This window comes from Diabrotica undecimpunctata, chromosome 8 (genome assembly GCF_040954645.1).
Source record: "Diabrotica undecimpunctata isolate CICGRU chromosome 8, icDiaUnde3, whole genome shotgun sequence".
NCBI classification, from domain to species: Eukaryota; Metazoa; Arthropoda; class Insecta; order Coleoptera; family Chrysomelidae; genus Diabrotica; species Diabrotica undecimpunctata.
The window spans coordinates 136,044,283-136,188,461 of NC_092810.1; the positions used below are offsets into that span (position 1 = coordinate 136,044,283).

The 144,179-nt window shown below is 33.0% G+C and overlaps 5 protein-coding genes across 6 annotated transcripts in view; 2 read left to right on the forward strand and 3 right to left on the reverse strand.

Annotated features, from left to right (window-relative positions):
* Window positions 1–5,427: 5,427 nt before the first annotated feature.
* Window positions 5,428–37,406, reverse strand: PolA1 (DNA polymerase alpha catalytic subunit). Its single transcript, XM_072541119.1, has 15 exons — window positions 37,281–37,406; window positions 37,025–37,225; window positions 36,288–36,469; window positions 35,671–35,994; window positions 34,596–35,015; window positions 33,673–33,837; window positions 30,632–30,817; window positions 29,345–29,741; window positions 26,214–26,930; window positions 21,478–21,971; window positions 18,380–18,704; window positions 17,146–17,406; window positions 12,675–12,914; window positions 10,097–10,411; window positions 5,428–5,759 (listed from the first exon to the last, which is right to left on the reverse strand). The coding sequence occupies exons 1-15, from the start codon at window positions 37,291–37,293 to the stop codon at window positions 5,542–5,544; spliced, it is 4,458 nt and encodes a 1,485-aa protein (XP_072397220.1). The 5' UTR covers window positions 37,294–37,406; the 3' UTR covers window positions 5,428–5,541.
* A 2,620-nt stretch (window positions 37,407–40,026) lies between these two features.
* On the forward strand, window positions 40,027–42,557 carry LOC140448609 (uncharacterized). The gene is made up of 2 exons (XM_072541703.1): window positions 40,027–40,330; window positions 41,674–42,557. The coding sequence occupies exons 1-2, from the start codon at window positions 40,156–40,158 to the stop codon at window positions 41,868–41,870; spliced, it is 372 nt and encodes a 123-aa protein (XP_072397804.1). The 5' UTR covers window positions 40,027–40,155; the 3' UTR covers window positions 41,871–42,557.
* Window positions 42,558–45,318: 2,761 nt separating this feature from the next.
* LOC140449136 (uncharacterized) lies at window positions 45,319–58,657 on the reverse strand. Its single transcript, XM_072542283.1, has 6 exons — window positions 58,600–58,657; window positions 57,162–57,291; window positions 55,750–56,139; window positions 53,284–53,618; window positions 50,372–50,724; window positions 45,319–47,040 (listed from the first exon to the last, which is right to left on the reverse strand). The coding sequence occupies exons 1-6, from the start codon at window positions 58,655–58,657 to the stop codon at window positions 46,867–46,869; spliced, it is 1,440 nt and encodes a 479-aa protein (XP_072398384.1). The 3' UTR covers window positions 45,319–46,866.
* A 52,598-nt stretch (window positions 58,658–111,255) lies between these two features.
* Window positions 111,256–144,179, forward strand: part of pyd (zonula occludens-like protein polychaetoid) — a 242,934-nt gene continuing 210,010 nt past the window's right edge. The window contains 1 exon segment of the mRNA XM_072541122.1: window positions 111,256–111,380. Coding sequence (XP_072397223.1) covers window positions 111,282–111,380 — 99 coding nt within the window. The 5' untranslated portion in view covers window positions 111,256–111,281.
* Window positions 119,174–144,179, reverse strand: part of LOC140448070 (heat shock protein 68-like) — a 39,819-nt gene continuing 14,813 nt past the window's right edge. The window contains exons 1-5 of one of the 2 annotated variants that reach the window (XM_072541123.1): window positions 141,319–141,915; window positions 130,977–131,289; window positions 130,279–130,841; window positions 123,338–123,698; window positions 119,174–119,518 (exon numbers count right to left, since the gene is read on the reverse strand). In XM_072541123.1, the coding sequence (XP_072397224.1) occupies window positions 119,341–119,518; window positions 123,338–123,698; window positions 130,279–130,841; window positions 130,977–131,289; window positions 141,319–141,814 (1,911 nt within the window). In that variant the 5' untranslated portion in view covers window positions 141,815–141,915 and the 3' untranslated portion in view covers window positions 119,174–119,340. Of the gene's footprint in view, window positions 119,519–123,337; window positions 123,699–130,278; window positions 130,842–130,976; window positions 131,290–141,318; window positions 141,916–144,179 lie in introns of those variants that run through there. The other variant, XM_072541124.1, reaches the window with a different exon arrangement.

A 144,179-nucleotide genomic window follows, 5' to 3' on the forward strand; every position in this document is an offset into this window, starting at 1 on the left:
GGGGCCAGTGCTTTACCTGCTCTATACCAGCGATCTTCCATCATTAGAACCTAACACAATTACGACATTTGCAGACGACAGACACATGCATTTTAGCAGTCGGACAAAACCACGAGGATGCAGCAACCATGCTACAGAACTCTGTTGAACAAATTAAAATCTGGACGAGGCGATGGCGTATCAAATTGAATGAAACAAAATCTGTTCATGTCAATTTTAGTAACAAAAGAGAACAACATATCCCAGTTAGTATAAATAGAAACCAAATACCTTATGCAAATACTGCAAAATATTTGGGTATGACATTAGATTCCAAGCTACGTTGGAAAGCACATATTAAGAAAAAAAGAGTAATTAGATATTAAGTTCAGAAAGATGTACTGGTTGATGGGAAAAAAATCCACTCTGTCTACTTATAACAAATTGTTATTGTATAAGCAAGTCCTTAAACCGATATGGACATATGGGATACAGCTATGGGGCTGTACAAAAGAAAGTAACATCCAAATTATACAACGATATCAGAATAAATTATTAAGGAACATCGTTAACGCTCCATGGTACTTCAGAAACTGTGATCTTCATCGAGACCTCCAGATGGATACGGTTATCCAGACAATAAGTAAGTTTGCCGAGAGTCATGAACAAAGGCTCTCCAACCACGTGAATGTCGAGGCCATCAAACTCCTAGACAACGCCAACCAGATAAGAAAACTTAAGAGAACGAAGCCGTTTGAGTTAGTGCTATAAGTGAGCGAAAGTGAAAAAGCAGAGTAAAGTGCGGCTAAAGTGTACACGTTAGCTAGTAGTACTATAATGTAGTAGAGCCTAAGGAATATTGCTGAATGTAACCTTAGATAAGTTTTTAGTAATATTTGTATATAGAACTAACTTGCTTATTGATCAGACTGAATGAGCAGATAGCAATAATCATAAGATTCCTGTTGGAGTTTTATTAAATAAAAAAATATATCCCAATCGGCACAGGAGTCCGACAGAGTGATGCCTTATCGCCTAAACTATTTACCGCAGTACTAGAATGTGCTTGTAAAAAACTTAACTGGGAAGAGAAATTCCTGAACATTGACGGTAGAAGATTAACAAATTTGAAATTCGTAGACGACATAGTTTTGTTCTTGGACAACCTCAAGGAGATATGTACAATGCTACATGAACCTCGGTTAGTGTGTGCTAGTGTGGGTCTTAAAATAAAAATCTCCAAAATAAAATTCATGACAAACCTAGTACCTACCAGAAATATCAATATTGGAGACAAAGAAGTAGAGCTGGTGGAAAAATAAATATAACTTGGACACGAAATAAAGATCACAAGAGACAATCAAACATGCAAACTACGAAGAAGAAAAAACCTAAGATGGGTAGGCTATGGAAAACTCTAAAGACATCTTTAAAAGCAATATACTAATTTCTTTAAAACTTAAAACATTTGACCAATGTGTGTTGCCTGTGATGACCTATGGTGTCGAAACTTTGACATTGGCAACTACAACTTCTAAAACGCTGTAAATAGCTCAGAGGAAAAATGGAAAGGTCAATGCTGAGTATATCACTTCGTGACCGAGTTAGAAATGAAGACTTAAGACGAACAACAGGAGTTACCGATGTAATTTCCCGATGTGGCGCACTGAAATGGAACTAAGCCGGACACGTCGCCCGAATCAGTGATGAAAGGTGGACGAAAAGATTGCTTGAGTGGAGACCGAGGTTAGACAAAAGAAGTAGAGGAAGATCCCCTACTCGTTGGACTGACGATCTCAAGAAAATGCCAAGAAATTTAATGAAAAGTGCTCAAAATAGAGCACAATGGAAAAAATTAGGGAGGCCTATGTCCAGCAGTGGGCGCAAAAGGCTGGGTGATGGGTAAAAAGTAAAATACACTGACCTGAAGTACAAACCGGCTCGAGGTATAACACTCTCCCTCTACTGTTTGGGTACTTTCCATTCTCCATTGTCTCCTTATTTGTATTTCCAGATCTCGATCTCTTTACTTACCGATTTTTTTTTTTATTTAACACAGAGATTATTATTTTTCGCGGCATCTATTAGTGTTATTTGCCAAGTAAGTTTATTAACTAGTACGAAATCTGGTTTATTATGTGCCACTGGTTGCTCTGTGCGGTCCCAGTATAGCTTGTAGTTGTTGTTTTCAAATATTCTATCAGGGACATATTGATAATAAGGAAGATAATCTGTTTTGAGAGTCTCAGTTTGTTAGCTAGTTCTTGGTGAAAAATCTTTCCTACTGAGTCATGGCGTTCTTTATAATCCACACAGACAAATGCCTGGCAGCCCCCGGTAAGATGTTAGATGAATTCTTGGGCTTGATGTCTATTTAGGTAATTTCTAGTTGGAATAATCTGATCCTGAATGTCAAGTAGCAAAACCTTTGTCTCGAATGCAAACATGAGTAGTAATGGCTCTGGAAGTAACACATTAGTCTATATGATAACATTTATTACATTAACATCATATACAAATACCAACTTGTCTATAAAACCGGGCTTAAATATTAATTAGGATTAATTCATTCATAATTCATTTCGGAATAAAATTAAAACCGAACTTAAATATTAATGAGGCATTTTTAATGAATTCCATTTCACCAACGGCATGTACTACTAACACTGTACAAATGACCATATAATCCTTTCCCCCTATGAAGACCGATATGTAATTAAGATGTTATCAGTGGGCCTCAAACAGTGGAGCGTTAATATTTAATTCCGATCGCTTGAAAAGTAAAAATATTTAATTTCCTGTTTTTTATGTTCAGTAATAATATTGGATTTTACTGTATCCAAGGCAAATAAAATGAATATAATATGTATATACAGGGCGTGTTAAAAGAGGTGGGACTGAATATTTCGAATACTCGAAATTATTTGTCGACATCAAATGTTCATCAAGGTCTCTGTAGTCTCTATTTTGCGTAGAGTGAAAATTATACGCATGGTTTTGCATGTAGTTAAATTGGAAAATACTTGCCAAGTTGCTGGTATGTCCAAATTTCATTAAAATACATCCAAGACTTTACTTTCTGCAGACACTGTATTAAATATAACCTTGAAACAAATTGGCACTAAATCACGAAGTTTTCAGCAAAACAAGATGTTTAAACACGAGTATTCCAGTAATTAATACCAAAGCTATTGAGAGTATGCAGTTTAGTAATTAGACCGAAGGTACTTTATAGTTTAACTAAAACACACCACAAAGTCCGAATTGAATTCCCGAAACACTTTTTTGTTACTTCTTTTTAGCAAACGACTTGTCCGATTGTCTATCCGAATAATTTATTAGAGGCCGGACCTCACCTATAACTCCCTCGGTTTAAAAAGACTGAACGATTATGTCTTCCGTATGTCTAATACAATTTTGCCATTGTTCTGCCTTTATTTGTTCTAGCGATTCTTTCCATAAACTAAGAACGCTAGCGTCATCTGTTGTTTTGGATGCATGTTTATCATAAAAATTTTTGGCTATACCCCAAACTAACTCAATTGCATTATAGTGGCAATGGTAGGGCGGAAGTCGAAGAACTTCATGGCCATATTTAAGAGCCATTTGGTCAGTAACAAATTTCTTTTGAATTTTGTGCTCTCCACACCTTTGAAGTAAATCGACTTTTAAAAATATGTCACTGTGATAAATTTTCTTTTCTGTCAACCACAACTTTATTTCTTCTTTTGTCCAGCTGCTTGAAGAAAATCTCTCTTCTACTCTTGAGTGGTAGGATGCATTATCCAACACTATTATATATGGTCGCTCCTATTTTTTTAACAAATTTTCTTCAAACCATTTTTCAAAAATATTTGCATCCATATTTCCATGGTAATCACCTCTATTCTTTGTGGACGAAAAAATTAAACTAGCGTCAGGAATAAAACCCTCATCATTTCCAGCATGAAGTATAATGTAGCGTTTACCATTACCGGAACGACTAGACTAGACCGGAACATTTTGTGGTGCCATCTTGCCAGGATGATTTTGTCATATTTCCTTTAGCGAAAATCCAAGTTTCTTATATCGAAAACATAAATGTTTCAGCACTCTCCACAAACTTGTTAAACTAATATCACACAGTTCCTTGTCTTTTATTTTTAACACAGCACTAACTGTTACATGTTCTTTGGCTTTATACATATTATATATATATATATATATATATATATATATATATATATATATATATATATATATATATATATATATATTTAATCGCAAGTTCAATTGACTGGTGCAAATCTAAAGTATTTGGATGTCGACGATGTCTCTTGCTTACTTTATTTACTTTATCCTCACTCATGTTATTAATTCTTCGGAATGTCCTCTCTGAGATACCGCAAGCATCGCATGTGCGTTTCTGAATTGCCATAACAGATGTCAATGGACCCATATTATTTTTTTCCAAATTAAAATAACTTTCTACTTTTAGAACTAAACGCCGTTCTTCTGGAGATAACACTCTGTTTCGACTGTATTTTATTTTCTTCCAAATTACTCATTTTGCTTTAAAGTACTGCTTTACTACACTACTATAAAAGATAGGTACTTATATACAACTACTACACCCTAAAAAGGACGAGGGTTGTACAACAGACGAAACAATCGAACACAAATTATTTAACAGCCAATGCTAAACAAGCATAAACACTGCATTGATTGTGATTGCAAAAACCGTTAGCACGTTTTAAATAAGATTTTTGCTGATTATGTATTTTGTTAAATTATTAAATAACACCAATACAACCCACGACCATCAATTAATTTTTAACGAAAAACAGAAGAGAAATATGATGACGTTTGAATTTGATCTACTTTGTCGATGACAGTGTCGTTAACAGAAAGATATTTTTAAACAGCATGAATCATTTTCAATGATTGTGTGGATTTAAGAAATACATTACTAAACAAATTTTTAAAGTGTGTATAAAGGAGGTTACAATTATTATGACACATGGTACTCCTTATTTTTCAAATAATATGTTCTTGTAAAGGCATAACTTTGATTGTTGGGTAAATCTACATTATACGATACGTCAGAAGAAATTAAAAAAAAATAACATGTAATAAATTTACTGTTTAAATAAATATTGCGTACTCGTACTACTGCAATAAAATATTAAAACCAATAAACGATAACTTGTTGAGCAGCGCTGATTGAAACAACAGAGCAGTAAAATGTTATTCATAAAGTTAGTGTAAAATATAAATATCGCCGCTTATCTGGTCCGCTAGTAATAAAGTTACCAGCATTTAATTGCAAAGCGGTCTTCTTAGGTGGAAAATATTTTACCTAAAGGTTACCGCTGTGCTACTAACGAAGTGGATAATTATGTAAAAAAGCCTCTCGAATATTCTTTATTACCCTGTCCATTTTTGTATAATAAAAGATAATAAAGGCAATTTTATCAAAAATTATGACATAATTTTATTAAAAAAGCTAAAATTATGTTAAGTATATAAAATTTGTACATAAAAACTAAAATTTATCTTATATAAAATTTCCGTTAGAAGTATTTACACATCCTCTTCTTCCTCCTCATCCATATATTGGACATCTTCCTCTACATCAGTATTTACATTGGTTGCTGTGTTTTCCCGCTTTTTGTGAGGATCTAGCATGGAGAACAGTTCAGTGAGGTCTATTATGGAGTATCCGGAATGGTTTAAATATTTTTCAACAATATCTTGAAGTGACGAATAACCAGATTCGATTTCATGTTCCATTAGAGGTTCTAAAAGGTAACATAATAATATGTATTTCTGTAGAAGAGAAAAAAATAAGCAGCAAAACAAAATTTTAATTTCCCTTATTAAGGATAACTGATAACTGGATAACTATACAAATCTATGCACCAACCTTGGACAAGCCTGAAAATGAAGTAAAACAATTGTACAGAGAGAATAAGGAGTTAATGAAACTGATCAAGAAGAACCTATAATCATGGGAGATTCCAATGCGAAGGTAGAGCGGGGACGTGTTGAAGATGTCGTGGGCGACTTTGGCTTAGGAGATCAAAACGAGAGAGGTGATATGCTAATCCAGTTCTGTCAAGAAGAAAAATTAGTAATTGCGAATACCTGGTACAAACTGCCACCTCGGAGACTCTACACCTGGCAGTCTCCACAGCATACGCATAACAACATCATAAGAAATCAAATTTATTTTTTATTGATTAATCAGAGATACAGAAATGGATTGCAAGGAGTATTAAGCTTAAGAAAATTAAAAGAAAATCCATAAAGAAAATTGATATAAACAGCTTAAAACAACCTAACGTTAAACTAAAAGTCACAGAAAAATTAAATGAGGCAATAGCGGAATACAATGGAATTGTATTAAAAATGCTATCGTAACCGCCGCCAAGTCTCTGATTGCTTCCTAAAAGTACAAAAAGAAGAATTGGATGACTGACGAAATATTATCAATGATGGACGACCTCAGATCATTTATAAGACCGAACCAAACATCAGCAGTTTAACCGACAAATGCGAAAAGAGTGCCGCAAAGCTAAAGAACAGTGTCTGCTAGACAGGTGTGCAGAAATGGAGGAATTGGAAGAAAAACTGACCAATTTAACATACATAAACTCATTAAAGAAGTGACAGGTCATACAAAACCTTGCAGTTTTAACAGTATTGTGAAGGAAAAATAAATTAATTACTCATCCCAAGGATCTACTTCAACATTGTAGAAACTACACACAGCAACTATACTCAGACAATACTAGCAGAAACTCTGAAAGTGAATATAAAAGTGAACCCTCCCCCAAAATATCGAAGTCAGAAGTTGTAAGGGCAATCAAACAGAGCAAATGGGGAAAAGCACCACGCCCAGACCACATATAGATAGAGGTTCTAACAATGTTGAGTGAAGACAATATAGACGCCTGGGTAAATCTTTTTAATGACATTTATGGGTCCCGTCAAATACCACAGGATTTGCTTGAATCAACCTTTACACCAATCCCAAAAAAGCCAAACGCTAATAGTTGCGACCAATTCCGAATGATCAGCTTATTGAGCCAGGTCCTAAAACTCTTCTTAAAGATAATTCACACAAGAATATACAACAGAGGTGAATAAGACATTAGCCCCACACAGTTCGATTTCAGACAAGGATTTGGCACAAGAGAAGCACTTTATAGCTTAACTGCCCTACGTCAGAAATACAGAGATCAGCAAAAATATGTCTTCCTATGCTTTATAGATTACCAGAAAGCGTTCGATTGTGTTAATCATTCAGAATTAGTAAGATTGCTCCAGGAACGTTCGATCTGACCTTAAAATCATAAAGAACCTTTATATGAATCAAGTGGCATCTGTGAGAGTACGGTATACGACAGGGTTGTGTTCTGTCACCCCTCCTTTTTAATCTATACTCTGAAACGATTTTCGATAGAGCCTTAAGTGACACTGAAGATGGAATCAAAATCAACGGACAAACTATTTGTAATCTTCGCTATACTGATGATACAGTCATAATAGCTGATAGCCAAGAAGCGCTACAACGACTAATAGATAGAATAAACACTGAAGGAGAACGACTGGGTTTGAAGATTAATATAGACAAGACGAAGGTAATGGTGGTTAGCAGAACACGAAATATGCAATTAAATATAAGAATAAACAATAAGAACATCTAAAAGGTCCCCAAGTTCAGATATCTCGGTAGTTGGATAACTGAATCTACATCCAGACATAGAGATACGTAGCAGGATTGAGCAAGCCAGAACAGCATTTACTAATAAGAGGTTCTCTTATTAGTAAAAGCAACTGCTGTTGCTAAGCAACAGCAGCCTTAACTTAACGCTTAGATATCGCTTTGTAAAATGTTACATTTACTCCATACTGCTATATGGTGTAGAAACCTGGACCATAAAGGCCAATGTGATGAACCGATTGGAGGCCTTTGAAATGTGGGTATTTAGAAGACTACTTAAAATTCCCTGGACAGATCACACAACAAATGTCGAAGTATTAAATCGAATGGGCAGAGAACGAGAGTGGTGACAATAATAAAAAGAAGAAAAACTGCTTATCTAGGTCATATATTTCGAAATTCCAAGTACCAGTTCTTAAAGCTTATTACGGAAGGGAAGGTAGAAGGAAAACGGGGCATCGGAAGAAAGAAATACTCATGGCTTAAAAACATAAGGGATTGGACAAACCTCGAAGTCCATGCACTCTTTAGAGCCACACAAGACCGAGAGGAGTATGCCAGAATTGTCTTTAACATCCACTAATTGGATAGGGCACCATAAGAAGAAGAAAGGATAACTGTAAAATGAAATACTGAAAAAATACATAAAAATTGCATTTTTATGTAGCATTGCAGTGGATTTATGATTTTTACTTCATGTTTAAATATTTTTTATTGTATTAAATTTACAACCTACTTCATATAATGATGGAATAACGTGCAGTGGTATCTCGGTATACGATCTCACTAAGTTCCTGATGTTTCAATAACAATAATCTGACTCATATCATCAAGATTCGCAGCAGATCTGTACTCGTAGAATGTATTCCTGCAAACTGCAGGAATACTTTCCTCAATGCACAGTACATCTAACTGTATATCGGTTTAGATACAAAATTTATAAGAATTTGGCAGACTTCAAACTAATTTAATAGTATCTGGAGTTGGATCTACACTCAACTGGCAAAATTGATTGTTGATTTAACTCTCCAAAATGATATGTATTAAAAATTTATTAAAATTTGTCTTTCTCTCAAACGTCTTTTATGGTGAATAGTTCGGAATGGTTACCGGAATCCTTTCTCCATCTGTACGATAGGAAGGGATATTTCACCGGAATTAATTCACTGACAAGGTCTTATTTACTGCTAAGTTTTCATTATTCATTGCCGCTACGATGGGTCGTTTTAGTCGTTATATACAAAATAAATGGTGTTAGATTAAACAATCTGAGATTTGCCGACGACACCGTTCTGATCGCAGAAACACTTGAAGAGCTACAGACATTGGTGAATAAGATAGCAGACTACAGCGAAGAATATGGACTATCTTTGAACATAAGGAAAACTAAATTTATGGTAATATCGAAATCAACACAAAATGTCCAAAATTTATATTTACACAATGAAATTATCGATCGAGTTAGCAAATACAAATATTTAGGCACTTTTATAAATGAAGACAACGATAGCTCAGCAGAAATCAAAATAAGAATAGAAAAAGCCAGATCCATATTCACTAAAATGAAGAGAGTGTTCTGCGGAAGAGATTTGAGCCTTGAAATGAAACTTCGCCTGATGAGATGTTACGTACTTTCTGTGCTGTTCTACGGAATGGAGTCATGGACGTTGAAAAAGATTGATACCAAAAAATTAGAGGCATTTGAACTGTGGATGTATCGCAGAATCCTGAGAATATCATGGACCGAGAGAGTCACAAATGTCGAGGTCTTGAGAAGAATGAATAAAGAAAAGGAAGTCATATTTACGATCAAAAAACGAAAACTGCAATACTTGGGACACATTACAAGAGGCGAAAGATATGAACTGCTTCGAATAATTATGCAAGGGAAAATAGCAGGAAAAAGGTCCATAGGAAGAAGACGAAACTCCTGGCTAAAGAATCTACGGGAATGGTATAGCTGTAGCAGCAACGAATTGTTTCGGTCAGCAGTTTCGAAAATACGTATAGCCCTGATGATCGCCAACCTTCGGAACGAAGATGGCACTTGAAGAAGAAGTCGTTATAAGAACTTTAATATTTTGGTTTAATGCTTGGATAATTTTAGTGTTGGACCATATGTTGGACGAATAATTATGCAAGGGAAAATAGCAGGAAAAAGGTCCATAGGAAGAAGACGAAACTCCTGGCTAAAGAATCTACGGGAATGGTATAGCTGTAGCAGCAACGAATTGTTTCGGTCAGCAGTTTCGAAAATACGTATAGCCCTGATGATCGCCAACCTTCGGAACGAAGATGGCACTTGAAGAAGAAGTCGTTATAAGAACTTTAATATTTTGGTTTAATGCTTGGATAATTTTAGTGTTGGACCATATAACCATATATCGCATGTATTAAAGTGATACTTACTTTTACTCAGTTTGCTCAAATCAAATATGTGCTGGAAATAAGATAACTGGGTGTATAATTGCTGCTCGTTATATACCCTGAACATGACTCCCTTCTGACATAATGTACAAATTGGGTATTTCCTGGCAAATTTAAGTGGAAGATGATTTGTTTCGTTTGTACATGCGGGATCTTCGCATATTAAGATATTTTCGTAGTACTTATTAATGTATGATTGGATCGAAAGGGCCAACTGGTTTTGTATGAAAGGTAAGTAATCTATTGGTTTTACACTGCAATCCGAGTTGCGACACCGTTCCAGAAAAGGTGAGTTTCCTACCTACAGACATAAATATTATTAACAATTAGATATTCGTAATATATGACAAAAGTGGAATATATTATATTGTATCAAACTTGAACGAAAAAATGCATAAAAATATAATTTTACCGCAAAATAGTATTTCCATAATACGCAACTTAAACTCACAATGTTTCTGTGTTTAAGGAATTTAATTTTTATTTAATAATTAAAATGTAATTAAATCAATCTCCAGTAAAATGGCATGATGTCACTTGTTTACAAACATTATCGCTGTCAGTGGCTACGTTGTACTTTGTTCAGCAATGATCAGTAGTGAATGAAATATATATATATATATATATATATATATATATATATATATATATATATATATATATACCCGGTATTTTAGGCGTCACGCCCTTCCGGTAGGGATCTATGGAGGAGTATCACCGAGCCGCAAGCCCTTATCTCTTACCGTACTGCTCCACCATAGGCCGATGAGACACCAGCATATTATAATGCGAATGAAATTATTATTCATAAAACTACAGTGTGGAATATAATTAAGCATTATGAGGAAACATGAAGTATCTTAGATAAACAAGGTAAAAGCCCGGGTGGACTAAAACTAGTTTTCTGATAGGAATAGGAGAATATTAATAAAAATTTGCAAAAAAGATCGACAAAATACTCTAAGGGAAGTTACAGCTGAATTGAATCAAGCAACTGGATATCTGTCAAGGTAATGCTGTCACAAGTGGAAACACAAATCTGGATTAAAGTTGACTGTTCGCTACGTACGATGATGCACACAGGTGCATCATGAGTTTGCGTTATCATATACGGCGGTGCAGCCGTCTGCATCATATTTAAGGTGTTTTTGATCGATCCGAATGTTCTTTTCCGAACATATTGACCAGTACCACGATAAATAAAATTATTCTTGCGACATGCAAATTCAATAGAATTTTTCGTTTGTTTTATTGTTCCCACATTCGTAAAATTTTTAATAATTTTTGTTTAAAATGGTATTTTATAGATAAAATTTAATTTAGTTCACATACTATGTACAATAATATATTTAAATAATTTTATTTCTAAAAATTAATGTTATTATTACAATAACTTTAATTAGTTGTAGTGCGATACTGTATTTTAAGCGATAATGGTAAGCGCGCGAATCCGTATATAGGTGCGACTTGCCGTATGACGGTCCGGCGCGAAGGGGTTAACAGCAAAACAAATGTAAGCGAGGCTGATTTGGGCAAAATCTAAACTGTCTTGGTCCGTAAGAAGATTGGTACCGAGTAATTTTTAGTGAAGAATCAAAATTCGACGTATGCCTTGATGATTACTGCAAAGAAGTTATTTGCAATAAGCGTGAGGCTTTTCACCGAAACTGTTAATTTTGGGTTTTATGGCAGCTTCAGGGTTAGGATGTTTTTAATTTATTAAGGGTACCGTAAATGCTGCGAAATCTGGACAAATACCTAAAAATAGTATACTACCAAGTATTGTGAACTTAAATAATGCTGGTGGGAATTATATTTTTCAGCAGGACGAAGCGAACTATCATAGGGTCAGAACCACAAACACCTGGTTTGGAAACCACAATAGAAATGTCCTTTCTTGGCCTTCTAACAGTTCTGCACCAAATATCATGAAACAGTATATCATAAAATGAAACAGATCCAATGCCCAACCAAATTCGAGTGGTCATAAAGGCTAACTGCGAGGTTTACTCGATTTTAAAAATAAACATTTGTTTATGTCCCAATAGTTGCCAACGAAATAAACAAATTTTATTATGAATTAGTTTTTGAAGTAGGTATATCTTGTTTTGTGTTGCTTATTAAACCTATATTAGTACTAATTAACTAATTACACAGTAGTATGACAATACAATGCATGGTTAGAAAAAACTAAAATGTCAACTATCTGAATTTTGCATGCATTTAGTTTGTCCCATTATATAGTTGTTAGGACTCGTATTTTTGGGCAACTGAACTAAGGTATAGTTTTACATGGATTGAGTGACGCAATTATTAAATAAATAATTAATTTGTTTTATTGTTTAGAAGAGAAAACGGGACGACTGTTTATAAAAAAAAACGAATAGTTTGTGATTTTCAAGCTGAAACTAGTAATTTTGAAGAAACTTGAGATGAGCTTTCAAATGGAGCATTACTTTTGAGGCACCTTTTCCTCGCAAGAACTGCTATGAATTCTCACTCAAACCAGTTGTAGTACGACAAGGGAAATACAAGGAAAATTTTAATTATATGATAATACCTACCAATGCTCCTTCAACAATATTTTCCTGTTTACAGCCAAAGCAAATAAACTTAAACTTGTCCACGTTTCTGAACTTGATTTCGGGTCTGCTAATATTTTCCCCAATAAGTTCGTTGACTGCCTGCCTGGGTCTTTTTATGTTTTTTGTATCTAATCCTAAGCATTCGGCTATCTCATAAGAATCTATTCCTTCAATAGGTTCGCAGATTCGCGATACCACGGGGTGTATTTGCTGACCTAAACATGGAAAAAACACATTGTAATGTAAGTTATATTTTAAGTCTAAAAATAAATTACGCAGAAGAAATAAATTATCAAGTATCCAAAAAATATCTAGAGTGTGTCACGAAATGTAAAGTTAACTTTAATTCCTAGTTCCACCTAGTTTCAACACCCCAAAAGTACGGAGGACCAGATCTAACCAAACAACTATTAAAACTAATCCAAAAAATAATAGAACAAAACAGAATTCCTCAAGAATGGATATCAAGCATCCTAATATCACTCTTCAAAAAGGGAGACAAATCGAAACAAACCAAAGACAAAAATTAACAACCAAAGTGATAACAAATAAATTGAATAAAATTATAACACTAGCCGAAGAACAACAAGGTTTTAGGTCGGAAAGATCATGCACCGACGCTATATTTATAATGAGGCAAGTGCAAGAGAAATCATTATACAACAAACCGGCATATCTATGTTTCGTGGACCTTACAAAGGAATTTGACCGGGTCAAATTAAAAGACGTTATCCGCTTACTCTACGCAAGAGAGATATCTCTAGGAATAATCAAAACGATCGAAAATATCTACCAAAACAACACAATAAAAGTAAAAGTAGAAGAAGAACTAACCGACCCTAATGAAGCTGGCAATGGGATAAGACAGGGAGATTCTCTGAGTCCTCTATTGTTCAATATGATTATGGACGAAATAATAAAAAAAGTAAGAACTAAAAAAAGGATACCAAATGGGAGAAAAACAACTTAAAATAATCTGCTATGCAGATGACGTAATACTACTCTCTCAAAGTAAAGATGATTTACAACGTATGCAGCACCAATTTAATATAACCGCCAGAAAATTTAACATGTTAATTTCCCCAAAAAAAAGACAAAAAGTTATAACAGCAAATTTACTAAGATGTAAATTGGAGCTGGAAGGTCAGATAATATAACAAGTGATGGAGATTAAATATCTAGGCATCACATTATCTAGCTACGGAAAACTCGAAACCGAAGTAGAAGATCAAGTGAATAGATCAAACAGAGCCGCAGGCTGCCTAAATGAAACAATATGGAGAAATAAAAATATCGGGAAAGAAACGAAAGGCAGAATTTACAAAACAGTCATCAGACCAATAATGGCATACGCGACAGAAACAAGACCTGACACAGACAGGACAAAAAGAATGTTAGAAACAGCAGAGATGAAAACACTTAAGCTGAATGACAACAAATAGAGTAGTAAAGAAGGCAAGAGACGGTTCCCCAATAGGAAGACGATCAGTAGGAAGACCACGAAAACGATGGAACGACAATTTACTGGGGGCACATTGAAAAACAGACAGTCATATCTATATAAAAAGAAGAAGAGACCTTGTGATAGATGCATTAAAATCGTCTTGTTATTATTATAAAATAAACTCTTAATTCTAATAGACCCTTAAGGGCAACACTACTGTGCCTTTATATATTGGTTCCTGATGTCACCAATAGTCTAACTATTTGTTGGCAATAAGAAAAATGTTCCTTGAAACAGAAACTTCCATACTCGCCAATTAGGATCAGGTTATTCCAACCAAAAAGTACCTGAAATATATCGTCAAAGACTCTCAGGTCCAAAACATACTACCGGGGGCTTCCAGACATTTGTTGCAACTTAATTTAAGAAACGGCATGACTCACTAGAAAAGATCCTTCATCAAGAGATAACTGAAAAACTGGGACTTCTCCAAACCAACCATCTCCTATATTGTCAATATGTCCTGATAATATATGCTTGGAAATGACCACTACAAGCTAAAATACTGCATTATTCTGATTAATTTGTGAGCCTAGGTATATAAACTCTCTTACTCCTTCGAAAGTATATGTTCCGATCGTTAGATCTTCGGGTTATGCTGCTTGTATATAATTTGATACTTTCATATACTTCGTCTTACTAGTGTTAACCTCTAGTACCATTCTTTTTGTTGCTGCTTCAAGCGCCTTGAATGATTCGGCCACGTCCGCCTTTCTTCTTGCAATAATGTCGATGTCATCGGCGTAGGCTAGTAATTGTACGCTACGATTAATAATAGTTCCTCTGGTTGTTATTCCAGATTCTCTTATCGCTTTCTCTAGTGCAATATTGAATAGAAGACATAATAGGCTGTCTCCTTGTCTAAGTCCTATCTGAGACTGAAACTTTCTGAAAACTCCGTTCTGCACTCTAACATTACCCTCGACTCTTGAGAGGGTCTCTTTCACCAATTTTACTAAGTGTACTGGTATGCTGAATTCTATCATGGTCTTGTACAGTGCATTTCTTTCAACACTATCATAGGCACATCTAAAATCAACAAACAGGTGATGAGTATCAATGCCATACTCACATGTTTTTGCAGAGCTTGCCTTAGAAGGTATATTTGATCGGTCGTTGATCTTTCTTTACGAAACCCACACTGATACTTATCTATTATATCTTCACAATATCCCGATAGTCGGTCGTAAAGATTATATGCCAATATTTTGTACGTTACGTTTAGTAGGGTTATTCCTCTGTAGTTGTCACATATTGTTTGATCTCCTTTCTTGTGGATAGGTACAATTATACCTACATTCCAGTCTTCTGGCAACTTTATTTGCTTCCAGATCAGTTCTACCAGTCTACATATATAACAGTATGTCAGGTTTTTTTCCATGCTTTAAAAGTTCTGAAGGAATGCCATCTGCCCCAGGAGCTTTATTTTCTTTCAATTTTAGTATAGCTTGGATGACTTCTACCTCTGTTGGGATGTTATCTTTCTCTCTTTCGTCGTCAATGTCCTCGAGTTGGATTTCTGATTCGTGGAGCCCTGTCTCACCTCTTATATTTAGCCTTTCCTCGAAGTTTTCTGCACACCTTTCTAGTATCTGGTCCTGATCACGAATGATCTCCCCTCTTCTATTTCTAACGATTGATAATCTTGGTTTGAATTCTTTCCTGTTCTGGTTAATCCTCTTGTAGAACTTTCGCGTTTCTGCTTGTGCCTTATAGTTCCCTAGTTCTTTTAGTTGGCTCTCTATATGCCCTTTCTTCTTTTTTTTTAAGTATTTGTTTTTCTTCTCGTCTCAGCTGCCTATACTCTTCCTCTGTTTGTCTCGTTCTCCGCCCTTGGAGTCTTCTATATGCCTGATTTTTTCTTTGCGTTGCTTGTGCGCATTCCTCATCATACCAGTCTGCCCTTAATTTTTTACGTTTTTGCTTTCCGATAACTTCAGTTGCCACTTCTTCCAATGTGGCTCTACACTGCCTCCAATAGTTGTTAATATCTTCAACTATAACATCCTTGCAGCCTTACAGCTTGCTTTCGAGACTTTTCTCGAATCTCTTAGCTATCTCAGGGTTCTTCAACGCTTCTACTTTAAACCTTTCCTCTTTAACTCCTTTTTCTTTCTTTGCATTGGAGATTATAGCTCTTAGTTTAGCTTGTAGTAGGTAATGGTCCGTGTCTATGTCCCCGCATCTTGCACGTACGTCTATCACGTCGCTGAAGTGTCTTGCGTCAACCACCACATGGTCTATTTGGTTTACTGTATTCCCATCTGGACTTCTCCATGTTCCTTTATGTATATCTTGCCATGATTTATCAGGACCCATAAAATCAGGTTACTACGATGTTATATCTTTCCTATACTGTTGTAAGGAGTTTAGTAGTGGATTCTCTCAGACGCTGACTGCAAGAAAATTCCTTAAGATATCATAATAGAACATGTTACTAATCTGGGCGTTTTATTAAGAATGCAAAAAGAAAAAGAGCTGTTAACCACAAGAAAAACAGCCAAAATCGTATACATAATTTTTCAGAGCTGCAGTGTGCAAAACACAGATTGCCATGATGGTCGCCAACATCTGAAACGGATAGAACTACAAGAAAAAGAACTACATCGAAAATATCTAAGTACAGAGATTTGGAAATGCGAATAAAATGACAAAGGAGAATAGAAACAACCCAGACAGTACCTATTATTCTTTATACTTCTAGTGTTACCCATCAGAGTCCTACTGAAGAGTCCCACCAGACCTTCCATCCTTTTGATACTGTAGGTGTATGGAACGAGTGAATTTTTCCCAAATGAGTGACTGGGAACCATATGGCTTAAATCTGGATAATAATTTTGGTACGGCTATAAAATTACTTCATTTGACTTATTCTCTGCGTAATTCTTTTATAGACTTTAGCTTATGTCAATTAATAAAACAAAAAATATTTTTATACATACCTAAATAATACATAATATCAACTTTGAGATCAGAATTACTTTTTAGTTCATCTACGTGGTAGGCTCTTTGTACGGCGCTATTGGTAGTTCCATCTTCACAAATTATATAAGGTACGGTGTCTCCAGCCCTAAAATGCCCTCCGCTTTTCTGATTGTAACGAAGAGCGACCTGTACGTGCGGCAGAGAATTTTTGTCGGGATACATATGGGGCTCCTTCGTTAACTGCTTGGTAATTATTAATAACGGAGTGGGTACTTTGCCTTAAACATAAATATAACTATTATATAAATAATCTACTTAGGTTGTTTCATTAATAACAGAGACGTACGACAGAGACGGAAAGAGGTTTTACTTATATATCTACGTTTCTTGTCACATTGTCATTTTAGTACAATTTTCTAATTTCTCAATACTCTAGAGGATCGAGATGACGCGCTACTCGCTAAAAAACTGATTCACTGTAAAATTAAGAATCACTTTTTCAATCTAAGAGGAAGAAACAAGTGACAGACTACTTTCTAAAATTGTAAAAAATGTAATAGATCAGGCGTTATCTGTTTTATAATGACCACATTTGGGTGGGAACTATATAAACGTAGTGCATAAATCTAAATTTACCTCTAAAAATCATGTGAACAAGCTGAATTTTGCTGAGAATGTCAATTTTTGGATCCCAAAAAGATGCAAAAAAAATTGCACTCCTACCACCCCCTCCCGTATTAGGCGGGATGGAAAACATCGATTTACCAAGAATCTGTACGCCGTAGGAAAAAATATTTTAAACAGGAAATGTAGCTAAGATGATTTTGAACAAAAATGTTTATTAATACTTTTTCTGTAGAATGAACCGTTCTCTTAGAAACAAAGCTTGAAGCGACCGGCGATTTTGAATGTCAATTACGCGCTCGAAATCAATCCTCCGAAATGGCTGGACCGATTTTTATGAAATTTTATACGTGTATTCGGTAGGTCTGAGAATAGGTCGTAATATATTTTTTATACCCCTCAGTATTAAGGGTGCTCCACACCAAACTTTTTTTTATTTTTTGGACAATTTTTTTATTTTAATTTTACCTAAAAAAGCGACCTATTCTGCCCGCAAATGCAACTTAAAATATATTGTAGATATCTGTCAAATCAAATTCTTAACTCGATGTTAACTCGGATGGTTAATGAAGTTTGAAAGTTTAAGAAGTTTGTACATTTAGTAAACTATTATGTAGCAAAGCTTACCCTCAGTTAAATGTTCACGAATTTTTCTTAGATATTCACGAATATGCTCTATTCTTTCATCGGCGGATTGGTCACTCAAAATTTGATTCAATATATATTTTCCAGCTTCAGAAGATATTTGGGACCAATCTCTTCGAACAATGTCCAAACCTTTATATTCTTTGACGGCAACCAATTTTCCGCTTTTGTCTTTGTTCAATGTTACTGCAGCATACTTTTTCTTTTTTAAAAGCAGTAAATATTTAAAGACACCATCTATATCGAGTTCTACTTGTTTGTATAATTTGTTTACTTCTTGTTTAATTTTGACACCAATTTTAAATACCTGCAAAAATAGAGTAAAATTAATATAAATGCCAAATAATTGAAATTGTTTTAAATGATAATGCCACAAATGATTGTACCTAATGAAAATTACATTTTATAATTATTATTTGGCGTTTTGGTTTCTACTCCGGAAATAATTTTCCAAATAAGATGATTTTAAATATAATGCTGTTATTGTAACCAGCAGTCAACACATAAAATAGAAGGAAGAAACCTAGAAACTTCTACACATTCTTATCAAAATAAATTAGTTTTTCCAAAATGGTCTTTCCATTTTTTGGTCAACTTCCCCATAGCCATCTTGGCTAATCACATCTACATTTTATCTTCTAGAATGGCCCGGCGTTTGTGATCAATGATGCCAGCTACAAGAATGAGTTTACAACATCAAAACGGTCAATTTTGGTTATACCAAAATTAAGACAATAATTAATTACTATTTAAATGGGAATAAGCCACAATTAAAGGTTAAAGTACGTTTATTGACGTTTCAATTTTCACTTCGGAAATCGTTCTCAAAATACAAACATTAGTAAATTAAACAAATTTTGTTTTTTTGTTACTTGGTGAAAAATTCTTCTAATAATTTAATTTTATCTGACTCATTTATTTTGACAATTCAGACATACATTATACATTTTAAAGTAGACGACTTTAAAATGATATTGCCAATATTGTTGAGTTGCGTTCCTGGGACGACTTTACTTGTAAGATAGTTCATTCGATTACATGAAATCAACTTTAACTTGAGAATATCCGTCAGAAAAAATCATACCATGTAATTCGTCTTTAAAAAGACAAACACATGCCGTGATGACAGTAAAAATCTCCTGTTAGTGATTCCATAGTAAATTATGAGGGAAAAACCAGGAAAAAAACTCATAATACTATCCCGACATGGTAAGTATTTGGTCATGCATTTAGTTTACTTTCAATAAACACCAAATTCTGATTTTATATGTTTGTTATTTAAAAAACATAAATGATGTATCCTCTATATGTTACCGACTTACGAATACTGGTATTTTCCTTTTAATAACTTCCTCTTTTAATATGGGTAACCAGATCCTACTACATTCTGCAAAAATTTAAAACCCACACCCAATATGGCCTCATAGATCAGAGTTGTTGGACACATTCCTGAATGATATAAACGATAAAGAAGAGACAATAACATTTACCATGGAAAAGGAATATAATAACACACTACCTTTCCTGGATGTTTTAATCTCTAAGAACGATACTGGGTATGAGAGTCAGGTGTATAGAAAACCAACACATACCAACAGATATTTAAATTTCAAATCAAATCACAATATTAATATTAAAAAGGGAATCATTAAATCCTTATACGATAGAGCCAAAGTTACTTGTTCTAACGAAAATTCGTTCTTGGAGGAAAAACATTTGTTAACATCTGTTTTATTAAAAAATGATTATTCTTTATTGTTTATAAATAAGGAATTTTCAATAATCGACCGAATGGCACAGAACAACTTAGAACGACATCCTACAGCATACACAAGAAATAATACGAGGAAAATAACAATACCATACATAAAAGGATTATCAGAAAAACTTAAAAGGATAGGAAATAAATTCAACATTTCAACAACATTCAAAACAACACATTGAGATCTATTTTGTCTAAAACCAAACCTAACAATGAACAAGAAAGGACAAAGAATTGCATTTATAAAATACCTTGTGAATGCGATCAGTTTTATTTAGGTGAAACTTCAAGGCCATTAAATGTTAGAATAAGTGAACATCAATCTTATATCAAAAATAGAGAATTTGATAGATCTCAAATATGTAAACACGCGTGGGATAATGAACATAGGGTTCAATGGAATGATTCAAATATAGTCCTAAAAGAAACGGATGGTAAAAAGAGAAAAATCAAAGAAGCGGCTCTAATTATGCTAAATGAGACCAATTGTGTCGCAAATTCCTCAGCAGAATGTAGTAGGATCTGGTTACCCATATTAAAAGAAGAAGTTATTAAAAGGAAAATACCAGTATTCGTAAGTCGGTAACATATAGAGGATACATCATTTATTTTTTTTTTAAATATCAAACATATAAAATCAGAATTTGGTGTTTATTGAAAGTAAACTAAATGCACGACCAAATACTTACAGTCGGGATAGTATTATAAGGTTTTTTTCCTGGTTTTTCCCTCATAATTTACTATGGAATCACTAACAGGAGATTTTTACTGTCATCACGGCATGTGTTTGTCTTTTTAAAGGCGAATTACATGCTATGATTTTTTCTGACGGATATTCTCAAGTTAAAGTTGATTTCATGTAATCGAATGAACTATCTTACAAGTAAAGTCTTCCCAGGAACGCAACTCAACAATATTGGCAATATCATTTTAAAGTCGTCTACTTTAAAATGTATAATGTATGTCTGAATTGTCAATATAAATGAGTCAGATAAAATTAAATTATTAGAGAATTTTTCACCAAGTAACAAAAAAACAAAATTTGTTTAATTTACTAATGTTTGTATTCTGAGAACGATTTCCGAGGTGGAAATTGAAACGTCAATAAACGTACTTTAACCTTTAATTGTGGCTTATTCCCATTTAAATAGTAATTAATTTAACATGCCACAAGAAAATAGCTTCAGAACAATATTAAGATAATAATATACGTATGTAAATGTATTTAAATAAACTATTTATATTTAAATAAATTTTGATGATTTGTCGAATACAAATGTTAAATCGGATACAGTGAAATAAGACAAAACAGAATTACCTGGTCGTATTCCAAAATATTGGTATTAATCATAATACTGTCAGTATCACCATAAACAACGTTAAAATTCATCTTCTCGATCATATCCCTAGTATTTGTCAATATTTCTCTACCTTTCTGCGTTACTAGCGCAGCCAAATTTTTGGCATAGAACCTAGAATTTGAAAATCCCAGACATCCGTACATACTGTTAGCTGTTAACTTTAAAGCCATCTGTCGAATGTCGTACTGCATTCGTAAATCAGCAGATAGATCTGGTTTTTTCATCATTCCTTTGACTTGACGACGGCTTTCGACGAGTTTTCTAATCTCTGTTGGTAAAACTCCCGGAGGAAGGTTGCTGTCTGGTAAGAAGAGGTTTTCATCACTGTCGCTTACCGGTAATGTAGTAAAACAAATGTTGTATTCCTGAATGATGCTGGGGTATAGAGAATTGAAGTCCATTAGGAGAATAAGATTGTCGTAAAATCCGACTTTGGGATCCAAAACCAAACCTAAACAAAAATAAATATTTATAATATATTTTTATAAGAATATTTGGATCAACAATGCATAAAATTATATAGATAACATTTTTTGTATAAAATAAAGTAATACGAATAAAACTAACACGAATTATAAATTTAATTAACACTTTTAATTCGGCGTACTTGTATAGTTACAAGTATTTACGTTTCGCGCCATCAATTGAAGCACTTGTTAACAAGGAATTTTATATCGCGACGTCAGTACAAATCACTTGTGTAAAAATTTTATGGAAAAATAATAGTTAGTGAGTGCTAACTACATGTTTTCTAGTGCTGTGTGGTAGGTGTATTACGGGCGGTACCTATGGCAAATTGTTTTTGAACCAATGAAATTCCAGATATAATTTTTACCTTAAGTTTAAGTTTGATTTTTATTTTGGTACGTTCGAATTTAATCGTTACAAAAGTATGTTCTGTGAAATAAAAAGATATAAATAATCTGAATAGATCACTAACTTTTAAAATGTTTGTTTTTGACGACTACCCTTCAGGATCACTAATTTCTAAAATGTTTGTTTTTGATGACTCCTCTTCAGGATGTAAAGTGACCTATTTGGACTAAGATACTTCTTCCTAGGGTGCCTGTCCGTTCCGAACGTTGGCGATCATTCTGGCTATGATGACTTTGTTGGTTGCTATACGAAATAGCTGTGTTGAGGTCTTTCTATACCATGTTCTCAGGTTAACAAGCCAGGATATTCTTCTTCGTCCTTGGGCCCTTTTTCCTTCAATTTTACCTTGCAAAATGCATTGAAGTAGCTCGTATCTGCCTTGATTTCTCATTATATGTCCCAAGTACTGCAGCTTACGGCTCTTCACGATGTTGACCAAATCCGCAGTTGTGTTCATTCTCTGTCCATGGTATCTTCAGGATCCTTCTGAATGACCATAGCTCAAAAGCCTGAAGTTTTGATAGAGTTTCCGCCTTCAATGTCCATGTTTCTACTCCGTACAGAAGCACTGAGTACACATAGCATGTAAGGAGCCTTATTTTTATTTCTAGGGTGAGGTCATGGCTCTTGAACACAGAACTCACCCTAAGAAACTACACCCTGTATATATTAAAAAAAAATACCAGTGAAATTGTACAGAATACCGCTGAAGAAAGTAATCGTTTTACTCGACGGGTCCTTGAGAAAGAAAATACAGAAACATCGCGAGCTAAGAAGTTAATAAATCTACGAATAGAGTTTAATATTTTCCTGAGAATACCATTTATGGGACCAAGGGGAAGAAAATTATCACTTACTTTTATTTGTTGTGCTGTTGAAAGAGTATTTTGCAACTCAACTGTGATCAAGTATGAGGAGACGTCGTTCAACGGTTTGTCATTGTTTGCAATACGTTTAAATTTGGATTGAATATATGAAAATTGTCAGAGACATGTATGATGGAGTAACAACTGGTGTTAGGGCAGGTGTGGAAGAGACTGATAACAATCGGAGTCAATCCTACTTTCACGTGAAAATAAGATAGACAAGTATTTTATCAGGTTCTACCGCCTTACCATTGTTCATCCTATTTAATGTTTACATTAAATGATAATTATTATTGAGTGTAATAAGGGATTTAAGCATCTGATTAAGCAATATTCTGTTTACATGGAACAGTAAATCGGCAAAACTCCAGATATTGGGAGTAAAGAGAATCCTCATTGTATGACTAAAGTACATGTTCAGCACCCTCAGAAAGTAAACGGATGGACAGGGATAGTTGAGAATAGAATTATAGGTCCTTTTTTCTTTGATGAGCCTCTGACGCGACAAAGATTTCTTGATTTTTTACAAAATTAACTTACATCCCTTCCCATAAAAGTTTTTCCAAAAACATATGGTTTCGGCAAGACGGTGCAACTCCGACATTACTAATATACCTCCAGAAATGATCTACAATGTTCAAGATTATCGCTTTTGTCGGTTTAATTACTGCCAAAAGGCGGGTGGATGGCAATTTGAACATTTAATTTTGTATTAAATAAATTACATACATACTTCTTGTTGTGTAAATTAATTTAATTCAATTATTAAATCCTTTTTGGGCACCCTGTATGAATAATTTTTATTGTTTGTATGACTAAATAAAGAATTTAATAACCTTTCTAAAGAGCTAATAAGCTTAATAAGCTTTCTAAAGATAATTATGACCTCCAAAAATGAGATATGGGATAGAAGGTGCAGAGAGATAGAATCTTATATTGGAGGACGACAATGCACTGAGGCGTGGAAGTTTATAAACTCTGTTAAGAAGCCGACTAACGAGTAGGTGATTCTAAATCCCATAAATCCCGAGGATTGGACACATTATTACAAACATCTATTAAATGAGAACAGAGACGAATTTAAAGAAGATATGAATTCATCAAGAATAGAAATTCTGGGAGAGCATATTACCATAGACATCAACATAGTTCAAAAAGCTATAGCAGGGATGAAGAATGGGAAAGCAAGTGGACAAGAGGGAGTAACTACGGAATTAATAAAGAATGGCTCAGAGAAATTACACAGAATGATCACGGTGATATTTAACGAATATATTAATGGACATCCAACACCAGATGAATGGAAAACAGCATATATGACCCCAATATATAAAAAAGGTGACAGGAGAAATTGTAAAAACTATAGAGGGATATCGGTCACAAGTTCAATGAGTCGACTATACGGTCGAATACTACGGGACCTGATAGAGGAAGATTATCAATCGTCTGAAGACGAAGAACAAGGAGGATTTAGAGCAGGTCGTTCATGTACAGATAACATCTTCTGTCTTAAACAAATTATAGAAAAGAAAATTGTGACAAATAGAGAGTTACATATGACTTTTGTAGATCTTGAGAAGGCATATGACACAGTCCCGCTAAATAAACTATGGGAAGTCCTGGACACATCAAACATACATCAAACATTGGTTAGTGCTCTCAAAGATCTATATTATGGTTCAAACTCCCAAACGAAATTCGGAAACCTCTTAGCTGAAAAATTTGCAGTTACTAAGGGTCTCAGACAAGGATGTTGTATCTCTTCGACTCTATTTAAGATTTATATCTCTGCAGCTCTGAAACAATGGAAAAGGAAAGTCAAAGGAATGGGTATACAATTGAACGATCAGGATTACATATATACTTTACAGTTTGCAGATGATTAGGTGGTGATCTCAAATGACAAAGAAGACATGGAATACATGCTTAGAAAACTAATTGAAGAATACCAGAAATGGGGATTAAATATCAATTTAGAAAAGACAAAATACCTCTCAATTGGAGCTGAAGCAGAACAACTCGATATCGATGACAATCAAAAAATAAATCCATGCAATGAATATAAATACCTGGGCGTCATCTTCGACCGTAGTGGAAAAGATGAACGAGAAATAGAACATCGAATTGTACAAGCACGAAGAGCTATAGCATGTTTGAACGGAATTCTATGGAGTAAAGAAATATCAAAGAAAAGAAAATGGAACATCTATGAGACAATGGTTAAAACTAGCCTACTTTATGGAGCTGAGACATGGAGAATAACCGAAAAATCTAAGAAAAAGGTCGAAGCCACGGAAATGGATGCCATCAGAAGATCGATGAGAATATCAAGAGCCGACAGAATACGAAATGAAGTGATAAAACAACAAATGGGTATAGAGGGCACTATAGTTGAGGATATTGAGAGAAAACAGCTCATATGGTATGGGCATGTGAGCCGAATGGGGGACGAAAGATTGCCTAAAAAAACGATGATGTGGCAACCCCCAGAGAAGAGGAAACGAAGAAGACCACCACAGAGCTGGAACCTGGGAGTTAGGAAAGCAATTAGCGCTCGAAATCTGGACGAAAACCTAACTCAAGACAGAATACAGTGACGTTTGGGAGTCGGACAACGTCGTAAGACGTTATAAAAAACCGAATATATATATATATATATATATATATATATATATATATATATATATATATATATATATATATATATATATATATATTGCGTCTCACTGTGTGGTAATAAATTGTATACTGAAAAAATATCCTTATTTTATTTAGCAGACATGTATTCTGTATCATCTCTCCATTTCTTAAAAGCTACCTACGAAAATAGGAAGAAACTAAGTGGTAAAAGTGTCGTGCACCTTCCCGCGAGGGCGAACTGTTATGAACCGGCAATTTTACGATTTTATTGGTTATGAAATATAATATTTTTAACTGATTGTTTGCCTTACCTCCTGCATACGTAGGTTTCTTTTTTGAACTCTGCTTTCCATCTCCTTTCTTCTTATACTCCTTATCTGGAGGTATATAGCCTTTCTCGGAAAAAGCGTGCAACAACAAAAACTCATTTCGTTCGGATCTACCACCCATCAAAGTCTTAGACATGACATTACCAGCTATGTTGGTTATCTGCAAGGCCAATGGAATAACATTCAAATTATACATGATTTTTAATATATACATAGTGTCCTGCATGGTAAACGATACCAATTTCAGAATATCTGAAGTGGTTTTAAACATCTTTGGTACATCATCGGGTTCTAGTTCTATTCTTTGATTTTCGTTAAGTTTCAGAACAACTTGACATAAGGCGTCCAAATCGTATGAACGTGATTTTATTAATTCCTTAGCTGATATTTTTATATCGCATACTAATCTTCCAGCAAAAAGACTTTTTTCCAAATTTTTCTTTTCCGATCTTTTCAAGCGACCCAATTTATTGAAAATATTTGTATTGAGTTTTGAAAGTCTTTCGGCTAAAATATTAATTTGGTAGCCCTGTAAGTCATGGCCTATTATCAAATCGGGATCAATAGAAGAGAATTGGTTTACAAAAAAGTTCAATAATCCTTTTTCGGAGTCCATTTTTTGTACTTTTGTTGCTTTGTACTTACTGAGGGCATCGTGGATATCAAAAGGCAACGTCTGATCACCAGGAGTAGCAATCACTGAAAAATAAATAAAATATATAACCTCAACACTGACATTACACAGCAATTGTTAAAACTTTAAATTATTAATTGCCTATAATTGGGTGTGACTGTAATGTTTTAACCAAACAAACCTCATTCCTATACTTATTTGAATTTGACATTAAGAATTTACCTGAAAAATATCTAAGCTCTCAAAAGATATGTCTCATTAACATAAGAGATATAACTTCTCTATACAACCAGTTATATGAAAATTGTGTTTAATTAGAATATGTGGTTAATTAATTAAGTATTTTTATTATTACTTTGTTACTAATTAACTACCACCAATCTTGTATCTTTGTATTCTGTTCAACATTCAATACATAATATATAGTATGTTCAATTAAGTACTTTATCTTTTGGTGACCAACTGAAACCTTAGTTTTAGGTTCCCAAACAAAAAATAAAAAACTCCACAAGGAAAAGTTAACTTCCTGTAGTGGGCTGTATACCATATATCACAAAAATTAATATTAAAAAATTCTTTAAGGAGCGCTCCCAGGTATACAAATTCGAGAACTTGTGTGTTTGTTTGCGATCCATGCGATCCATCCATGATACTTTCAGAATACGCCAGTAACACCACATTTCGAATGCTTCCAGGTTTTTAGTATTGTATTGAGTGTCCAGGCCTCAACCCCATACAAAAGGGTGAAGAAAATGTAACATCGAAGCATTCTTATCCAGAGCGTTATATTGATATTACGATTACAGAAAAGTTTTCTTATTCTGTTAAAAGTTGACCTTGCAATTTCAATGCGGCATCTTATTTCTTTTGTTTAATCAGTATCTTCAAGGTATTTGTATGAAGATATTTGTTCAATTTCTGTGTTGTCTAGCACTAGCTTAACTTTGATGTTTTGTGCTTTTGTAAATACCATAAACTTGGTTTTATTCAAATTTATTGACGTGACAACGTCTTAAATTAGGTTGTGGCTCGGAGTCACTCAGGAAAAATTGTAACGCCCGCTCACGTCTGTTAAGATGAGTCACCGAACGAGAGAGAGGCCCGCCGGACCGGCGAATGCCTTGCGTCTCTCTCCCACTCAAACATGATCGGTCCGCTGCGCGCGCAGCACTAGAGAATTAGGCGCGTTGAATCGGTGCGTGCTTGTGTCTCTGTCTTTCTCGAGCGTTCTTGGCGTTGGAAAACCGAGAAAGCGTCATAATACAAGTTCACACGTGTGGTTAAAGTATCGTCAGCTGTGTCTGTAGTGAAAATGTGGAGTGCTTAGATTCGTCATTTACAACAACTACAACAATAAAGGTAAATAATTGTACACTAATATTTCATTATCGTAAACTATGATTGATTGATTGTTAGATTGACACAAAAGTTGAGAAACTGAGTTTATAGGTTATGTCATACTATTGACAAATGTTGATAGTGTTAAGTAAATTATTAGTTTAAATCACTCTGCAATCAATCGTAATTCAGTCGATTGAGAAGAAACAGCGCGTTTCAACTGCAAACAACTATTGTGCAATTTAATAATATTCATATCAATAAATATTCTACCGAGAAAAAGACGTTGTCACGTAAAATCTTCGCCCGTAAAACCGACTTTACAGGCAACCGATTTTTTTTTTAGTCCATAATCGTTGCAATATATATTTAGTAGTTGAGCAAGGTGTTGCAGTTCCTCTAGTGTTCCCGCCAGAATGACAGGCTGTTTACAAGCTAATATGTTCCAACTGTGATACCACTAGAAGGAGAATCTGCAGGTCATTGTACTCACACTCTCTTGGGTACACCAAAGGAGAGAACACTTCCACTTTCTCTCAACATCTAAAACAAAACAGCCACAGTCATAATATCCCAGATGATGTCACTCTATTACACAATATCCCACAGAAAAATTTTTTAAGTTTGGACCTATATGAAGACCTGGAAATAATCAAAGAAAAGCAAAGAAGCTCTAGTTGCGTTAATCGCCATTTCTCGTTCCATCGTAATTGTCTCCCTCTCTTTCGGCAATTATGTTCATAACCCACATATTGACAATTTTTATAAGCATCGTACATGGAAGAATAAGAAGAAACAGAACTATGTATAACCCAGTTTGGCTGTAGAGAGCATTAAAAATGCCCAAAATGCCCTTGGCATCTATTTTCTTGGCACCTTTTACCCTGTACATCATAAAAATCATCCGTTAAAAGTCATCCGTTAAGGACACCTTCTATCCCAGCGATTACTCGGATATAGCAGTTTGTTGGATTTTTCTGGTAGCGAATATGGATGCGGTGGTTCTGCCACATTATTTTCTACCTAATTAGAATTTTGACTCTTTAGCATGCTGTCAAACATTTAAAAATACATTTTAATTTGTTTTAATTGCTAATTTAATCGTATATCACAAATTTAAAATATACAAGTTAATACTTACCACAGAAATGTTGTTGAAACGGGGGATCTGGAGGCTGCATATCTACGGCATACTTTTTATGTGTCAAGCAAGAAGCCATCACAATTTCATGGCCACAAGTTTTTCTGTTGATGCAAGTCCTTATGTTAATAGCAGTTACAACCAGCGGAGGTGGAGGCAGTGGCTTTTCTGTCACTGTCACCTGTAAATCAACCATCTTCGCGCAGTTCACTTCGAACTTACACCAACTTAAGGGGTTCGTAACTGGCACTGGATTCGATATGTCCAACCAACAAGGCCCCTTAATTTTTCTCTCTAGGAAAAAGATCTCAAGAAAACTAGTGTTTAATCCGAAAATTTTTGAAAAGGTGCGTGTCCTTTTGGGTATAAGATCGGCATCAATTTTTGGATCATTTGCCTAAAATGAAAGTAATAGGAATTATTAGGATTGCATGCATCAATATATAGAGTAACTTAACTTCAGGGGTTACTAAGAAGAGAGAAAATATGAACAAAGAACTTCAAGAACTACAAGAACTAAGTAAGACAAAAGAGACAAGAATGTTTTACTAACCGTTGAACAAAAGCAGAAAATAATTGAAATCCAGAACAAGGAAGTGTACAGATAAGAAAGGTAATATATTGACAAAACAGAAAGAAATACTAAGAACATGGACAGAACATTTTAAGAAAAAGCTTGAAGGATATAGGAGGGAAGCAAACCCTGATATACCATTAGATCAAACAACAATAGAGAAAAGGGTCCACCACCAATAGCCGAGCAGAGCCAAAGTTTCACCAAAACTTTTTGGTAAATTTACAGCCACTGAAAAGACATATTTCTTTTCTATAAATGTAAACTTAGCCAAAAGGTGGTAACAAAGTTACAACAAAACATTTTATAGATCTGCTAATAGGTGGCGCCAGTGTATAATATAAATAAACTGTTAAAAATTAAAAAAAAACAATTAATTCGACAACTATTATATTTAACAACCTGCCTTTAATGATATCAGAGGCATTAGAATATGAAAGCTACAAAGTTTCAAGACTAGGATCAAGATCTGTGAATCTCAAGTTCATTAGGATTTGTCTTTAAACATTTTAAAATTTTTCAGCTTTGGCCTTTATAAACAAGAATGGCGATCTAATCGTGTATGGTTTCATATTTATTACTGGGCAACCCTTATGATTTAAATTTACCTTTATTAATGTTTTTACGTTAATCGCTTATCGCCGGACACGTTACCATTGGCCAGCTGTAAGTTTACTATTTACGATACCTAAGTCAAAATAACAAAAACTTACTGGATATCTGATTTCCATATATTCCGATTCGTGTGGTATATTCGGATCAAAAGCATATTTTTTACTGGTCTGTCTAGATCTGAAGGTACTAACTCCTATGGGCTTAAGTACCCTATCATTGAATTCTTCATACATTTTCTTAAATGTAACCGGAGTGTCTGTAGGTTGTCCATCCGCACCAAGTTCCTAAAATTAATATACACACCTACATTCATATATTTTTCTCTATTAATTATATCCTGAGTGGCATGGCAAAAAATATGATATCGTTATTAAATTACCAGTTCATTATAATAATTTATTTAACTTAAATATTAATTAAAAAGATTCAGGATTATTCAAGAAAGTTTATTTTTGAATAATATTCTCTATAACTCATACCCAACGTGTTTCATCGCATTGTGGCTTTTTCAGGTTTATAATTTAAGTAAAAGCGACTGTTAAAAATTATAGTATGAAGTATAATTTCAAAATTGTAGGCACTAAATTTCAAGAAATTATGAATAGAAATTAGAGTTATTCTTGGTCTTCCAGTGGCGTACAAAAAATGTCTATATTTTTTTATTTTATAATTTTATTTTAAATTTTTTTGATAAAAGGACTTTATCAAAAAAATTTGATAATTACAAGTCAAAGAAATTGCACACCCACAAAATAGTACTGTAAAAAATTTCAATAAATTAACACACATTTCTAAAATATACCTTATGAATAAATATAAATAACTTTAATAATTTAAATAATATAAAACATCACTTTCATTTAACGAACAATCACATATACCTTACTCCTATTTCATTTGTTAACATCTCTCCCCTCAAGAAACTTCCTCGTTAATTGTCAGACAGTTAAAACAATAACTGAAGATTACCCATCATCAGCAATTACAGGATAGTTTGAACTATGTATCACGAATCATTATCTAAAAATTCTTGTACAGGCATGTAAGTAGTATTTTGTTTGTTTCTAATTTATTACAATTCAATAGATTATTTCTTACTGATTTGTGGGTTTTCACTTTGTCTGCTAAATCAATTTTATGCATATTAATAAACACAGACACGTAATATTGGCATATTTACTATAACCTTTTTTGATCTTTATCTTTATAAAGGCCTTATATGGGCTTTTATAATTTACTTTTTATAGCGTTTAACTTACTTTGTACCGTTTGACCTGAAGATGCTTTGCAAAGTGTAGAAAGCGAAACCGGTCGTTTTGGTAGTCAAATTAAATTAATTGTGACTAAGTCTAATTTTATTTCTTTTTATCTATTTAAAATACTTATGTCTTCTATACTGGTAATTGGTAAATTATCCAAAATCACAACTAGGCAACAGTGTTGCCGTTAAAACTCAATATCATTTCTCAGAATTATTGCCTACAATTATGAAACTATACTATAGTTCATATTGGGAAGCAGAAAACTGCGGTCGTGAAGGAAAAAAAGAGTGTAACTTTACAAATGAAGGACTATTCAAATCAGAAAAGACATTATGTTACTATTTATTGACTGATACTTTGAAGAGAGCATTATTTTAGTAAGAAGGATGTATTTGTTTTCTATGTCTATTATAACTGCATCAGCATCAACATCAATGTTAGTCGTTTTAATTGCAATGAGTTTGATACATCTGCATTATTTTGTGTATTAAATGGAGTTCCCATTAACAACATTAGATATGCGGACGACACTGTGATTTTAGCCGAAAACATTGAAGATCTTCAGAGACTGGTGACCAGAATAGCAGAGTATGGAAAAGAGTATGGTCTAACAATGAATGTCAAGAAGACGAAATTTATAAGAATATGAAAAACTCAAAGAAATAACGAGAGTCTTCTAATAAACGAAACCAACGTCGAACAAGTGGACAAATATGCATACCTGGGAACAATGATTAACTCCACAAATGATTACAATCAGGAGATAAAAATAAGAATAGAAAAGGCTAGAGCAAATTTCAACAAAATGAGAAGAGTTCTATGTACCAGGGATTTAAAACTGGAACTAAGAGTTAGGTTGGCGAGGTGCTATGTTTTTTCGACCTTATTTTATGGAATGGAATCTTGGACCTTGAATGCTACATCAATGAAAAAACTGGAATCATTTGAGCTGTGGGTGTACAGAAGAATTCTGAAAATATCATGGACAGAACACGTCACAAACAAAGAGGTTCTGAGAAGGATGAACAAAGAAATGGAAATTTTAAATTCAATAAAAACAAAAAAATTGGAATATCTTGGACATATTACACGTGGAGAGAAATACACCTTGCTCCAACTGATCATGCAGGGAAAGATCCAAGGAAAGAGAAGCATAGGGAGGCGTAGAATGTCATGGCTGCGCAACCTGAGAGAGTGGTACGGATGTACATCAAATGAACTTTTCAGAGCAGCCTTCTCAAAAGTCCGAATAGCTATGATGATTGCCGACCTCCGCCGCGGAGATGGCACTTGAAGAAGAAGATTATTTTGTATTAACCATAGCTGAAAATCCTGTTTCCTAAAGGCATAAGGTACTGATGGGGAAGGACTTTTAACTCCAAATAGACAATCACTTATAATCAAATAGACAGGAATAGTTTTCATCAACTGGAAAATAAATTTTGTTAAGAGAGTGTGATTAAAAGTTGTTTTCAGTAACTTATCCTCTAGTAAGTAAATAACTTATTCACCTGCTTTGGTTAACATTTTAATGTGGTATTGAAATGTAGCAAATGAGCCAAAAAATATAATTGATTGCATCAATCTTTTCCATATCTTCTCTGAAGTAGGCATCGAAGTTATTTTTTAAAAACGATAAATGGATGGAAATTGCAGACAATATGTTCATATTTGGCCGCACTTGGTTTTTAAAAAATAGTTATGTAATTATAAAACAACATCGCATTTCGTTTCAGCTCGAGTTCTCACAAACTTTAGTACAAAAAAGTATACCTGACGAGAGGTAAACCTTGAAAAAGGTGTATGAGAATGCTGGAACTAAAATTGTAAAAAATGCAATTCTTTTTCATATTTCATTTTAAAAATAATCTACTTACATATGGCCTTGGCAAAACAAATAGACGTCTATCAATGTTTCTAACTGCTACACAACAGCTGACGAAGCTCTTGCTTTGTTCGCAGTAAGTTCTTCCAAATAAGAAAACTGTTCCCCTTTGCTTCAACGGGTCCTCGTAAGCATCCCACCAGAAAAAACGGAATATCTAAAAAATTGAAAGTAACAATCACTAGAAGAAAGTTATTAGTCCAGTTAACAGATTTGATCTTTAAAAACGGGACCAACAAGCTAAATTTTGCTGATACGAAAAATTCGATATCTTTTGATCAGACTATCCTATCGACAATAATCAGAATGCATTTTCAGGTGAGTCAAAAAAGTGCATTTGCATTTTGCCACAAATAAAGTAATTTTCTAAAGTGGTTAAATAAATAAATGTTTCGTGATTTTTGCCGTTTTTTATGATTTATGATGAGATTCATAAAATATATTACTTCCATTGACCTTTTGCTGAGGAATTTTCATTGTTAGAGCCAAATGTTTAAAATCTATAACATGAAATTTCGATTTTGAGTTTTGGCAACAAATATGAGGCATTTGAAATATGCCTAAAAAATGCTTAATTTAAACTTTCATGTTACAAAAGATCTCCTGTCACAGGAAATGCTTCAATGAAGACAGTATTGGATGGAATTTGTAGCTGAAGTTGTATTGTTTCAAAAACGTACTTGTGTAATTGAAAAGAACCAGTTTTAAATGTTATAATTCATTTTAGAACTTCTGAGATTTGTAATTTTTTAGTGGCGCCTGTCAAAGAGTTAATTTTATTAACAGTTGTTCTTAAAAACAATGTACTAGTTGTTGTATCATTAGTTTTAAGTTACAGAAATATACTGTAACACAGATTAAACATTACAAAATATATTGTGCAATTCCATAAAAAAATATAATTTGAAAATTTACCTTTTTCCCTTCAACATCTATTGTAGGGATATCACTCTTATCCAAGAAAGCTTCAGTTGTGTTATCAATATCAACAGTTTTGTTCATAAAGTTCTCCCATTCCGTTTCAAATTCAGCCTGTAGTTCATCTGAAAGCTTTTCACTAGCTTCTTCAACATCTTCAGATGGTTGAGACTCAAATTCTTCAATTTGGGTAACATCGAAATCATCACCAAAGTCATCCTGAGTTAAATCAGTCTCGATAGTCTGACTTGCACCTTTTTGAGATGGTCCAGTTGGGGTTTTATCCAACTCTTCAAACATGGAGTCATCATCGAAAGCTTCTGTCAAGGTGTCATCAAAAGTTTCTTCAGCAGTTTCTTCTATTGAAATATCTTCTTGGACAGCTTCAGTTTGTGGCTGTTTTACTGTAGGAGTTTCCTAAAAAATATTAAATAGAAAATAGCAATGTGTAACAATAATAACACAAGCAGTTCTGTGGAAAGTGAAAGTGGTGATAAAATTTATTCCTTTAAAAACCTCAAATATAAGTGAAAATTGAGGGAAATTATTCAAAAAAAGTAAAAATTTCTTGAGCCCAAGAAAATCAATGTAGACAAAGACTATTATTCCACCAAAAAAAATAAGGAAATTACATTATCAGTGTTGTGAGTAAATAAAGCAACACAAAAAAATAAAAAATAGTGCTTATCAACAACAAAAATATAGCTAAAAAGTGATCTAGGTCATGTTAGAATCAGTAGCAGCATTGTCAGATTGTGTGTGAAATATGAAATATCAATACAAATAGAGGATATAAAGAAATCTCATAGATGTGCACTGATAGGAGAAGACACTCTGGCCAATTGATGGGATGTAGTTCCTTCTGTGATAATTCAGTTATTACTTTGCCAAATGTAAAATAAAATACATTGCTTAGATTTATACTACACGATTTGAAAATTTCATTCTGATTTATATTACAAAAGATAAATATTTAAAAAATACAAAAAATAATAGAAATGCTACTATATACAAAACATTTTAGGGCAGAAAAATCAATAACAGGGAAATTGAGGAATGTTAAGAAACTTACTTTTACTTTTTTAAAAGGATTAATAACATTCTTTTCTGAAAAATTCTTTTGGGAGTTTTTTGTGGTTTGTTCCACATTAGGTTGTACTTCTTTTAACACAGAACCATGTGTCACCTCCTCAACATTCTCATTTGGTAATGATTTCCTCTCAATGACACGTTTTTTGGAGGGTTGAGAGAAATTTTTCATATAGTCCTTAGCAGCCAACTTTTTAGCTAAAGCTGAATATTCTTTAATCTTTGGTTTTTGTGCACTAGTGGAGGGTGAGGTGTCAATCTCACCAAGTATTTCTGACAGCATATCATCATCATCAATTTTTGTTTCCTAAAATATAAGAGTAAATAAATAATAATAACAATTAATATATTGTAGAGGGATTTAACAAGAAAAAATTACAATGTGTTTGAAAATTTTAGTCTTTGTGATTCTAGACAAGACTACAATTAATGTAAAAAGTAAGCGAGAGATATATACATACATAGTTTTATCACTACATCATTTACTACATCACTACAACATTTTATCTACATTAAACCTAGTAGCCTTTTCTAAAATATAAATAATTTACTATGAAGTGAACTAGACACTAAGTTAAATCATTGATTCAATTATATTACCACTTTCTTCTTTGACTGTAAACTAGATAACATTTGTTGAATTTTTCCTTTCCCAGCATTTTCAGATACATTTTTTGTTTTTCGCTTAGTGCCTTTGCCTTTAGCTGAAGCTTGAGCAATTGACTCCATATCAAGATCATCATCAAATATATCTCTACCATCTTCCACATATCCACTGCCATCTGTAATTTGATTTAAATATAGTATGTGTTAGCAGGAAAGAAACAAAAAACAAAAAGGATTTTATACTGAGATGACTGATAAATTTACTAAACAGGCTTATATGAGGGTATGATATTATGAAATATGAAAAACATATTGTAAAATTTTGTTTCTAAAACCGTATTCTATGGCTTCGTTCACTACATTGTACGTTTTTTCTTTAATTACTTTTTGAAATAAAAGCACTCACAGAAAATGTAAGCACTCCATTTCAAAAGTTGTGAGACTTTCCGAAGAGCGACAAACCAACAAAAATAGACCGTAAAACTAACGAAAACCTAATTCTATACTATTTAGCCAAGCTTAATAAGTTGTTTTTGCAGCGTCCTATATCAGATGTGAGCAAGAAGAACGAAATGATGAGTGGCCAAAATGGTGATAAATACATTAACATCAAACCAAAAACATATCCAAACAAAGAGGCAAGTCAAAAAAACATATTGTAAACTTAAATAACAGTGGGAGGTTTATAGTGACCATGGATTAAACTCATTTCAATTAAAGTTTTAAATTACCATCATCCACAATCCAATCATCATCATATCTTGATAAAACTTCCTTGACATACTGTTTTTCTTCAACTACTTCATAAACGTTATCTATTTCATCAACTTCATATTTATTTTTTAATCCTTTCTTTAACTGTTTGAATTTTTCAAAAGCTTTTGCTTTGTAAGAAGTCTCTCGAGATCTTTTATTGGATCGTGCCTCTTGTGCTAAAATTAAATTATTTAGTAGATCAAATATGATATATAATAAAATAATATTTACGAGAATCTTCCATATTTAAATTATCCAAAAATAATATATTTTGTAGAAAACTACTAAACCTAATCTAAATTGGCGGGAATCTTTTGTTTGTATATAACCTTAAATATCTTATTTTATTCTTCTGCCAGGTCTATCACATATGACAGATCGTACAGTCAATTTTATTTTTTGAGTTTTCATCTTAGACGTATTTTTTTATATACGTCTATGGTTTTCATCTTAGAAATATAATATTATAATAACATTGTATAAGCAGATTTTTCCTCCACATTATTAATCATCTTTTAAATGCTCACTTTTAGTGATCTATATTTTTCTGCTAAAGTATCCATTTATATTTTGTAAAAAGAAATTTTCAGATTGTCAACAAAAAGAAGAATTTTTCACAGCACACTCCCACGTAGCAGTGCCAGTCCAGTGATAACAAATAAAACGACGATTGGCGCATTGCCTAGTGCCAGGGTGCGCAACTATATATGCATGACGGTACGTTCAAAAGATACATTAAATTATCACTTGGATCTAGGGATCCCACCTTAAATTTTTACCTTTACCATGCGATCTGCGCGATGCTCCATTACGCATATTATGATTTTAAAATTTTGGCTTGTGATTTCAAGAAATAATAAATTGACAATTTATTTGAAAACTAGATTTAAGCTAGATATTTAATTAACCAATTATAATCTTTCATTTATGTAGTCTTATCGAAATTATGATTAAAATGATGACTAGCAAATCTCATAATTAATTTAAAAGAAAATTTTATCCTTCATATCATTCATAATATATTATCTTAATTTCCAAAATTCTTTCTTTCCTCTTTCAAAAAGCCTATTCTTGTTTTATTTGACAAACATTGAGTACTTCTACTGGTTTTTTGTATGTTTCTTTACATTTTATTCCCACTACTAAATAGCAAAATCTTTTACTATGAAACTTTTTTAAACTTCTTTTTTAATTTAAATATTATGTTTATATGGGATTAAGCCACAATTTATTGGTTGTAATGAAAATCACATTTTTTTACTAACCAAAGTTTGACGTTTTGAAATCGTTCTCAAAAAATTTATAGAAATTTTGAACAACCCAAGAAAACGGCCAAGGATGGACCAAGGTTATTTTTATTGGTTATAATATGATGAGCATTGATCTCCTTTTTTAATCGGTAAAAGATACAAGTTAGGTTAGGAGAAACAAAAATGTTAAAGCCTTAAAATCATCTGCGTAATGGTGCATAGCGCATCTCGCATGGTAAAGGTGAAAATTTAAGGTGGGATCCCTAGATCCTTGTTAAATTATCTAGGATTGTATTCATTTTAAAATAGGGGAAAATCAATATAATCCTAAAAAAAAAAACCCGATAATTTATGTATATATTCTTCGTATTCTACTTGGGTTTTCTTGTTATGTTGAGCTTATATTTTTATTTTCCATTACATTAAAATGCCAAAGTGGTTAAAAAAATTGAAGAATCAAATATAGAATAAAATCTTTATGGATTTAATTTTTATTAGGCTAATGGATTAAGTCCACAGTCAAAAGAAACCAACAGCACACACACAAAATCTTTATGTATAAAAATGTTAGAAGAAATTTTATATGTGTTACAAGAAATATTAATAATTGAAGCAAAGTGCAGTATAATTTAGTGTTCTCAAGAACTTCTCAGTATTTAAATAACTGTTTTGTTATTCTAGGGTCAAGTTTTACCTATGTGAATACAAGCCTGGTCTTGGTCTCCTTACCTGGTCCTGGTAAAAGGTAAAAACAAACTCGAAACGGCTGTTCTCTTAATGTCCCTATGTCCAACTTTGATTATATGACCCTCTTTAAAATGACTAGCGCATATGAAAATTGTTATAAATAGTTTCTGTCTTCTCTAATTTAGGGCTCTTAACAGCATTTACACATTTATCAAACATATCCATATATAATTTCATGGAATTGGAAAACGATTTGTAGTAGTATCCATGCAATCTGGAACACATCTTTTTTATTCAGTTATTCACGCTTCCATTGCTATTCCACAGTATATTGCTGAAGAAGATTCTTTAGCAATATACTGTGGCTATTCCGTGTATTGTGCTATTGTGTTCGATTGCATAATTAAAAATCGTCGAAAATTGTATCTTTCTGTACTATTTATGAAAAACAAAACAAATAAAATATGATGTATTCTTCTCAAGGAGTGGAAGACTTCTAGCAAAGTATATACCACAAAGGGCTACGCTACGGCACAGTATATCGCTAAAAAATTATTTAGCAATATACTGTAGCTATGTCATCGAGTTTAAATCTCGATGGATGGACTAATACGTACCAAAGAATATAGACGCATATTTACATATGCGTCTATATTCTTTATATGTACTCTGACTGTGACTTTAATCCAATGTAAGAGAGCTCTCTTACATATCTCTGCACAGACCATAGAATACAGAGTATGTATGGTTTGTGTATCTCTGCTTTAATCAAAGTGACAACGAACAACGCGCAGGAACATGGATCAACAAGAACAACGCGTCTATATTATTTTTGAATATTACCTGATGGAGGTATGGTTTCTTACAATGACGTGTCATTGGTTTCTTACCTCTATCATAGTATAAAAAAGAAAGAAAAAAATATTTGTGGTTAAACTGTGCCTCTATATACAGGAACGAGACTAGCAGTGCCACCAAACGGAAGGGTGCACAAATAAAATGTGCGTTAACCTTGGCTATCCTTGTTTGTGTTGTTTTTGTGTAATGTCAAAATCATATGATGGTTGGGTTGATCTAGTTTTCTCTGGCTGAATTTAAAGATTAACCAGTTTCTAGGAAAATGTTAGAATATCAAAAAATTTAAAACATAAAACATCATCAAGATTAGCATGGGCGAGGAGGAGATCACACCAAATGAGAAAAAAGAAAATCAAAGTGAGAATATGAATGGGAATATAAATGAGCATGAGGAAAATCCGCCTTCAGAAGAAATGGATACAAATTCGGAAAATGATGTGGATGAAAACAATGATGATAATAATTTAGAAGATATGACGCCTGAAGGTAATTTTTAAAATATCGAAGCTTCATTAGATGCAACAAACGTAATTTTAGTTAAATTTTTGATTGATTTTATCTACAATAATGACCCATAAAGGTTCCTTGGTAGGGAAATAATTGAAAATGAGAGTCATATCAAGAGAAAAGAGGGAATATCTTCCGTAAATAATTATTCTAATGATTAACATTAATTAATTGAGCACTCTGCTATATCTGGAAAAAATTACATGCTGGACACAAAGGTGCAGTAGGTCAAACAGTGAATTTTTGTATATAGGTTGTTACTTCTGTTATAGAAAATATTCCATTCAAGTCTTCTTTTAATTCTTGTTTATGCAGCGAGACTAAATCACTTCTATTGAGCCAACTAAGTCCTTTTGAGGCTGCCTCGTTAGCAGAATAATCTTTGGCTCTACCCGAGATACCAGCATGTCTCTTTACCCAAATGAAAGAGACTGCATTATTTCTTTTAAGTAACTTTAGTCAATTTTATAAAATTTTGATGATAATACTGTTTTTGTATATATGCTTATGCAAATTATCTTAAGCTGACAACATAAATTTTGAATCCGACAGGATTACTATTTGTTGATCATACATTTTCTTCTTAATAGTCCATGCCAGAGCTCGATATATTGCAAACAGTTCTGCGAAATAAATGGAACATTGTTAGTTTAATTTAAACATAATATGTTCTTGACATACTTAATAATTTATTAAACTTGTCTTAAATTTAAAAAATAAATAAATAATAAAATTTACTTTATTTAAAATTAAAAATATTATTTAAATAATTATAGTATGAAGCTCCACCGCTAGTCTACAGTACTGCCTACTGTTCCACTTTTTTAATACTACTTATTATTTTTAAACATCTTATTTAGTTTATATACTAATTCAATTTGGTATCAAATTATATTTATTTATATTTTCATAATTTCATATAAATATAATTCATAATTTCATATACTTAAATACAACTATTAGTAAAACATTTTAAAAATTTTCATATTTATACAGTCACAGCAGAAGAGTCCATTTGTGTACGTAATGAGGGGGTGGCTGTTAGATATACAAAATATCAAAACTGACCATAATTTGTTAGTTTGATTTTTGAAATGTAATAATTTTAAAATTTAAACATACAGAAACAATGTATGAAGCTTCGCAATGGTCTACAGTAACACCTACTTTACCACTTTTTTTTTAAGATACTAATGAGTTTTGAGAAATAGTAATAACTGAAGATATTAACAAACATTGTTTGCATTTATAATTTACAATTACTTCATATTTCTAATGACACATGGTATGCTAGAGAAAATTCAAAAAATAATTTTTTTCAGAATTTGCTGCTCTTGATAACCAGTTAGATGCCTTAAACTCTGCTTTGGATGACATAGAACAGAAAAATGATAATATACATTCACAGTTACTAGAACTACTCCATGCAAACAGGGAAATTCGGAATCAATTACAGCAGGATAAAGCTAACACAGATAATAGAGAAGATGTAAATAAAACAAATGAACCAACAGCATGAAATGTATCATTCCGGTAATTATCTGACATTAGATATTCTTCATTTGGTGTATTGGTTTCATCTTCTTGGTATATATTATATTCTGATGTAAGAGATCAATATTAAATAAGATTTTCAATTATTTTGATTATGTCAGTTATAAAAATATGTTATATTGTTGATTTACTAAATGTTGTCCTAGGTTTTTCATTTAAGATTAGTAACTTGTTCAAACTAGTAAACTACTAAAGTAACATCATTTTTCTTAGGTAAGTATTTAAAGCATGATTATAGTTATAAACTTACATTCAATATTATTTAATCTTCATACAAAAAATTCAAAACTTATTTATCACATTTAGCAATGTGTAGTATACACATTTAGCATCCTTTAAAAAGTCGTAGGTATTGCATATTTTTTTTATTCTAGTGAATTCCAATCTCATATCATTTTATTGGGCAATTTTTAAATATAGAAAAACTTATTTTTCATAAAATCTACCTTAAAAAGTGTAAATGGTAAACTAGACTATATTTTTCCACAATTATTAGATGCCAGATGATTACCAAATATATATTAAGTTATTAAACATTTTCTAGAAATACCAGTATTGTTTGTATAGAATATTTTGAATTTAAATATAAGTAATATGTAGTATATATATTTGTAGTTAATTATGTACTGTTAATAAAGAGCTTTGATTATTTTACTACTCTTTTCAAATTATCCCATTCTACCTGAGATTTTTTTCTAGTTATAATCTTGCTGAAATAGACAGGTATCAAAGACATGCCACTTGTAAAGCAAAATACCATGTATTGAGCCTGCAATCATAAGTATACTCCAGAAAATTCCGAATGGAATTGCAACTTTAAGAATATCTATATTAATAAAAATGAATCATCGAAATGTTTGTATAGGCATCACTTCAGAACAACTGCACCAAATTAGATAATTCTTTTTTTGTTGTGTTTGTTATTATCAGGAGAAGGTTTGTGTAAGAGATAACTTTAAAAAAATTGTATGGAAAGACAAATAAAAACAGTTTTTCTGTCATTTTAAATTGCAATATAAGTAATAGATAGCGCCATACTATGATTAACAAAGGAATCTATGATTAACAAATGTTAATCATAGATTAACCATAGATTAATCATAGATAATGTAAAGATGTAAGTATTTGGTATCGTGGCTCCAAATAACAATGAAGTTTCAACATATCAAATGGGAAGATATTTGAATGAGGCGGTTTGGAGTCTTCATTTTCCATACACAAACGGCATCTCAATTCAGTTGATTTAGCTGTTCACCTCGCGAATGGACAACAACTTTATTTCACAAAAGAAAACGCAACACAAAGAGCTGAACGATCACCAACGACAACGTTAAAATGTTACCTTTTCTTAAAGGGAGACTTAACAACATATATATTGTCAGGTAAATTTTAAGTTGAGCGATAAGCCATGACCTGTTTATTAAACTAGGAATAATAGTGTTTGTTACGGTGCTGAAGTTCAGTTATAAATTTTAGGTAAGTTAGATAGTCACTATAGAGTTACTTAAATAATATGTACCAATTGTGTTTTCTTTGTAAAGCAAAAGTAAATTAATACTCTTTTAGGAACTGGTGCTGTTGTTTCACTATATTGCTCGTTATTACTGTTCTTTGATGTTAATTAAAGAAATAGGCAGTGCCCTAATAAGGCCAATTGACTGGCCTTCTTAAGAGTTGGTTGGCATTATAAACGAATTGTTTACATAATCATTTAAAATATTTTATCTTTGCAGGTATGTCCCCCAAGAATGAATGTCATATGAAATGCCATGGTTGTTCATAAGGCAGCACTTACATTTAATATTCCTCGGCGTACGTTACGTAACCATCTAGCTAGTGGTACTTCACAAACACGACTTGGGCAGTCTTCAGTACTCACAAAACCTCAGGAAGATTGGTAGGGCACCCTTTTGTCCTGAGGTTGTGAAATCGGCCTTGTGATACGCCCTAGTCAATCGATCATGGCAATGCTCAATACTAAAATAAATTCCGGAATAAGTCCTCCGATCGGGTCTCCGGGAGGACAGTTTTGAGTTTACCAAAAGATAATAAATTAAAGTGCAGAAAGAATATCAAGATCTGTAGATGGAATGTCAAAACTTTATACGAAGCAGGAAAAATCCACAATGCGAAACAGGAGATGAAGAGAATGCATATTGAAATCATGGGAATAGCAGAAATGAGATGGTCAGATTCTGGAGAAATACAAATAGTGAGGCAACGCTGTATTTTGCCTCCTCTAATCTTCAATCTGAACTCTGAAAGAGTATTTATTAAAGCTTTGCACGAAACTGAAAAAGGTATTCTACTAAATGGTTACCGGCTAAACAACATTAGATATGCAGATGGCACCATAGTATTTGCGGACAACTTAGAAGACCTACAAGTTCTTATGAACAAAATCACGTATTACAGTCGACAATATAGACTCAATATAAACGTTAAGAAGACAAAGCTTATGGTAATTAGCAAGAAAAGGATACCAGAATTTCAACTCTACGTTAACCAATCCCCTGTAGAAAGAGTGACGCAGTACAATTACCTCGGCACCATAATGAATAAAGAATGGACCAACAACCAGGAGATAAGTAGAGCACGCATCGGAAAAGCCAGATCCACCTTCAATCGGATGGGGGCCTTCTTCAAGAGTCACAATCTCTCTCTTGATACAAAAGTAAGAATGCTGCGATGCTACGTCTTTTCTGTAGTTTTTTATGGTATTGAATCGTGGACCTTGAATGAAGATATGTGCAGAAAACTGGAAGCATTTGAGATGTGGCTATATCGGAGAATACTTAAGAACCCGTGGACTGACCGAGTTACAAATGAGGAGGTACTCAGAAGAATGAATAAGAACCGAGAGGTACTGACCACCATCAAATCTCGAAAGTTACAATTCTGCGGACATATTATGCGAAATGAATCCAGATATGCTCTCCTTCAAGCCATCCTGCAAGGAAAAAGAGGTCCAGGAAGAAGAACATCTTTGTTAAAGAAGCTCAGAATCTGGTTCAATTTAACATCTATGCAGCTTTTCTGCAAATAAGATAAAGATTGCCTTGATGATCGCCAACATTCGTAACGGATAATATATCAAGAAGTAGAATAACTGTTAGTTGTCATTCTCAAACAGGAATAATAACATATTGTTAATAGGTGAGATGATTGGTTTAGAAAATGGGGGAGGGCTTTTGACTTGATATTGCTCATTGCCTATGTGCCACTTTGAATACAAAACGTCATCTCGTGATTCTATTAGTTAAAAATCTCTCTCATAATGAAAAAATCTGTATCATAATGAAGCCCATTAGGTATGATACATAGGTATTGTAATTGATATATGAAAGTATGAGAGTAGAAAAAAACTCTGTTCATTACCTCTGAAAATTAGACAACATAAATAAAACATAATGTAAGGTCTGTTACATTTTTATTCAACTAAACTACAAGAAAAATAAGAGTATCATAAAATATCTAAACATATTCAGTTCTTTTTTATGAATATTATACGTATCTCATAATTCCAAAAAACTGAATAGTTTAGTTAAATATACAGATAGATAAAAACCTAAATAAAAATTAAGTAAGTTCCGCCTAAAATTTTATTAAAGCTCTTGAGTCTGTGACATCTGACTTTTTAGTCAAAGTGAAAGCTGCTTAATGGAACGAGAATTAACTGTTATTTGCGTGATAAATATTTAACAGGACTTTTATTTTAAGCTGTGTGAACCTGTGCGAAGTAAGATTAATTAGTAATAGAAATATAAAGATAAAATTCGTGAATAGCAACATTTTATAGACGGATATCCTACTTGAAAATTCTCAGTCTGGTATGTATGCAACAACTATTATACCATTGCGTATAATGTAGGGCCTACATTGCAGAACTGGGGTCAATTTTGTAAAATAAGCAATTTATTTAATAGATACTAAAACTACAAACTAAGTGAAATATACCTAAAAGCATAAATTTTATTTTTCTTAAATATAAAGAAATCGTGTATATTATTGATACAAGTATCGCATGGGTTAGGTAATTTTTATATTGAACTTTGCACATAAAAGACTACTCTGATATATCTGGAGAATTTGTCGTTCATTAATAAATAAAGAATTCTGGAACATATGAAAGTAAATACTTGGCAGTAAATTTTGAGCTGTACGATCACCATGACAACTCTCAACCTTAAAAAAATCTAAATTTTCTCAAAAATACATAAGGAATAAATCAAAACAACTTTCTCTGATTTTGTTAAAACAAAATTGGAGAAACTGGTTCTGTGCGTGTTTTTTGGTTCAGAGATAGCAAGAGATGTGACCACAGATCACATTTAATAGCAATCCTAATCAGTTACATCATAAGTAGGTAAAGTATCGAGAGCTACGCGTTGATGAGAAATTCACTTCTCGCCAACGTATGCATATGCGAATCCAAATCAAATTATCAGGTATGTATAAAAATATCTGAAAAAAATGAACTGCTGGACAATCAAAATTATCAATAGAAAGTAATCTTAAAAGCAATAATTAATTAAAGTTATAGCATTGTACAAGACAAAATGATGTTGTCATCACGTATAATGCATAAACCAATTAACTATTACGAGAGAAATATCTTGAGAATGAAATAAAAAATGATATATGTAATATGCACTTGTTGGAATTATGTGGTTTTCATACAGCGAGTTTCCTTAATATACACGATTTCGGCATATTTAGTTTGTATGAAGCGCCCAGAAACTTAAATTAAGATATATAAATTTGAATTTCAAACAATGATTAAAACTACAAAGCTAAATTTACTCAACAATTGTTAAAAAATTAAATAATTATGTTTCTGCGCGTCCCATAATAAAATATGTATTTTTTAGTAAACGCATGACTAAAACTAAGTTAAACAAGAATTGGGAGAAATAAAAGCAGAGGGCTGAAGGTAAAAAAAATGTAAGATAATGTGGAATTTAATTGTTCGCCGACAAAATACTGATACAACGGTCCACGTCCAATAACTGCAACAGGAACGATGTATCTCTCAATATTGTGCCAGACGTCCGGATGATGTTAAGTAACTTGTTTTCTGGTAAGTTCAGCTGTTCGTTACATATTGAGATTTTCTCCAGTAATCCTTTGTCAATCTAGAAATAAAAAGAAATTTATAAATTAGTTTGATATTATTTCCAAATTATCTAATACAGGGGTGGCTGTAAAGGGACGTAGGGGGGGCTGTAGGAAAGTTGAAAATTCGCTTTCACACTGTTTATATTTATCACGATGAACAATACAAACGAATGTTAACTTTTAAATTATTAATTATGGTCGCAACACATGCGCTTGACAGACAATAAAGTGACAGCTGCTGATTTCAGTAGGCCTTTTTCATCATGTGACGAGCACAAGCGCAGCCGCCATGTTGAAAGAACTTCAATTGAATTGTTTCGTACTGTTTTGATTAACAATGTGTGGAAACGCAGTATTATCTCCACAATTGAATCAATCATTAGAATAAATAGTTGATGTTGCTTTACTTATTTATAATACAGTTGAAGCCCACAATAGTTTGCAATAAAAAGGTGGCTCAAATGTCATGGAAGTCCACAAAAAAAGTAGTAAGCCGATTGAGAGGTTAGGTATCATTACTTGTTTACTATACAAATAATATCTATATTTTTTATTCTAATTATTGATGTCAATCAATAAAAATGACATATGCATGTACTGAATAGTATTTAATACAAATAAAATATTGTAAATTTTGTAAACATAATAATAATAAATACTATTGTAAATGAAATTTAATTTTCACGGTCAAAAATGCAATCAGGAATATCAAATCAAAGAATAAGAAAGCAATCTTAGGTACATAGGTACTCCATAACGACACCGCTTCATTGTTCCTTTTCATCTTAAAAAAAAATAATTTGCAAATTGAGGCACTTTCTCTACATTTTCGTATTTCTTTTTTTTTTTTTAATACCTGTAGTTCCTTTAGTATTTTTTTATGTTAAATATGTGTTAATAGGAGCTTTAAAATACTTGTTTACAAAAAAATAGATACTTTAAAATTATGACACTTCCAAGGAAGTTGACAAACGGAGTGCTCGGATCACGCTCAGGAGACTTGTCCAGTACCGGACACTGCCCAGTACCGGACAGAGTGTGTTTCCGATAAAGTCCGTTAGATAACAGAGGTATGCACTCTAGCGGTACAAGCTCTATACCAGTTAGTTTCACTGTGCAGGCGGCAGTCATTTCGTTCAGTCTTATAGTAACGTAAGTGAGGAATATATTGTATAGAAGTAATTGATATTTAATTATAAACATTAGTTTGAAAGGGAAACATTAAATCATCTCTCCAACACGTTTTCCCAGTATCAGATAGTTATGAATTGCCCGGTACCGGACACTAAATATTGTATGCTACCTCACTGATTCTTTTTATATTCTTCCCAGGTACATTGAACACGATGCCGAAAGGGAAAAAAAGCTGTTTGGTCAGAATACTCGATAAAAATGGCAATAAATCAAGTATTGGAGAACAAAATGACTATTAGACAAGCTTCTTTTCATTTTTCTGTCCCAAAGAGCACGCTGGCAGACTTAATCAAACAACTAAGAGGAGGTGAGGACGAGGATATGAAGCCACCCATTTTAAGAAGACATTTTCTGAAGAGCTAGAAATCAAATTAGTCAAGCATTTAATAGATTTAGACAACAAAATGATGCCTTGACATGACATCTTCTTTAACAAATATGAAGCACTGCTATCAAAATCTAACTTTATTCCTTCAAAGGTATTTAATTGCGATGAGAAAGGAGTTTTTGTGGTCCATGATAATGCCTCAATGGTTCTATCACAGAAAGGAAAAAGCAGGTTAGTAAAATCACGTCGGAAGAGAGAAGCAGAAATGTAACTTTGATACTGTCTATAAACGCGGCAGGTGATGTATTTTTACCTCCATTATTTGTATTTGGTAAGGTTAAAATGGCAGAAGAGTTGAAGAAAGATGCTCCGGAGGGAAGTATTTTTGCTTGTAAACTAAGTGGAAGGGTCACTGCCAATTCATTTTTGCTTTGGCTAAAAATGTTTGTTACTCGAGTGAACCCCCTAAGTAAAGTTCAGCTCTATTGATATTTGATGGCCACAGTACTCACAAAGAACTACAAGTCATTATATATGCAAGAGACCACAATGTTCACATGATAAGTCCCTTCACAGCACCCCCAAACTTCAACCTCTTGACCGAGCAATAATGTGCAAAATAACTCAAAGAGACATTGCAGAACTTGCAAAGTCTGAGTTTGCCTGTACTGGCTTGTACCCATTGCAGAAGACCATTTTTACAGATCTAGACTATTTTACTGCAGCTCACTTTTCTAAAGAGAATGAAGCCCATAGTGATACAATCCCCTGCACAACAACTCCTTCATCTGAACCACCATTGGCTGTAACAGACAGGTTTGATGCAGCTTTATCTACCTCTTCTGAAAAATCACTAAAATCGTGTTCCACAGTTGCAGTTTTTGCCCTGCACATCTTCGGCATCAAGTAGCTCTACTGTGAGAGCTCTACCCATAGCTACTGCCAGCACTTCTAAATCCAGCAATGGACTTCAGAGCCCCAAGTCTTCCTTATTTCAAATTGAGACGGACCAAGTTTCACCTGCAACAAATGAGGCTAGGAAGAAAATTATTCAGAAAAGAGACGAAGTGAAAAGAGTGAGACTTTGTCTGGATCTCCTTATAAAAGTTGGAGAATTGGTTTAAGGAGTCACAAGAGAAGATTAAAAAGGCAGTAGGGAAAAAACCTAACCAAACAGCCTGAACAAAGAAAAAAACAAAACAAAGTCTTTATGTGAATAGACAACTTTTCTCGTCAGCCATACCAAGTAGTGGAAGTTTGGAAGAAATGAACACTAAAGAAGAAGAAACTCCGAGTGTCTCATTTGTGGAGAAACTACAAATTAGGATTGGGTACAGTGCACTACATGCAAGGAATGGGCGCACGTCGCGGACACGGATCAAGAAATTCTACTTTTTTATAAGTGTGAAAATTGCGCAACTTTTTTATAAGTGTGAAAACGTTTGTGAGCAAATAAAATTCAAAAATATTTACATAACTCACAAAATCTTTAAAAAATGTATTTCATTATGCTACCCATGCGATTAACGTATTTTTAAAGTGTCTGGTTCTGGGCAAGTGTTTCTGTAGCACAACAAAAGATAAACTTTTTTATTTGTTAATTTTTGTGTGAACAAAAAAACATGTTTACTTCTAAAATATTGCATTTTTATTTCTTATATGTGCTTCCAAAAAAAAAATATTTTCAAACAGCTTTAGGTGTCCGGTACTGGGCAAGTCTCGCATACTACAAGTAAATTTTAGTTCGAAAGTATTAACATAGATTGAAAATAAAAACATTTTGAAAGTAAACTCCCGTTTTAAGCAATATTGTAAAATAATCTTACCTCCGGTTTCATAAAATCGGAGAACCTTAGTTTTATTCGCTGCTTGCCCATATTTTGATAGAAGATGGTAAATTCGTCTCCATTCTGCAACAACTTGAAATATATACCTGCAATTAAGTCACCCTTCTGGTCTCTGGACAGTAAGCTTTTAAATCCGTAGACCAAATTTCTCCTTTCCGTAACATCTACGGCTGTTAAATAAGGCCTACCGACATAAATGATACCTGCAAATGTGTCTACTTTCCCATTTCTCGTTGTTCTTTCGTTCCATTCCACGAAGTGCTTGTTATTTGGTGTTAATTGGTAGTTGTAGTCTTTGCGGGTGTTGCCTTCCTCTGACTGTATGAACCAACCTGAAAGTAATTATAAAATTATTCCTTTTTATTGAAGTAGGTATCTTTGCTACCTCGCGTTTTTAACAGCTGGAAACCTTAATTTTCGACTATTTTTTCTCAGGCAACTCTCTCATCATATTAAGAAAAACATTAGCTTTAATTTGATATAAAAAAAACACGCATATACGTCATGAGCAGCGTATTTTATTTAAAAAATAATTGAACGAATTAAAATATTTGTCAAAAACTAATTACTATTAATTTTAATAAAATAAAAGGCAGATGCCGAGCACAGTTTTTTATTAAATCTTGACCAAGTACTTTCAATCCTAGAGCATCTGAAATAAGCCAAGAAACGTTTTTTCAAGTAAAGGAAAATTAATTACTTAATAACTTCGAAAAAACACAAAAGTTTTTGGCAGATCACATGGTGATGTGATCTGCACATTTCAAAATTCTATGAACTGAACATTGACCAAAGGTCCAACTGACGCTACTATAGGAAGTTAACTGATGCGAAATGAAATTATGTAGATTGCGTAATTCAGATCTCGGAGATCCTTCAGTTAAAAAAACGTTTCTAAGCTTATTTCAGATGCCCCTGAAAATGCTCTGAAAAGAAGTGAAAGTACAAGTTACTACATGTGTTTTGTGCTGTAATTAAGTTTTTCATTGAAATTATTATTATAATTTATTATTTTTTTATCGTGACTTCTTAGAATGCCACAGATGAATTGTCTGAAAAGGAATTTATGGAAATTGTGAAAGGATGGGAAGATAGCAATTTTTCAGATGATATACGTGCCCCAGGAGAATATCCTTGATGATACTGACTTTCAAAACGAGCCGTCAGAGCCTGAAGTTCTTACACAAGAAGTCACCAGTGCTGTTTCTGGTAAGGTTGTGTACAGAAACGTTTTATAAGTAAAAAAGAACTTGAGAATCGATGAAGATGCATCGGGTTTTAAGGGTTCCTCAACGCTTCCAGAACATTTTCTTACAGAAACTACGTCGCCTTATGATTTTTTCAATACTTTATCAATAAAGAATTAATTACGTTAATTTGTTAACAGACAAACTTGTATGATGTCTAAAAAACCCAAACAGAAGCAACAACTATAACCATACGGATATAAAAAAAATCAAGGAATATGTCCAGTATATGTCTGTGGTGTCCTTGCTCAGAACAAGGTGCTACTGAATAGGGGTACCACATATATTATCAATGCAATGTCCATTAACAAATTTGAGAGACGTAAAGTCAAATTTAAATTTTAATGATAATTCTAAAATGTGGGACAAAGATCATTCCAGAATTCGAAAAATTATAGAAGAAAAGACCCATAATATAAAACTAAACAGTCTATTGAAACCGAATAAATGGGTCATTAAACTTTTTATTTTGTGTTACAGGATATGTATATAATTTTGAGATACATACAGGTCAAGAAAGTTTACTCACCAAAAGAACTGATGGTGAGATCTGGAAGCCAGCAGAAACATTGTTGTCCACCTAGCAAGGGTGATACCAAAACAACAAAATTAGACTCTATATTGTGACAATTATTATATGTCTCTTCCACTTGTAAACAAGGAATATGTATACTGGGAACAGTACGAAGGAATAGGATTTCTAATTGTAAGATCATGGACGATAAAAATCTAAAGAAGTGTCCAAGACGAACTTCTGAAGAATATACAGCATACGTTGATTGAGTAGGTCAGCAATGTTACATGGATTGAGCACAGTTACAAGCCTGTAACACTTCTTATAACATGCACAGGGGAGCTTCCTAAAAGCAAAATAAAAAGATTCGATCGCAAATGCAAAAGAAGTATTGAAATAGACTGTCCCATCATTATTAAAATGTATAATAAACGTATGGGGGTAGACCTCCTTGATAATTACGTAGGTAGAAGTTCAATTTCCCTCAGATCTAAGAAATGGTACTAAGTGGTTAAGCATAAATGCATGGTTGCTCTATCGCGGAGCATTGGAACAGTGATACACATTGGCATGTGATACTTGAAGCTTGGAGTGAAAATGGTACAGATGCTGAAAATAGTCGTTCTGATCAATATTATTGAGTACCATCTCGTAAAAAAAAGGTGGCTAGTAAGCTGATAAAAAAATTGATTGGGAATAAAGTTGACATCAAATCTTGCCTTGAGGATTTCGACGTGAAAGATTCCGGTTGTCTACTAGAAAAACTGTCTGAAACTCCAACGATATTGGACATTTTTTTTTAAACTTTGTTACTAAAGAATTTGTCAAAGAAATAGCGGTTCTGACAAGCATGTATTATGATCATTATAATATTAAAATTTTAATTTTGTTTTCTAGTTAATAAAATGTATTTTTACAAATGAATGATCTATTTTCTTATCCAAAAATTGTTTATTTTCATGAATAGGCTTTTAAAGGAACACTAAAAAATAATATATCATTATCTGTAACCGCGTTTCAGGACCGAATTTGAATAAACTGGCGGCTGTGGTCCAGTGAACACCGCCATGTGAAATCGGTGCAGTGCTGAAAGGGTTAAATAAAATGTAATATCCAATAAAATACTATACCTGTATGTGGATACGCTCCATCTGACATGACGGTAACCACTCTAGCAACGTGATATCCAGGATCGCATAGCATCACTGCAGTTCTTCCGGAAAATTCAACTTTCAAGCACATCATGACGTGTTCCTTTTCCAATCTGTACGGCAAAGAGGTGGGATCATCTTTAAAAGCATTGGTGTATACAATAGGGCTGTCAATTTCTTCCTCACAGGAAACAACACAAATGTGGTTGCCGATACCTGGATACTTGCTATCCAGGTTGAGTCTGAGACGATTCCATAGTTCAAAAGCCAGTCCGACGCAGGTATGATGTTCAGATGTTATTGGTGGAGAATATCTAAAATTAATTACTTGGATTACAACCAAATATACATCCCATATTTAAATTAGGGTCATTATTTTTAAAGCCTCGTCTATAGCATACAATTTTACAGTAGGTTGTCGTTGTATATTTTATGAAGAATAAAGTGCAATGCGTTTCCGGTTCTGCGGCATTGTTCCTCCCAGCGTGAGAAAGCCTGATTATACCTTCTGTGTACAGTTATGTGACCTTGACAGTTCTATGATTTCTCATTTATCAGTGCCATCCTAACAGTCAAATTTTCTGTTTCAGAACAGTCAGTTTAAGAAATTTGTGTTCGGCTCGTTTAGTTTTTAGATTTTAATTTAGTAATTAAATTTTTATTTTTTAATATGGTAAGTTGTAGTAGAAAAAGAATGGCTTTGCCTATTAAAGATGAAGTGCGTGTAAGAGCATTTGAAAGTGGTCGAAAACTTGAAAACGTTGGACTTGTTAATTCGACTGTCGGCTCAATCCTAAAAAACAAGGACAAAATTGTAAAAGCTTTTAATGAGGAGGAAGAAAATGTTAAAATGAATAGGAAGTGCATTCGTGGTGATGTAGATTCAACTCTACTCAAATGGTTCAAGCAGTGTCGCAGTTCTGATATTCCTGTGCCCAGGCCACTTTTAAATGAGAAAGCTACAAAGTTCGGAAAACTGTTTGGTGAAGATGTCACATACTCTAAGGGTTTAAAGCCCGGTACTCAATTTCCTTCGCGAAAATTGTTGGAGAATGTGTGGACGAGAACGTGACAGGTGATTGGTTACAAAACACATGGCCACATCTAAGACAACCACACAAGGATGAAGACATCTTCAATGGCGTCTTTTACAAATTAACGCCAGACGTCATGGTTTTTGTTTGTGCGAACACGACAGATACAGAGAAAAGAAAGCTTTTGGTTATTGGGAAAAGTTTACATCCTAGATGTTTCAAAAACATAAAAACACTACCTGTAAACTACACAGCGAATAAAAAAGCGTGGATGACTTCTGCCATTTTTGAAGAAGAATTGAGAAAATGGGACAAGGAACTCTCTTAAAAAAAAGGAAAAAATATTCTCTTAGTTGACAACTGTGCAGCCCATCTAAAGCTTAATTTGACCAATATCAACCTAGTTTTCCTACCAGCGAACTGCACGAGTGTCTTGCAGCCTATGGACCAAGGAATCATAAGTTTAAAGTGCCATTATCGGAAAGAGCTTTTGAAAAGGATGATTTTTTGCATGGACAATGGGGAACCCGTGAACATTACCATCCTTAATGCAGTTCAGTTTTTAGACGATGCGTGGAGTGCGGTTACGTCAGTGACAATTTGTAAGTGCTTTCGTCAAGCTAAATTGATTGTTGGAGAGGTGTGTTCTCCCAATCTCTACATTGACATCTCCCAATGTTCAGGATGTTGACGAGGATAACGAAATGCCTTTGTCAGAGTGGATACAAAAGTTTAATGTAAACCAGAGAGAGTTTGGAACTGATCTTAACTCCTACATTTCAGTAGACGATCAGGTAGAAACATTTCAAGTTTTAAGTTATAAAATTATGGAACAAGCGCAAAATGTGGAAATGGATGTTGATGAAGACAATGAAGAAGAAGAATAAGACGGTGTTGATTGTCATACAATCCAAGAAGTAATGAGAGCTGCTGAGATCATATCCAGGTTTTACCAGTTGAGTGAGGCATCCACAACTACCAAAGAAGCAGTTCATATTATTAAGGACACTACAGAAAAACTTTATTTTTCGGAAACGGTTGTGCAGAAGAAAATAACTGACATTTTTCAGCACTAGAGAACTTTTTCATAAAAAATGTAAGTTTCAGAAACATATGTTTTATTTCTTAATTTTTTTTATCCTAAATGCAGCTGTGATAATAAATATTGCTGTAATAAAATTTTGCCTCGTTAAAAGGTATAAAATTTTTTTATACCTCTTTTATCACTTTGATATAGCCTCATTTTTTTACTGGACCCTTAAATGACGCTGTAACCATGTTCCACTGTAATTATAAGGTGTACTAGTTATCACAATTTTGAAAAATAAAAAGAATTATATCGAAATCATATTCACTGTCAAAAGTTTTTATTTTTTATGTAAAAAGTGTAATACCATTAAAAGATACTTACAAATGGAAAAACTCAAGAAGGTTATCGTTGCCGCTCTTTTTGTAACTTTCGTAGAGTTTCAAAAAATTGCCAACGGTATCGTAATTGTGTTCTTCCAGCACTTTGCGCAGGTACATTTCAATTTCGCAGGCCAACGTTTCGTATTCCCTGATGTTATTTAGTCTGTAGGGAGCAATATACTCGTCCTCCCATCCTGGAAGAGGAAGAGGATGCTCCAAGGGCCACAGACCGTTGTCCTGTTCGTCTTCAATGAGTTGGGCCAATGTGCAGCTAGCAGCGTCGACGGGTACGTCAACGTTGCCGTTTAAATTCCCATGAGCCCCATAGAGGGGCTCTTGCTTAAACCCTAGGAGGGTTCCATTTTGAGACCAAGCATTTTCATTTTCGAGTCAACTTGGCCATTCGCAGCCCCAGCGGCCAACGGTTGGTTCCATAGATCTAACAAACAAAATACAGATTAATAATGCATACATAAAAATGTAGTATACTAGATAAACATTTACAGTCAAGCATGTACAGCGTGTGATCTCAAAAAGCCGTACTATATTCGACTACATAAGTAACCGCATCGACCGGGAGAGGCAGTTTACTTCAATCGCTAGCAAGAAGCATTACTACTTTAATAGCAAGTGCGACTTCTTCTTCTTCAGATGCAAATCCACTAATGGATGTTAGCGATCACATTTTCCATTAATTCTCTATTTCTTGCAATATGTATCAGAGATTGTATGTCGTTAATCCCTGTCCATTGCCTTATGTTTAGGAGCCAGGACATTTTCTTGCGTCCCATTCCTCGCTTGCCTTCAATTTTACCCTCGATTAAAAGTTGGAGGAACTGGTATTTTTCATTTCGCATGATGTGACCTAGATACGCCGTTTTCCTTTTCTTGATGGTTTCGAAAAGTTGGCGTTCTTGGTTTATTCTTTTAAGGACATCTATATTTGTGATTTTCGCTGTCCATGGTATTTTTAGGATACGGCGATAGAGCCACATTTCGAAAGCTTCTGATCTGTTTATATCCCTCGTTTTGAGTGTCCAGCCCTCTAGGACTAGCGACTAGCTTTAATGAACTAAAAGCCAAATATATATGGCGCAAGAGCACAATTCGTCAAACGTTTCATATATGAAGACGTTCATAGGATTTTATAACGTTATTTCAACATAACCTTGCATCGTCAGAGATCCAGGTAGATACAAATTCACACAGATCGATTCATACACGGAACGTTTGTGGCCAATCGTTTTCGGTTATGGTCATCAAAGTAGATGGCACTTTCGTAGCTATCCACTTTAAGTGGGAAATAAGCAGGGACATTCGCTGGCCATTAGAACATAGACAGATAAGTCCTTAATTTTACGATTAAGTTCTACGCTTAATAAAATATTGAATACATCTCTATTAAATACTTACTTGTCAGAGCTGGTCTCTCCGATAGGTAGTAAGGGACCAGTGTAAGTTCCACAGGCATTCGACAAAGACTTGTGTCCGGCTGCATTTTGATCAGCGGTACACAAAGACTTTAACGGCTGTATATCACGCTCTATAACAAATAAATTAGAATATTAGACTGATAAAGAAAAATTATATTTTATTCTATTATATACATGTGTTTATTATATATCAACATATAAAGAGATATCAAAAACACATCCCAAAACAAAGAGGAGAACCGACTCCCGACAACTTAAAATTTGGAAAAGTTACGGCATTCAATGAGCATGGGAACAACTGAAAGAGAGAAAAATCAATAAAGAAGGAAAACCAAGCCGCCGCGCCGGAAGAAACAGAAAGATGCTTAAAAACAGAAAATTAAGCAAAAAGACAAAAAATTACATACAAATATACAAAACACTGCTACTGCCAGTTATCACATACGATGAAAACAATAGTAATGGACAAAAAGAAGTAGAAAACTTAAGAGTAGCTGAAAGGAAAATAATGAGGGCAATCCTAGTACCTGACATCACTCCATACAGAGAAGAATGATTAAAAAGAAAGATAGATGTAGAAAAAGAGTTAGGAAACAAAACACAGTTAGCGTAATTAAATTACAACGGTTGGAATGGACGGGACACATACTCATAAGACCGATAAACGAGATGATTAAAAAAGTAAAAAGCATAGACCTCAATCCAACTAAGAAGTCAAGGGAAACCGGGAGCAAAATGGTGGATGGCATGGAAAACAGCTTAATAATTATGATAAAACAGTGAAAGGAAAAATTCAGAACAGACAGGAATGGGGACGGCCCGGACACACTAAATTGTGACCAAAACAGAGAAAGACTAGGGGTGGGTAGTCCACAGTGAGACGCGGTACACAGTAAGACATTGCTTCTCGCTTTCAAATTTGGCGCTCAATTAAGTTGATATTTTATTTGTGGATGGGTTTCGTTTAGTGCAATATTAAAATTTCAAAAGTTGCAAAGATATGTTGCTAAAAAACGCTTGACTGAAGGGAAAATCTCCATGGCCCCTAATTATGGCTGCAGATTGATGTTTAACGAGGAACAAGAACAAAATTTTAAAGAGTATTTGGAAACCTGTAGCAAATTGGCGTATGGGCTAACGACTTTAGATGTTCGTAAACTGGCGTATGAAGTTTCTGTTGTAACGCCAGAATCGTAGAATTCAACAAAAATGGCATTTGGAATTTGGCTACGAGGTTTTATGCAATGCTGCAAAACTTTAAGCATAAGACAACCAGAGGCTTGTAGCTTATCAAGACTGACTTCTTTTAATAGACACAATGTAGGAATTTTCTTCGACGATCTTCGTAATATATTGAATAAAAACCGTTCACTTTACTAAGGATCGAGAACTTTTAATTTAGATAAAACAGGGCTCACCACTGTTCAGAACCCTAAAAAGATTATTGCAAGAACGGGTGTCAAGCAAGTAAATCATTGTACGAGTGGTGAACGAGGTGAGCTGGTTACAATATGTGCCATTGTTTCTCCTGCTGGAACTTCCCTGGCACCAGTCCTAGTATTTCCTAGGAAATTTTTAAAGCCGCATATGTTACAAGATGCTCCACCTGATACATTTGGGTTGGCAGCACAACGCGACTGGATGAATTCCGAATTATTTGTCGAGGTATTGGAACATTTTATCAAACAAATAATTCAATAAAGAATCCTTCTCTATTGATTTATGATAATACAGAGTGTCACATATCTGCAAAACGAGTTAACAGGGCTAGAGAGGCTGGAGTTTTTATATTAACTTTGCCTCCACATTGCAGCAATAAAATTCAGGCCCTTGATCTAATAGTTTTTGGTCCGTTTAAATAATATTATAATAGAGAATGTGACAAATGGATGCTAAACAATCCGGGTATTCCTTTAACAATTTACAATATAGCCGAGTGTGTTCGCCTTGCGTTTTTGGATGCTTTTACCCCCAGCAATACAGTTAAAGGATTTGAGACATCGGGGATTCGTCCATTTAACCCTAATATATTTAGACGTGTAAGAGTGTAAGAAATAGACGTGTGTAAATTCTGCTCCATAATAATTTCAATTTTTGGTTATTGTGAGTCGATAATTTTGCTGATTTTGCGTGCAGTGTATAATAGAAGAATAAAAGTGTTAATGGTAATTATAGCAAAGACATCGGAAGAGAGGTAAGTGCATAACCTCGATAAATTTAGGAAGGCGAAGGAAATTTTATTTAGTCTCAACACAAAAAACTAAAAACAAAACCGGCCCAGGTAATTAACGCTATATCAGTTTTAAAAGCTAGAGGTGGGCGTTGCCACGTCAAACCGTTCCAAAGTAACTAACAATTATTTTAATTGAAAATTAATTTATTCAGGAAGAAAACGTGAAAATAAATTACTACAAGCTACTGCTTGAGAGAACCATCTTCCTTCGACGCGTTGAGTGGGGAGGTTGGCTCTATCGCGAGTAGTAGCAGTAAAAATATGGACTCAGATGATAATACATCCGATGACAATCGGAAAAGAAATAGAGAAGAAGAGGGACTGTTATTTGGTCCCAGTAAAAAAGTACAAAGAAGTCCAGTTAAAAGTCACAAAGATGATAGCAAAATAGATCAAATACTAAATATGATAAAAAATTTAACAATAGAGTTACAAGAATTAAAAACTGATATAAAAGAAGTAAAAACGGAACAAAAACAATACAGAGAAGAAATGAAGCAACTCAAAACTGAACTAGCAGAACTAAAACAAGAGAATAGTGAAATCTGGAAAGAAAATGAACAAATCAAAAAGGACCTGAATGAGACAAAAGGACGCCTTGAAAGGCTGGATAGAATAAGAAAAGAAAATAATGTGATAATACAGGGAATGACAATAGAAACTGGAGATAGAAGAATACTAAAAGAAGTAATAGGAAATTTTATGACAAAAGAGCTAAATATTACCGTAAATATAGAAGAAGCAGTGAAACTAGGAGATAAAACATGTTTAGTCAGACTGCCAAACAAAGAAGAAAAAACAAAAATTATGGAAAACAAAAGTAAACTTAAAGAAGTGAAAAAAGAAAAAATATATATAAACAATGATCTAACGACAAAGGAATTACAAATACAGAAGGAAATACGAAGAATAGCAAAAGATGAAATAAAGAAAGGTATACGTGTCCAAATTAAAGCCAACAAACTTATAATAGATGGTCTAGAAAGGAGATGGAATAGAAACACCAACCAGCTGGAGGACCATCATGGAGGTGGTTCAAAAAACTAGCAAGGGATGAGACGATGCATTATTCGTTGACGGACGAGGCAAAGAAACAGGAAATGACTGCAGATAAACCCGGGTACAACAAAAGTGCAATAAAGAAAGATAGACAAGAAAACAAAAATAAAAAACGAAGACAACAGAACAAAAAAAATAAAGAGTTGAAAATAAGCACATGGAACATAAGAACCATGCTAACTCCAGGAAAAATGCTAGAAATAGAAAAAGAACTCAAAAAGTATAAAATAGATATTGCAGCACTGCAAGAATTACGCTGGGAGGGACAGGGACAGATTGACAAACAAAACTTTACAATGTTATATTCAGGAGGAAAGAAACAAGGGCAAAAAGGCGTGGGATTCATGATACTAAGGCACCTAAGAGAGAAAATTATAAATTTCAAGCCAATATGCGAAAGGATGGCCTATGTTAGAGTCAACAGCAAACTATTTAATATATCAGTCTTGAATTTATACGCCCCCACAGAAACAAGCAATGCAGACGAAAAAGAAATCTTTTATGATAGGGTCGAAGAGGAGATAGAAAAAATACCCAAAGAAGATGTCATATTTGTACTAGGAGACCTCAACGCCCAGATTGGAAAAGAGGACTTTTTACAACAAATTGCAGGAAAGCATACAATACACGAAAACACGAATGACAATGGGCAAAGACTATGTAACCTAGCAACAAGAACAAATTTGTTAATAAGCTCAACAAAATTTGAACACCCTAAAATACATAAGGTAACATGGAGGTCACCAGATCAGAAAACATATAGTCAAATTGATCACATAATGATTAATAAACGAAAGCAATCGTCAATAAGAGATGTGAGAACGTTCAGAGGTGCGTGTGCAGATTCAGACCACTACATGGTCACAGCCACTATAAGACAAAAAGTTAAAATGGAAATAAAACAAAAAAAACAACATAAAAAGTGGAATGTCAATAAAATGAGTAATGAAGAAGTAAGAAAAAAATATGAAGAGGCAGTAACAGTTCAAATAAAAGAGAAATATAAAGCAGAAGATATAAACACAGAATGGGAGACGATCAAAAAATCAATAGAAGAAGGTGCAAATATGCAGATAGGTAAAAGTCAGGCTAAAACAAAAAACGAATGGTATAACCAAGAATGTAGAGAAATAACAGGAAAAAAAGTGCAAGCCAGAAATAAATGGCTAAGAACAGATAAAGAGGAAGACAGAGAAGAATATGAAAAATTAAGAAGGAATGCTAAGAAAGTGATAAGGCAAAATAAAAGAAGATGGGTAGACAAAAAAATGCAGGAAATAGAGCAGGAAAGAACAAACAGAAATACAAAAAGTTTTTACAAAAAAATTAAAGAACAAAGCAAAAAATACAAGGGCAAAACAAACGGAATAAAAAATAGAGAGGGAATAGTGATAATAGAGGACCAAGAATACAAACAAGTATGGAGAGATTACTACAGAGAGCTCTTGACGGAGGAAACAACAGAAGAAGAAATGCATAACGAGGAGGAAACGGTGCACGAAGAAGAAGCAGATGAAGTAGATATCGAAATTTCAAAAGAACCAACATTAGAGGAATTGGATGAAGTAATACAGAGAAGCAAAAATGGAAAAGCCCCTGGTAAAGATGGCATTAATATGGAACTAATAAAATACGGGGGAAGAGAACTAAGAGGAAAAATACTGGCACTATTGAAAAATATATGGAAAGAAGAGAAAATGCCAGGGGACTGGGAGGTAGGGCAGATCATAACAATACATAAAAAGGGAGACCAACAAATCTGTGAAAATTATAGAGGAATAACGTTACTAAATACAACATATAAAATATTGACATCAATAATAAAAAAGAGGTTATCAAAGATCACAAAGAAGACAGTAGGACAGTACCAATGTGGATTCACAGAAGGAAGATCTACAATAGATGCCATACACACAATAAAACAAATAATGGAAAAAGCAAACGAGTATAAACTAGAATTGGAAATGTTATTCATAGACTTCAAACAGGCATTTGATTCAATTAAAAGGAACGGATTAATGATAGCACTTAAAAAATTAAAAATTCCACATAAACTCAGAAAATTAATAGAAATGACAATGAGAACTACAAAAATAAGCATAAAGACACAAAGAGGAGAGACAGAGGAATTCATTATAAATAAAGGGATGAAACAAGGAGATGCCTTATCAACAACGCTATTTAATCTAGCATTAGAATATGTACTACGAAATATAAATAAAGGAAATCTCAGAACAAGAGGTGGTCAACTAATTGCATATGCAGACGATATTGCTATTATTGCAAAGAACAGAAAAATAATGAAAGAAATGCTAGAAGAAATAAGAGAGAAAGGGGAGGTAATGGGGCTAAGATTAAATCAAGAAAAGACAAAAATATTAAGATTAGGGAAAAAACCAATGAAAGAAAAAATCAAAATAGGAAGTTCTGAGTTTGAAGAAGTAGAATACTTCAAATACCTAGGAGTTACAATAAGTAAATCCGGAGAAAGGAAATCCGAAATAAAAGAAAAAATATTAGCAGCGAATAAAGCTTATTTTGCAAACAAAACATTACTTAAAAGCAAAACACTGACTAAAAAAAGTAAGATGAGCATTTATAACACCATAATTAGGCCAATATTATTATATGCAGGAGAAACAATGACGATGGTTAAAAAAGATGAAGAAGACTTAAGAATAGCAGAGAGAAAGATTATGAGAACCATACTAGGACCAATCAGAACAGAGCAAAATGAATATAGAAGCAGAACAAATGCAGAAATTAAGGAAGAACTTAAGGAAGACATCGTAACTAAAATAAAGCAATGCAGAGTTAGATGGTTAGGTCACATTTGGCGAGCAGGCGATGAGGCAGTGACATACGCAATGATAGAATGGAATCCAGGAGGAAAAAAGAGAAGGGGAAGACCGAGATCAAAGTGGCTGCAAGAAGTTGAAGAAGACCTCCAAAGGGCAGGAGTCAGAGAATGGAGAGGAAGAACTAGAGACAGGAAAAAATGGAGAGATATTGTCAAGAAGATAAGATAAACAAAAAAGACTGATCCACTTAAGAAATCGGATCTAGAAAGAATTTGCGGTTTAACCCCACACTGGGGTGTATAGCCATTATATATATATATATATATATATATATATATATGAAAAAGACAGAAAATATTTTATTTCACGTTCAAAGCGTCTATGTATCTATTGATACGTATTTCGCTTTAATAAAGCTCATCAGAATAGTTATTCATAGCCGTTCTTAACGTGAAAAATAAAATTCTCTGTCTTATTAGAAGTAACAATAACATGACTTCGTTATGGACGCAATAGCGACATCTGATAGAAAAATCGGTAAGATAGTTTCGAAACAAATTCAGATTTCTGCTTTAATCTGGAGCCTTCTAAAAATTGCAAGGCATGGCCAAACGATGATAAAGATGTTAATAGAGACATGGGGAATCTAAAATTTGCATTCCACGACATGTCTATTCATCTAAGCAGAAATCCTAACGAATTTGTTTCTCGTACTCATACAGAGTAGATCCGAAGAAAATGAAAAAGACAGAAAATATTTTATTTCACGTTCAAAGCGTCTATGTATCTATTGATACGTATTTCGCTTTAATAAAGCTCATCAGAATAGTTATTCATAGCCGTTCTTAACGTGAAAAATAAAATTCTCTGTCTTATTAGAAGTAACAATAACATGACTTCGTTATGGACGCAATAGCGACATCTGATAGAAAAATCGGTAAGATAGTTTCGAAACAAATTCAGATTTCTGCTTTAATCTGGAGCCTTCTAAAAATTGCAAGGCATGGCCAAACGATGATAAAGATGTTAATAGAGACATGGGGAATCTAAAATTTGCATTCCACGACATGTCTATTCATCTAAGCAGAAATCCTAACGAATTTGTTTCTCGTACTCATACAGAGTAGATCCGAAGAAAATGAAAAAGACAGAAAATATTTTATTTCACGTTCAAAGCGTCTATGTATCTATTGATACGTATTTCGCTTTAATAAAGCTCATCAGAATAGTTATTCATAGCCGTTCTTAACGTGAAAAATAAAATTCTCTGTCTTATTAGAAGTAACAATAACATGACTTCGTTATGGACGCAATAGCGACATCTGATAGAAAAATCGGTAAGATAGTTTCGAAACAAATTCAGATTTCTGCTTTAATCTGGAGCCTTCTAAAAATTGCAAGGCATGGCCAAACGATGATAAAGATGTTAATAGAGACATGGGGAATCTAAAATTTGCATTCCACGACATGTCTATTCATCTAAGCAGAAATCCTAACGAATTTGTTTCTCGTACTCATACAGAGTAGATCCGAAGAAAATGAAAAAGACAGAAAATATTTTATTTCACGTTCAAAGCGTCTATGTATCTATTGATACGTATTTCGCTTTAATAAAGCTCATCAGAATAGTTATTCATAGCCGTTCTTAACGTGAAAAATAAAATTCTCTGTCTTATTAGAAGTAACAATAACATGACTTCGTTATGGACGCAATAGCGACATCTGATAGAAAAATCGGTAAGATAGTTTCGAAACAAATTCAGATTTCTGCTTTAATCTGGAGCCTTCTAAAAATTGCAAGGCATGGCCAAACGATGATAAAGATGTTAATAGAGACATGGGGAATCTAAAATTTGCATTCCACGACATGTCTATTCATCTAAGCAGAAATCCTAACGAATTTGTTTCTCGTACTCATACAGAGTAGATCCGAAGAAAATGAAAAAGACAGAAAATATTTTATTTCACGTTCAAAGCGTCTATGTATCTATTGATACGTATTTCGCTTTAATAAAGCTCATCAGAATAGTTATTCATAGCCGTTCTTAACGTGAAAAATAAAATTCTCTGTCTTATTAGAAGTAACAATAACATGACTTCGTTATGGACGCAATAGCGACATCTGATAGAAAAATCGGTAAGATAGTTTCGAAACAAATTCAGATTTCTGCTTTAATCTGGAGCCTTCTAAAAATTGCAAGGCATGGCCAAACGATGATAAAGATGTTAATAGAGACATGGGGAATCTAAAATTTGCATTCCACGACATGTCTATTCATCTAAGCAGAAATCCTAACGAATTTGTTTCTCGTACTTCTCTTCGGATCTACTCTGTATGAGTACGAGAAACAAATTCGTTAGGATTTCTGCTTAGATGAATAGACATGTCGTGGAATGCAAATTTTAGATTCCCCATGTCTCTATTAACATCTTTATCATCGTTTGGCCATGCCTTGCAATTTTTAGAAGGCTCCAGATTAAAGCAGAAATCTGAATTTGTTTCGAAACTATCTTACCGATTTTTCTATCAGATGTCGCTATTGCGTCCATAACGAAGTCATGTTATTGTTACTTCTAATAAGACAGAGAATTTTATTTTTCACGTTAAGAACGGCTATGAATAACTATTCTGATGAGCTTTATTAAAGCGAAATACGTATCAATAGATACATAGACGCTTTGAACGTGAAATAAAATATTTTCTGTCTTTTTCATTTTCTTCGGATCTACTCTGTATGAGTACGAGAAACAAATTCGTTAGGATTTCTGCTTAGATGAATAGACATGTCGTGGAATGCAAATTTTAGATTCCCCATGTCTCTATTAACATCTTTATCATCGTTTGGCCATGCCTTGCAATTTTTAGAAGGCTCCAGATTAAAGCAGAAATCTGAATTTGTTTCGAAACTATCTTACCGATTTTTCTATCAGATGTCGCTATTGCGTCCATAACGAAGTCATGTTATTGTTACTTCTAATAAGACAGAGAATTTTATTTTTCACGTTAAGAACGGCTATGAATAACTATTCTGATGAGCTTTATTAAAGCGAAATACGTATCAATAGATACATAGACGCTTTGAACGTGAAATAAAATATTTTCTGTCTTTTTCATTTTCTTCGGATCTACTCTGTATGAGTACGAGAAACAAATTCGTTAGGATTTCTGCTTAGATGAATAGACATGTCGTGGAATGCAAATTTTAGATTCCCCATGTCTCTATTAACATCTTTATCATCGTTTGGCCATGCCTTGCAATTTTTAGAAGGCTCCAGATTAAAGCAGAAATCTGAATTTGTTTCGAAACTATCTTACCGATTTTTCTATCAGATGTCGCTATTGCGTCCATAACGAAGTCATGTTATTGTTACTTCTAATAAGACAGAGAATTTTATTTTTCACGTTAAGAACGGCTATGAATAACTATTCTGATGAGCTTTATTAAAGCGAAATACGTATCAATAGATACATAGACGCTTTGAACGTGAAATAAAATATTTTCTGTCTTTTTCATTTTCTTCGGATCTACTCTGTATGAGTACGAGAAACAAATTCGTTAGGATTTCTGCTTAGATGAATAGACATGTCGTGGAATGCAAATTTTAGATTCCCCATGTCTCTATTAACATCTTTATCATCGTTTGGCCATGCCTTGCAATTTTTAGAAGGCTCCAGATTAAAGCAGAAATCTGAATTTGTTTCGAAACTATCTTACCGATTTTTCTATCAGATGTCGCTATTGCGTCCATAACGAAGTCATGTTATTGTTACTTCTAATAAGACAGAGAATTTTATTTTTCACGTTAAGAACGGCTATGAATAACTATTCTGATGAGCTTTATTAAAGCGAAATACGTATCAATAGATACATAGACGCTTTGAACGTGAAATAAAATATTTTCTGTCTTTTTCATTTTCTTCGGATCTACTCTGTATGAGTACGAGAAACAAATTCGTTAGGATTTCTGCTTAGATGAATAGACATGTCGTGGAATGCAAATTTTAGATTCCCCATGTCTCTATTAACATCTTTATCATCGTTTGGCCATGCCTTGCAATTTTTAGAAGGCTCCAGATTAAAGCAGAAATCTGAATTTGTTTCGAAACTATCTTACCGATTTTTATATATATATATATATATATATATATATATATATATATATATATATATATTTAGGGATGCTGATTTTCTTCCAGCAAGCGTAACTGACAGACTGTTAGACACCGATAACAGCACAGATCTATCTAATGCACCAGGTCCAAATTATGTTAATGCTGCTGTAATAAATTCTGTTAGCGGAGATAATGATGTTGAGACACCAAGTCGACAAGCTGAAGTAACTGAAGTTGCTCAAGTAACTAAACTCAAATTAACGAGGGTTTCCTAAAGCAAGACCAAGGAAGACTGCCAGGGTAAGAAGAGATAAAAAAAGCGCAGTGTTAACACAGATATCCCTGAGAAATTATTATTGAAGAAAAAGAACAAAAGAAGGCAATGAGCCAAAAAACTAAAACTATATGAATGAATTAAAATAAAATAGAATAGACATGGAAATGGATGAAGAACATTTTATGCTGGACCAAGATTCGAATATTCCAATAACAGGGGGAAAATTTGTGCTCCTACGGTTTTCTGGTAGAATACACTATGTTGGGAAAGTTATAGGTAACAATATAGTTATAATACCTCGTATTATTGCATATTTTTAATTTTTCTTTTAATTATAGAAGTAAAAAAGTAGGATGAAGAGTTCAAAGTGTCGTTTTTTAAGAAAAGCAATAAAATAGTCAATGCTTTTGTATTTCCTAACGTAAAAGATGTCACTTTTATAAGAAAGCCAGATGTGGTATTTGTGCTTCCAGATCCATCGCCAGCCGCCACCAGGCGACAATGCAACATTTTTAAATTTGGTATAAAATTTTTGGGACTCGATGTTCGATAACGAAATTGAAATACCCATGTCTCACTGTGTACTGTATACTGTCTCACTGTGCCTCGCGTGAGGCACACTGTGACAGTTTTCATGAAAAAAAATAAACGCTTGTTCACAATTTGTGTTAGGTTTTTTCCAGTTTTAATCTATATAATATAAAGGGATTGAATGGCAGAGATTATAATGTTAAGACTAAACTATAATAAGAAACATTTTTCAATAAAGGAAGGAAGTAGCATTGTTCTTTTGATGTGCCTCCAAATTTAATCATTCAATATTCTCTTACAGGTTCAACTAACTTGTCAACTTCATTTATATTGATGTCATATTCCTTTGTCTGTTTAGTATATATATATATATATATATATATATATATATATATATATATATATATATATATATATATATATATATATATATATATATATATATATATAACAAAAAGATAGGTTATAATTTAAATCACATATTCGGGAGCCAACAATAGTTCTATTGAACTTAACTTACCTTAGAAAGCCAAGACAGTTCCTGAAATAAACTTTAAATGGTAGTTGTTTTTTTTGTGTACAACTCTGTACTGAGGAAAATTAGGTTCAAAACTGTTTTTGGCTCGGCAATATGTGGTTTAATTTATGACGCACCTTTTTGTTACACCCTGTATAACTGCTTCCGTGTCAAGTGGTATTTTTAAACCATTAAACCAATCAACTTTGAAATAAGAACTATTATAGTTATTTAAAAAGGTTTTTAGGGCATCTTTTTTACATTTCCAAAGAAAATTGATTCACCTACATTTTTCAGTTCAAATACCTGAGTATATTTAAGTGATTGATAGCAGCTTGACAACTATAACTCATCCCGAAATATTTCAGCCGGTTCACATATTTTTTCAGTTGACTATAATTTCCTTTTTATTTATAGCACTGTAAAAGTACGCTCATGCGTTAAAAATAATCCGTTACAAAATTAGAAAGTCTAATAGAATATTCGTATCAATGCTGCCAATTAGCATATTATTTGATCATTTACCTAATCGTGGTTGATTAGTTTAATTTCCCAATTTGTTGTAAATTATCTCGTTATTATCGATATATGATTTCATAATACTATTCAAGATTATTAAATTAGATATTATACTAATATACTAACAATACGTATGCAATCAATTACGTCTACGAATTAACCATAAACGGGTTTTACACTGTTACATTTAAGTTTGTATCGTTTTATCATTTGCTTGCGCAAGCAAATGCTAGCAATGCGCAAGAAATTCAATTAAATAAAAATACGAGCTGCAGTAAAATTCATGCTGAAACCAAATTATCGACAACAGTACCTACTAAAAAGAGGAGAAGACAAATTTTAACATATGTTCAAAAATGGATAAACAAAAACATGAAAATAGCTACATATTCTATCTTTTATGTATTGATAGATAAAAGTGTATGTCTCATTTCCTGGATAGATAAACTATAAATTATGGTTGATAAATCTCTAGTCAATAATTCCTAAAAAAGGAAAAAATGTGACAAGTTATTGCAAATAAATACATTTTACATTTGATTTGATGTTTCGACTTCCAATAAGAAATAATTAGATTTAACCTGTACATAAACCTATTTGACAGTTAACATACTTCATGAAAGTTAGTTTTACAATACAGCAACTTGTAAGACAAAGACTTTTAGAAAATATTTACATTAGTTTATGATCTGAAAAATAAAACGGAAAATGTGTTTGCAATTATTTATTTTGGAACATAAATACATGATCTTTGATGTAGAACAAAAATAAATGTTGATGGATTCATAAAAGTGACACATGTGTTTAACGATGCAGATTGAAGTTTTAACAAGTACAATCATCCTTGAATAAGTTTTTGAAATTTTTATTATTTGAAACTTTATTAAACATGGACAGCAACAAAGGACAACATACCTTTAATAAACTTAAAAAACTGCAGACACTTGTTGCAACAGGTGTAGGTTTAGGTAGCATAAAAGCAATTTCAGAGGAAATCAAGTCCATCGAGGAAGGTACTGCATCGACATTTAGTGCTCCATGTGACAAAGGGGTGCTTCGTCGATTATTAATTAATTTTTGTACTCCGAAAAAAAGGTTCAAACTCTACGATGAATACACAGAAAATTTTTAACTGAATACAATTAATGGATCGCAAAAACCTTTGAGAAAGGCCATGAAGGATATAGGGTTTCGTTGGAGAAAAACAAAAAATAGTAGAAAACTTTTAATGAAAAAACTGGAAATTCAACAATTCAGAAGAAACTTTCTTCAAGATATTAAAAAATACAAAGAAGAGAACCGACCTATAATAATATGGACGAAACCTACATACATTCTTCCCATACTCACTCGAAGAGTTGGAGCAAAGACTTCAATGAGTGATTACGTGCTCCGATTTCAAAAGGTCAGAGACTGATAAATGCCTGTTTGAAATCAAACACAAACTTAGGGGACTATCACAGTTAAACGAATTATAAAAAATTGCTCGAGGAAATATTTATTTCTATGCACCTAGTGTACTATATAGTTGTTGACAAAGCTTTTGATCACAAGTAAAGCTTAAAAATGTCCCAATATGAGTTCAAGGAAAAATGTAATAAAAGACTCGCTAAGACCGCAATCTACCTTTTTCAGAAGATATGTTAAAGTCGATCTTAACAGCATTGTACAAAGACATAAAACCAGATTAAAGGTGTACGAAATTGACAGGATACTGGGTAATAGCGGTCATTCGTTGTTAAGGCTGCCTCCTTATCATCCAGATCTCAATTCCATAGATCCAGATGCTTTTTTCTTTAAAAGTCGAACACGCTAAACATTTCGAACAGTTTTGAATGGAAAAGGAACCTGTTTCAGATTTTAAGCAAATAATTAATCTTCAGGAAGATAGTAGTAGTGATTTCAGTGAAAATAATTCCGAGTCTAATAGTGATTTTTCAGGAGTTAAGCTTCTGTAAACATTTTACTCTTCTTAATTATTATTGCTTATTGCTATATATTTTCTAACTGTTCGTATTTTCTTTTCTGTCCATTTCTAAGGCTCTATGCGCTTTTTATATATTTTTTGGCTTTAAAATCTATCATTAAAACAATAATAACCTAAATCAGATTTAGGCTGAATCCTGAATTCGATTTATATTCTCATCAGTAGATGTCGCTGTAGCATCTGTTGTCAAATATTTACTCGAAACGAAATAAGGTTTTATTTCGTTAGAGCTTATCATGGGTTCACTCTGATGAAGCCAATAGACAGAAATATGTATATCAGAAAATGGTGGTAGGCTGTAACGAAATCAGACTTTAACTGTCTATTTTATTTTTAATGTAGAAGTATAATTAGGGAAGCCGATCCAGCATAGGAGTAAAGGCAAAGAGAATGATAATGAGGATTTCAAGCTTAATTTCCGCTAAAAATGTCGGTTTAATAATCTTTGGTTTAATAGCAAATTATGTCGAAATAAAATAATATTGCTAATGAACGATGTAAACGAACAATTTATTTTGGCAGTTGTTAGGAAAATTAAATGCCATACACATGGCCGAAGGCGATAAAAACGAAATGTCAGAAGATTTTTTTGTTGAAACATCAATACATACAAAAATACAGTGAAGATAAGAAAATCGGGAAACAATAGTGTCGAAAATATAATATATTAACCATAAATAAGTCGTAAAGTAAACTGTAAACTTTTTATTTAATGAATGATAATATCACACTGTCACTTTCTTTTCTTCTTAATAACAAAGGAGAAACATTTATATATGAAGGTGTGTAAATATCTTTAGTACATGTTTAAATACAAATTTTGAAACTTTCGCAAAGTATTTTAAATGTATTTATCAACGAACATGTCTGCTGACGTATGTTCTATACTTATTACTGCCAAATTATATTTATCCTTTGTAAACCTAATTAGATTTTAGGTATGGAGTGAAATTCATGTTTATTTATAGTTATAGTAAGCCAATCAGAGAAATTATGAGATTAGTAGACGCTATAAATCTTTTGAATATAATATATTATTTTTAGAATACCGTTTAATATTTAAATACTATGTTTGTATGGGATTAATCCACAATTATTGGTTGTAATGAAAATTGCATTTTTAACTGTGTTTGACGTTTAGTCCGGAAATCGTTCTCAAAAAAAAAGATTATTATAAAAAATTCTGCGAGAATGCATAACCAAAGTTATTTGTTATGTCATTTCAAAATTGACATACTTGGCCTCGATCTTGTATGCAGCAACATGTAAATGGCTGAAAAAACTTTGAGGGTGGTGTATAACCCTAGGAATAAATATTTCTGTTTTGTGTTTTTTGTGTTATATGTTTGTGTAAACTGTATCATACTTGTGATTGTGCAACGTAGATTTGTGTTTTGTGTAGTGTGTGTTGCATACCTATATAATAGGAATTATCAAATCCCTATATGGTAGAGCCCACAGATTAAAAACATTCCACAAGATTGAAGAAAGAAAACAACAAAACACCACAAGAAATCTCTCTCTGACTGAGAAACACTCACAAGAAGGGACTCAAAGATGACAACAATACCATATGTAAAGTTACCTCTTGTTACTCTCCTGCACATACCCTAGCATAGTATTGGATAAACAGAGGACCATTCGTAGGCAAAACTACAATTAAAAAACCAAGGACAGCGTTCATGTAAATGTCCAATATATTCAAATCACATAATTTGAGTTTGAAACTGAAAATAGCATTTCTAATACAGTATTCCAAAACTTTAATAAACAAAAATAAGTAATGTAGACAGTAAAGAAAATAAATATCTTTAGGACACATCCTTAGAAACATGATACCAAATGTAAGCTACTGAAACTTATCACTGCATCGAAACTTACACTGCAGTGTAAGAAAATCGGGACAAGAGACGAATATTGTCATTTCGAGGACGAAATAAAATTATCATTGCCATAATGATTGCCTATGGCCTCTCTCTCTCTGTATATATATATATATATATATATATATATATATATATATATATATATATATATATATATATATATATATATATATATATATCTACAAGTGATGTCCGAAAGCACTTTTCACATAACAAGAAAAATCAAAAGTATTGATTTTTCTTGTCTGCCACTCCTACCACTATGATCTAAGTTTCCGAACCAAATAAACACTACAAATAACCAAAGGAAAACAAACACACATATGTATTCGCAATACAATATGAGTACAATATGGAGGAAACAGGACAGCTGGTTTTCAAATGATAGGACGAAAGATGAGGAAAAGAAATGTTCATGTAGGGACTGAGGACCAGCAAAAGAAACACGAGTTAGATCAAGAGCAAAATGAATAGATGACATGATCAAAGCTAGTGGGAAATATAAGATGAATAAAACGTTGGGCGCGAAAATGGGAATATTCAGGAATGGAGTACTGGAAAGTATGGTCAACGTTAGTGGTCTCCGAAAAATAATAAGGTCAAAAGTAATCTTCAGAAAAATAAAACTCTAAATAACTATCCTCATCTACAGACATGAAGCCATTAAATTTTTTTCATAATGCCATACCAGCTAATAAGAGGCGTAAGAGGAAAGAGTAATATCCACGAAAAGGGAAGAAAACTTTAATATTCAAAACTAGATGAAAGTGAAAAGCAAAATACAGGAAAGAAAAGAAATAAATGACAAATGTGTCGAAGTAAATAAATAAAAGTATTTAACGTTTTGTAACATTTAAACAAAACGTTTAATGTAGTTGTATAAAATCCAAACGGACCTACAACTTAAACTAGCATAGATACACGTTGGTGTATCGGATCATATATGGATATGCCAGTACTAGAAGAGATGAGATCTTGCAACTTGGGTGTTGCTCATTTCATCTACCGGAAATTCGTGTAAGTTTAAAAACCGGAATATATATTTAATAAAGTGCAAAGACCTCATTGAGAAAAAACAAGAACCAAAAACCTTGCCACTAATAAAATCTACAAAAGCAGCTTATTGTGGACCCGTGATGTGAAATGATAAAGTAATATAGTGCTACAATTAATACTGCAGGTTCAATCCGGAAGAAGAATGTTGAGGTTGAGGGCAGTGAAATCTTTGGCAATTGACCAGAATCTCGTAGTTCTCAAACTATAATTTCTTCTTAAGCTTTCTGTTTTATTAATTATGTTATCAGGATATTAGAATTTAAAACTTTCAAATAGCTACTAAATTTTGGCGTATCGATCTCCATATCGGAAGTTATAAATTCAAATTTAGAATTTATGTGTCATCTCTCAATGTAAAAATTTTTAAAACATCTGTGACTCACTATCAATTGAATATAATAGATAAAATAAGAAATATATTATTAAAAACGATAACGATGCACAACAACAAAATAATCATATATTTTGCTTATGTACAAGGAATTCCCATAGGTGAATCACTAATCACTGAAATGTAAACAAGACCCTACTTTGCAAATATCTTAACTACGCCATTGGCGGTCAATATTAAATCATAAACATTTTTATAATTTAGCCACATTTTAATATTAAAACAAAAGAAAACTACTTACCCATACAATGGTAACCAACCAAAAAACAAGAGAAAAAAACTCCTCTTCCTTAAAATATTTTTCACAGACGATTCGATGTGAACTAACGAAAATTTCTCTGCTCGAACGGTAAATATTCTCTGGAAGTGTCTCCCACTCCGAGGTGACGTCACTGAGGTGGCTTACGCCACGCGCACACACAACGTTGAACCGTTTATGCTCGGAATTCGCTGAATTTGACGTTCACTTCACTGTCCCCGTTTTCGGGGAAATTGGGTTTATGAATAACAACAAAATTCACACCGAAATAATTAGAGTTATTTAATACCCGTAATTTAAATACACAGTCTGATAATGGTAACTAGAATTTACTAAATGTTTATAAGAACACCAATTTAAAGATGATATTAATCGCATTATGAACAGCATCTGAAACACAAAGAAAATTACAATTAGGTAGGTAGGTATTATTAACTAGTAATCTGTTATACAAGCATTGCGTATAAAAATAGAGATTGCCCATTTGTCCGTGAAAACGTACTAAAGATTAAAATTCAAAATATATTTTTTTTCTAGCGAAGATGTTTGCTGTATTAAAAACTTATCAAAACCACTGAACGCATCAATGACGTGCTCAAAAAAGGGGGCTAATACACAATTAAAGAAAATATATACGTATACAATGTATATATTAGTAATGTAACGAATATTCGCATTCGTATTCGCGAATATTCGCATATTTTTGTATATTCGCATTTGCATTCGCAAAATTTGTGCGAATGTTTTGCGAATATAAATTTCAGAAAAAAAAACAAATTGAAGATAATATTAGGTTAACACAATAAAAATCCATTCACTTTTATCCATTCAGATTATCAGCACTCACTTTATTCTATTATTTGGTATTATGTAATTAAGTTTTAGATTCAGGTTGATTTACACTTAATATCAATTAATTTCTCATTAGAAAACAAAAAATAAATGAAAATTCTTAAATCCGAAAATTTGCAAATGAGCTCGTCTTTCAAGACGGTAATCGTATCACCAATGTATTCAATGGATGAATCAAGATCATTAACAACTTTTTCTAGAGTGGCGATTAAGGAAATCACAGAAGAAATAGAAACATTGACCCCATTTAACTCTTTGGTTGCTTCTTCAAATTGTCCTAGTAAACCGATAAGTTTTTCAAGAATCATCTACTCTTCAGAAGCTAGTTGGGGAATTTTATTATTTGCTGATGCATAAATACATAAAGACTCTTTGATTTGAAAAATATGCCCGAACATATTAAAGGGCTATTTATCAAGAAGCATATTCTAAATGTAAAATAAGTCCATATTTCACTATAATTTGATTTACTCATGTTAATAAGTCTCTGATCACACTTTAAATTCAAAATTCACTTGTTTTTGTGTACGAGAAGACCAGGGCGAGCGAGATAGCATTTAAGTTGAATAGATTCGCATTCGCATCCGCAAATGTCGGTAGCAGATATTCGCAATTACAAGCCTGGATTATTCTTTGGTTCATAGGTTGAAGCCAAGCCGTCGCATTAGGAGGTAAAGATGTCACTTTTATATCATGTATAGTTTCAAGTTCGCGACCTGGTCAATTGTCCAAAACTATTATTACTTTAAAGTATAAATTCTTTGATTTCAAATGTTTCAATTTTAGAAACAAAACAATTCCGGAACCAGTCACAAAAAGCGCTTGTGACCCACTCTTTTTAGTAGCAAAACACTGGTGGGTCGTCTTTGTATTGATTTTTTAACCCACGAGAATTTAAAGATCTATAAAACAGCAATGGTTTAATAACTCACTCTCCAGGCGCATTAGGAAAAAGCAGCTGTGTAGCTATATCAAATGCAGGGGCAGACTTTTCGCTTTTAAAAATGAATGTTTTATTTAACAATCTCTTCCAAAACTGTGCAGTTTCGTAAGCGTTAAATACTTGTTTAGGTGTATATCCTCCACCAGCTACCAGGTTCGCAAATTCTTCTGGATATCTTTCTGCTGCAGCAGTGTTTGCAGATGCTGCTTCCTCAACGATTTTAATACTATGCAATGATTATCGCAATTTAAACCAATGGAACCAACATTCAGATGCTTAAAATCTGTACATTCACCACCACCATTACCACCAGGTTCTTTAAAATGTGCGTAAGAACGCTTTACCTTCTCCCAGACCATTGGACCACTCACCTTTTTTTGGTTGAGGTCTTTAATCCATAATGAAAACGCCACTTCCATTTTTTTTATTGTTGAATTACGAACAATTTTCGCTGACAGTCAAGTTGAAGACCTTATTTTATTTTCGGATTGTTTTATCGATCGTACAGTTAATTTGTTGACATTAAATGAACATGATATTGTTGCAAACGACTCTCCAAGGCGTAAATGATCAAGCATTTCTACTTTCATTTTAAGCAGTAACACTGATTTTGTTCCCTTTAGTCGACATTGTAAATTAGAAAGAGAGCGGAAGAGACGTATTACTCGATCACAATTTTTGTAACGAATGGAAAAGTAAAACAATAAACCACCCAATATAGCTCTTACCAAAGGACGGAACGTCCAATTGTGGTAGAATTTAATACTTTACGTTTGGACTAATAAGTTTATTTCACCTAAACATTCTGTTCGTTTACATTATCAAAAACATCTTACGCGGCGAAAGCCGCTTACCTCAAAGGAACCACTGAAAAAAAAACAAACAACGCCGATAACTTTTGAAAACGCAATCTAGATGTAGTTGTAATAAGGTCAATTTAATTTTTTTATTAATCCACTTGCTGACTCGTTGACAAAAGATACCGAATGCTTTTTATTTAGATATATTATGTGTGAACCGATGTACCGATCCGACCGCGAATAAAAAAATATTGGAATGTAGGAATTGGATCGCATTTTTTCAATCCGAGAATAGTGAAAACGTGAATTAGGGAAGCGCTAATAAGGAACTTTTACTGTAATCAATAGCCTAATTAAATAGTTCTAACCCTTTTTAAATCGAGGTCTGTTCCGTATTATCGTTAAACAAATAAATAAAAGAATATACAGCGTAAATTCTTACATCCTAAAACAAGGATATTTTTTTTTTGCTGTAATTAAAAAAAAACAGCAACTTGTCTTGTTTATTTTATTTTATTTTAAATTTCCATGACTATCCCATTACTACGCTTCTGAATTTCAAGGTTCACCTGCATTAGCACAAAACGTTCTCCCTCTTTTATTACCTAAACATATGGTCTGCTTTAATTTTTGGTTTGTAACAAAGAAAATAACTGTTAAAAAATATAATTATTGAATGCGCAATTAAAATAACAATGAATATTTTGTCCAAGGTCGTTTCTAGGCTGCACAGTGAAGGTTGGAATGGAAATTCAGAAGTTACTCCTCCTGATAGATAAAAGGCATTTAATGGTTTTAGATATTTAAAAATAATGATTGCAATAATAATTGCACAAAAGTTTTTATGAAAGTATAAATTATTAGGTACATGATATAGATAATGTAAATTGCTTTGTTTTTACGGAAATATGTCTTGTGACATCTCTTTTGTTCTAGAGATTTACAGTTTTTTGTTCAGTTTCGTTTACAAGCAATAAATTCATATCTATACTACATTGTCTCGTTTATTCATAAATATATGTCTGTGATTTAAATTATCTACAGAATCAGTATTGCGTAAATATATTAAGAAAGTTTAACTATTTTGCACAGATACCTCATTCACAAAAACAGAACTCCCAATATGTTGTATAATTTACGATATATCTAACGCTCTACTAACCAAACAATGAAACAAAACATATTTATGATTATATACATCAGTAAATGAAAGGTGTGGGTAGAGATATATTGATTATGGAACTTGGATTTTCTTCTTTTTTCTAGCTAGTCACAATTTATCAATAAATATGAGAGGGGTATAGTTGCAAAACCCGTTAAGTCACATTTTTGTGAAATTTGCGTTTGATACCGGAATTTGTTCTTTATGTGTATGTATACACATAAGTTAGCTAACTTACAATAGCTAACCTGTATTAGAATCAATCAGCGGTGCTCCGAATAGATGGAGAATATACAGATCAGGTCAAAATCTTAAGGGGAGTGAGACAGGGGTGCATAATTTCACCACTGATATTCAATCTGTACTCGGAGCACATTTTTGAAGAGGCTCTAAAAGATATTGATGAAGGCATCTCAATAAATGGAGTCAAGCTCAATAACCTGCGGAAAAAATAACTAAAACAAGTAGAATACATGGACTGGATATAAACACCAGCAAAACCAAGCTACTGATCATCAGCAAGGAAAACATAACTGGAGCAAATCTGTATGTGAACCAAATGAGAATTGAACGTGTCTCACAATACAACTACTTGGGAGCTATAATCAATGAGTCGTGGGACAATACCCAAGAGATTAAATATCGCATCGGAAAGGCAAACAATGCATTTTTGACTATGAGCTCTGTGTTCAAGAGGCTCCTTAAATGTTACGTGTACTCAGTGCTTCTGTACGGAGTAGAAACGTGGACATTGAAGCCGGAAACTCTATGAAACCTTCAGACTTTTGACCTATGGTTATACAGAAGGATCCTAAAGATACCACGGATAGGCAAAGTCACCAATGAAGAAGTACTGCGGAGGATGAACACAACCGCGGATTTGGTCGACATCGTGAAGTGTCGTAAGCTGCAGTACTTGGGACGTATAATGAGAAATCAAGGCAGATACGAGCTGCTTCAATGCATATTGCAAATTAAAATTGAAGGAAAAAGAGCCACAGGACGAAGAAGAATATGCTAACCTGGGAGCATGGTATAGAAAGAACTCAACACAGCTATTTCGTATAGCAACCAACAAAGTCATCATAGCCAGAATGATCGCCAACGTTCGGAACGGACAGGCATCCTAAGAAGAAGAAGTTCAAACATAATTTAGGTGCAAATTCCACCTTAAATCGAAGTAATTTAACACATTTGGCGCCACGCTGTAATTGGTTATTCACTCCCTTGGGACCAAATATTTAAAATGCCTTTTTTCTAGAAACCTGACTTTTAAATGTTTATTATTATATTTTAAACCACATTTTTCTTTTTCAGTGTTGTTTGTTGTGATTTTTGCCCATTGGTGGTCAAGCGGTCCCTGGTTGTAATTTTACATTGTGGGACCAAACGCCCACCAGTGGTCACGCATTTCATTATTTCTTTTGAAATTACTCATATGATGAAGGAAGCTCCGATTCAAGTGAGGATGCTGTAACTGATGTCGAGAACGAAGCTGCTAAAGCAGTTCCTTTTACCGATAATATACCCTAGACCAAGTGGGAGCCTGTGGCAGGGGACAGATTGAAATTAAATTTTTTTATACCTACACCGGTGTACCCAGCCGAACAGATAATCCAGAAACTTCATGGAGCCTCTTCTATAAGTTATTTTAAATGCTTCATAGACGATGAGGTTATCTCATTGTTTGTGGAAGAAACCAATAGATTTGCTGTACAAAGAAATACTGCGAATGAAGCTGCCCCAACAGGAAACGGAATTCCAAAAATTAATAAATGGATTGACACTGATCGTACAGAGATGTGCAAGTTTTTGGGCATCGTCTGGTCGATGGGACTTGTGCATTTGTCAAAATTGAGGGATTACTGGAACAAAAAAAGAATTTATGAAAATGGAATTCAAAAAATAATGTAACTTTCGATGTTTCATCTATCAAACAATGAGCAAACAATCGATCCGGAAGAGAGACTTCACAAAATCTCTGAATTTTTAAATGTACTAGAAAAGAATCTTATATTCCCGACGAAGAAGTTTGTATTGATGAAAGTAACGTACCATTTCAAGGACGTATTTATGTCCGACAGTACATTCCTAATAAAAGACAAGTATGGGATAAAGGTTTTAAAACTCTATGTTGCTGGAAGCTATACATGGTCGTTTAAAGTCTACAAAGAAAAAGCGGACGACATATCAGTTGCCGAAAAAATTGTCACAACACTGATAGAGGGACATTTGGATGCAGGTAGAACTTTATATACCGATAACTATATATGTTTAATAGTCTAATTCAACAGAAAACACAAAGAACAAACAGATATGGTAAAAGCTAAATTGAGAAAGGGTGAAGTCGTGGCCCAACAAAACGAAAATAAACAGTTGTCTACAAATGGAAAGATAAAAGAGAATGTTCTTATGCTTAGTACCAAACATGACGACTCTATGGTGACAGTAAATCGCAGAGGACAAGAAGTTCATAAACCAGAGTTGGACAAGAAGTTCATAAACAAGATTACAACAAATGAAAAGCTTTTGTCGACACTTCTGACCAGATGGCATCTTATGCGCCATACGTGAGAAGAATCGTCAAGTGGTATAAGCGACTCGTTTTTCATCTTGTTACTTCAACAGCTATGGTAAATGCTCTGCATCTGTATAACAAAATTAATAATAAGAAACTGGATGTAACAGAATTCAAAGAAAATATCGTCGAAGCTCTGGTTTATCAAGATTTAAATCCAATACTATCGAGGTCCTCCACTTCCAAGATAAAAAACTTCTTGAAAGAATAACAAAGATGGACAAAAGAGGGTTACCAGAAAAAGGTGCAGCTCATACTACAAGACTATGTCTCAGCAACAAATCCAGTTTATGCTCGTAAAAATTCGAAAAGAATTAATACATATTGCGATAAGTGTAACCTGCCAATTTGCTTCGAATGTTTTCAAAAGCATCTAGCAACTCATTTCCAGACATTTACTTATTAATAATAATTAATAAATAACGCGTTATTTTCACTGTTGAATCATAAGTATTGTTCCTTTGTTGCATAATCGATTTCCTGTACTTTGATATTGTTTTAATGATTGTGAATCACAGTTTACCTTGCATTTGTTTTAAAAGTTCAAAGAATCTAATTTATTTAGCATACTTTTAAATATTATCTTGTGTTAACAATAATTTTGTTATAATATGAGGAATGCGCAGAACAAGATGTATGGATAAACTTTAAATAATCTTTTGTTTATAATTTAAATCAAATATTTGTCTCATATTATTAACTAACTTATGAATATTGTACGTAATTTCTTGCGAAAACAATAAATTTTTGTTTTAGGTTTGGATACAAAAAACCTGTCTGTAGTTTAATTTGTTGTCTAAGTAACATAATTCTTTCCCTGGCAAAACAACAGAAGAAACATTAGTTTGCTTTGAATATTATAAAGTATAACTATCCTCAAAGGTATATATTCCTAACTTAACCTTACATTTAATGTTAGAACATTTTAAATGACCCAATAACCAAATCCTAACCAAGAAAATGATAAAAATACTACATTATATTAGAGGACAATGCCATACGAGTGAAATATTTCTAACGCGAGGATTAGCGAGTATGAGGAACTAGCGAGTAAGAAAGAGTAGATAGAATTTATTCTAACCGAATAACCGACTGACTGTATTTTGTCCACTAAAATTTGTACGGGAGACTTTGTACAGGAGACAGGATATTTATTATACAAACCATATTCAACACTTTCTTTCGCCAGCATATCAACATGCTCGTTATTTTTAAGACGGATATGTTCTTTACTTATACAAAATTAATGTTTCTATTGCCTTTATGCTTTTTCAAAATCCGGTTTGTAATTGCATAAATGATATAATTGGAGGAATGACTTGGGTACTTAGCGAAAACCAATGAATTTAAAATGGACAAGAAGAAGAGTCCGATAGAATTATTGCAGACAATTGTAGATTGTTATTGCACAAAGAAACAAAACACATGCAGTTGTAAGAAAAATAAAAAATGATCACTGGGAACACTTTTCGATAGAAATGGAACACGATTTTTATGGTCTGCAAAAGGAAATATGGCGCTAAATAAGACGTCAAAGAACGGAGGTAAAGAAACTAATATAACCAAAACACATAGAAAAGGATACGTGGATTGACTACCTAAAAAAGCTCCATGCAGAGGAAGAACAAACGACGCTAGAACCGGAAACACCAGAAATTTCCACAAATGAAGAACTTAATATAAATGTGCAGGAAGTTCGGAAAATACTTGAAAAGCTGAAGAACAGAAAAGCACAGAACCTATAGAAATAGGCGTCGGAATAATACAAGGGGATTCATTGAGCCCCATGCTCTTCAATTTAATCATGGATGAAATCATGGACGTATAAACATAGTTGGACCCAGCAATAAGATACCTTAAACACACACTGTTTTGAAGCTTGGATATTCCTGGACAAGAGGGTAAAGGGGAGTAAAACGGGTATCGATAGACTGTGATACTTCCTCAATGAGCATAAGCGTGCTTGAATTTTTACTCGCGGGGATAATTATTCGGACGTTAATAATTGGAAGTAGTAATAATGTATAAAAACACGTTTTTATAGAAAAAATAAAATACAATTTTATTTGCTTTAAAATTAATACAATAAAATATAGTTGAGCTCAAGTTAATTTTTTAATAGGTATCAAATAATCCTACGATAAAAAAAAACAATTAAAAAATATACATTTGTCAAATTTAAGTACATACCTATATTTATTGATAATGTGTTAAAACATATTTTTTCAAATTGTGACAAATTTGTTTTAATACAATATCAATAGATTCCACGTAGTAAGGGTTTCTGCTACAAAATTATTTATTGATCATTCCAAAGCTCTTGCTGGCATTTGACATAAAATTATTTGCAAATATACCTACTTATTAAAAAATAGGCGTGAAAATGTATAAATTATTGGAAAGCTATTTACCGAACAGAAATAATAAAGTAAAAATGGTAAATAGACATAATAGAAGACGTTGATATAGAAATAAATTTTTATTGATTGCGAAATAAAACAGTCTTAGTAAGAACGCTTCTTATGCGCACGGTGTTAGCATCTAAAGTAGTCCTCGTTTCATGATGAATTCCAATTTTAAAATATTTCTCAAGAACCAATTTTAAAAGTTGTATAGAGTGACCATCGATTGCATCTTCATCATACATATGGTCACCAAAATGCTCATAGATTGATTTTGGGACATTTTGTATGGTTTTATTAATCAAAATATTCATAAGGTTTTTAACTAGTCTATTGTAGATATTTATAGTTTTATTAAAAAATCTGAAATATTTTTCAGCTTCCTTACAAGTTTAAATAACTAAAAAGGATGCTTTTGAAAGGTTTTTTTTTATACTGTTTTCTCTGTTGAAGTTTAGAAAAATAAATGAGTTTTATTTATTTCACTAATTTATTGTTAATTCATGAGAAATATTAAATTAAAAAGCTACTAAACAGATCTTTTTAATCAGATGATGTCTACTTACAATTTAAAAATGTCTATACTAATTTCATGAACTAATATCTTGTTCAATACATTAATTAATATGAATAAACCCAATGGTACGCCTATGAAAGACATATTTTAAAATGTAAACACACAGGCTTCCTCAGTTCCTCATCTTAAATAATGTAAACAAACAGTACTTACAAATTAAATGAGACATTGAGATGTAAATATTTCGTTTTTTTTGCAAATGCAAAACTGTAGCACCATTATTATAATTTGTTTATTTCACTATTTACAAATATCACTTAAAATACAGCCAAAATATCGAAAAACAACTTTTCCTCATCTTGGGTAAAAAGTAAACAAACATGGACATGACATGGAACAGCATTTGAAGTTTGACGTAGAGCCATAAGACAGAGAAATGTAAACACCGTTGCCATTAATAAATAGGTTTCAGTGCTTCTACATATAAAATAATTGGTTGATATCTGTTATACGCTATTATTAAATGATATGCACACTATGTGCACATTTGATGTTTTAATTACAATTAAATATATTAATATAAGTAATAAATTATTATTTTGGTTTGATAGCACCTGTAGAGTATAAAATAAATATAGTAATATTTTCAGCGATACGTGAATAAGATATTTTAATAAAAAAATGTGACAACATTTGAAGTTGCTGAGAATGTGACCTAGTGAAATAATTTTTGGCTTCACATTTTTATGTAAATAACTGAGTCCATCTGTGTTTATACGTCCATGGATGAAATCATCAAATTCGTTAACAAAGGAAGAGAATGCAGACTAGAGAACAAAGAAGTAAAATTACTCTGTTATTGCAGACAGCGCAATATTGAAAGCCCAAGATAAAAATAGTCTGCAAAGACTAGTGCACAGATTTAACATAACAGCAAAAGAATTTAATATGACAATCTCATCTCAGAAAACTAAAAAAATAGTAGTCAGCAAAGAACCAACCATATGTAAAATAGAAATTGATGGCATCAGTATTGAACAAGTAATGGAAACAAAATACCTGGGAATTACACTGTCTAGCTATAGAGACCTGGACAAAGAAGTGAGAGATCAAGTACAAAAGGCAAATAGACTGGCAGGACCTTAATAACACTATATGGCGAAACAGACACATTAACACTGAGATGAAATCAAGAATTTAAAAAGCCAGTGTAAGACCAATAAAGACATATGCCTCAGAAACAAGGCCCGACACGGCAGAGATGAGAGTATTGAGAAGAATTACAGGAAATACGCATAGAGATCGAAAGAGAAGTGAAGACATTGAAATAAAATGTGATATACAGTGTATAAATGAATGGAAACAAAATAGAAAAAAAGAATGGAATAACCACATAAGCAGAATGGAGGAGACCCATTCCTCTGTAATTTTCGAGCTACGAAAGTACAGAGCCGTACAAGATTAATAAAACGGTTGATAACTTCTACTATTACTACTGAATTTGTTTAATTTTTGTTCAACTTCTTTACTGCAGTCATTTGTCATACCACATCGTGAGTACTCAAAATTTTTGATTTTTTCTATTGGATTTGGAGAATTTTTGATCTCATTGGAGTTGTGCCAATAAAACCATTATTTTTGTGTTGTTTGCTCACATTTTCATTTTATAGATATAAAAATACATTGCAACCCATATATTCCTCTTTTTAGTTTATCTTCAGTTTCATAACTAACACCAGGACCTCTCTAATAATTTCAGGATTTCAGGAGAAACTAATCAATTGAACATTCTAGGAGTACGCAGTAAACTTCCAAAGTTGAAAAAACAACAGCTCCATAAAAAGCGTCGCGTTTAAAGGCGTTGACATGAAAATAAACATAAATCAAGCAATAATCATAAGACATTCAAAACAATAGGTTTTAGTATGCAGAACAACAACTATTAATTATACATCCCAAAATTATTTTAGAACATTGCAGATTACTTATAAAACCAAAAGAATTTTACGTTTTTAAAATAAACTATGTAGTTAAATTAATATATTTTTTAAATTCTTATGTATGGATAATGTTATCTTAATTATTTAATATATAATAGAATGCTACCTTGAACAGCGCAACGTGTCATACAGGTGAACTTTTAATATAAAGTAGTACGTGCCTAAATTACCTTGAAATAACTAACATTTTCAGAAGATTACGTTATTATTGCAAATATGCAAATACTTTAGTAACCTGCATCAGACGCGCATAAAAATTAATAGCTTAAATAATTATTGTAACAGACAAATATTCGACGATTTTACGCTTCCAAGATCACAAAACAGTTGGAAGCGCAATCGGTTTCAGACTGTAGTTGTAGTTTTAAAACAGTTGCGCCGTGGGCGCTGGACCTTTACACATGATTATAACTCATAACAGACTATTTTCTCCTATCAGACTCCTTTTTCCTATATGTGTATATATACACTACTGCCCAAAATTAACGCACCACCTTAAATGTACCATAAGTTTGAAGCAATTTTTCTTCTGAACGGATAATTGGATTTTGATGATTTTTTTTCATGTTATCTATTACTAGTAAATCACTGTATGAATGTTTTCCGAAAAATATCAACGTTGAATGTTTTACCCTATACGTACAAATAAAGTTATGTTTTTTCATTGTATTTTGCCAGACCCTGTGGAATTTATTAAAAAGAAACGGTACATCTTATTAATATTTTAAGATAGTTTAATCCTTCTTCAAGATTTTAGTAAAAAAATTATCTCGATATCTTTATTATCAAAGATTATACAGATCTTTAAATGTACCTAATAAGCTTTTTTTAACATTCAAAGCAAATAAAACACTTCTTACATAAACTGTATTGAGATTTAATGCAACTAAAGCCTAAAAAACATAATTTAAATAATTTTTAACAATTCCTTCTCCCAAAAACACTTAATAACGAGTATTTCCACGTTTACATCTAATTATTTCTTCACAGCGACGAGGCATACTTAAAATCAAGCGGCGTATTTGGTCTTAATCAATAGCATCCCAAACTTCTCTCATTATAACTTCTATGTCGTTAAGAGAGAGAGGTGGGGTGGTTGTCAGCTCCTGAGTTATCGATCAATAATATCCCACAAATTCTCTATGGGATTTAGGTCAGGGCTGCAGGGTGGCCAGTTCATAGTTTGTATTCCAACCCCGCCCAAATATTCACGGATCACATGTGCAACATGTGGTCGAGCATTATCATGCATTCCAAGCAAAGTATTTCCTATGTAAAGAGCAAATGGAACTACATCGTTAAACAAAATGTATGCAATATACCTTTTACTCGTTAAGTAACCTATTCGTAAAGCAACAAGGTCCGTTCGCGCTGTAAGAGATGTTCCTCTTCAAACAATTACAGATCCTCTATTAAATAAAGTATTAGGTCATATGTTGCACTGTGCGTAGCGTTCTTTTGGCCGTCGAATAACTCTCACACGTCTATCTGAGCTATATAAGCAATACCTCGATTCATCAGTGAACAACACGTGCTTCCAGTTATCAACGTTCCAGTCAAGGTGCTCTCTGGTAAATTGTAATCGACTTCTACTATAATCTACGTTTAAAGTTAGTGCTTTTTGACTGGTATTGGTCTAATGCTTTGGTGTTACGTATACACTACTCTTCTTTATGGCTTGGAAACATGAAAATTAAAACAAGTGCATCTAAATAAGTTCACCGCCTTTGAATTTTGGTGTTACAGAAGAATCCTACGAATATCATTTACTCAAAGAATGTCAAACGCAGAAGTTACTAGAATAATTGGAAATGAAGCTGAAATAATATTGACTATCAAAAGAAAAAAACTTAACTACTTGGGCCATGTTATGAGAGGTCAAAGATAGTCATGATTGCTTATTATACAAGGCAAAATTCTAGGAAAGCGAAATGTGGGAGGACGAAGAATATCGTGGCTTAAGAGCTTGAGGGGAATAGTTTGAATGCAGTAGTGCAGAACTATTTAGAGCGGCAGTCAACAGGATCCGTATAGCCATGATTATTTTTCAACCGTCGATAGAACATGGAACTCCAAGAAGAAGACTTGCGATTGTTGCTAATAGAATGTTTGTGGGTCGATATCGTTCAAATTTCTTCGAACTGTCAGAGGTGTAGTGTGTTCATTATGCATTGCAGAAAATTGGATAGTGCAAAATCTGCATCCTCATCATCATCATCATGCAACCTCTTCTATTCACTGCTGGACATAGGTCTCTCCCATTTTTCGCCACTCTTCATGGTTCTGTGCTTCTTGTTGCCATTTCTTGGATATTTTTCCAATGTCGTCCATCCAGCGTGTTGGTGGTCGTCCTTTGCTGCGTTTGTCTTCTCTTGGGCGCCAGTCAATTAGTTTTCTGGTCCATCTTATGTCTTTCAGTCTCTCTATGTGGCCTGCCCAATTCCATTTCAGCTTGGCTATACATTCGACGACATCACTGATACCTGTTCTTTTCCTTAAGTCTTGATTCCTTATTTTGTCTTTTTTCTTTCCAGGCGCCTTTGTGCCACTCGCATTTTTAGTGCTGTTGTTTTTGTGAGCGTGAGAGTTTCTGCTCCGTATGTCATAATCTGAAGAACGCATTGGTCAAATGTCTTCCGTTTCATAGCTATCGGGATGTTGCTCTTAAAGATGTCTCTTAGTGAACCATACGCCGCCCAAGCAAGTGTTATTCGTCGTTGAAATTCGCAGGTCTGGTTGTCCTTGCCTATTCTGATTTCATGACCAAGATATATGTACTTTTCTGTCAATTCTACCACTTGATTTTGGATGATTAGGTGTTCTCTGGGAACTAAATTTGTCATAAATTTGTTCTTATTGATGTTCATTTTTAGACCTATTATTGAAGATACGGTTTCTAATTCTTGTACCATTTGTTGTGCTTCGCCCAGATCTTCGGTAATAAGTACTATGTCGTCGGCAAAACGCAGATGATTGAGCATTTCTCCATCTATTTTTATTCCTCTATTTTCCCACTTTAGCATTTTAAAGGTGTATTCGAGGACCGTTATAAATAATTTAGGTGAGATAGTGTCGCCCTGTCTCACACCTCGCTTGATATGAATTTCTCTGGTGGTATCATGTAGTCATCCGAAGAGGTTATTAAGTAACAACAATGGACAGGAAAAGATATCAGAACGCAAGACAGAGAACACAGCTACAAAATGAATTATTAACATAAATAAAAGATTAAATATTAAGTGGTAAGGACATTTAAGAAGAGCCACTGACCCTACATGGATAAAAAATAGCAGAATGCCCTCACATAGGTTAAAGAAAAAAAGGTCGGCTTAGAAGATCCTGGAGAAATAAATTAAACAAAGACATGTTTAAACAGTTATAAAATGACAGAATTAATGGAAAAGGTTAAGCAATGTAAGGAGGTGAAAACTGTAGTATTTTTGAATATATGAATTTATTTCTTTCTTGTGCCGTTCTTACTTTAATTTATTCGTTATACTTATTATTTGTATTAATTATTGTTTCCAGATATTCTTAGGTTTTCTTTGTTTGTTCTGGTTTTCTGATTAGGTACCATATCTTTTTATGTACCTAAATAAGGCTATTTAAATAAGCTTTTTTCTTCGGCAACTTCTATCCCTCTCATTGTTCTTTGTTATTGATCATTCAATCACGCGCCTGTTAAAATCGAATATTCCGCAAATTTTGTATTCTTAATAATAATATATCATGGTCACCAATAAAACAGGATAACTAAAAATATCCAACCCTGCCTCACATCTTTCTATGTCTATCCCTTTCAAAAATTCGTTTTCTTTCTTTAAAATAGAGTTATGATTATCTTCTTCTTCTTCTTCTTCCTCTTTATAAGCAATTCTGCTTGTTCATTGGCGGATTAATACCTCTATGGAAGGTTGTCACTCCATCTTTTGCGCGGTCTGGTTTTGTGTCCATTCATTTATACTTTGTACGTTACATTTTCTTCTAATGTCTTCAATTCTCTTTCAATCTCTCAGCGTATTTCCTGTAATTCTTTTAGTTTGCTCGTTCTCCATTCTTGCAGTATTTTATTGTGTTTTATAATTGTATTATATGATTTATGATTATGATAGAGATTATTAGAATGGAAAAATACTAAGTTTATTTCATCATAAAAATAATACTAATTGTGCTGTTAAGTTAATTTGCAGTCACTTGAACTTTGTTGTTGTCAAGAGAGAAATGCACAAATGGTAATGGAGTAAATAAAGCAATAAGTAGAAAATTGATAGGAGCTTATCTACTTTTCATTGAAAAAAATTCAATATACGCTATCATATGTATCAAGTATGTACTCTATATCAAAACATTTATCTGTTTGAAGGTATCATCGGTATGAAGTATGTACTCTCTATATGTACTCTATCACAACTTATGATATAGTGCATGTAGTGAGTACATACTTCATCACAACAGTTTAAAAACCACAACAATCTATTCAGGATAACGAGTAGATAAAATTTAAATCTATGCTATCTACATTACGTGTCTAAAGTCTTTCCTTCCAACTAATTTTTAAATAAAACCTAAATTAATCAATTTCTGGGACTAAGGTACCTGCTCATAGTTTTTATGTCGTTTCAATCATGAATCATTTAAAATAGCGGACGGATAGTATGTTGTAAAATAATTTAAAACTGGATCATATGGCAAGTAATACCTCATTTAAAAGAACATTTCAAGACCTGTTGAACGAACACCACAATATCAGTTTCATTCTAAAATCCTCAAAAAACATCGATTTACTTGAGTATTATTACTTGAACACTTGCTGCATCGTATTTTGTGAACAATAAAATCTAAATTATTATTTTTTTGCGTAATAGTTAGAATGCCCTTTGGAAAAAAAATGTATGATGTATACTCTCTCCAAACTTTGAGTTTGCTTCATTACGCTGAGTTTGTTTTTTTTTAAACCATGGTGAAAAAATCAGCTGGTTATTAATAAATATAAAACAAATATATACTTATAGAAGCAAGGTACCATTTTCGATAAAAAATTAAATAAAAATCTAAGTTTTTTTTTTAAATTCTATTAAAAGGACCCTATTTCACTACTAGACAATGATTATATAATATTTTATATTTCATTTAAAAACAATAAATGTAAAAAACGGTTATTAATAAATTTTTTTGATAGTCATAACATCGACCACTTTTACTTGTCAGACAGAAAAATCGGAAAACAAGTTCTGTCAAGTTGTTTTTGCTGATGGTAACTGAAAAATTAGCTAATTATCTATGAATTCCGTCACAGTCGCTTTTCTGGCATGTTCCAGTCATCAGACGTGTTGAATGACCTTTATTTATCATCATCATGAAACTGCAGAAGGGTTGGGTGTAGCAATATTCAGTAGTTGTGTCAAAAAAGAGTTTTGAAAATTATCTGATGGAAGGCTACGAATAGCTTGTAATACAGTCTGAGAATCTAATACTATTACGATGTTTTCACAATAATTAGTGACACCAAGTTAGTGAACTACATATCTTTTTACAACAAGTAAAAACTATTCTAGCTAACTATTCTAACTGAATTTATAAAAAAATGTATAGGTAAAGGTATTCTTGCTTAGAAGAGCACAACTTGAGTACATTAGTTGTACATTTATATACATACACAGTACATTTTTGCTTAAACAATTATTATCATCAGGTGTGTTAGGTTTTTTTCGTCTAGGTATCTATTGTTGCCCTTTGAAAATAACAAGCATGACATAAGGAAACTGGTACACAAAAACCAACCAGATGAAAAAATTATCTGAGAATTATAACCGATATAAAGGATAGTAAGCTATAACAAAGATAAATATGATTGAAAAAATAAGCCAACAAATAAGGATAATTTAATCCGACACTTGAGTTTTACAATCAGTCATATCAAAAAATATACAAAATATTGTCATTGTCTCATAATAAAAGCTTAATAAATAAATATTATTTATGAATTACTTTGATAAGATAGAGGAGAATGAAAACATCTGCAAGATCTTGATTTAAAAAGTAATCATATTTACGATCTAATTCTAAGGAGACATGATGATTAAAATTCCGTTATATTTTTTCTAATATCTATGAAATATTTTACATCCTGAAACAATTGATGTTAAAAATTGATAAAGTTATCAAATCTTAAGCTATCGTAATGCTTTAATCCTTTTTTTTGATTCAAATTGTAAAAAGTTGATAACATTATCATATCCTAAACCGAACAGATGATTTATTTCTCTTATTATTAGGTGATTTGATTATATTTTATCGTATTTTTAATATCTTTGACAAAAAAGAAAATTATTTGTAGTTTCCTAATATCTATAATGAAACCTTATACCGAAGCTTTCCTAGGAGAATATCAGGCATGTTTTTGGAGTGGACGTTTAATTGTTAAACAGATCTTCACACACGCTCTAAATTCTCGAAAAAGCCTGACAATTTAATTTAGATATGAAGATATGTACCATCTATTTGTCGATTTTAAAGCTGCATATGGCAGTGTCATTAAACCAAATCTATACAACGCTATGTCTGATTTACGAATTCCAAAAAAAGTGGTACAGTAGGCAGTAGTGTAGACTAGCGCAAAGCTTCATACTATGTAACAATAAAACACTGAAAACTTTGTTTTCAAAACTTCCACAAAATTTATTCTAAACTCTTATCACTACAGCTGTTTGGGCTGATTGCCTTTCTCAAGTGATCTATTTTTGGCATGCGTTTACACTTTATAGTCACTAATGAAATAGATTGAGGAGGGAAGAACTGTTTGTCTCAAGTTGGTCATTCATAATTATATCTGTGTTTTTTAATTTGTTGATTTCCATAGATTCTAAGAAAGATAGTTTAAGGCCTTTATTTTGAATGTGAAGAATTTTAAATTCGTCATTAAAAGAATGATTATAATCTAGAAGGTGAAGTGCGTATGTAGAATCTGTTTTTCTATTATTGAAAGCCCTTTTTTGTTCTGCTATCCGTTTATTAAAATTTCTACCAGTTTGACCGATGTAAGTTTTTGGACAGTCGCCACATTTAAGTTTGTACACACCACTGTGTAAGTGTTTTTTATTTTGGCTCTTGTTGTTTTTAATATATTTGCCTAGGTTGTTATTTGTTCTGAAAGCTGGTGTTATTCCTTTCTTTTTTATGTGTTTGGCTATTTTTGTTGATATTTTGCCTGAATATGTAATCGAGCAGAAGGTACTGGGTTTTTTCTCTGGTGGTGGAAATACTAATTGCAGTCCTTTCTTGTGTAGTTTTTGATCTAACATTTTATTAAATGTTTGTTCGTTGTATCCATTGTTTACTGCTATTTGCTTTGCTTAATGCTATTTAATTCTGTCTCAAACACTACAAAAGTGTTTACAAAAGCAGACAAAGGTAACACTACTATTGCAATAGATAAAATAGAATATAATAACAAAACAATAGAATTTTTAAATAATCAATCAAAATGGCGTACATATTTAAATTTATTTTTGAATTAATTCGAACTTGAAGAAGTTATCAGCATCACTTTAAATTTGAAAAAAATATCGTTTTAAACAAAATTAAAACAAATTCTAAGATTGTCAGAATTTTAAGGTTATAATGTATAGTTGACAGAGTTTTACCATTTAAGTTAAAGTTAGGTCGTATTAGGTATTATGACACTGAAATTTACACTTAAAGTGGACTTTTAATTTATTTAATGTTAATTTTAAATTGACTATGATATCGGGCTTTATTAAACAGACGGTTTTATATTGTTATTAATTGGATAGGATGACATTTATGACTTTTGACATTTATGATGAATTTTGACGTTTGAGAATCGTTACGAATCAAATTTTAGTATCGATCTTTCATTTTTCTGTTTGCTTTACTATCTTTTATTGACAGATATACTTTTAATTTTTTACTTTTCATTTAATATCTGTATTTTCTTGGTTATTTTGCATGTAGTTTTTAATTTAAACCTGCTAAGAATAAATATATGATGACTAGAGGCGAATTGATCAAGAGTAGTGAAATGTGAAGACACTCTATTTCATAACGCTACTCGTGACGACGCCATCTTGTGGCGCTGGTTTCGTGACGCTCGTCTTAGCATTTCACTATAGACAAAAAAGTAAAATACAACGAAAGTATAGAAGCTTCGCTTCAAAAACTCGTCATATGAATGATAAATGTAACGATGACCAAGATGCTGTTAGCAGTAACAATTCAAAACGACACGTTGAAATAAATATGGGGTCAAGACAGGAAGACTCGCTGACATATCAGCTTACTTTAGCCTTAGCGACATAGCCAAAGAAAAGTCGTTCGATACGCTAATTTAGGCATGAGGAGTTAAATAGATCAATCCAAATTTTAGCATGCTGATCTGTCTCAAAAAACTCATATAAGACGGCATACAACCCCATTTTCACATATGGATTAGAGGCATTGGCCCTAAACGAAGTATTTGGTTCCACCAAATTAGCCGAATCGTTTCCATCGATTTTTGAAAGGAAGTTATTGCTCAAAATATTCGGAGCGGTTTGTGAAAACGGAATATAGAGGAAGGCGTAGATATAATTTTGAACTACAAGGACTTGATTTACTTTTACTTTTGAACTACAAGGACTTGAACTACAAGGACCGTCTAAACTTGATTTGATAGACTTGATATAACTAAAACAATATTAAATTAAAAATAAACTAGACAGTTAATTCTCAGTATTAAATTATTTTTTATAGAGATTGCGAAACAGATGCAATATTTATCAGCACAATAGACTACATTACACTTGATATGACAATAAAACGTGTAAACTCGTGACTATTTACATTTTATCTGCAAAAACTACGTTATTTAAAGTATTTATTAGAATCCAACTATTAATTGCTCGGGTGTAAAAAAGGTCATATAGTTAGCAGTGGCGTAGCAAAATATGGGATATATTTGGTAAATCGATTTCATTTTGATAATCATTTAAAAATACAAGAAATCCCAAACGATATCCTAGTACCGATATTGGATCTAACTATGTACAGTATAGCTCAAAATAAACAGTAATTAACTTGTAATTATTTTATTGTTTTAAAAAATACATATTATTGACACTTTATCTTCTTCTTCTTCTTCAGGTACCATCTCCGCTACGGAGGTTGGCAATCATCATAGCTATTTTAATTTTTGAGGCAGTAGCTCTAAAAAGTTGTTTTGAGCTGGATCCAAACCATTCTCTCGGGTTCTTGAGCCATGAAATTCGTCTTCTTCCGATGCTTCTTCTGCCATCTATCTTTCCTTGCATTATGAGTCGCAGGATGCCATACTTCTCGCCCCGCATCACATGTCCGAGATACTGTAGCTTTCTTTCTTTAATTGTTAGTTCAACTTCCTTCTCTTTACCTATTCTTCTCAGTACTTCATTGTTTGTAACTCTATCTACCCAGGAAACCCTCATAATTCTTCTATAGGTCCACATTTCAAAGGCGTTAAGTCGTCTCATTGTGTCTAGATTTAACGTCCATGATTCCACTCCATAGGATAGTACACTGTATACGTAACATTTTGTTACACTTTATAACATGTTCTAAATGAACTCCTCCTCTCTCAAGACAGACGTCATACCGATATTCCAAATTTCTCGTAATGTTATGGAATAAAGGTTTTCTCAAGTCCGCGAAGAAGGCTCTAACGGCATCCTTTAACTCATTGATGGTTTGTGGTGCCCGTTTAAAAACGGCAGTTTTAGCCATTCCCCAAATGTATGCGTCTGGAGATTTTAAGTCTGGAGAATGTGCAGGATAGGGGAAGTAGGGTAGGGTCAGTAAATCGTGAAATGAATTTGTTTGGAAAATGTCCCTTAAAAATTGGTCTCGAAATGACAAATTAGGTGCACGACAAAATTTACGTAGATCAGGGATAAAGCGTGTTAAAATTTGTATGTACCTCTGTTGATTAAGTGTAACTTGCTTACCATTTTCTCTGATAAAGTATGGACCAATGATTCCGTGTCCGGAAACTGCACACCAGACACTCATTTTTGCGCTATGTAAAGAAACTTCATGGCTTCACTTCATTTACATGGCCTGACAAATGAAAATGTGCTTCGTCTGAAAACCATACATTTTTCAAAAATACAGGATTTTCATTCTGTAATGCAAGAATTCTGGCACACTAATTCCACTCTACTGTGATAATCCCTGGGATGTAATTGTTGATGTACCTGAATCTCGTAAAATTACTTTTGTTCGTGTTACGTACAATATTTTTTCTGCAGCCGTGTTGTATGTTAAAAAGAATATATGGATAAACTTTACTTATGACATTTATTAAACACTTTAAAGTTACTCTCTTGAATTCAACATTAGAAAAATCTACTTATGAATAACACAATTATAACAATTATTTACATTAATATTGTTAGGAATATTAACAGAAGTGGCAGTACTGAAATTAGTGTTAAACGTGTCAGTACTTATTCATCTCTTTCTTGACTTTACCGTCAATAATTTATAAATAGTGGCTTTAACGGTTTCCATAATCTCATCTGGAATGATTTCGGCTTCACTTTCACTGCTGATTTCCATTTCTTTAAAATCGTCCCGAAAGTGAAAAAATTAGTCCCGAAAGTAGCTACTTTCGGTACGAGTTGTGTAAAATCGTACTTTAGATTTAATAAATTATACCGAAAGTTTTATTTTCGGGACGGCTGCAGAAAAATGTTATTTTAACGTTGTACCCTAAATTTATTCCAGTAGAACACGAGATTTGTCATTTTTTCCGAGAGCTCTATTTTGAAACTGTGTTGGAGTTTTTGAAGAGCGCTCTTAACATTCACCCCTTTTACTCTTGTTGGAATGAAAAGTACTCTTTGTTTACAACATTTTGTTTAAACAATTTTTAATAATTTTCTTTATCAAATTTTTGTTAAAAACTGTTGACTTTCCTTTGGTTAATTTCATGGTTCTTAAACGACAAAGAAACACCAGAGGAATGGCATAAGAGCATCACAATCTCCATATTTAAAAAAGGACAAAAAACTTGCACACAAAACTACAGAGGAATAACCCTCTTAAATACAACGATGAAACTTTTCACGGGTATTCTTAAGGACAAATTGGACAGGCAAATCACTAATGCTGAAGAACAAGGTTTTACAAGAGGGCGGTCTATAACAGATGCAGTATTCATAATAAAACAAATAAAAGGAAAAGCTATAGAGTTTGGCATGCCAGCGTATATTTGCTTCATTGATCTAACGAAGGTATTATACAGGGTTCGCGTGGGAGACATTCTAAATATATTACCTAGAGACATAACCTAAATAACAACAGTGTAACCAAAGTCAGAGCAGGAGAACAATTCACTGAAAATATTCCAACACCGTGAGGAATTAGACAAGGCGACAGTTTAAGTCCCTTTAAAACCCTAAGAACAATAGTGGGCAAAACAAAAAGAGACAGGGTGAGAAATACATATGTCAGAGAGCAGTGCAAAATTCAAGATATTGTAAGATGGGGATGGCAGCGTAAGAGGCACTGACAAAATTTTCAATTTCTAATTTAACTGAGCTGCCACCGTGCTTCGGAGGGCACGTAAATCCGTCGGTCCCGGCTACGAAAGTAGTCGTTAAGTCATGTTAGGGGCGCTTGCGCGACCTGAAAACCCTAACACTAGACCTTTTTAAGATTTATAAATTTTTAATTTTAGTTTCAAGTTTTGTCCTTACATTTACAACTCCTTATATCTTAGCATCCTAATTGTTAAGGGTTTTAAGATAGATAAAGTTTCGCCGATAGAATATAGGAACACCCTGTACCATCCCTATATATATATATATATATATATATATATATATATATATATATATATATATATATATATATATATATGTATATATAAATATATAACTGTTTTGGATGGGTTGGAGTCAATAAAAGGGCTATTGGTTAACTATTTTTTTAATCTCGAGCTTTCAATTGTGTTTACAATTATTATCAAGAGCTAAAAAAGACAAAATATCTTACAAGGTTGAACTAGAAAGAAAAGACAATTTTTGTTAACTTACCAAATAAAAATTAGTTTAGTAAATAAAAATAATTGCTGCTAATACATCTTAAAAATAATTAATATAAAAATGTCTTAATCTAATAAATGCTTCTCTGAAAAATTTTTATAATTTTAAAAACATTTTTTTAATACAAAAATAATTGAATTTATAAATAAGTTAAAATAGCAACCAATTACAAATAAGCCTCAATGTCATAAATGCCAACATAAAATTTTTATTGTTGACAATTATATTGCCAAAAGTAAAATTTCGTTTAAACATTATTTTTTGTTTAGTAACAAAAAAGAAGAAGATTTAATCACCGTTGACGACAGATGTCTGAAAAAATGTAACAGATATATGGAGAATTAAATATGACATTTTACAAGTTTTATATATAAATCATAAAGAAAGAATATAATTATAAATTTTGCTTAGATTTTGAATTTCTGATCTTTTGTTTAAATTATTATCACTTTTGCTAATACAAACCATTTCCAAAAAAGTCCTTTTAAATTTATTACTTTCACTACATAAAATTTTAATGTTATCAAAATCCATAATATGGTCTTTATCGATTACATGCTCTGTCAAAGCACAAGATGGTTTTTTAATTCTGCAATCACTTTTGTGAGAAATAATGCGATTTGAGAGATTTCTTCCGGTCTCACCAACATATTCAGCCTCACACTGAGTACAACTAATGTTGTATACTAAATTCGTTTTTTCAAATTTGTGTATAGGATATTTAGTTTTGGAATATAAAGATCAAATAGTTTTGATGTTCTTTGTTGCTATTTTTATATTGTCAATAACCTTTGTAGCATATCTGGAGGATAAGAGTTTTCAATTAGAATATTTTTTAATAATTGAAGATCTTCTTGTTGAAAACTAATTGAAAATTATTAAAAATAATTCTAATTGAAAACTCTTATCCTCCAGATATGCTACATAGGATGCTTTTTTCTAATATTGGTAATATAAATAACTTAACACCAATTTTTGCTAAATCTCAAAACATTGTATCTAACAATCAGAACATCTATTATCATTCACTACCTTTTATACCATCATTAACACCTAAATTAATACAAACACTAAAAGTTATTGACAATATAAAAATAGCAACAAAGAACATCAAAACTATTTCATCTTTATATTCCAAAACTAAATATCCTATAGACAAATTTGAAAAAACGAATTTAGTATACAGCATTAGTTGTACTCAGTGTGAGGCTGAATATGTTGGTGAGACCGGAAGAAATCTTTCACATCGCATTATTTCTCACAAAAGTGATTGCAGAATTAAAAAACCATCTTGTGCTTTGGCAGAGCATGTAATCGATAAAGATCATATTATGGATTTTGATAACATTAAAATTTTATGTAGTGAAAGTAATAAATTTAAAAGGACTTTTTTGGAAATGGTTTTTTATTAGCAAAAGTGATAATAATTTAAACAAAAGATCAGAAATTCAAAATCTAAGCAAAATTTATAATTATATTCTTTCTTTATAATTTATTATATAAAACTTGTAAAATGTCATATTTAATTCTCCATATATCTGTTACATTTTTTCAGACATCTGTCAACGGTGAATAAATCTTCTTCTTTTTTGTTACTAAACAAAAAATAATGTTTAAACGAAATTTTACTTTTGGCAATATAATTGTCAACAATAAAAATTTTATGTTGGCATTTATGACATTGAGGCTTATTTGTAATTGGTTGCTATTTTAACTTATTTATAAATTCAATTATTTTTGTATTAAAAAAATGTTTTTAAAATTATAAAAATTTTTCAGAGAAGCATTTATTAGATTAAGACATTTTTATATTAATTATTTTTAAGATGTATTAGCAGCAATTATTTTTATTTACTAAACTAATTTTTATTTGGTAAGTTAACAAAAATTGTCTTTTCTTTCTAGTTCAACCTTGTAAGATATTTTGTCTTTTTTAGCTCTTGATAATAATTGTAAACACAATTGAAAGCTCGAGATTAAAAAAATAGTTAACCAATAGCCCTTTTATTGACTCCAACCCATCCAAAACAGTTATATATTTGTGCCAGGAACACCAACTAAATGCCAAAAAATAATTAGCCAACCTGAAAAATGGAAATGTAATGTTAAAAACGTCTCAGGTAAGTTTACTATTTGTAACAGTATAGCTTAAACCTCTATTTGAATTTAAAATATTTTTTTTGAGCCACCAATTTTTCAGTTCTGAAAACAGTTTCCTTTTCATTTCAGATATATCAGAAAAGTACCAAAAGAACCGCAATGCCAGCACAAATTAACAGCTTTGGAGAGCACAAAATTGAAACCTTAATGAACTTGCAAAAGTCAACAAACGATTTCACTCCAATTCAATAAAGATTGTACAAGATGAATTTATATGAAATAGTATTGAAATACAAGATGTAAAAAGACAACGTAAGCAGCAATAATTGAAAGAAGATAGGTTCAGGAGATCAGCGAAAACAACGACGAGCAAATATCTTATTAATTTAAATGATAATCCGTTTGTAAATGTCTGCCTAAAAACATTTCTGAATATGTTTCTTATTACAAGACAAAGAGAACAATCATTAAAAATTATAAAAAGGACAATAATGTACCTATTGAAAGAAGGGGTGCAGACAGAAAGACAACCAAATTTTTAACTAAGAAGCAAAGTGTTATGGGCGTTATGGCTTTTATAATGAAGCTAAAGTGTATTGAGTCCCGTGGCAAATCTGAACGAAGATATCTGTCTAAAAACTTAAACATTATTAAGCTCTACCTTTTTACTTAAGTTATCCCAAATGAACCTGTCCAGAGAAGCTTTTTCCGGGAGGTGTTTAACAAAAATTTCAATTTAGGCTTTCGTACACCACGTACAGATATGTGTTCCACATGTTTATCACTAGAAGAAAAAATTAAACGATCTGAAGGAGTTGAGAAAGCTAATTTAATATGTGAAAAAAGAATCCACAAGTCCGAGCCAGAGCATTCTATAATTTACTGAAGGATGAAAATACTAACATAATCACTTTCTCCTTCGACTTTCAGAAAAACTTGTCCTTACCAAAAGTGTCAGATTACAGCAGGCAGCTTTATTTACATAATCTCACTGTTATTCAGGGATACTCAAAGGCTGCACTTGGGCCTTAGAACTCATTCAGCTATTGCTAGACCGAGAACCATTATGGGAAATCTTCCAATCATGTAGCCTCTGCAATCTGGCACTGTATATGTCAAACAGATATGTCAAAGGTGAGACTTGTGTGTGAAGGATGTGGCGGTCAAAATAAGAACAGGATTGTTCTTACTATGTGCTTGACATGGTTTTTCAAACATTCTTCAGTGAATATAAAGACAATGGAGCTATTATATCCTGTTAGAGGGCACTGATGTATCCCTCCCGATAGGATATTTGGGCTGATTGAAAAAAAAAATTAAAAAAACTTGAAGTTGTAGCAAATCCTGCAGAATATTGCAATGAAATGAAAGATTATACCACTGTTTTGCTAACTGGCCAAAATTTTAACTTTTTCGACTGACGACCGAAGCTAATAGCTTCATTAAAGTTACAAGGCAGTGGCATTTTAAACTTACCGAATATATACGACTTTATGTGAAGCGATCCATCAAAAAACCTGGAGACATTTTGATAAAGGGTGAATCAAATTTCAACGATTCTACTGGAGTGTTTCAAAGCTTAACCAAGCAAGAAAACAAAATACAAAATGTAACAGACGTGCAAAAAGTTTAAAGACCCAAGAATTTGCTTGAAATTCATTTTGGGGCAGTTGGCTCCAAAATCCAAGGTTGGAATAACTACTACAAAGCAACTTTACCGAACATGGATCTACCAAGCGTACCTAACCACGAAGACTCATTCTGTCGTCCACAAAGTGTAGAAAATATAGCACTATCTGTGTAATTTCATTAAAATAAAATAAATTTTAACAAAAATGACTTTTGATTTAACTTTAATTATTTGTATCAAAATAACCAAAGTTACAGTATTAGTATCACAATCGCCAATGTTTATTTTTCTTTTTGAATTTTCTCAGTAGATACCTGACAGACCATAAAAATGTGTGTGAAATAAAATCCTCATTACATATGTACCAAAAATTATAATAATTAGGCAAATCGTAACCGAAATAAAGCTACCACATTTTGCGGTTCCTGTAAACTTGTACAAAGTGGAGATTGGTGACTTTGATAATAGGCGACTCATATGTATATTACTATATATATATATATATATATATATATATATATATATATATATATATATATATATGTATATATATGTGTATATATATATATATATATATATATATATATATATATATATATATATATATTACATTTGAGTGCTAACATGTATTCATAGTGAAATTAATTATTAAGCTGTAAGATGCTCCAAATGCAGTAATATGCAGTTGAAATATCAATATACGTATAGACAAATAGTAGCAATGAGCTTCTTACACGCTAGCAACGACAACCATGTAAACAAACTAAAGCTAACGATAAACTATAGCTATTTCTAAAGCAGTATCAATAATAATCAGAATCAACTTTTACCTGTAAAAGGTTACAAGAAACTGTCCACACAAAAACCACTGTACATGTTTCTTTTGTTACTCCGCTTGCAAGAGATTGTGTAAGTTTGTGTAGTTCGCAACGTGGCGTCGCGACGCCTTATATAGTTTATTCTAAAAATCGATACACTGACGTCTGGTGGAGGCGTTGCCAGGCTTGGCTTAAGGGCAAAATGAAAAGTTCATTGTAATTGAAGGGTCAACTTACCAAGGTCATTAACTCGATTTGGAATAATCTATTATATCGTACATTTCAGAAATTGCAACTGGGGGTAAATTTTAAAAGGAAATAATAAGACTAGATCACTGCAAAATAACTAAGAAGATATTCATTGTAACGCAAGTAAAAATAAGCAAAACAATAGATAATTTATAAACTCCTGGACAAAATTAACGCACCACTTTAATTAATCTAAATATTTAGAATATGAACACAAAATAAAACTAAGTTACATTGAAATAATAATAAACACCTACAAATAAGTCCAACATGACTTTATCATGACCTTAATTTGCCTTATTGTTTCTTTAAAAATTTGTTTTTGCCGGAAATGAGTAAATAAGCTAGCATAACTCCAAATTGCAAAAATATCTGTAAAGTAACACAATAAAATGCATCTGGGTCAACACTAATACCGTGTAGGCCCTTCTCTACTTCTTATGACTGCATTAATGCGTCTAGGTATGCTTGATATCAAATGTTCAACAAAGCTGGCGAAATATTTTCCCATTCTTCAATAACGGCCTCAATGAGTTGGTTGTGATTGGCAATAGGGGGTATATGACTTCGAATCTTTTTTTGGAGATAGTCCCATAGATGCTCTATAGGATTCATATCCGGACTATTAGGTGGCCACTCTAATAAAGGAATATCAACATCATTTAGGTAGCCAATAACCTGCCGAGCCACATGAGGACGAGCGTTGTCTTGATTGAATAAAAAATTAGGTCCAAGAAACGGAGCAAAAGGCAATAAATGTTCGACAATAATGTTGTCTAAGTAATAATGGGCATTCATAGACCTCGTATGTATGGGGACCAACTTCGTACGAGCTTCAAAACAAATTTCCTCCCAAAACATTTTAGAGCCACCACTCTAAAGGATTCTCTTCTAATCTCTCCAGAAGCGTACGATCTTCATGAGCCGTAGATATTTCTAGTCTTTCAGAACCTTGCTTTCTTTCGAGAGCTTCTTGTTCTCTCCATCTTTTATTAATATTAAAAACGGTTGTTGTGCTTACGTTAAAATGGTTCACTATGGCAGATACCAACCATCTTCCAATTTCGTTACAATTCTTACTTTTAGTTCTTTGCTAGCATGTGGAGTCAGTTTTTGAGGTTTAACATAATAAGTTATCTGACAAATTTTAAGATTTGTCAGTGACAGCGACAGTATGTAAATGATAAACATTTATCCTTCAAAATACACTGCTCAATTTTCTAAAAAATACGCTTTAAGAGTCTTATCAGTTTTTTTAGGAACCAGCTGTACCTACGATATTAAAATGATTGAGTTTTGGGGGACTCTTTTTGTGTTATTTAGTCTTACCTGGTATTCTGGAGTATCTCCTACAAATTTGACGCATCTAGACGTCGCAAGTAGTACTACAGGTGACGCATAGGGAAATGCTTCCTAGATATGTGTTATAATAGACTGAAATAACCGACATGGACCAAAAACTAATAAGCAACGACTAAAATAGACTGGGTAATGCAAAAAGCGTGTGATTGAGAGTGATCGGCTGAATACAAACTCATTCAACACCCATGGCAAGTACGGTGTTTTAACTGGAAATATTCTCTAAGTGGTAAATTTTGGAATATATTGTTATGAACCCTACTCGGGAAGATTATTCAATAATTCCATACCTCTATAGAGGTTAGCTTTAAGTATTCTCGAGGAAAAATAATGATTCTCAATTCAAGCCAGAACTTCTACGATTAATAAAAACTCTTACGAGGACTTATTCAGTAGTGTGCTTGTAAATTATAAAAAATAGCAATATAGTTTACAAAATATAAGTGGAGATAAAATTTTACGTTTATGATATATATATATATATATATATATATATATATATATATATATATGTATATATATATATATATATATATATATATATATACACCGCATTTTACCAATTAAGTTCCAGCCTCCCTTACATAATCGTTTTTCATTTCTGCTCACACTTGTCTAATATTCACTTTTCTAAGCCATGTTGTACCGGTTTGTTTCCTTATGTCATAGTCCCATCTTAAATTTGGACGTCTTCTTGGTATCGGACGCCTCTTAGATACCACAGTGTAATTCTATCTGTTGTCAGTTCTTCTCGCTAAATGACCCGCCCACTTTTCAAAGATTTAATTCTGTGGATTACATGAGTAATCTTGGTTTTCTGTTTGATTCATTCTATTCTTTTTCGATCTCTCTTATTATATCTAGCATGTATCGCACCATTGACCTTTAAATGACTTTGAGTTTCTTTCGCTATCTCTTTCTTTAGTGTCCATTGACCTTTAAGTGACTTTGAGTTTCTTTCGCTATCTCTTTCTTTAGTGTCCAAGTTTCACAGCCGTGTAATGATTGGTAGTATATACTGATCGAATGCTTTTTTCTTCAAGTCCAAAGATGTCCAAGCTAGTTTTATTCTTCTGTTGATTTCTGGGTGTAAAGAGCCAGATTTATGTATTAATTGTCCTAGGTATACATAATTGTCTCAAGTGCAGTGTTGTTTATTATTACATCTTGGACATCCACTAGCTCCTTGTACATGGTTTTTGTTGTTGTCAAGTTTATTTTTAGGCCAACTTCATTGCTAGCTGCATTTAGGTCGCTTATAATTCCTGTTGTACTGCACGATCATTAGTAATCAGAACAATGTGGTCTGCAAATCTTAGATGGCTGAAGTATTCTCCATCAATGGATAGGCTCTTGTTCTGCCAGTTCATTTTGCTGAATATATTTTCTACGTAAGCAAGAAAAAGAAGACCCAAATGACAGAACTGACAATAGATGCACAATTCTTCGGAAATGAAGAATTCAAGCGGAAAATACAGCGTTTTATGGAAATAAAAAATGTTTAGAGATAAAAAGATAAGCCGAAACACAAAAGTGAAAATCTACAAAACGACCATAAGACCAATAGTAGTGTATGCTGCAGAAACATTCACTTTAATAGCAAGAGAAGAAGAGCAATTGAAAGGTTTTGGGAGAAAGATTATCAGAAACATACTGAGATCAAAGAGGGAAAACGAAGGAATGCAAGACAATGGATGAATCACGAAATACAAAAATGGATTGGTCAAGAGAACATAATTACAGCAATAAAAGCACAAAGAATTAGATGGTACGGACACATAATGAGAAGAGAGAAGAGCAATCCGTTAAGAGTTATCACGGAATGGATACCACCAGGTAAAGGAACCAGAGGCAGACTTAAACTGAGATGAAGACAACAAATGGAAGAAGACTTAAGGAGTATGGAAATTAGATATATAGAAAGGACAATTAAAGAGAGAGAAGAATGGAGAAAAGAAGTGGAAACAGCGAAGTCATACCAGAAACTGTAAAACCAAAATCCCTTCACCTTTAGCTCACGGTTAAAATGATGATTAGCCAGACGAGAAACTTAAACACGAGAAAGAGCGTGTGCATAGCAGGACGTGACTAGTTGTTATGTGTTTAAGAACTCACGTGACTCAAGCCATGGTTGGGGGAAGGCTATTTATTTTCCTTTGCTATATTGTTAAGAGTTTGCTTATAGTTAAGTAAATGCATATCTTTTACTTAACGATAAGCATAAACGGTTGTAATAGATTCGTTTTGTTAAGGCTTAATTGTACCTATTTATACCGACTTGGGATGGACCCTAGTGCTAGTATAAAATAACGGACCAAGATGTCATTAAAATATAACCATAGAACCTATAGTCGTAGGTTTACATAATAGTTTTAGTCTCTTTAACGTTTTAATTTAAACTAAAAATCGATAATGCCAATACTGTCTTTGTAGGTCACGCCGCGTGTACATGTGTACAACCGCATAACTGAGCTGCGATGATTTTCAAATAATTGTTTTTTCTCATATTCCAAGAACGGCTGACGTATTCTTGGAAAAATATCGAACCAATCGTTATCGTTACGCGACACAATTCAAATTTAATCAAGTTAAATGCTCAGTGATTTTAGTTACGTCTTTTGTTAATATTAAATTATAAGTATAAAAAAAAATTAAAATGTCTGTAAATTGTTCTAAATTTGAAGTATCTTCTTCTTTTTAATGTTCTTTCTGTCGCACCTTGTGGAGCATATGGCAGTCATATTTTTATCTCAGTAGTATTTGTAATACTAGCAGGTTTGCTATTCCTACTCAGTATAGGTAGGTAGCGAATTCGGCTTTTATATCTTGTGTCAAAAGCTTTTCATAGGATAGCTCTATGCTCTATACTTGTTAATGTGGTATATTTAGAAAATTTCAAATGTAATTTATCTTCATATATTTATAAATAGCTTGTATTACTTGCCTAAGTATTACTTTTGTATTCTTTGATACATTAGCTTTGCATTGACTCGTTATTACTTACTGTCTAATAAGTTGTTATCGGTTTTTTATAATTTATTCTAATTTGATAAAAAATTCGACGCGACGCAACCTTTCACTGTGCTTGTTTGTAGTGTAATCATTTGTTGACATGGAAACGAAGAAAAAATCTAGACAATTATTCCTTGACATAACGAGAGATCCACAATTATTTTCATCAAAGCTATCCAAGCAAAAAAAAATATGTATAACTTGTATCTGAATTTCTATAATTGGTTTATAAATTAATTTTGATTAACATTATAAAACACAAAAAAATCACAAATAAAAAAAATTAACAAAATTATAAGTAACAAAAAACCATTAAAATCTCCGGTAAAAGCATAACTGATAGTGACGAATGAGTCACAGTTGATCTAAAAAGTCTTCCATCTCTACCAACGAATCCTTCCTCCTATGTCCACGAAAACATAATCGCGTAATCCCTGGGCAATATATGGCATTGAATTGGTGCTGTATTACGTCGTTTTTACTTACTACAAGAATTTTGGTCTTCTTACAGTTTAATTTCATTTTGTATATCTCACAGGCTTCCACTACACGGTCTATTAATGTTTGCAGATCCTCCGCATTATCACCAATCAAAACCGTATTGTCCGCATATCTTAAATTGTTAATGATTTCACCATTGATTTTTATACCTTCTCTTAAACCATCAATAGCTTCCCTGAACAGCATTTCCTAGTAAGTATTGAACAACGTCGGTGATAAAATGCAGACCTGACGTACTCCCCGTTTTATGAATTCCCCGTGAATTCTTGTGAGGTTTCGTTGTCTACTCGTACAGTTGCCCTTTGCTGTAAGTATAAATGTTTAATTAGGCGTAAATCTTTGTCATCAATACTAGATTCTTTCAGTATCTGAAATAATTTTTGATGTTGCACCTTGTCAAATGCTTTTTCAAAGTCTATAAAGCATGCGTAGACTTCGCAATTTACGTCTCGAGCGCTTTGTATCAATACTTGTATGAAAAATAGGGCCTCTCGCGTTCCCAGTCCGCTTCTAAACCCAAACTGAACACTGCTAATATTTTCTTCACGTTTTCTATATATGCGTATGCGAGAGTGAATAACAGAAAGAAGGATTTTGAGTGCATGGCTCATTAAGCTTATAATTCTGTAATCATAGCATCTGGTGGCATTTGCCTTTTTGGGATGAGGGATGAAGGAAAGAGGGTCAATCTGTAGGAAATTCTGCAGTTTCATAGATTTTGTTCAGTAGACTCGTTAGGAGTTTGAGTTGGTTGTTTTCAAATAGTTTCAATAGTTCAGCTTGTATGTTATCAGGTACAGGTGCTTTGTTGGTTTCTAGTCTTTTTATTGCATATGTTACTTCACTGAGCGTTATTTCTGGTCCTGAACATCCAGAAACACTGACTTCTGTCTCTTGTTCTTCCTTGAATAATTCTTCCATATATTGCCTCTATCTCTCAAGTATTCTCTCATTTTCGTAGAGCAGATTGTTGTGCTCGTCTAGTATTAAGTTATGACTTCGTGATCAATTTCCTGCCGTTAAGTTTTTGATCTTTTTATATAGGTTAAAAGTGACATGTTTCTGTTCTAGGGATTCTATTTCTATGCATTGATCTTGTAGCCATGATTCTTTTGCTTCTTTAATCTTTTTCTTAATGATTTTGTTTATTTCTTTGTACCTTTCCTCATTCTTACTTTCGTGTTTTCTTCGTTCTTCCATTAGCTCTAATATTTCTTGTCTCATCCATGGATGTTTCTTTATATTGTTTTCTGGTTTAAGTTTATTATCTACCACTGAATTACAGATATTTTGATTTTATTCCACATATCATCCACATTTATGTTTTCTTGATTATAATTTGAGATTACCATGCTGTTTATTTTGTAGTTGATCTCCTCTTTGACTTCTTCTCTTGTGGTATTATCTTTCAACTTCTGGATGTCCGGACGTTTTTGTGCTTTTCTTTTATGGACTTTTTTCATGTGGAGTTTGAAACGTCCTAGTAAAACATTATGGTCTGATGGAACATCTGCTCCCTGATATGTTTTTGCAGATTTTAGGGAATTCTGAAATCGTTTGTTGAAGATGATGTAGTCAATCTGGTTTCTAATCATTTTGTTGGACAGTCAGCTGGAGATTTACAGGTGTAGAGTCTTCGAGGTGGTAATTGGAAAAAGGTGTTCATTATTGCACAATCCGTTTCTTGGCAGAACTGAACAAGGTGGTCTCCTCTATCATTTTGCGTTCCTAGTCCAAAGTGTCCCACAGTATTGTCAACACCTCCTTTGCCTACTTTGGCATTGAAATCTCCTAGCAGGATATTCACTTCTTGTTTTTTGGTATGTTTCAAGGATTCTTCCAATTGCTATAGAATATTTCTCTTTCCTGCTCTGAGATTTCCGAACTTGGAACATATTCTTGAATAATGTTCACGTAAACTGGTTTAGCATTAATTTTGAGTACTGCAACTCTATCTGATATTCCTATAAAACTAAGTACACATTTGTTAACTTCTTTATTTACTATTATAGCCATTCCGTTTTTGTTTCTTGTTGTAGTATCTCCACAGTAGTATATTGTGTGGTTTTCTATTTCGTACTGGCCTAAATTGGGCCATCTAACTTCACTGCATCTAAGTATGTCATTGTTGAGTCTTTGCATTTCTTTAATTCCGTTATTCATTTTTCCAGCCTGGAATAAACTTCGTACATTCCATGTACCAATCTTCTATCATGCTTAAATCTAAATATTTGTGGCAACCGGGGGATTCTTAGCACCCTCTCCCCACGTAAGAGGTGCCCGGGACTAAGGGTCGTTTCTATATTGACTTGACCCATCGTGATTATACTAGGGAAAGTTAATCGGGGTGGTATCCCGTTGCCTTCCCCAATGATTTTTCTTTCGTGTGAGGTTTACTGCTTGGAAATGGATATGTGGGAGGATTTATTTGTTTTTGGTAGGGATCTTGGGGTGGGGACATGACTTCCCCCGGCACGGGTTGGGGGATAGCCATGGCAGATCACTACCAGTGAACACTTGATGAAAGATTACATGACCTAATCGACAGCTATCAATTAATAGAAATCATCCTTAGTGCCAAAGAAATCGGAGGACTACAACAACAAAATGAACATAGTAAGCTGTTTAATAAAACCAAAATAATGCTAAAACAAAAAAGATAAATTAAACTAAGTAGTATATGAAAGAGAGCACAGAGAATATGAAAAATGAAAAGCGGTAAAGCAGCTGGAATAGATTCCATAACAGTGGAGCTGCTTAAATACGCTGGCAAAAAACCTGGATAATTTTACCAGGCATATTTACGAACTGCCTAATATCAAGATGCATATGAGATTGAGTTGCTATCATCAAGTCCTCGTAGACACTTCGTCTCAGAACCAGCTCATGTGGAGTCATACGTCGCCATGTTACCATATCCACTGGTAACTCTAACATCTTAAAATATAATACCAAATAATGTAAACCAAATTGTATTAGATACATTTTAACGGGTTTTTACCCTGATATTTAGTGGCTCAAAACATGTACACCTAGACACTGATGATGGAACATGGTTTCGGAAAACGTTTTGTCTTCATGACATAGCCCGTTTTGGTTTTTAATTTATATACCTTTTATAAATAATTTTTACTTAAATTTTTTGAAATAAATATGTTTTAATAAATAAATAGCTGTTTATAAATTATATATTTAATATTTATGTTTATATGTTTATTTGTCATAATTTTCGAATATAATTTTCTGCTAAAATTTATTTAACAAATAAAAATTAGAATCGTAAATATACATCTGTATTTGTATTTATTTAGAAAAATAAATTCTGATACCGTCTGGTTTTTTTACATTGATGGGCGTTCAATTCTATGTATAATGTTACTTAAGTCAATGTTATTCAATGATACTTGAAACCGATAAAATTTAATAATACTATAGTGGTGTATACATTTTAAGTTGTGGGGTTAAAAATGTGTGAAAAGCCAACAAAAAGAAAAATAAAAAAAGGAAAGAAGCGGTCTAATATATCAAAGAAAATTAAAGATAAGTTAAAACCTGATAAAAAGCAGGTAAGTACTTTTAAACACAGTAAATGAATGATTCTTTTTAAAATCCTTTGCATGACAAGAAAATCCACAAACAAATATAAAAATTTTAAAACATTTCAAATATTGAAAAAATAAAAAATAATGATTTGCAGTGAAGAATAAAATATGTTCAAATTAAAACCGAGGACACTGACACACTACTCATTAAAACTGTGATGCAAAGCAAGAAAGTTAAGCAAACTTTCAAATCCGTTACATTATTTATTAAAAAAAAATAAGAACACAACTATAAACTGCAACAGTCTTCATTAAAGATTTAAAATAAACCCTTTATTGGCAATTTTTTTTTGTTATTTAAGTGAAGAAGAAAATGTAGGATGGTCTATTAAAAATACATTTTTAATATATGTTTCTTTTATAAATTTTACCAATTTTTCTTTTTACATTATGGTTTTATACCCTATTAGTCTAGGGGCAATTAGGGTTTCGTGGTCGATTGAGGTTCATCAGTTTTTAAAACTGATTTTTATGATTTTGACCCGCTAAATCCGAATCTTCAACATAATAATCTGAATTTTTGGGCAGGAATTTGTTATTAACAATTTAGTTATTTAAATGTTTATAACTAATAAAGATATACCTTATTTTCAAATCATGTTTTGTTTCTTAGAAAAAAAAAAACAAACCAAACAAACTAAAAAATTAAAATCAGTCCATTAGAAACCGAGATTTTGCAAATGTGTTATTACAATTAATGATTATTAAATATAACAAATTATCGACTATAATATACCTTATACAAATTATCGACTTATATATCAGACGTTTTTGCTTATAACTTTGCTTTTGCTTAACGTAAAAAGATTTAAAGCACCTCATTTTAAAGCTATGATTATAAGCTTTAAAATGAATTTTGAAAAATTAAATTTTACCAATTTTTGACGAAGTTATACAAGTTTAAATTATACAATTTAGGTGTAAAAAAACAATCGAATTTGTTTATATCGATTTGTCGGTGGTATGAGATCAAAACACTTAGTATCCTGTTAAAGAGGACTATAGAACAATGAAAAACGAACATTTTGAGCTTTACTAAACTCATTGTGAAGCAGTTGTCGGTGACGCCTTTCAGCTCCGGTGACGCGATATAGCGTTAAGGGTAAGCATATTTTAAAATTTTTTGTTCTACACTTCTCACTACAGTATTAGTAGAGGTATTGATTTTAGGATATAAATACTTCTGTTGCAAATAATAATGGAACAGATATTTGGAAGGAAATTTCTAATTCGATAAAGCAGTTTGATTTTACAAAAATACAACAATTGCTAGTTCCTCTTCCTGGTGAAAGACCTATTGATGTAGAATGTTATTGACGAATGAGTTTTTGCAACATATATGCGACCAAACTAATACAAATGCCGAAAATATATTTTTGAAAACCGGATTTCAGGAAAATTCTAAAATAATCCAATGGAAACCTATTATACCCGACAAATTATGTGTATTTGTGAGAATATTATGTCGCATGAGTGTAGTGCAGTGCCCAGATTTCAAGATAATTGGACAACGAACGCCCCCTTATTTACCACACCAATTATCTCCTCCCACATGAGCAGAAACAGTTTTCTGCTTATATTGCGATGTCTTTATTTTGTACAAGAACCATCAGATAATGAACCAATATAAGGTCAGGACTTTAATTAATTTTTTTAATGAAAGAATGAACAGTATTATCCAGGACTGAACTTGAGATTGGACGAATCAATGATTCTACATCGTTTGAATTTTAAACAATACATTAAGAATAAAAAACGGGTGTGGCAGTCCAGTGGGACTGCTGGTAGAAGTTATACTTCTATACACGCGTTCGCCGTTACAAATTTATATGGGAGTCAATCTGCACAATCATTATGTATTTAATGCCATAGGTAAGAGAGAGCAGAAAGAGAAAAAGAATTAGGTATATAGGTATATGGTGCATCGTTTGCTGTATATAAACATTTCACCTGTAATAGGAGTATAGTAAATGAAGGATTGTATCAATATTTTAATGAAAATATATATTTTTATTTTCATATATGTATAAAAAGAGTTGAATGCAAAAAAAATTTTTTACACATACTCTGCAGTAAAATTCATTGTTTATTTTGTTATTAATATAAAAATTACAATACAATACACTGCATCATAATTCAATATAATAATACAATACAAATTAAAATGCAATATTCATGAGTATTTAAAACTGCCAATATACATAACTTACTTTGCGAAGATAAAAATAAAAAACCAACAACTCGGATTATGTATTAAATTTTCATTTTATTTTAAAATTTAGCATTTTTGTGTATATTACATATATTTAATAACATTAACGTGAGGTTTTTAAATATTTTAAAAATAAAAAAGGAAATTCATATTGGGATTCGAACTCACGTACACCAGCGTATGAACCAAACACGTAAAAGATTTGCCAATTAGACATGATACTAACGGATTTCAAAATTGACAGTTGTCTGTCATACAGTGATTATTTTAAAATACAAAAGCCTAAAATAATTATGAACATTTAATAAATAATACAAAACATATCACATAAATAATAATATTAATTTATATTATATTATATAAGTATATAATATTATATATAATATAATATATTTATAATATTAAATATATATACAAAAGGAACATTTTTATTCTCGAGATAGGAAGAGAGAGAAAATATATCTTATGTCTCTCTCTTACTCATTATCTTACATATGTAATGGTTTCACAGATTCACTCCCGTGCAAATTTCCAACGCCGTCCGTGCGTATAGAAGTATAACTTCAAAAACATGAATACGGAATCAAACTTTATATGTTGACAGAAGCTACTGGTCTTATTTTAAACTTTATAGTATATACAGAAATATACGACGATGCTGGTGGCAAAGGTCACACCGAAAAAGTTGTTTTACAAATATTAGAGGGAAAATTAGGCGTTGGGCATTGTGTTTAGTGGATAATTATTACAACAGTTTTATTGTGACCAAAAAGTTGCTCGATAAAAGAACTCATTGTACTGGAACATTGAGAATGAATAGAAAAGATAATCCAACAGATGTGAAAAATGCTGCACTTCAGAAATCAGAGAGTATTGCAAGATATCGAAGCGGCATTTTAGTATGTAAATGGAAATATAAACGAGATATCTGCTATATATCAACAGAAATGCAACATGATATGCAAGAAATTGTGACAAGGAGAGGTAAAAAGATTTTAAAGCCGAATGCAATTGTCAGATACAATGACAATATGGGGGGTATAAATCGACAAGATCAAATGCTTGCCTATTACCCCTTTCAAAAAAAGACGGTTAGCTGGCCAAACAAAATTTTTTTCCAGATCATACAATGGTGAATTCCCATATTTAGTATAAAAAATATACGGGAAGAAGAGTTGGGCTGTATGAATTTCGTTTGTCTGTTATTAGAGATATGTTGTTTCCAAATGCATTCTAGCATTGCATCATCTTTCCAGAAAATCAAAATCATATTGTGAAGAAACGTGAAATCAAGAACAAAAAAAGTGGTATTATGAGAAAAAAGTGTAGAAAGTGTTACGAGCGTGGTGTATGCAAGGATACAATTTAGAACGTAATTTTTGTCCAGACAAAGCAGGCTTTTGTTTAGACTGTTGTACAATAACAATATTTAAAAATATTGAAATATTTTTTATTTTCTAATATTTTGCGTGAATTTTTATTTTGTTTTTTTCTCTAAGTAATAAACACATTTGCATTAAACTTTTTTATTATTCATATTATTCATATATGCTGCATGACGCTCTACCGCGTCATGTATGAATGTATAACTATACTGCAGTGTCCACGACGCATTAGTGCGTCTGATTTTTTTCTTAATCTCGACAGGGGAAAATTTTATATCTCGACCTATGATTAACTATTTTTTTATGTAATTTAACTGATATAATTGGGTTAAATAAAATTTTGTATGCTGTCATCAAGTTGCTGCTTGGAAATATTAAAGAGGAGCTGAAAGGAACACCCGACGCGGAAAGGCGCGTCACTCGAGAGCAACTGTACTCGCACTTTGTAATATTAATATCTCTACAAAAAATAACTTCTGTGGGTCTTGTAAATCTCAAATTGTAGAATAATAATTCACATATTATTTAAGAATTTTAATCAATGTTAATTTTTTTTTATTTAAATTGACGTGCATGTGACATCTATGATCATTAGCGCGAATTACAGTTTACAGTTTACATGGTAATATAATATAAAATACAAAATAGTTAACCTTTAACATGCTTTAACATAAAAAAACATTTAAAATTTATATTTTGTTTAACAGTTGATTTTTGTTGCTGGGTGGAAAATTATGATATTAAAAAGACTCACCCACATGGTAGATATACAAAAAAGTCATAAACAATGCCAGATATTCTGGCTCTCACGAAAAACTTTATTCTCCATTTCTTCGGTTTTGATGGTATATATTGTTTGCATGAGCCCGTTCTATATTTGAAAGGTATCATCATCTCATCGATTGACTGTTTACCCTCATTCTCTATTGTTTGAAGTTTTACTCAGGTGATCCATCACAGGCCTGACTATGTAGTAGCGGTCTGAGTTTAACTGTTCATTGTCTACAAAATGTAAAAATTTGCCGAGTTTTTTGGTATTGTTTTAGGGGCATGCAGCTGGCAATTTTATCATAGTGAAGTTCAGCTGACCAATAGTCTATATAACATCCAACATAACTTCTATACTTAGAAATTTATGTAGTTCCTCCAAGGTGAAATGTATAGAACGGCATGTCATTTGTACAGCATATCTGTTTGTTTTGCACACAATCATTTCCAAAAGATTTCCAAAAAAAGTATTGCCTTTTTTCAGGCTTTTACCTTTGATTTTTCACTAGCTTTCAAAGGTGTGGCTATCCTTTTTTTTTCAAAGAAGCACGGGCTGCTCCCTTCTTTGAAGATTTGATCCTTTTTCTCTGGCTCTTTTATGTAGGTGTTTTTTATGACTAAGTGATGGGATCTACAGTATTCTCAGGAGTTATGAAATCAGTAGCAAAAACCTTATCTGAATCGAGAAAAAAGTCCGCTCCTCCGTCATTACTCATGCTACGAACAGCTTTTGCAGCTGTTCCTCATCTGTGTCCTCCTTCTCCGATTCATTCTTATTTGGCGAAAGAGATCGCAAAAGCCCCTTAGGGAGCTGCAAAATTATGATACCTTAGATTGATAATGAGGCCATATGGATACAGTAACAAGATATTGAACAAAATCAGAATATGGAGCAAAGTGTTCATCTGGATACATAGTAAAAGATCCTTCCATTTATGACAACAAGACAAAGAATCCATTTGTATCATCATCATCATAAGTGGCTCAACAATTCGTTGTGGATCTTGGCCTGCTCACAAAGAAGTTGCCACTTCTGTCGATTCTTGGCAACTTCACTCCATCTTCTGACCCTTTGAATCTGTAGGTCTTCTTCCACATCATCAATCCATCTCATTCGTGATAGTCCTCTACTTCTTGTGCTCTCTGGTTTTGAACATGTTAATCTTTTCGTGTATTCGTGATCTGACATCCTAGCAATGTGTCCAGACCATCTAAGTCTCTGTACTTTAACGAATTTTACAATATCTGGATCGGTGTATAACTGATATTGACAAAAATACCAAGAAGTCTTTCATCATTTTGAGATAAGGTCCACGTTTCAGCCCCATATATCAAAATCGGTCTTATTAAGGTCTTGTATATATTGAGCTTTACTTCTTCTTTCAGGTACCATCTCCGCTACGGAGGTTGGCAATCATCATAGCTATTTTAATTTTTGAGGCGGTAGCTCTAAAAAGTTGTTTTGAGCTGCATCCAAACCATTCTCTCAGGTTCTTGGGCCATGAAATTCGTCTTCTTCCGATGGTTCTTCTGCGATCTATCTTTTCTTGCATTATGAGTCGCAGGATGCCATACTTATCTCGGACATGTGACGCATCACATGTCCGAGATACTGTAGCTTTCTTTCTTTAATTGTAAGTTCAACTTCCTTCTCTTTACCTATTCTTCTCAGTACTTCATTGTTCGTAAGTCTATCTATCCAGGAAACCCTCATAATTCTTCTATAGGTCCACATTTCAAAGACGTTAAGTAGTCTCATTGTGTCTAGATTTAACGTCCATCATTCCACTCCATAGTATAGTACACTGTATGCGTAACATTTTGTTAGGCGTACTTTAAGAGCTAATGTTAAATCTTTGCCACATAGGACCTTTTTCATTTTTATAAAATTAGGACGTGCTTTTTCGATTCTGACTTTGATTTCTGCAGTGTAGTCATTAGTTTCTGTTATAAGTGTTCCTAGGTAAGTATACTTTTTTACTCTTTACTCTGCTGGCCTTCTACTGTCAAGATTTCGTTAGTATTATGGTTGTTTTTACAAATTTTCATAAACTTCGTCTTTTTGATATTGAGCGAGAGTCCGTACTCCCTACTACACATTACTATTTTACTTATGAGTCTTTCCAGGTCTTGTAAACTATCGGCTATTATTACTGTATCATCTGCATGTCTGATGTTATTAACTAAGACTCAATTTACTGAGCTTTACTGCACGTTCTATATTTTTAATTTTTAAATGTTTCTGGAGACTGTGTACAACTCTGTTTGCTATTGCTATGGGTCTTTTTATTTCGTCGCTTGTCGTGTTTGTTGCTTTACTAGCGATCCAAGATATGTGAATTATTTGACTTGCTCAAAGGTATGGTTGTTAATTTGAATTCTCTGGTGGATATTTCGGGGGTTTTAGAAAACAAGATATATTTGGTTTTTTCCTGGTTTACCATAAGTCCCAATTCACTTGCCGCATCCGCAAACCTTGTAAAACACTGCCCCATACCTATTGCCCAAACTTCTGCCCACTATAACTATATCGTCAGCGAATGCGAGAATTTGCTTCGATTTATTAAAAATAGTTCCATTGATTTTAATATTTAATTGTCTGATTTCCTTTTTCAAGGCAACATTAAAGAGGAAACACGTCAGCACGTCCCCTGTCTTCGACCATTATTAACGTCAAAGAACATAGAGTGTTCTCCTTCAATTTTAACGCATAAGCTTACGTTTTGCATTGTTAGTAGGTCACCTTAACTAACTTAGGTGGGATCCCAAAGTCTATCATTGCATTATATAATGCAGTTCTTTTCACACTGTCATGGGCTGCTCTGAAGTCGACGAAGAGATGGTGTGTGACTTTGATAGGATCTGCCATGTGCTTGAATTTGATGTGTAGTTGACTTTCCAGCAGTAAATCCGCATTGATATTGACCAACAATATCCTTTGTAAAATGTTTAAATCTTTGAAATAATACATTGCCGAAGATTTTATACGCAGATGCTAACAGAGTAATGCCTCTATAGTTCTTACACTTCAGTTGATCACGCTTCTTATGCAACGGACATATTATTCCGTTTAGCCACTCTTCTGGTACCAATTCACTATGTCATATAAGTACTATTAGTTTATGGATTGCTGCAAAAAGTTGATCACCACGTTTTTTACACATTTCCGAACAGATTTCATCGATTCCTGGGGCTTTATTGTCTTTGAATTTTAGGATGGCATTTGTCACTTCTTCTCTTGTTGGGTCTTCACTGTGTAGTTGACGTTGTAGATTTTGTTGATTGTCTATGTTGTAACCTTAGACTTGGACTTAAGCGATTGTACGATGTTTAAAAAAAAATAATCAAAATAGTGTATCCACTGCCAAACGAAGGGTTAACAACATTAAATAATAAAACAAACAACGTTTACTTGGTAAACTTTAATAAATACATTTTTATTGCATTTCATTCTAATGAGTGTAACAATACTATTAATTTTTTGTGTGGAATTACTTTAGGAAGCTCAATCTACGGAATATTGTTTTGCAACATAAAAACTCTAATCTTAGCTAGTTGCTTAATCTACCTCTTCAATTGTAGGGCCATCTTGGTCTCCACCGGAAGAATTATTATTATAATGACCATTTTGTCCACCGCGATGTAACTTCGTCATTATGGGTCCACAAACTCGAGTCACTTCTTTTAGTTTATAATCATATTCGTCTTTCTCGGCAGTAAAATTGTTGTCCAACCATCTAAAAAAATAATTCTAATTTTGAAACGATTGGCAAATAAATGGGTAAATATGAAAAGACTAAATTATACGGAGACTTTCGCCCAATCACGTAAATAATACATAAAACATTCTCTTAATTTTACGATTTTTTTACACAAAGGTACATGCGCCCTATTTCATGATTATTACATAAAATTTATGCATGATTTGGCCTTAAAATTAACTTTTCTCAAACATAATACATGTAGGTACTCCAGTCGTCAGAGACAAAAATGCCATTGAACCTCTAAAAAGCAATACGAACAAGCTGAGTTTTGCTGAAAATGTCAATTTTGGAACTCCAAAAAGATGTAATAAAGTTTTCTACTTCTACCTAAAGCCCCCTCGTAAGAGAAAAATGGAAAACATCGATTTACCAAAAATTTGTACGCCGTAGAAAAAAATATTTCAAACAAGAAATCTAGCTGATTAATTTTGAACAAAAATGTTTATTAGTAGGGGAGAGTAGTACACAGTGAAACAAAAAAAAAGTTTTTGAGTTCAAAAAAATTATTTTTGAATTAAAATGAAAATTTTCAAAGCAGTATGTTACACTCTTTCTTAGCATTCTAAGGACGAAATTCGCTAAAAATTCACATAATAAAAAAAAGGAAGAAAAAAATGAGAGAAGAAAAATTACCAAAAATTGTTTCGCTGTGTACCACAATCGGTACACAGTGAAACATTATATCTAGTGTTTTAAGAAAATGTTTTGACCACGTAAAGCCCTTATCGAACATCTAACAATCCAAAGTCAATATTAAATTTGTAATAAACTGTCAAGCGTTGATTTTCCATAGAAACGGGTTGAGGTAAAATCATTTTTATATCAACTTTATTCATTAGAGCTAACTCAGGCTGTGGAGAAAAGCGAAAAGAACCACCCATTTTCTCACATTTTCGTAAATATGAAATTTCATAATCCTTTTAGCCTTTTTAGGAAAACATGCCAACACGAAATCGCCCTTATTAGCACTTCGAAAATAATCAAGTTCTTCAGGAATCCAATTATCATCAGCATCTGCGAAGTCGACCAGTTGACTAGTCAATGCATCTTTCTCGGATATTTCAGTAATAATTGTGCTTTTACCTCGCTTTCTAGGTTTCCTGTTAGCTTTACGGGGTGGTGATTTTGGATACCCTCTGAAGTCTTCTGGACTAGCAAATGTGGGAAGTTTATAACCCATAGTTGTTTCTAGCTGAAATCCTATGTTAGATGGTCTAGGTTTACTTTTTTCTGGAGTAATCTCGTTCTGAAGTTGTGTGCCAGATGGTCCAGCACGTTCAGTACCTGGTGTAGTCACTTTACCAAATTGAAAGTGGCAGGTCTAGGTAATTCATAATCGAGGACATATTCCCGTTGTAGCCTGTCAGATACTGCTGATGTTAAACAGTCTGCCTCGTCAAAGATTAGAGAATTAAATGGATATATTCCACTTTTCTAGAATCCTGTCATTATACTGGAAGGAGTTAAGGATTTTGCATGAGCTTTTCCAACACATTCGGCTATTTGCACGAGCTACTTCGTACCAAATTTCAAGACCAAGTATTTTCCTTCAAGAAAAAAAAGTAAAGGAGGATAGTCCACAGTGAGACGCGGTACACAGTAAGACATTTCTTCTCACTTTCAGATTTGGCGCTCAATTAAGTTGATGTTTTATTTGTGGATTGGTTTCGTTTAGTGCCACATGCCGCTGTAGTGAATTCACATTTTCCCGAGTTTTGTAAAAGAATATTCATTTCAGATGGTAAGAAAACAGAAACCACCAAAATTTGCTACCTTTTCAAAAGAATCAATGAGTAGGGCGGTAAATTTAGTTCTAAATGAGAACATGTCTTTGGAAAGAGGGTCTGAATTATGTGCTGTAAGATTTCAAACGTTGCAAAGATATGTTGCTAAAAAACGCTTGACTGAAGGGGAAATCTCCATGACCCCTAATTATGGCTGCAGATTGGTGTTTAACAAGGAACAAGAACAAAATTTTAAAGAGTATTGGGAAACCTGTAGCAAAATGGGGAATGGGGTAACGACTTTAGATGTTCGTAAACTGGTGTATGAAGTTTCTGTTGTAAATAAACTGAAAATACCAGAATTATGGAATTTAACAAAAAGGAAATTTTTCAAGCCGCATATGTTACAAGGTGCTTCTCCCGATACATTAGGCTTGGCAGCACAAAGCGGCTGGATTAATTCCAAATTATTTGTCACATTTTATCAAATAAATAAATAGTTCAATAAATAATCCTTCTCTATTGATTTATGATAATGCAGAGTGTCACATATCTGCAAAAATAGTTAATAGGGCTAGAGAGACTGGAGGTTTTATAATAAATTTGCCTTCACATTGTAGCAATAAAATGTAGCCCCTTGATCTAACAGTTTTTGGTCCGTTTAAATAATATTATAATAGAGAATGTGACAAATGGATGCTAAACAATCCAGGTATTCCTTTATAAATTTACGATATAGCCGAGTGTATTCGCCTTGCGTTTTTGGATGCTTTTACCCCCAGCAATACAGTTAAAGAATTTGGGAGATCGGGGATTCATCCACTTAACCCTGATATATTTGGGGATGATGATTTTCTTCCAGCAAGCGTAACTGACAGACTGTTAGATACCGATTGATCTAATGCACCAGGTCCAAGTCATGTTAATGCTGCTGTAATAAATTCTGTTAGCGGAGATAATGATGTTGACACCAAGTCTACAAGCTGAAATAACTGAAGTTGCTCAAGTAATTCCGCCAAAAGAAGGCATTCAGTTTTTAAACCTCCTTGAAATTATACGAGGGTTTCCTAAAGTAAGACCAAGGAAGACTGAGAGGGCAAGAAGAAATAAAAAAAGCGCAGTATTAATAGATACCTCTGAGAAATTACTCATTGAAAAAACAGAACAAAAAGAAGGCAATGAGCCAAAAAACTAAAACCTATGGGAAAACCTATATAAAATCGTTAAAAATGGGGAAAACGTGAACGTACCATCGAAAAGCAGAAATATTTTAGAAGAAAGTGATACAACTCAAAGTGAAGAGGAAGTCGAATATAAAGAGGATTCCTCAGACATGGAAATTGATGAAGAAAATTTTATGCTGGATCAAGATTCGAATATTCCAATAACAGGAGGAAAATTTGTGCTCATACAGTATAGCTATAATACCTCGTATTATTGCATATTTTTTAATTTTTCTTCTAATTACAGAAGTAAAAAAGCAGGATGAAGAGTGTCGTTTTTGAGAAAAAGCAATAAAATAGACAACGCTTTTGTCTTTTCTAACGTAGAAGATGCCGCTTTTATAAGAAAACCAGATGTGGTATTTGTGCTTCGAGAGCCATTGCCAACCGCCACCAAGCGACAATGCAACATTTTTAACTTTGGTATAAAATTTTTGTGACTCGATGTTCGATAAGGAAACTGAAATACTTATGTCTCACTGTGTACTGTATACTGTCTCCCTGTGCATCGCATGAGGTACACAGTGAGACTTTTTGAAATTTCCGAGTTCTATTTGAAGAAATATGATTTTTGTCTCACTGCGGACCACCCTAACCTAAGCATAAGAATATGATAGAAGAGGGGAACTAAGGAAAATCTTGAAACTTAGATCATAAGTAATACAAACATGTTACTTTCAACAGATAGAGTCTGTCGAATCCATACACAACAAAATACTATTTAGTACTTTAGGGGGTACAAAAATAGAGGTAACATCATAAAAAAAGGTGCGCTACTGGTACTTAGAGCATGAAATAGCAGACATAGTTATGATTTAGTTCCTTTAAATGCTCTATATACTCACCTCATACAATTTTCGCATTCATTTTGTGCTTTCCTTTTGTCCTCCCTGCTTAATTTATTTCCTGCGTCGTCTATTGCTTGTTTTACATTATAAACGTAACTTTCCAGCGAATTACGTGACGCTATTCTTTCCCTTTGGCGATCGTCTTCGTCTTTATATTCTTCTGCTTCACGCAGCATGCGTTCTATATCTTTTTGGGACAACCTTCCTTTATCGTTTTTGATGGTTATTTTTTTCGACTTTCCAGTGCTACTCTCTAAGGCTGACACATTTAGAATACCATTTGCGTCCAAATCAAACGTGACGTCGATTTTTGGGACACCACGTGGTGCTGGTGGGATGCCAGTCAAATCAAATGTACCTGAAATTAAAATATGACTTTATTTAAAACAGTATTCATAAAAAGTAATCTAAGAAAAGATCTACAGATACAAGTATAGAGACGGGTGTTTTGAAAACCACAAGCCATTTTTTTTATAGTGAAGTGCAAAGTACACTCGATCGTATTTAAAGCTGACGTACTAACACCCAGTTGACATACTACTATGATGTTAGTAAGTCTATTATAGGCTAATATGCATTTGATTTGACCCTTATAGAGGTGAAAGCACAAGATTTCTGTCGATTCTGTCTAGAAAAATGACTTCGATATCTAGAACTCTAAGAGCAAACATGAAGAGTATTAGACTCATAGACAATATAATACAAATTGACTGAGTGCTGCAATACAGTTCCGTTCCCCCTAGTGCGACAGAGAAAACTGACGCAAAGCAGTCCCTGCATCTCTTTCTAATGGGCCGGGTTTATCGACCACGTGACCTAAATCATCAGTGGGAAGGTCACGTAGTTGATAAACCCGGCTCATTATACCCATATCTCTCTCAAGATAGAGTGTGGTTCGTGAGTTTGGATACCGGCGTAACGAAAAGAAGTGAATAGTTCTGCAGAAGGAGATAACAAGTAGATTAAAAGAGGTCCTTGTATCTACCGTGGGCATCTTGTAAAGTATATGTGAAAGTATTCTTACGGCATCAAGTTGACAAAACTTGATGTGTCTCACTCCTTGTGTCATAAATAAGTAGCTGAGTTTGGAGAAGTGAATCAGGTGTCTTTGTGTAGTCTGCAGGAGGTTTGCAGAGACGTTAGGAAGGAGCCGGGGTGCCAAAGAGGAGAGATCACATCGTTGAGGAGACTGTGACTTTTCTGGGTATGTTCCAACATACAACTCAACAAGAAAATAAGCTGTAAGTGTTTGTACAATTGAATTTTATATCTGTGAAGGGTCGGTTTGACATCATGGTCATTAGCATTCAAATTTAAGAACTAAGGTTTTGGTAGGCTAATCAAAAGTTTAAAGTTTTGTTGTTTCTTTTTTTAAGTAACGAAAAATTTAAGTAAAATTGGTTTTCACGTAATATAAATGTATGTAGATTTAAAATCTTATTATTATAAAAATTTGAGTTATTTTCTTGTATGCTGATTGATAAGATAACGACGGAATTTGATAATTGTTTTATTCTTTCATATAAAATAAAGAAACGTAAATTTTTGTAATATAATATTTTTTTTATTCTTATCCTTTTTTCTCTATCCCGATAAAAGACAACTAGAAAATCTTTGAATCCATCGATCACAGGTAATATAAGGAGTTTATTTTACTTTTGATAACAAATAAGTTATATTTTTTTATTGGCTCAATAAACTAAGATTAAAGTCAAAATAAACAATCATAACAATACATATGTTATATACATATGTTATATACATATTGTTAAATGATAAAATTAATACTATTACTTTAGACTTTAGAATTAGAACGTAAACGGGAATAGCCTTTGGAAGAACCAAAAAACAAAACTTAGACATTCTAATACAAGATTCACTTTTAGTTGTAGAGCCACTGAAGAAGAAGATGTACCTATCTAGTTGATATACAGGATCTTTGTGAGAGTCCTTTTATTTTCTGAAATGGTTTTATAGCTCCATTTGTCATATATGTTCTTTTTATATATGTCTATCTAATATTAAGTATACATTTAGCTTCTTTTGAGAAGTCTTTTAGTAACCATTTTAAATGAAATATTGTGCTAGGCTTTAAATATAATCAAGCTAGGCTTGAGTAGCGTGGAAATAAACTTCTTATAATTAATTATATTTAAAGCTATTTTATAAAGGCTGATTGGACTTGTGGCATTTTAGTAATTTCTAAAATGCCAATGACTTCAGTAGTGTAGGGATCGAATACAGAACTTGCGGTGATTAGTCAAAATCGTCTATACTGCTGAGTTACTCTTCAATATATTATCTTTTAGTAATAAATAAAAATACGTACAAAGTTACTACTGACAAGTACAATTGTGCATGTAATTTGTATCCAGGCTACTTAACTTAGTAATGTTGGTTGCCTATCGTATTGTTATTTATTTAGCGTACGCCACAAATTAAAGAGAATGCTATACATTACAAACTTTTCACGGAAAAGCAAATAGTGCAATAACATTAAAATATATTTATTAAAAGTTGATACCGAGAATTCGTATCCCGTTTATTACTTCAGGTGTTGCTTCAGCTTCAAGGAAGTGATGGTCCTGGATATGCCGGGAAAGGACATTTAGAAGTACCTTATGTGTTGTATGGTTTGTCTTTCATAGTCGCAATGTGGAAGCTGAATTCTAACGTACTTTGATTCTTTTAGCACATCTACCCTTTCCGGAACGGATTCTATGTTTATTTAGTTTCTATTCTATATATGTTTTACGATTAAAATCAAAACATGGAACCAGTTAACTAGAATGAAGTGCTATATGAATGTGTGGTTCTGGGCTGTGTTTGTCTCAAAGTCATCTGATATTAAGGAGCTGAAAGTTAGCATCGGTGGGTTCCTGGATTTTAGCATATTCCTTTCTAAGTAAGGAAAATCTTACTGGTGTATAGGAAAGACAGGGTTATTATTAATCTTTTGTATAATATTGAAATAAGATATAGATATAAATTATAACTATTGAACTCCACAATACAATTCAGGAGATAAATAGGAATAAGGGAATAGCAGTACAATTGTATGTATGTTATATTTCGATTTCATGGACGTTTCAGTTTTATTGTAGAGGGGGGGGGGGCAGAAATTCGATAAGAAACAGAACAGAAACAGACACATCAGATATCCACAAAAACATCACACAACTGGGTGGTTCATAGCTACATTCAACATACGCACACTAAGTAAGGAAGAAAAGCTGCTAGGATTAGAAGAAGAAATTAATAAAATAAAGTGGACCGTAATAGTACTGGCAGAAGTAGGATGAAAAGGAAAGCAATATATCGAACTTAAAACGGCCATCAACTTTTCTAGAAAGAAGATGAAAATCAACCAGTAGACGGTGTAGACTTACTCATTAATAAAACAGTGACATCCAGGATCACACAGTATAAGGCTGTGACAGAGAAGAATTGCAGGAATTGCTATTAGACCTAAATATAAAATCAAAAGAAATAGGAATAAAATAAATCTAACCAAAGCTAAATATCTAACAAATGAATCTCTAGATATAACTTAGAATATACCTAAAGGTTGTGTCGTATATTATATACTTAAATAAAACAATCGAATTTTCAAGGCTTAACGGTTAAGTACGGTTAATTACGATTGGATTCGAAATCCTTGTATCTCGATTAATATGTCGAAATACCAGCTATCATTACAAGAGGAAGAAGAGTTAAGGCGCGTTTTCACGGGTCGATCTAGGTTGAACGATTTGGATCGTTCGACCATAATTCGATCTGTGTGGAAAGCAAAAAGGTTTACACGATAGGCGATAAATGTTGAATTAATTGTGGTACAAAATGGCATTACTTGAAATGATTAATGTAGGTATACAATTAATTTGTTGTGCAATTTGTATGTTGTGGTAATGTTTTTTTATTTTATTTTTCAAGTCATTTTCAGACATATTCGGTTTATTCATATGTTGTAGAATTGCTTGCAATACTGCTCGCCTCGCTTGCAGATTGCGATAAAGCTCAATTTGTGGATTCCATAATACATCATAGTTTTGATAAGCATTCAAAAATCTTGCCATGTCTGCATCTGACCATTTTTTAGTAATTTTTCCCCAAAATTACAGCTTGTCGTACTAAAAACAACAACTTTATACACGCTAGAAGTACTCTACTCGGCTGCCGGTACGTTGTGTTTCCGTTCGACCAGGTGTTTACACATTCGATTCCAGTCGTTCGACATCGATTCGGCGATAATCGCCCGTCAAAAGTAGACAGCCTTTCTACTTCCGTCGAATCGAGTCACTACGCCGAACGGCCAAGTCGATTTATGGTTTACATATTCAATTTGCTTTCGATTTCATAATCGACCTAAATCCAGCGGCGGCTCGTGGCCTGAAAAAGTAGTGAAGATGAGGAAAGCTTGCCGGAGCCAAAAGGAGTTTTGGTACCTACTTCGAGCCCAAATCTCATAAAAAATTCGTTAAAAAAATGTTTAGAGTTTATGGCCCTAATAACTTGAAAACAGTTTTTCTTGTTCAGTTCTGCTTGCCTGGGGTATTTTAGTTCTGAACCTCGACATTTCATTGAGGGTTTTTTGGCGATAAACACCACGCCTGGGGTTGGTGAGTTTCGATTCAGCCGCCCACTGTAAGTCAGATGCTGATTGCAACCGACCACTCTGGATCAGTGTGGTCGGTTGGTCGACTGGTTGGTCGACAATGTAAAAAACATCCCTTTTATCTTCATTTTTCCAATGCCTAAATGGAGTCTCTAATATATTACACACCAAGTCATTAATTTAGCCACCATTTAATATAGTCTTCTGCAGGTCATCATGCAGGGTAGAGTCGATGGCAAAAAGGGAATAGGTAGAAAGAGGAAATCATGGCTGCGAAATATTTGAGACTGGACAAACATGACTGTAGACGATTTATTCTACGTTGCAAAAGACAGAGAAATTTTTAGAAATGTGGTCGCCAAACTCCGTTAATGGAGACGGCATAGGGAGAAAAAGAAGAAGTTATTAATTGGATTCATGTCTCTCTAAAATTATTTTTGTTCAAACTAAATTTACGAGAACACTTTATATCCGAAATCCGAAACAAACCACAGAGAAATGTATTAATAAAGTGCACTAAACAAATAAAATTAATATTGTGACTAAACTAAACTAATAAATACTATACTATATAAAAATATCTATATAATGGACTAAATTTCAAAATATTGTCGCTTAGAGAAATTTCCGAAAAATAGGAATACCAAATACACATCCAACAGTGGGTGAAGACGAATAATATATTTTTAAGCGGAACTGCACGTACCAGTTTCCTCAGCTATCACTAAGGATAGGCTGACGTCACGTTGCCATGGCAACCGTGAACGCTGATGCAGATGGATTTTGCATTTCAAAAATTATATTCACCTCTTCCTGAATCCTATTATACACGGCTAGTGACACAGGTCAGGACTTGACTGTCAAGTACGTACCGCTAATAAAGCTAGTTGTCTTTTTTAATTTTTAGATTAATTAAAAGAGAATAAATAATTGATTTCAGAATTTATATATAATAATGTTGTTTTCATTTTTTATTTATTTGTCTCAATTTAATTATATTTTTTTGGTGAACCTCACCTTCACCTACTTCACCTGGCCGGCCGCCGCTGCCTAAATCGTTCAATCCAGATCGACCCGTGAAAACGCGCCTTTAGTATGCTTGTCAACGTATCGCACTCTGAAACTAAAGTTTTCTGAAATGTCACTTAAAGAATTTTGGATTTCTGTGCAAGCTGAACACCCACTTCTTTATACAAGAGCATTAAAGATGTATTATTACAGTTTGCAAGTTCAAACTTGTGTGAATTAGGTTTTTCAACCTTCACAAACATAAAAACAAAGAAACGTGAAAGACTTGGGAATATTGATGAAGAAATGAGGGTAGAGTTATCGCATATTAGACCGGACATTGCTAAAATTTGCGCAAAAGTCATCAGGCTCGAGTGTCGCACTAAATTTGTGTAATTTTTATGTTATTATGTTAGTTATGCCCATACATCTAATTTGTTAATGTATTTACTAATCTACATATTTTTTGTTAATTTCTATTTTTAGAATATGTTTTTATTCTTATATTTTGTTTTTGCATGTATTTGCAGATAAAGAACGTGTTTTATTTACATTTGTATTTACATTTGCACCCCTTATTTAGTGTTTCCTATAAAATAACACAATGGCGTTCCGCGACTTTTTCAAAATTTGTCAAGTGTACAAATAGTATTTAAATCAAATTTACCGAATACTTTAAAGACAAAAACTTTCGATCAGTATGTATTACCAGTTATGACGTATGGAACTGAAACATGGAGTTTTAACAACTTATTTCACATACTTCAAGTGACTCAGAGAGCTATGGAACGGAGAATGCTCAACATTAAGCTCAGCGATGGCAAATTCAATGAAGAAATAAGAAGACGATCAAAAGTAAAAGACGTAATCCAAAAGATTGCCATGTTAAAACAGAACTGGGCACGACATGTAGGAAGAATGAAAGACAATTGTTGGACGAAGCGAATTATGCAATGGCGACAAAGGGCAAATAAAAATAGTAGAGGTGTACCTCAAACCGGATGGACTGATGACATCAAACGAATGACTGGTGACGAATGAACACAAAAGGCTTACATCCAACGATCGATGGAATAGCTGTTGATGATGATGATGATAATTATCATGATGATAATGAAAGTTTGGCCGGAGTAAAGAAACAGAAAAAAATAAAAAGCAAAAAATAGTATCATCATCAATGTATAAGTTAAAAAAAAATCATGATATTCAAAACATAATAGAATAGATAAAAGGCAAGAACGTGTACTTAAGCAAATGTTAGTAAAATTAATAAACTTCACTTGTTAATTAGATCAAACCCAAAACATATTTTTACCTAATAAATTATTATCCTTCGTCATAGCTCTTTCGCCTTCAAACACCTGAATAGTAACTGCTGGTTGATTATCGGAATAAGTAGTAAACGTTTGCGTCTGCTTGCATGGTATTCTGGAATTCCTATCAATTATCTTCGACATAACACCACCCGCAGTTTCTATCCCGAGAGAAAGAGGTGTAACGTCCACTAGCAGTACGTCCTGAATCTTCGAACTGGTATCTCCACTTAAGATCGCCGCTTGAACAGCAGCTCCATAGGCTACTGCTTCATCTGGGTTAATACTTAGGTTCAGAGTTTTGCCATTAAAATAATTTTGTAGTAACGATTGAATTTTTGGAATTCTGGTTGAACCCCCAACGAGAACTACGTCGTTTATTTGACTTTTAGACATATTTGCATCATTAAGGGCTTTTTCCACTGGTTGAAGGGTACTTTTGAAAAGATCTGAATTCAACTCCTCAAATCTGGCCCGTGAAATTTTAGAATAGAAGTCTACTCCTTCGAAGAGGGCGTCAATTTCCAACGAAGCTTCTGTACTTGAGCTCAAAGTGCGTTTTGCTCTAAAAGATATTTAAATGTTAAATAAATTAAATATTTATTCAAGTATTAATTAAAAGTAAAATAATATAGTAGGCCCCCAGATTGTCTAGTATCTGAAGCACAATAACAAATACAATAAATACTTGAATACCAACCTTTCTGCAGCAGTTCTTAATCGTCTTAATGCGCGAGCGTTCCTTGACATATCCTTTTTATACTTTCTCTTGAATTCATCGGCGAAATAATTGACCAACCTGTTATCAAAATCTTCGCCACCTAAATGAGTGTCTCCTGCAGTAGATTTAACTTCAAATAAAGAACCTTCGTCTATAGTTAAAATTGAAACATCAAATGTACCACCTCCTAAATCGAAAATCAAGACGTTTCTTTCTCCCTTAAGATTTTTATCCAGGCCATAAGCTAGAGCGGCGGCTGTTGGTTCGTTTATAATCCTCATGACGTTGATACCTGCAAATGTCGGATTAAAAGTTAATATCAAAATCATGTGAATTTAAAGTCTCATGAGAATATTATAAGATTTATAAAGAAACTTTTATATGCTATTCACTATTTTAATAGTAATTGGAAGGAACAACTTTTGTATGCTATGTTTAAGGAAAAGTGCGTTTGCTTCATTTGTCTTCAATGACACTGCCGAAACATGGAAATTTAAAAAGGTATTATAAAAATTCTGCATAAAAAGTATGACAATGATTTTTTGCCAAAGGGAGAGTTACCACCCAGCCTTTTGCGTCCACTGCTGGACATAGGTCTCCCTCGTTTTTGTCCATTGCGCTCTATCTTGAGCACTTTTCATCCAATTTCTTGGCATTTTTTTGAGATCGTCAGTCCAACGAGTAGGGGGTCTTCCTCTACTTCTCTTGTCTACGGCTCGGCCTCCACTCAAGCAATCTCTCGGTCACAAAATGATATACTCAGCATTTACCTTTCCATTTTCCTCTGAGCTATTTGCAGCCTTTTAGAAGTTGTAGCTGTCAATGTCAAAATTTCGACACCATAGGTCATCACAGGCAACACACATTGGTCAAATGTTTTACGTTTTAAAGAAATTGGTATATCGCTTTTAAAGATGTCTTTGAGTTTTCCATGGGATATCCATCCTAGGTTTATTCTTCTTCGTAGTTCGCATGTTTGGTTGTCTCTTGTGATCTTTATTTCGTGTCCAAGGTATATGTATTTTTTCACCAGCTCTACTTCGTTGTCTCCAATATTGATATTTCCGCCAGGTACTAGGTTTGTTATGAATTTTGTTTAAGAGATTTTTATTTTAAGATGTGAGTTAAGAAGTCGAAAATTGCAAGATTGCTGTAGTAGTTTGAAGGGAAAGCAATCCATCTTCTCTAGGCCAGCCAAACAATCAGTAGCTGCATCAATCGCGTCTTTTAAAATTTCCTACAGAGTGGAGGAACACAAAAAAACTTTCTAAGGCAAAACCGTTGTGAAAGAAGCATTGATTGAAGCGCCTAATGTATTATTTGATGACTTTATGATGAGTTATCCCGCCCAACTGTAACCAGACGAATCGAGATCATGATCAAAGATTTATAATCCCAACTGAAAAGTGATACTATGGAATCTATATAGTTATCTTTTCAGTTTGATGAGCCCACCGCACCGGTATAACTGATACTGCCAATTATGTATTTTCATCAGGATGGAATTTCTTGATATGCCGGCTAAAGAATTATTAGCAGTGCTACTCCTGAAAAGAAAAACTCTCAAAGAAATATTTATACAGGGTTTCTAAATTTTGTAAAGCAATATGAGCTATCGAGTTACAAACTCGTGTGCATTACAACATATGGAACACTTTTGTTTGAACATGTCAAAAATGACATTTTTGTTTGATTTTTATTTAGGAGTTATGGTAACCGCAATATTTTATAGAGTGAATTCCCATTGAACAATTTTTAGTGAATAAGTTCAAATAAACAATTATTATGACAATATTATCCATATTATAAAGTGGAAAGATGGAATTAATAGTAGAGAATTGAGAAAGAATCAAGAATATGGTAAATTGAGTTTGCTTGTTTTTAAAGGTTAAGATCTATCATATCATATATTGTTTAGTATGTTGCAGTAGATATTACTTAAATGATTGGTGTCTGTCTTATAATTGATAGATTCAGGAGTTTTATTAATGTGTACCATTTCAAGGAACAGCCGATTTTTATAATTATCAACTTGTTCCAAGATTTTTACATTATTAAAGTCTAAGGTATGTCCTGTCTTCAAGTCACTAAGACACAAGAGTTTTTTCGTATGTTACAGTCACTTTTGTGTTGAGTGACACGTTGTGGCTTAAACAACTCCCTGAAATTTATTCCCTTATGAAAGTTTAAAAAAAATTGACACTTTGGACACACATAATTGAACTGCTCCCTTCCTAATGCCGTGAGCAAGACAAGAATGTTCATGTCCTCTGCTACGATAGTCACAGAATCATAGGATTGGAATGCAGTAAGCGCAGAATGGATGACGGCTGTGTCTGCATCAGATTCAGCCTGGTCGACATTAAAACCCACTTCTGATAAAGCAGTTTTGAAAAGGTTATAAATTTGGTTTGCTCTTTTCATTACCAAGAAATTTATTTTGGAATATTACTGGTATGGTGCTCTTATTAAACTTTATCTCTGTCTATTGATGCTTTTTCGTGCGACGCAAGCGCACGAGGTGGGGTAAGTTTTGTGGTGGCGGAATGGGTTGCTAATAAATGAATGATAACATAGAAGTGTTGAATGACATGAATAATAAATATATATAATAGAAAACTAAGTCTAATGGTTCGTATTCTTTCGAGGAATCAAGAACCCTGTTAACTTCGCAGTGCTGTAAAATCCAGAAAAATTAATTAAATTAAATTATACAAATGTAGTGAAAACGATTCGTTGTAAAACCCTTTTATAATATTGCTCTGACATAATTTTATTGTAAAATGACTAGAAGAAAAAGTTACGGCCGAAAAGAAAATTTGTTAAAACATTTTTAGTTATTTTGTTACTAAATTTTTTATTTTCCATTTTAGCATAAAAGATAATAGACATAATAAAATTTGTAGACAATTTAATTTGCGACAAATAATGTCCGACAAAATTTTCTGTAGGGTTTATAGTTTATGAGATACACCGATACAAAAAATGTAACATTTCACTGGACCAGGTACAATCTACTTCAAATACTATTTTTTTGTTGAATTGAATCTAGGTTGAAAGTAAATGTATATCATTTTATTAAACTTGTGTAACTAGAGTCACAAAATCAATAATTTAACTTACTTATACAGGTCAAATAATTCTTAAAATCAATGTTTCGTGTGGCACCTTAGCCCAAATAAATATCCTTGAACTTTGCAGCCGTTATGTTTGCTAATGTCTTTTATTTGCTAAATTTTCTGGTGTGATTGCTATTGCCAGTTAAATTTGTATTTAGTTATAATACCAAGGATCGGAGGATTGCAATGCAGTATTATTTCTTTAAAATAGCTATACAGTTTAAATTTTCGTGTAATTTTATTCCATTAACGTTTAATTAACGTTAAAACAAAATGTACTTGCAATTAAATTTAACCATTTAATAAATTATTAGTCGTAAAACAACTGTTTGTGCTCTATACTCGATTTTAAAATATACGATAGTACAGTTGTTTATGTCGGAAGATTACAACGGCTTTTATACAGGACTCATCATTATCATAATTGCCTCGGTAATCATTTGTGGATTTCGACCTGCTCGCAGAGAAGTCGTCACTCCCATCGATTCCTAGCAACCTCCCTTCATCTTCTATTGGCGAGAGGTTTACCCCTAAAAAGAAGCTTAGAAACGGAATATACCTACTAAATTTTTTTTAGCATTTCTACTACACCAAAACTTTTTTATTCGATTCTATATATTTTTTCAAGTTAAAATGTATATTTTTTAAATTTTTCCAAAATAACTTATAACAAAAAATTTCTCGAATCGCTTCGAGTAACATTTTTTAAGGCGTTTCTCATCGAAGTAAATACTTTTTCTTTCTTAGCCGTTTTTTGAAAAATGCTTCCTTTTCGAGTTATTTGCAATTTTTTGTTGAAAAAATGGTTATAATATTATATATTATATATAATAATATTTGGTTCCCGTTTCCAGCAAGAAGATAAAACCATTTATCCTTGTCAAAATATTATTACTTGTAGTTAAAGGTTTAAAGATTATAAAGCTTTTTATGGAATTGCAATTCATTTAGTAGTTTTTAAGAAAAAATTCCAAAAATCACTAATTAAAGAATTTTTTTAACAAAAAATTGCGTATTACTCGAAAAGTAAGCATTTTTTGAAAAATTATCAAGATAGAAAAAGTATTTATTCCAATGAAATACGTCTTAAAAAATTTTACTCGAAGAGATTCGGGAAATTGTTTTTTTTTTGTTATAAGTTATTTGTTAATAACAATTCACGGCTCTCTTAGAAAAATAAAAAAAAAATACATTTGAACTTATAAAAAAATATATATAAAACTGAGTAAAAAAGATTAGGTGTGGTAGAAATGCATAATAAAATTTAGTCGGTTAATGCTGTGCTTATGGGGGTAAACCGCTCGCCTACTAACGCTTAGAACCTTAAGGTCTTCTTCCACATTATCAATCTATCTTTTACGCAGTTGTCCTCTACTTATTCTGCCCTCTGGGTTAAAGAATGGCAATCTCTTCGTGTACTCATTAACTAACATCCTAGCAATGTGTGCAACTCATCTTAGCCTCTGCACTTAGAGAGTTCTATTTGCTATTGCTTTGCGTATTTTTACTTCGTCGCTTGCCGTGACTCCTAGCGCTCCAAGATATGTGAATTATTTGATTTGCTCAAATATATAGTCGTTAATTGCGATTATCTATTAAACGTTTTGAGGGTTTCCTAGTTCATCTGCCGCGTTCGTAAATTTTGTAAAACACTGCACCACGTCTCTCACACATCTGATCACCATAAGAATATCATCAACAAATATGAGAATTTGTGCCGATCTACTGAAGATAGTTCCATTCAATCTTATATTTATATTCCTGACTACTTTTTCCAAGGCAATATTAAAGAGGAGGCACGCCAGTGCGTCTCTCTGTCTTAGACCATTATTATTATAAAAGAACGTAGAGTTTTCTCCTTTTCTCATACACGAGCTTACCTTTTTGCATTGTCAGTTTTGTCAAAATAACTAACTTAGATGGCATCCCAAAGTCTACAATTGCGTTATACAGTTCTTATAATACTCTCATAGGCTCCTTTGAAGTAGACGAAGAGATAGTGTGTTTTTGCAAAGAATTTAAAAAAATCCGAAAATTTAAAAATAATTTAAATTTAAATGTCGTTTAACAGCTACATTGGTCGGTCGAATTTATTGAGTTTTTAGTGTTCTGTCCATTCAATTCTCCGTTTGTCCAGTTTTTGGTTTAATCAGCGAGTGCTTTGAAAAGGATTTGTTCAAAACTAAATTATAAACATCTTAATCACGTCTTATATTAAAAGTTTAATTTAATATCGATTTTTCATAGACTAACACGTGATAGACATGGTTATACAAAAACAGTAAGGAAGTCAATGTATTACAGTTAAATTTTGATTTTTAAAATGCAGCCAAGTAAATGAAGTAGCTTAAGAGAGACGAGGCACCTTAACAAAAGGAAGGAAGCATGCGATAGCATTAAAAGGATCAGATGTGGAATGCAATGGCAGAACTCCAGATTCCAAAAAAACTTATTAAGCTCGTTAAAATATGTGTAATTGGCTGTAGATCCAGAGTAAGGATAGGTAACCAACTATCAGAATCGTTTGAAATAAACAGTGGCCTAAAACAATGAGATGTACTGACACCTCTTTGTCTTTGAGAGTCTTTATTATAATTCTGGAAAAAGTAGTAAGAACAGCACAAATTAGAAGAAAACTATTAACATTAAATGAACCAAAACTACTATTAGCAAACACGAACGACATTGACATTGTTGGAAACACCTTTACCTCCGTAAAGGAAACTTTTAACAAAATAAGGATAGAGGCAAAAAACCTTATGATCAATGAAGATAAATCTAAATATATAGTGCATTAATAGACAAAAGAGACAAGACAAAAGAGAGTGGAGCGTTTTAAATATCTCGGAGCGACAATCACCACTGACAGGCTCACTAATAACCACCTAGCCAAGCTAATCTGGTATGATGCCCCAACAGGGAAAAGGCCCTTAGGATGCCCACGAATTCATTGGAGAGATAATATATGGTCAGATTTAAGAACACCGGCCCAACTATCACGGACGACCGTGTGAGATGGAAGCAAGTTGTGCAGTCAGCCAAGACCCACCATAGTTTATAGGACTACGAGAAGAAATAAACATATGGGTGGGGTAGATCTTCCGGATTCCTTATTGGGGTTATATCCAATCAAAATAAAAAGCAAGAAATGGTATCACCGGATTTTCTTTCACATGATAGATGTTGAAGTAGTTAATTCTTGGTTTTTAAATAGATGAATAAAGCGACAATTGGGAACAATTTTTATAATATACCACTACTCAGTTTCAAAAAAAATCTCGCAGAACAACTTACTCACATTGGTATTCTACAAAGACGAAAGACAGATAGGCCTAGAAGTTCAACTTCAAAATAACCATCTAAAGGACCATCAAAGATTCAAATTCAAGGCGAATACACCGATCATAAAATCATATATTGCTGTCCATATACAGTTTGGTTGTCTTCACTGCTTAAAATACATCTGTTTGTGCCTATAAATAGTTATTTGTCTACCTACAATGCTAGAATGCAATATCTTAATAAAAATAAAAATTTAATTATACACTTTATTTCGATGCACAACGAAACACTTAATAATCTGACTTATGATTCATAGTAGTTTTACAATTTGGCTATATTCCAGTGCGTTCTTGATAATGAACTACCGGTTAGTAAATAACTTGGTTATTTGTTGCGTTTATTCATAAACTTTATATTTATATATCTATAAAATCACACCCTTGAAATTAAATTTTATTATACTGTAATACAACAGAATACTGAATTCGAATCGGGAAGTTATAATAAGTTTAAAACGTATATAGTATGGTGTAGAACATACACACAACCAAACTTATATGGAATCACCATATATGTATTTCAAACCAATATTTATTTCTTTTATTGTTGTTAAACTTGTTATTGTTGCGAAGAATAAAGATTTTTATTGAAAACAAACAAACCAATAAAACAATTAGATAACACAGTCCGGTACGGTATAGATTATTTGTTTTAGTTGTAAATTGAACGAAAATAAATAAACTAACTTTTGCTTTCAAAAAGGAAAATATGCCTTATGTGGAGTTAACGGATGTGCAAAAGCGAAAGATTATTGGTCTTGTGGAATAAGGAATGTCTCAGAAAGACATAGCTGCAGTAGTAGGCGTAACACAGGGAGTTGTGTCAAAAACCTATGCTATGTATCAGAAATTAGGAGCACTTAGGAATAGACCAAGATCAAGTGGCCAAAAAGTAACAATGGCTTGCCACGATCGTTTTATTGCCCAAGTAGCTAGAAGATACCCAACATTTTCTCACCCGCAACTCCAAAACCAGCTTTTGGAAGGTACAGGTGTGTTTCAGTTAAAATGATAATAGAAGAAGACTTTGTGCCCAAAGACTATACAGTAGTTATACTATATAAGATCGAACGCCTAAATTTTTGTCTTCAATAACAAAACTGGAACATTGAAAATTAGCAAAATGTGCTATTTTCAGACGAAACCAGGATTTGTAAACCATCTTACCGATGCATTCGTGTACTTAGAGGGCGAGGAAGACAAGCAAGAATGGAAACATAGAGATCTGTTCACAGACATAAAAGAGGAAGTGTTATGTTCTTATAATAATATTGCTGGTGACAAAACTTCTTTAATTTCCATTTAACCAACTTTAATAGCTGGCAGGTATGTTGATTTGGTTCTACAACCTGGAGTTAGACTCTGAAAGAGTGCAGTGGGAAAAATTTAATTTTCATGCATGATATTGCACCTCCACATGCCAATAGAGTCACTACAGACTTCCCTGTAGTGGCCTGCTTGCTCACCCGACCTTAATCCTATAGAGCATTTGTGGGATATACCTAAAAAAGAATAAGACCTCGCCGGGATAATCCCCAAAACACCGTACAGCTAGTACAAACTGCTCTTGAAGAAAGGAAATAACCTACCACAATAAAATGTTGACAATTTGTTTAGGAGCATGTCCACTCAAATTGGAGAAGGCAGTGTGAGTAACATTGACTACTAAAAAAATAAATAAATAACAACAGTTTAAACGTCATTCCTTGTAAATTGAAATTTTGTATGCTATTGGCTTTAAAACAAATCATTTCTATTACTTTTTTAAGAATTTATATGTTTCTTTAATTTTTATGTATTGGTAATAAAATTGCTTTAAAATTAACATTCTTTGGCTTCATAGGTTGGTTTTTTAAAATCGCTTAAAATAACAAAAAAATATCAGATGATTCCATATAAGTTTGGTTGAGTGTATACAGAAGAAGCACACCTTGCCGTGTGTGATCTCGCATTATCTTGCATTGTATGGCATATGGTATCACATGATATGATGTAGGATCTTCGTTGTGTATCAGCGTGCTATTAATTCGTCCCTCTAAATTAAGACGAGATCCGTGTGTGCCTCAAAAGAAATCCCTGACCAAAACATTACTTTGGTCTATTACTACGTCTATTTTCCAATTGACGGGTTCACCAGGAAATACAAGTCTGCGTCTTTTGTAAGCAGCAATAAGTAATGGCCCCGTTTCTGGATTCCAAGCTATTAAACCATGTTCTCTTTTTCATTGCTTCAAATAATAACATAGTTAACAACATAACAAGAGAAAACAACAAGAGACAACAACAAGAACAAAGTTACTAGATTAACAGAAGATGAATTCTACTCTATTACTAATTCTAGAGCACACTTAACAATAAACTATCAACTAAACATAGAATACAAGCTTTTAACCTTCGTTAAACAGTAGAAATGGTGAGTACTGGTCCTTCGGCTTGCTGAATATGGCTTTGGAGCATTCTAGCAGTTTGAGTCCGGTCCCGCAATGCACCAGTAATAACAACACGATCCTCTCTGACTGTTGTCCCCCTTTTGGCACCCGTACCGGGTCACTGTTAATGAGATTCAGTCTCAAGAAATCATTGGTGAGTTCTCAGTTCTCTGCACAGTTGAACGACTAACATTCAATTGTCTTGCCACATCCCTTTGGCTTGCTCCATTTTCCAGCAATGTAACATTTTGAACAGACTTTTGATATTTTTCCATCGTTATTAAGAAATAGACTTCACTGTGAGGAAGCCAGTATAATACTAAGATATCTCAGAAACAGTTTAGAATACTACAATAACTCACACAGTTTTCAAAACAATTACTTAATTCCGAAAAGTTTCGTTGATAAGAAAAATATGAGTTCTGAGAATTGTATGGTTAAATACGTTTTGCAAAAAAAGTTTATTTGCTTTATAGGCTCATTCTAGCTTCTCAGTACACGTGATAATTCATTTAATTTAATTAATACAAAACAAATTAAAAGAAAATGAAGCAATATATAAAAAAATATAAAATTTCCTAAATTGTAGTTAGCGTGCGCAGAAAACTGCACCCGTATAATGTTAGGCCAATTGTGGAATGAAACACTCTAATATTACGTATAACAGAATCAGCGGATATTGATAATAACAGCGCGGCACCCGAATAGTAAAAATGTTTTTTGAGGGTTACCCATTTTCGAGCTATGTGCGTTGGCCTTTGATTATATTATACCACCTGATATGAGTTGTAATTTGCAAAAACATCACAGGTACTCAATTGATCTTTGCACCAATGAATTAATCAAACGGCGAAATCGGGAGCAAGTAAAGAATTTTTTTAGGAGAACAGTAGCTGCATTATCTTTCGGTAAAGGTTCAAAAATTTTCTCAGAGTAAATTTTTTTATGGATAGATGCTAACAAAGACGCCAGTCTAGCGCTGTTGAGCCAGTCCGAGCCTGATGATAAACGACAGACAAACATAACAAAATAAGTATTGTAGAAATACTTCAGAAAATCTGCAAAAAAATATAGAATACTCGTACATTTCAATAAATTTCTTTCTTGGCTGTTGATGAGCATTTAAAAAAATAATAATCATAGGTCAGTGGTCTTTTAACTAAAACGGATATGTAATCGTTCGGAACTTAATTGCTAATCATTACGGTAATCAAATGAAATCTACTCCAATTTCGAGCTCGCTGAATCGCACTAAAGCAAATAATTGAGTTCCCATCGTGCTTCATTAAACACAAACAAAAACATTCTAGAACTCTCCACCCATGCCTACATATGATGCATAAAACATGACCACCCACTTACGGACGACTTTTGCAAAAGGACATGCAAGGATTATTTTAAAAACTATGAGAAATCAATAATGTGTACCAACCTGCAATTGTACCGGCGTCCTTGGTAGCTTGCCGTTGCGAGTCGTTAAAATATGCCGGAACTGTTATTACAGCGTCTCTTATGTCTCTTCCTAAATATGCAGCGGCTACTTCCTTCATTTTAGTCAAAACCATGGAACTTATTTCTTCTGGAGCGAACCTTTTCATTTCACCTTTGAACTCGACTTGTATTTTCGGCTTTCCGTTATCGTTGATGACTTTAAATGGCCAATGTTTTAGATCTTGTTGGATTTTGGGATCGTCGAATTTTCTTCCGATTAGCCTTTTTGCATCGAATACTGTATTGTTCGGGTTCATAGCGACCTGATTTTTCGCCGCATCTCCAATTAAACGTTCTGAATCGGTAAAAGCCACATAACTTGGTGTCGTCCTGTTACCTTGATCATTAGCTATAATTTCTACTTTACCTCCCTGCCATACACCCACACAAGAGTACGTTGTGCCCAAATCAATGCCGATTGCAGGAGAATTAACCATATTTTTGAGATTTGTTTGTAAAAATAAGCGGATACTGACACTTTTGAAAACTTGACACCGAAAGTTTTGATTTGTATGAAAGTTTGGCGCGTACTGTTGTGATTCGATCAAACCAAGTTAGTTCGAGGATATTCGGTATGAGTCGACTAATTTTCTATTTGCCAAGAAATGTTTGCATACAGGTTGTCTTAAATTTTAATAAATTTAAATTTTTTTATCAATAAATGTATATATGAGAGAAAAACAATAAAGTAATTTATTTAAGAGTATTTATGTTTAATCTACATGACGTTACATGAAGTTATAAAATTCGTCACAATGCACCTCTTCATTTTTAGTTCCTACAGTTGCCGTTTAATTATAATCTCTTCGCAATCGAGTAATAAATACAAATTTTAAGGAAATTTACAGCACGGGCGGCTTAAATAAAATATGTATTGTGAAATATGTGAATTTAAGACTTTTACCTGTCGCTACTTCAATACAAAAGAGCCACAAACCAAAATCACAGTTTTTACAGGGTAGCTATGCAATGTTTTGACCTTTATTTTTGGTTCATTTCTCTTTTATTTTATTATTTTATATCATTTATATGCAAGTTAAATATTGTTAGAAAGGTAAATTTAAACTGTATTTGATATTGTATTCAGATACAACGTAAGTATTTTTCTGAAAGTGATATTAGCAGATATGTCTCTTCTGTATAAAAAAATATTTGTAATGTCATCGTAAATATTTAAAATAAAAGGACACATACATAAGAAACAAACATTTTAATCAATGTTTTTGTCATTAATTTATGTAGATTTTAGTACAATTATTACAAAAAAAAGATGACAATGCCAGGCTATAAAAATAACAAAAGGTAATGCTAAAACTAAATAGGTAAGTATGTATTGGTTTCGGAAACATAATAAAACTCTGTATCTTATATTAAAACTAGTTATTCTCAAGGTACAAAGATAGGTACTGATAACTTATTAAAAGCATTTCAAAAATTACTTATTATTTTTACTAATACAACGTACAATTATAACTAGCTAATAAAAACTGTCACATTTTGGTCATAATTTGTATTTATTGAACATTATTAGTTAAATAAACGACTAGAAACACCAGGGCCGCCGCTACCATGTGTGCCAAGTGTGCATCGCACACGGGCGGCCAACAATAGGGGCGGCCAAAAGCAGTCCACTGATGATAATACTTTTTTAAAACGAAAATAAATTCAAATAATTAAATAGTAATAATTCAGATAATTCTGTGAACTCTAATATTTCAAACAATAATAATTATTCAGTACGTGATAATACTCAAATGCGTTTTATTTATCATGTATACTTCTTTTTTTCATCCTAATCTAAAAAAATGTAAGAAAATATTATTTATTGTATGAACTGCCGCCCTTTTGCAGGTACAGTCATAAAGCAGTTTCAGGAATACTTTTTAATTCAAAGCGGCTGGCGACTTTCTGACTTCAGTTATTAGGGATTTCACACATAGATACTTTACAAGAATTTAGGCAAGTGGTTGTAAAGTGTCTGTTTTCTGTAATATTGTTCCTATGGTTATGTTTATAGATGGGTTATTATGTCTTATGTTCAGTCTTAGTTGAGAATTCGATGAATTTAGACACGCTTTTGATAAACGATTTTGTTTGTAAAATATAATATGTAGTGTACCCGTTTCTTTTGCACAGTAGGTACTATATTTCGAAGTAACGTCGAGATCAGAGCAATTTTATTCGTATACACGTTATGGCTATATATTATTAGGAGAAACACTATTTGGACAACTTATTTGAAGTGTTTTTGGATTTATTTTGTTAAATTTGCCCGGCTTCGTTCTTAAGTGATAATTTCAAAATGTCCGAAAGAAAAAGAAAACGACTTTCAGGCTTTCAATATAGAAAAATAAAAGAGGCAAAAACTGAGGAGAAAAAAAAACTTGCGGTGCACTGGAATCATTTTTGATGAAAAACATACATGAAAATATAGAAGACTCGGATATAAATTTAGGACCTTCAACTTCAAGCGAAGTCCAAACCATAGAAAAAAGTACCAAACAATTGAATATTCCTACGAATAGAGATGGAGGATTTGATGACAATAATAGCGATAGTGCGAGTGCTGATGCTGAAACCGCTGAACCTGAAACCACCAACCAAGACAGAACAATTAATGTTCCAGTTAATCTGGATTGCAGTGTAGGAAGCTCCAGTATATACTTGGTTTCAGATGATCTCGGAAAATGGCCTTCAAATATGAATCCAAGTAAAGGTCAATTTGTTGTTGAACATTTTCCTCAGCAAATTACAAAAATTAACTTCCCAGAGATACAAATAATAGGAAATTTTCATAAACTT

Excerpts from the sequence above, each read along its gene's own strand:
- PolA1 (XM_072541119.1), bottom strand. Across the intron at positions 26,931-29,344 it reads GTTTCAACAACATTTCTGTG|TGATTGCTACTCCTGGTGAT; the intron begins GTAAGTATTAAC and ends TTTATTTTTCAG. Across the intron at positions 21,972-26,213 it reads GAAACCTACGTATGCAGGAG|GTTTGGTTTTGGATCCCAAA; the intron begins GTAAGGCAAACA and ends ATTTTTGTTTAG.
- LOC140448609 (XM_072541703.1), top strand. The coding sequence starts at position 40,156 with ATGGGCGAGGAGGAGATCACACCAAATGAGAAAAAAGAAAATCAAAGT. Across the intron at positions 40,331-41,673 it reads AGAAGATATGACGCCTGAAG|AATTTGCTGCTCTTGATAAC; the intron begins GTAATTTTTAAA and ends AATTTTTTTCAG.
- LOC140449136 (XM_072542283.1), bottom strand. The coding sequence starts at position 58,657 with ATGATTTACTTGCTTGACACCCGTTCTTGCAATAATCTTTTTAGGGTT. Across the intron at positions 57,292-58,599 it reads TTTTAGGGTTCTGAACAGTG|AGCGTGATATACAGCCGTTA; the intron begins GTGAGCCCTGTT and ends TATTTGTTATAG. Across the intron at positions 50,725-53,283 it reads TGGAGCGTATCCACATACAG|GTTGGTTCATACAGTCAGAG; the intron begins GTATAGTATTTT and ends AATTACTTTCAG.